The sequence below is a fragment of the Eucalyptus grandis genome, chromosome 11 (genome assembly GCF_016545825.1).
Source record: "Eucalyptus grandis isolate ANBG69807.140 chromosome 11, ASM1654582v1, whole genome shotgun sequence".
Classification (NCBI taxonomy): Eukaryota; Viridiplantae; Streptophyta; class Magnoliopsida; order Myrtales; family Myrtaceae; genus Eucalyptus; species Eucalyptus grandis.
Window position 1 is genome coordinate 43,573 of NC_052622.1, and position 121,960 is coordinate 165,532.

Consider the following 121,960-nt stretch of genomic DNA (forward strand, 5'->3'; position numbering starts at 1 on the left):
TGAAAGAACTAAAGGTGTAAATGCAAGAATTGTTGGATAGGGATTCATACATCCCAATACATCACCTTAGGGAGCACCAGTTCTATTCATGAAGAAGAAAGATGGTTCGTTGCGTCTGTGCATCGACTATCGTTAACTCAATCATGTGACGATCAAGAACAAGTATCCGCTCCTGAGAATCAATGACTTGTTTGATCAGTTACAAGGAGCGTCGATATTTTCTAAAATCGACTTAAGGACGGGATATCATCAGCTGAGGATCAAAAAGGAGGACATTCCAAAGTCAGCGTTTCGTACTCGATACAGTCATTATTAGTTTACTGTAATGCCGTTCGGACTGACGAATGCTCCAGCTGCTTTCATGGATCTGATGAACCGAGTTTTCAAGGAATATTTGGATCAGTTCGTGATCGTGTTCATCGATGATATCCTGGTGTACTCAAGAAGTCCAGAGGAGCATGAAGGACATTTGAGATTAGTATTGCAGACTCTAAGGATTCATGAGTTGTATGCTAAATTTAGCAAGTGTGAGTTTTCGTTGACTCGTGTTACTTTCCTAGGTCACGTGATTTCAAGAGAAGGAATCTCCGTGGACCCAAGTAATATGAAAGTAGTGATCAATTGGCCAAGACCGACAACCGTGACAGAGATCAGAAGCTTTCTAGGGTTAGCAAGATATTACAAATGGTATGTAGAAGGGTTTTTAGCTTTAGCGTCGCCATTGACCCGACTCCTGAAGAAAGAAGAGAAGTTCGTGTGGATAGACAAGTGCGAGCATAGTTTTCAAGAGCTTAAGGAAAAGCTGACTACTGCACCTGTACTAACCATACCATCTGGTCCTGAAGGATACGAGATCTATAGTGATACGTCATTTAGAGGACTGGGTTGCGTGTTGATGCAGCATGGCAGAGTTGTTGCATATGCGTCTCGTCAGTTGAGACCTCATGAGCATAATTACCCAACACATGACTTAGAACTCGCGGCAATTATTTTTGGTTTGAAGATTTGGAAACATTACTTGTACGGAGAAAGATTCAAAATCTTCACAAACCATCAAAGTCGTAAGTATCTATTCTCTCAAAAGGAGTTGAATATGAGACAGCGTCGCTGGATAGAACTCTTGAAGGACTATGACTGTGATATCTTGTATCACCCTGAAAAGGCGAACAAGGTCGCAGATGCACTGAGTCAAAAGTCTTCAGTAGCACAGATGGTAATTAAGGAGTGGAACTTAATCGAGAGAAGTCAAGATTCGGTTTTCAAATTTGAGGTAGGCCACATTTCAAATCTTATGGCCACCCTCAAAATTGAGCCGGAAGTGCAGATAAGGATTAAGACACTTCAGCCAATAGATCCATATATTTAGAAGATCCTGCAAGAGGATACCGATAAGAGAAAAGCTGACTTTCATATTTTTTAGGACAGAACATTGAGGTTCCAATGGCATTTGGTTGTACCTAACAATGTAAAGCTCATAGAGGATATCTTGTTAGAAGCACATCGTAGCAGTTACAGCTTTCATCCTGGCAGTACAAAAATGTATCAGAATCTGCATCAACACTATTGGTGATCGGGTATGAAGGCGAACATCACCAAGCATGTCACCAGGTGTTTGACGTGTCAGCAAGTGAAAGCACGGCACTGTAAGCCGAGAGAATTTCTGCAACCTCTCGAGATCCCCGAGTGGAAATGGGAACATGTCACAATGGATTTTGTGACAGGCTTATCAAGGAGTCAGAGACGTAATGACTCTAATTGGGTAGTGATCAACAAACTGACAAAGTCAGCTCACTTCATCACAGTATGAAAGGACCTCAGTTTGGATAAACACGCAGATTTATATGTGCGTCAAGTTGTTCGTCTACATGTAGTGCTGATAACAATTACATTAGACCGAGACCCGAGGTTTACAGCTGCCTTTTGGAAAAGTCTACAGAGTGAGTTAGGAACGAAGCTGCAATACAGTACGACCTATCATCCTCAGATGGATGGCCAGTCTAAGAGGACGATTCAAACCCTCGAAGACATGTTGCAAACTTGCATGTTGGATTTCAAGGGAAGTTGAGAGGAACAGCTTCACCTACAACAACAACTACCAACAGAGCATTCAGATAACTCCTTTTAAAGTGTTGTATGGCAAAGCATGCAGAATGCCAGTATGTTGGGATGAGGTCGGAGAACGAAAAATCACAAGCCCAGAGTTGGTTCAGCAGTCAGTGGATGCAATTGCCATTATCAGGGATAGACTAAAAATTGCTCAGAGTCATCAAAAAAGCTACGCATACAAGCGTCAAAAGCTTTTGAAATTCCAAGTTGGTGATCACGTTTTTCTAAAGGCGTCACCAATGAAGGGAACTTCACGCTTTGGCAAGAAAGGAAAACTGAATCCGAGGTACGTAGGTTCGTTTGAGATTCTTGAAAGAATCGGGATCCTAGCGTATTGTCTTGCATTACCGCCGAGATTGGCGCAAGTGCATGACATATTTACGTGTCGATGTTGAGAAAGTATGAGCCTGACCCGACCCACGTGCTCAATTTTGAAGAATTTGACGTAGACGACAGAGTGTCGTACGTTGAAAGCCTAGTTCAAATTGTGCATCGCAAAGAGCAGGTCCTACGCACGAAGACCATCCCATTGGTCAAAGTGGTCTGGCAACACCACGGCACAGAAAGAGCAACTTGGAAAACTGAGGAGTCGATGAGACAACTGTACCCCCACTTTTTTTGTTAAAGATTGTAATAGGTTTAAATTTCGAAGACGAAATTTTTATAAGAGGGGAAGAGTTGTAACAGCCTGAATTTTTAGAATTTGTTTTCAATTAAATAAATCGGGCATTTCATCAATGCACCAATAATGCTATTCTCTAAGCTGATCACTCACGAAATAACTGGACTACTAAGGAAGCAATTAATGAATCTAAATATAATTGGACTTGAAAATTCGACCAAGAATTTACTGCTCGACCATGTTGATCTACTATGGTCATTACGGCATTATCAGAAATCGATCAGAGACCGAAGATAGGTCAATTTGATTGAGATATGTGATTAGAGTATGGGTGATTCTAACTGATTGCAAAATACTCGTCGATTGACACTAAACCGATTTTTTTATTGTTTTGGTACCCGGTGCCCGTAATTGAAATCTCAAGATTTTCACAACAACCGAGGATCGCCAATTAGTTGAAGATGTACGTTGTGACTCAAGATAAATCGATCGCCGGTCAATTGCACCAAAAATTCCTAAAATTTACCTGGTAGACTAGGTCACGCTAAAAGCATGCTGAAGTGAAAATAACCGTGAATTTGAACCCGATTTCAAAAATTGAAAGTTCTGTGGTGTCATAATCTATTTTAGGAATGCCGACTCATCCTCCAAAGATTTTTCAAAAATTCCGAGATTTTTATAGAAAATCGATTCGGACGTTGCGGCAAAATTAGCGAAAATTCGGACCAACCAAATTAAGGGAAACTTGGACTTCCAAGCTGAGCCTTTGAGTGTTGTGGACTTACAGAAAATTGTATAGGATTTTTATTTGGCAAAATTGGACCTCGATTTGGAGTTTGAGTGAGGAATTGAAGTTAATTTGGTTAAATTCGGAGCTTGGGATGGGGTTGGATTTTTGGATATCAAAATTAATTAGTTGTGGATTAAATAGCAAATAATAAACACGGGGGACAAAGGGATAATCTTGAAGACTTTAGAGGCTAAATCATGATGATTTAGATATTTTCCGTTGGACTTTTTGTGCCCCTTCCTCTTTCCTCTCTTCGACGCATGCTTCTTCTTCCCCCGCTTCGCCGTTCTCTCCATTTGCTTTCCATCGAGCCATCCCATTTTCTTCTTCGGGTGCAGACCAATTCCCCACGAGCTCTCACCCTCACGCCCACCAATTACTTCACTCACACACGCCCACATCCTCACTAAACCTTGTCTTCATCCAGTCAACAAACAAGGCTCGGTTGACCCCCAAAACTTCATCGAATCAACACCACTGAAGCTGCCCCTCTCCACTACCTTGTGTCCCCTCGGTCAATCACGAAAATTTATTTGCTTCTGTCTCTGACCATGCCGTGTGTGACCAATTGAAGAAGCCCCTTCACGTTGACCGAACGCCCATCATCTTCAACGATTTCTCTTCTTCGGCCAGCTCGAAGACGCTAGTGACACAGCCCACGGACAAGCATGATCCAAGATCGTCCGTGAGGGACCGTGTCACATACAAGGGGCTGCCCGGAAGCAGCCCTCGAACGACCCATGAGCAGAACGAGTGGAAGGCCCATGCGCAGCCCGTGAGCGACCCCTGAGCGATGTTCGAACAGCCCGCGACGGTTCAGCTGGTCGCGTGTCAGACGGACCTGCAACCCCGATCTTGCTTCTGACACACGCCCATGGTCTGCCCAAGGCTTGACGCGTGCGACCCATGAACTTCCCAAGGGCCTACCGGATGCAGACCATCGAGTAGCCTTCGAGTAGCCTGTTGTATAGCTTGTAATGATTATACGGATTCAAAATGAACCGTTGGATCGGAGGGACGATCCACGGCCAAGATGCGACCCACTCTTGTATAAATAGGGATCCCTCTCCCACTTTGTAATCAGTTCGTTCACAAGCAATATACACTCTCTTTGCCCATTCGGTTCTTGTGTTCGAGCGTGTGTGTGTGCAAGGCTGACTTGGGATCACCGATCCTAAGGCCGCGCGGTGTTTGATCGACCGAAATTGATCGACCCGTGACAAGTGGTATCAGAGCCATCATTCCCAAACGAAATGGCCGATTCTCGCGCTGATGCTCCGGTCGTTCAAGGCGATGAGCGTGAAGATCGTGGGCGTTCAGCCAGGAGGGCTACCCGGTCGAAAAAGGCCCGTGCTGCCTCGTGTGCGAGGGATCCAAAGAGGGATCTGGAAAATCGTCTGACGGCCATAAAGGAGACCGTCACGGACATCCAGGCATTTGTGGACGACCTGCACCAGACCGTCGAAGGAGCGGAAGCCGGTAGGGAGGAGATCTTGGCCGAAGTGCAAGAGCTCCAAGCCGGTATGGGAGAGCTCCGTGTTGAGGTGCAAGGATCCTTCATGCACGAGCTGCAGCAACGGGATGAGACTTGGGAAGCCGCGATGGCGGCCATGCGGGCGGAAATGGCGGAGATGAAGGGCAAGCTCGTGGAGCTTGAAGCAGCACGCGTGAACGGGGTGATCACCGTGCAGTCCCATGTCGATGCACCCAAACCAAAGGAGTTCAAGGGCTCCCGGGTGGCAAAGGACGTGGACAACTTCCTATGGTACATGGAACGATACTTCCAGACCATGGGAACGACCGACGACGTGATCCGGGTGAACACCGCAGCCATGTATTTAGCTGATGATGCGCTGCTGTGGTGGAGACGTCGTTCGGACGATAGGAATGGCGATCCTATCGCGACATGGGCTCGGTTCGTCAAGGAATTTCGGCGAACCTACTATCCCGCTTATGCGGAGGAGGAAGCCCGAGGGGAACTCAAGCGCCTAGAGCAGAAGGGCGGAGTTCGTGAATATGTGAAGCGGTTCTCGGAGCTGCTGCTCCAAATCCCGTCCATGACCGAGACGGAGGCGTTCCACCAGTTCATGGGCGGACTCAAACCTTGGGTCAAACAGGAGCTCAAAAGGTGCAATGCAATGGACCTCACCACAGCCACTTCTGCGGCCGAGTCCCTTGTTGAATATAGGCTGGCAACCGCTACCAAGCCCGACTTTCGACTGAGAGAAAAGGCCACAGGTGGGGGAGATCGAGGCCGGTTCCCTCGACCAAATGCTGGTAGGCCGCCTTCGACTCCTCATAGGAATCAACCCGAGTCAAGCAACGGGAGATATCAGCACAAGGTACGCACATACAAGTGCTTCTTCTATGATGGTCCCCATATGGCTCGGGATTGCCCGAAGAGAGGAAAGTTGGCGGCCCTGTGCAAGGAGGACAAGCCGCAAGAGGAGGCGCGGTTGGGATCGTTACAGATCCTTGGAACGATCAAGGCTTCCAAGAAGGCCAAAGAACCGAAAGGAATGATGTTCGTAGACGTGAAGATCGGAGGTACCACGATGAGCGCACTCGTGGATACCGGGGCGTCCGATCTGTTCATATCCAAAGAGGCCGCGAAGAAGCTGCATCTTCCGGTCGAGGCAAATGAGTCTGGTTGGCTCAAGACGGTGAATTCCAGGGAAGTCCCAACCAGCGGTATGGCTAGGGGCGTGGAGTTCCACCTGGGTCCTTGGACCAGCAAGGAAGATATCGAGGTAATTCCCCTTGATGACTATGACTTCGTACTCGGTTTGGGATTTCTCGACCGGATCAATGCGGGTGTCATGCCCTTCGCGGACTGCATATGTATCCTGGACAAGTGGTGCCAATGCATGGTCCCGATCTACCATGAATCGGGACGCAATAGGAAGATGCTGTCGGCCATGCAGCTATCAAAAGGGCTGAAGAAAGGCTAGGTGACCTTCTTGGCGGCATTGAAGGAGGAGGGCGCGGAGGAAAGCTCGGTACCGGAAGAAGCATCCCGAGTCCTCGATGCCTTCCAAGACGTGATGCCGCCCGAGCTGCCCAAGAAGCTGCCTCCTCGGAGAGAGGTCGACCATCGGATCGAGCTGGTACCCGATGCTCGACCACCGGCCATGGCTCCCTATCGCATGGCCCCGCCCGAGTTGGAAGAGCTGAGGAAACAGCTCAAAGAGCTGTTGGATGCTGGATATGTTCAGCCATCCAAGGCCCCGTTCGGTGCCCCGGTCTTGTTCCAAAAGAAGCATGACGGATCCCTCCGTATGTGTATTGATTATCGAGCATTGAACAAGCTGACCGTCAAGAATAAGTACCCGATTCCCCTTATTGCTGACTTGTTCGATCAACTCGGAGAGGCCCGGTGGTTCTCCAAGCTCGACCTTCGATCAGGATACTATCAAGTGCGGATTGCTGAGGGGGATGAGCCGAAGACAGCATGTGTGACCCGCTATGGATCATACGAGTTCCTTGTCATGCCATTCGGCTTGACCAATGCGCCGGCTACGTTACGCACACTCATGAACAAGGTACCGCATCCGTTCCTTGATCGGTTCATTGTAGTTTATCTTGATGATATAGTGATATATAGCCGGACGCTTGAGGAGCATGTTGAACATTTGAGCCGAGTTTTTTGGACCCTCCGAGAAAACGACTTGTATGTGAAACGTGAAAAGTGTGCCTTCGCACAAAAAGAAATTCCGTTCCTAGGGCACATCGTTGGGGGCGGACGTGTGCGGATGGATGCGGCCAAGATCCGTGCCATTGTTGATTGGGAGCCACCAACGAAGGTGGCGAGGCGAGATCCTTTCTTGGTCTCACGAACTACTACCGGCGCTTCATCCGGGAGTATTCGCGCCTCATCGTGCCACTCACGGATATGCTGAAGAAAGAAAGGCCGTGGGAGTGGACGGATCGGTGTCAAGAGGCGTTCGAGCGGTTGAAGCAGGCCATGACCAAAGAGCCGGTGCTTATGCTGCCCGACTACACCAAACCATACGAGGTGGAGACCGATGCTTCTGATTTTGCCATCGGTGGTGTCTTGATGCAAGAAGGTCATCCGGTGGCCTTCGAATCCCGAAAGTTGAATGATGCCGAGCGACGACACACGGTCCAAGAGAAGGAGATGACCGCGGTGGTGCACTGCCTTCGCACATGGAGGCACTATATCTTGGGATCCCGGTTCGTTGTGAGGACCGACAATGTGGCTACGAGCTACTTCCAAACTCAGAAGAAGCTCAGCCCGAAACAAGCTCGGTGGCAAGACTTCCTGGCCGAGTTTGATTATGTGCTGGAGTATAAGCCCGGAAAGTCCAATTCTGTGGCCGACGCCTTAAGCAGGAAGTTCGAATTGGCTAACGTGGTGAGCAGGCCCGATTGTCCTTGGGTTGATCGTATCAAGGAGGGGCTGAAGCATGATCAAACGGCCCAAGCTCTCCTTGGATACGCCCAAAAGGGCTTGACGAGGAGATTTTGGCTCGAGGATGACCTCCTCTACACCAAAGGACGGCGACTCTATGTACCGCTCCATGGGAAACTTCGAAAGGAAGTCCTAAAAGAGTGCCATGACTCCAAATGGGCGGGACATCCGGGAATCACCGCACCATGGCGCTTGTTGAAGATCAATACTACTGGCCGCACATGAGGGATGATGTGGAGACGTATGTGCGAACATGTCTTGTTTGCCAGCAAGACAAGATAGAGCAACGGTCTCCCGCGGGACTCCTTGAACCATTGCCTATCCCGGAACGTCCATGGGAGAGTGTCTCCATGGACTTCAACGTGAATTTACCCAAATCCGAAGGGTGTCGGGCTCTCATGGTTGTGGTAGATCGCCTCTCCAAGTATGCGACGTTCGTGCCAACCACAATGGAATGCCCAGCCGAGGAAGCCGCCAAGCTGTTCCTCAAGCACATCGTCAAATATTAGGGCGTTCCACGCACGATCGTGAGTGATCGCGACCCTCGGTTTACCGAACGGCTTTGGACCGAACTCTTCAAGTTGCTGGGGACGAGTCTCAATCTTTCCACCAGCATGCATCCGCAGACCGACGGACAAACCGAGCGAGTGAACGGATTGCTGGAGATCTATCTTCGGCACTATGTGAGCAACACGCAAGTGGTGGGCACGGCTGATCGACGTGGCCCAATTTTCTTACAACTTGCAACGGAGCGAGTCCACGAACCAAAGCCCGTTCGAAATCGTGACCGGGCAGCAGCCACTCACGCCAAGCGCAATCGCTTCGGGATATCAAGGAAGCAACCCGGCCGCATATAAGCTCACTAAGGAATGGGGCGAACACGTGGACTTGGCCCGGGCGTGCCTGGATAGGGCCGCGAAACGCACGAAGAAATGGGCTGACAAAAAGCGACGGCATGTGGAGTTTCAGGTCGGGGACTTGGTGCTAGTCAAGTTGCACCTCGTCCTTCGGTACAGAAACGTGAATAAAGGGCTGATCCGTCGCTATGAAGGCCCTTTTCAAGTGATACAATGGATCGGAAAGGTGGCGTACAAGCTGGACTTACCGCCCAAGCTCAGACTCCACCCCGTGTTCCATGTGAGTATGTTAAAATCGTTTCATGTGGACGAGGATGATCCGGATCAAGGCACATCGCAGCGAGCACCCCTTGGGGTGAAGACCTCCTATGATCGGGATGTTGAGTGTATCCTGGCGGATCGGATCATACGGAAGAAATATCGGGCACCAAGGAAGGAATACCTCGTCCAGTGGAGAGGCCTTCCTGAGAGTGAAGCAAGCTGGGAACCCTCCGAGGCTCTGTGGGAATTCAAGGGGCACATCGAAGCCTTCCATGCCACGGATGTGAAGAGGGCATCGCCGGATTAGGTGGGGAGAATGACACGGCCCACGGACAAGCATGATCCAAGATCGTCCGTGAGGACCGTGTCACGTACAAAGGCTGCCGGAAGCAGCCCACGAACGACCCATGAGCAGAACGAGCGGAAGGCCCATACGCAGCCCGTGAGCGACCCCTGAGCGATGTTTGAACAGCCCGCGACGATTCAGCTGGTCGCGTGTCAGACGGACCTGCAACCCCGATCTTGCTTCTGACACACGCCCATGGTCTGCCCAAGGCCTGACGCGCGCGACCCATGGACTTCCCAAGGGCCTACCGGATGCAGACCATCGAGTAGCCTTCGAGTAGCTTGTTGTATAGCTTGTAATGATTATACGGATTCAAAATGAACCGTTGGATCGGAGGGACGATCCACGGCCGAGATGCGACCCACTCTTGTATAAATAGGGATCCCTCTCCCACTTTGTAATCAGTTCGTTCACAAGCAATATACACTCTCTTTGCCCATTCGGTTCTTATGTTCGGCGTGTGTGTGTGCAAGGCTGACTTGGGATCACCGATCCTAAGGCCGCGCGGTGTTTGATCGACCGAAATTGATCGACCCGTGACACTAGCGTCCAGCTTCTTCAGCTCATGGACGTTGCTGCTTCCTCTCCACGCTCGATCAGCCCAGCAATTCCAGTCCACGGATCCAGCAGTTTCTTTTTGCTAGGCCCAGTAGTCGGGTCACTTGAAGCCCACGAAATTTGCAGCTCCAATCCAGTCCGCGAGCAGCCCAGCAATTCTAGCCCAGAGGTCAGCATTTCAGCCCATCTCAGTGCATTAAAGCCAGTGAGTTTATGCACTAAACTCCTCTTAGTAGGCTAATAACGTTTAAGGGGTATTTAAATTTAATTATTTAAGATTATGTGGTTAGTTAGATTAATTTAGTAATTTAATTATGCAATTATGCATGTTAGGTGATTAGATTAGATTAAGTGAGGCCTAAATAAATTGTGCTATTTATCTAGAAGGGTTCGGGAATTTTTCTAGGTCCGTATTAGGATTTAATTTAGTGATTTTGGCCTATGTGAGTATTTTAAGAATTTAAATTGATTTATTTAAGTAATTTCAGTAATTATTTAATTATTAAATATTTTCCGGAAATTAGGCCGAGATAGCCGGTGACCAGAATTTCGTGTTGATTGCAATAGTGTGGTCAATTTCTGCAATTGGATGTTAAATTGCGCAAATTGAGTGCTGATTGGAAATTTGAGTGTTTAATTCCAAAATTTATGAATTTCCAATATTTATTCAAAAAATCCCAAGTATCGAGTTTTAAACACTGAAAATGATTTTATATACTATATAAACCAGTGGGATTTTAAATGAAAGAATATCACTTTTTCTGGGTCAAGTCAACCGTGTACCCACACAAAACTATTTTACCATGTATTTATAATACGAAGAAAAATGCCAAGTTCATCATTTTAATTGAGACATTTAAGTGCAAGGCACGGTGTCCTAAACTGAGATTAGGTGGTCGTGTGTTGGTTAAGAGAAACAGTCACAGGCTATTAAGTTTGACGTTACCCCTATATGGGATGCCCCTAGAGAATAGGAAGCTAGTTGCAATAGATTCTGGACCCTATGCCCCTTCGGGAAAGCCATCGACGTAGTGACGTGTCGTGCTCAATGGGGTGAGACGATGCCTGGCAATACCAGAAGACCGCCAAATAGAGAGTAGGCCGTGCTATATGCCGAGATTGAAACCAGGAACGCGTGATTAATTGAATGAATGTGTTGGATTATGGGACAAAATTGTGTAGCACAGAATGAGACGTGTCATAACGATTTGGCCTAATAATCAGGACCTCTGTACTGGGTTGAGAATTGAGTGTGGCGTTCCAACTATTGTAGCTTATTTGCTACCCATGTTTTTATGATCGTCTGTGATATAAATTATACTGACCTGCAGGGTGGATCTGAGATGAGGTAAGTCCCCGAGATTGTATGATTGCATGGTTAAGATGATTCTTAACGTATTACATTCCTAATCGGGATTTAGAGCCTGAGACATTGTCTCACTGGTTATTATATAACCATTTTTAGGTCTTTAAAATGTGGTTGTGGAGGACCAAAAGCCCTGAGTCTGTGGAGGTGGAGTCAGAAGGATTGACATTTGTGTCCGACTAGTATGTTGTAGGACAATACCTTTGTTTTTTAGAGCCAACCTTGCAGACTTTTGACCAGACTCTTTTTGTATCTAAACCCGTTGTTTATAAAAGCATGTTTCGTTTTGTGAATCTATTGTCCTGCTTTTCTACCCCGAGATGATTATTGTTAGGGGATTTATTTTGCTTCCGCATGCGCAATAAAACGAAAAGGGTCGGCGACTCGTCCTGACAAATCGCAAAATATTATCGAGCAGAGAGGTATGGGCACGCGCTCGGGGTGACACAGACCAAGTCGATTCTACAGAGTTCTTATTTTTGCAGGTTCATTGGCTGTGAGCCCACGATCATCCTTTACCGAGGAGCACCACCGTGCCGAGCTTCACCCACGGGCCATTACCAGTCATCCGTTGAGCCAATTCCATTGAGTTCAAATTTGGCAATATTACTTGCGAAATTAGATAATTATCTCATCTAAATTTGATTTAGATATTTTACTCCCTAATATATGTCTATTAATATCTAACATGCATATTTATGAGTGATAGACATATCTCTCAATTATGATTTATTTCCTAATTTGCAACTGTATATAATCCTTGATCCCAGAATTATTGATTCCGCGGGAATCTTTAAAATTGATGTTTTGATCTTTAAGGCTTAAGATCGACTCATCGATTTTCTTCACAAAATTTCAAGTTGGTTGGATATTATTTCCTTATTCGCATTGAATGGATGATATATGATCTTGAGTGATTTGGTGCTTATCTTACTTTAATTGCTTTATTTACCCAAAAATACAAAAAAAAATTATTTGTTGTGATATTTTTCTAAGTCCTGCTAATTTCCAAAATATTTTATTTGAGTCTAAATTTATATCAAAAGTATAGTGTTAGTCAGACTTTGATTGAAGAAAATTACTTTTACTACTTTTATTGGATAAATTCGTCTTTACACCTATTTACCCCCCTTTGGGTGGTAATACTAGCACTTTCAAGGACAACCAAGTGAGGACGACCAAACACTCGATTGATTCATGGACTTTGGAGATAGACACCAGAGCTCATTATGCTGATGGAGTGGGCTCTTTTTCTTACCACTCAAGTCTCCATTAAGGAGTCACCAAGCTGCCGGCCAAGTATGGGCGCCTGAACGAGGCTGGTCAAGCTCTCGAACAATGCCCATTAGCTATTGTGTTTTCCGGCATGATAGCTGGGCACCCGGCCCTATTTAGAATAAGGTGATTGACCACCTATCTTAAAGATTATCTATGTGGAAGAAATCAATCTCGTGTGACATCTTGGTTGGCTGACAATCATTTTAAAGCCAAGATTCTTTCCATACTCAAACTATATTTTTATTGAAAATCAAAACTTTGATTGTATGGTCAATCAAATCTACTCAATATTTAATTGATCTGCTCATTAAATCATCCAATGGATTGAAGGTTGGTCTTCTTGAAGATTGTTTAACAGGAAGATTAGATCTTGCAGAGTATAGAAGGAGATCAAGATGTCGAAGATCAAGATGGATCAAGTAGTGTAAATTCCAAATTCAAAGAAAGCTTTACATTCTCACATTTTCTTATGAGAGCACAAAAATTGTAATCATTTGAGAAGTGTTGACAGTAGTATAGTTTGGGCTTAGGTGTGAGATAGTGAGATATATCAGCTTAAGTATAAGCAACACCATCTTTAAAAAGACAACACGCTCTAATGTAACTACTAAAAAATTGCTAGTGAAATAATGCAGTAGGCTGTTAGTCAAGGAAATTGGACATAGGCTTACATTATAGGTGCATTTCATAACCAATCTATTCCCATGAACAATTTTTAATAAAAAAAATGATTATTTTTTATTCTGTTCCTGGAAATAATTTCTCAGCATTTGAGAGCATTTAGTAATTGTTCAAAAATTTTATTTCGGGAAGAGAAATGCGATTGGTAGGACTCCTAATTTTTTTTTTTGCTTTTATTATATCTTTTGTTATTTTTCTCCCTTTTTTTCTTTTTCTTTTTCTTTTTCTTTTTCTTTTTCTTTTTCTTTTTCTTTTTCCTCCTTTCTAGCTAGTTGTTGGTGACGGCAGTGGCCGGCGACCAACTGGGCAAGATCTAGCAAGCTTGCTAGAGGCGAGGCTAGCCACCGTTAGCCTTTGTGACATCCAGATTTACGGGTCCTAATTTCGACTGGATAAATAGGGCCGTTTTTGTTCAATTGAAGCCAGGGATTGTGAAATTGGGATGCAAGTGGACTATATTGGTAAGGAAAAATATCAATTGGAATGATGAGGTGTTGAATGAAATTATGGGAGTCAATTTAAATTGAATCAAGAGGGATTAAGGTCCAATTGGGAGGAAAACTTAGCAAAATCCGTATGCCACCTCTACCCCACACCTTAACCCACCGAAATGCTTCTAGAATGGGGCATATTTGTCCAAAAAAAAGTGAGTGGAAGGCAACTGGTGGTGGGCCATGAGAGAGAAGAGAGAGAAACCGGTTCTCTCCTTCCCTTCTTCCTCTCTCCCGTCGTCTACCGCTTCTCCATCCCCCATCATGCGAAGACCTCCGGAAGAACCAGAGAAGAGTTGCACGTCGCCAGCAACCCGCTCGGAGCAGCCGTCGCCACCTCTCCCCGCCGTTGCGCCGCCGGGTTGCTCACCGTCCGCTTACGCCACCACCGTGCCTTTGCCTCCCTCTCCTTCCCCCTGTTTCGTTGAGCCCTCTATCCTCCATCTCCGTTTTTGTTCGTCGCCCAACAATCGAAGTCCAGCGAACTAGCAACTGTTGCAACCATCACCGGGAGCCGCCACACGCCGCCGTTCGCCTCACGCTCGCCCGCCGTGCGTCGTCTACCCTTGCCGATCGAGTTGTTGTCCAGTCTCTATTCTGCCTCGGTTCAGTCCCGTTCACCAACCTCAGGCCGCCACCCGACCACCTCCGGCCACCGTCAGCCTCACCAGAGCTCTGCCTTGCCCTCAGCCGCCCTTGACCGCCTCAATCGACGCCAGAACCGCCCCTTCCAGCAGCGATTAGAGAAGATAGAAAATGGGTATTGCAGCGAGGTTTTGGCCCGTTTTGGCCGCATTCCCGAGCCCGAATGCTCAGCCCGCTTTGAGGAAAGTCGATCCTTGTGTCGAGCCCGTCGTTTTGAGTGAGTTTTACTCACTAAAACCTTCTTAGTTTGCTAATTACACTTAAAGGTTGATTAGTGTTAGTTAAGTGTAATTAGGTTGTTAGATTAGAATGTATTAGCGATTATTAGTTAATTTCATTGCATATTAGTGAAATAATTAATGTACTTGGATAGAGAATTGCCTATAGTATTTATTGGATGCTTCGTGGGATTTTTCCCGACCCTTATCGGGTGTTAATTAGGCGATTCGGGCCTAATTGGTATTTTTAGGAATTAAATATTAATTTTCGAAATTAATTATTTAATTATTTATTTTCCGAAAATTCAACTAGGATGGCTAGTGACAGAGATTTTATGCTGATGATCGTGGCGCAGACCGTTTCTTTAATTGAGCTTCATATTGTGCTAAATTGGAATTATTGTGTTTATTTATTTATTTTTCGGAATTAAATTAATTATTTATTTATTTTCCGAAAATTCAACTGGGATGGCTAGTGATCAGAATATTATGCTGATGACCGTGGTGAAGTCCGTTTATTTAATCGGGCCTTATTTTGAGCTAAATGGAATTTTTAATATATATTAATTATTTATTTTTCGGAAATTAATCTTTGTCTTTGAGGTGATCGACGACCGGAATTTCGTGCTGATTGTCGTGGCGCAGTCTGTTTATTTATTTGAGCTCTACATTGTATGAAATTAAATAAATTGTGATGTTTTAGGGATTTACCCTAAATTGATTGAAATTGAGTGAAATTGAATTATTAATTGGTAAATGGCCGAGTATGGCTAGTTAGCATTTGTACTGCCTTGTTGAGCTGTAAGTGGAGAAAGTGGTGAGAGCTAACTAAGAATTCTATTGGCTGAGACCGATCAAGTACGAAGTATAGACAGGCGTGGTTCGGTGATAAAGTACATCACTGTGCGAAAACGACGTTTTAAAGAACGCACGTAGACTGTCTATGACTTATGGCAGGCGTGGTTTGGTGATTAGGGAGATCACTGTGCGAAAGCGGCGCCTTAAAGAACGCACGTAAACTGCCTATGAATTGTGACAGGCGTGGTTCGATGATTAAGAATATCACTGTGCGAAAACAGCGCCTTAAAGAACGCACGTAGACTGTCAGTGATTTGTGACCTATGACGGGCGTGGTTCGGTGATGAGGAATATCACTGTGCGAAAATGGCGCCTTAAAGAACTCACGTAGACCCGTCTGATACTTATGTCACCTTGGCGAAATCGACGCCCGAAAGCATTGATGGAGCTCTGTGACTAAGTGTACTATTTGAGGTTATGTGAGATGGAGTGAATGACCTAGAAATGATTCGACTGACTTGTAATCGACTACGTCGATTGATCGATGATTCGATCTGAGTGCGACTTGATGTGATTCATTGCCTTGGTTTGATGTTGTGAATTGATCGATTGAATGGAAGTGACCGTGAGTGGTCTTGTTGGCGTGTAATCGACTAAGTCGATTAGATCGATGCTTCATTCTGTGATGTGATTGCTTGGGTGCATATTTGATCTGTACTAATATGCAGATGGAATCTGAGGCCAAGGTAAGTCCTCTAACTCATGTTGTGCATAGGCAACCCTAATGTGTATTAGTTTACTAATCGGGTCGTAGAGGGTAGAACTTGCTGAGACGTAGTCTCATCCTAGTGTGGGGAAAACATTTCAGGACCCTGATGAAGAACTCGATGCTAAAGAACTCGAAGAGGAGTATCTGAAGGAGAACCCCGAGGATGATCCAAAGTAGGATCCTAATGACGTTTGCTATAGAATCAATTTGAGTAGAAACCAATCGTTTTAGTAGGGCTTGTATATGCACATAAGGGTGTTGGTTTTCAGGTTCAATTTCCTAGTCCTACTTGTATATCCCATTGCTTTTATTGTCTGGGGATTTTATAACTGCTTCCGCATGTGCTATCTAAATGAAAAGGAAAGGGTCGGCGATATGTAATCCTGGTGATATCGCATTTTAGAATCGACCAAGCTTGAAAGATGGTCACGTGACCGAGAGTCGGGGCGTGACATCCTATCTTTGTGGTATCAGAGCAATGGTTAGGTATTGGAGTGATAAGGTGCGATGACCTATGGGATAGTAGTAGGAGAGGCCTTGAAATTCATGACTGATGCATGTCTGTGATAGCTGATTTTTAGCTTGCTTGTGGATCACTCGAATTCTAATGTGGTATTAGAATTAGAAAACAGGTTCTATAAAGATCCTGTAGTTTGAGTGATTAGGAGCTGAGAACTCCTAGTAAGAGGACAGTAGCCTCTGTGACTCAGGAATGAACACCGACAAGGATTGGTGCCTGAGGTGGTTGTGGCAGAGCGCCAGCTTAGTCCAGCGCGCATGTAAGAGTACCGCCGTAGGTTGGTACTGAGAGTGTAGCAGCATCGAGCAATTCTAGGTCCAGCAAGATCGTTCAGGCGCAAGTATTCCTTGGGAACTAGTTGAGCCAGCAAGCTCAAGATCAAGTTGTTGTTATTGCCACCTTTGTTGAGATCCAATATGAAGATGTGATCTGGAAGCAAGCCATTGCATCCAAGTCGAGATTCAGATTCAGTAGGGATGGAAATTAGGTTGGAAAGGAGCCTATGACCATAAAAGTGTATTCTATTCCGCACCTCAGAAAAGACGAGATAGGCAAGGCAGCATCGGATCAAAACGTGGTGTGTCATGGAAGCCGACATGGATCAGCCTCGTATCCTATTAAGACGGGTGTTTGTTCTGACTGTGATCGACAAGGTCACTTGGCAAGAGACTGTCTTAGAAGGCCGATGGGATAGGTTGGAAGGAGTGAGCCACAGAGCGTACAGTGGAGCTTTTGAAACAGGCCCCAGTTCAACCAAGAGGGTATGCTATCACCTGACATAAGAGACAGGACTCACTAGGTGAGTGCCAAAAGTATGAAAGGAATGCATGAATTAATCCTGTGTTTGAGAATGACTAGAACGTGCTTTGATGGTAGTGAGCACGGCCATCAGGTGAGGGACTATCAATTAGAGTTCAAGAAGAACACCAACACTACTACTACCAATATGACGCCACTAGGATGGCAAAGAATCAGGAACATAACTGACCATGCTTTGATTAATGGAAGAATGTTTTGAGGTGATTCTTATCAAAATAGTGCCTCAAAGTGTTAGGAATGCAATTGTGGAATTTTAGTTGTGTGTTAAGGCTGTAGGAAAAGAACTACTGACTAGAGTTGTAATTGATTGGCTGTTGGCGTACAACTTATTCGTCAAGTGTGGAAAGAATTGGTTCTTGAGCATTTTGTGGTGATGAATTGTTATAGTGGAGTAACCCAGTTTATTTCAGGAGAATGTAGAAGTGCCAAGTTTTATTGAAAGTCGAGAAAGGTCCTCGACTTCTTTAATCTCATCACTTGAGGCAATCCATTTGTTAGACGGAGGTTGCCTAGGTTACTTGACGATTGTCAAAAATAAGACAGATTGAAGAATTGAAAATTTAGGACTCCTCAGTAGTCCAAGAAATCTTGGAAGTGTTGCCAGAAAAGCGGTCAGACCGTTGCCAGAGAAAGAGAGAGAATTACGTACGAGCTAGCATCCGGAATAGAACCATTCTTTAAAGTTTCTTACCGATCGTTGTTGCCTGAATTGATAGAACCAATGGTGCAGATGTGAGGATTGATGAATGAGGAATTCATACATATCGATGCATTACCTAGGGGAAACATCAGCCTCATAGTGAGAAAGAAAGAAAGATGGTTCGTTGCAATTATGCATCAACTATAGTCGACTCAATCAAGTGACAATCGAGGATAAGCGTTCATTGTCAAAGATCGACGAATTGGGTGACTTGTTATAAAGAGTGTTGATGTCTTCAAGGATCGACTTGAGGACAGGTTATTGTCAGTTGAGAACTAGGAAGGAGGTTATAATGAAGACAGCATTTCGCACTTGATTTTGCCCTTGTGAGAATAATGTGAAGCCATTTGATTTGACGAATGCTCCAGCCATTGTCATAGATTTGACAAACAAAGTATTCGAAGAATATCTAGATCAATGGTGATTGTGTGGTGTAGTGACATTCTAGGGTATTCATTAAGTGATGGGGATCACGAGAGCCCTTAAGAATGGTCATGTGATTACAGGTTAAGGAATCTTCATGGACCCAGCTAAGATCAAATCAGTTGTTAATGAACCGAGACCGACAACAATGTCAGAGATCAAAAGCCGTGGGGATTGGGCAGATTACTATAGAATGTTCGTGAAAGAATTTTCAGCATCAATATAATCGCAAGCTTGACCTCTTAAGAAAGAAGAGAAATTCATCGGCATAGACAAGTGCGAGGATAGTTTCCAGAGCTTAAGTAGGAACTGACTACCGCACTTGTGCTAAACTTTTCATTTGGCTTTGGAAAGCATGAAATCTTTAGTGATGTGTCTTGCCGAAGACTGGGTATGTATTGATACAACATGAGAAAATTGTTGTATAACCGTCCTGCCAGTTGAGACCCAACAAGTTGAACATGAAACAGTGTCGTGAATCAAAATTTTGGCAGAACTATAATGGTGTTATCTGGTATTACCTTGGGAGAATGAAAGAAGTAATTAATGTGTTGAGCCGAGAGTCTTCGATTGTACATAGGCTGGCTAAAGTATAAACTTTACTTAAAAAGGGTTCGAAATTTGGTTTTCAAATTTGAGGTAGGCTACCTTTTAAATTTTATAGCCACCCTCAAAATTGAACCATATATTCAATTTAGAACTGGCGTCTAATTGACAAACAGAGATGTTCAGAAGATCTTATAAGAGGATACTGGCAAGAAAGAATCTGACTTTAAGACTTCTGAGGATGGAACGTTCGGGTTCCATGAGTGATTGAGTGCACTTGACAGTGCAGCACTCAAGGAAAGGATCTTGTCAGAAGTTCACTATAGTATTGTAGTTTTGATCAGATGGTGCAAGTAAGTCAGAATCGACGTCAGCTAGATTGGTAGACCGATATAAAGATAGATATCATTAAGCAGGTTGCAAGTGTCAGAGGTGTCAGTAAGTGGAAGTTCAGTAATGCAAACCCAGAAGATTTTACAATCACTCAAGAATCCCAAGTGGGAATGGAAATATATCACAATGGAACATTGTAACAGGCTTACTAAGGATTCAGGGGAGTACTGATACCATTTGAGGATAGTGGTCAATCGATAGATGGAGTCGGTCTACTTTGGTACAGTATGAATAGATCTTATTTTGGGTGTGTGACATCCAGATTTCGGGCTCTGATTTTGATTAGATAAATTGGGCATTTCATCGACGTAATTACAGTGTTTTCTCTGAGTTGGCCACTCGTGAGATAATTAGACTAGCTAGGTGAGTTATTAAGAACCTTAAGGTAAATAGACTTGAGAATTCGACTAGGGATTGACTTCTCGATCGTGCTCATCTTTAGAGATCATTGCGGCACAGTATAAAATCGATTTCAAATCATAGATAGATCGGTTCGACTGAGATGAATGACTGATCATGGGTGACTCCACTAAATTGGAAAATTCTTATCGACCGGCACTAATTTGATTTTTCTGTCGTTTTGGTACCTTATGTCCGTATTTGAATCCTTGAGATTTTCACGACAATCGAGAGTCACCAATGGGTCGAGTGAGTTCATTGTGGCTCGAAGAAAATCGACCACGAGTCATTTGCCCTAAAAAGCTCTGAAAACTACCCAGTAGCCTAGGTCACACTAAAAGCATGTCGGAGTGACATTAACCGCCAATCTAAGTTCGATTTCAGAAATTGAAGATTCTATCTTGTCACGGAGTGGGTATACCGAAGTGTGTGTGCATCAGATAATTCGCCGGCATAGAGTGCCGGGGATGAATTATATTTCGAATCTAGATTAAAGATTATAAGTTTGGCAGAGTTTTCAGACGGTTCTTTCTTAAGCAATGCATAGCAGAGGGTACAGAATTTCAGTGGTGAAAAGAGAGTGAAGGAAGACTTCAGGACAGAGTCAGTTCAGTAATCAGTGCTTGCAGTTATCAGATCAGTGTCAGAGTAAAGACTGCTCAGAACTGTCGGAAATTTTGAATCATTGAGCTTCGAAGGTTCATTAGGGAGTTGAGAAAAAGAGATCAGATGTGAATGACAAAGGGTCATATGTGAGAAACTCGATTCAGTTGTTGGTTCAGAAAGAGCAGAGTTTGTATACCAAGATGATCTCCTTAGTCAAAATGGTCGGACAACACCACGAGACCGAAGGATTAGCATGGAATAGTGAGACTCAATGAAACGACAATACCCCCACCTTTTGTATAAGGATTGGTAAAAGTTTAAATTTCGAGGACGAAATTTTTATAAGAGGGGAAGAGTTGTGACATCCAGATTTACGGGTCCTAATTTCGACTGGATAAATAGGGCCAATTTTGTTCAGTTGAAGCCAGGGATTGTGAAATTGGGATGCAAGTAGACTATATTGGTAAGGAAAAATACCAATTGGAATGTTAAGGTGTTGAATGAAATTATGGGAGTCAATTTAAATTTAATCAATAGGGATTAAGGTCCAATTGGGAGGAAAACTTAGCAAAATCCGTATGCCACCTCTACCCCACACCTTAACCCACCTAAATGCTTCTAGAAGGGGGCATATTTGTCCCAAAAAAAAGTGAGTGGAAGGCAGCTGGTGGTGGGCCATGAGAGAGAAGAGAGAGAAATTGGTTCTCTCCTTCCCTTCTTCCTCTCTCCCGTCGCCTACCGCTTCTCCATCCCCCATCGTGCGAAGACCTCCGGAAGAACCAGAGAAGAGCTGCACGTTGCCAGCAAGCCGCTCGGAGCAGCCGTCGCCACCTCTCCCCGCCGTTGCGCTGCCGGGCTGCTCACTGTCCGCTTGCACCACCACCATGCCTTTGCCTCCCTCTCCTTCCCCCTGTTTCGTTGAGCCCTCTATCCTCCATCTCCCTTTTTGTTCGTTGCCCAGCAACCGAAGTCCAGCGAAGCCAGCAACTCTCGCAACCATCACTGGGAGCCGCCGCACGCCGCCATTCGCCTCACGCTCGCCCGCCATGCGCCGTCTACCCTTGCCGATCGAGCTGCTGTCCAGTCTCTATTCTGCCTCGGTTCAATCCCCTTCGCCCACTTCAAGCCGCCTACCAACCACCTCCAGCCACCGTCAGCCTTGCCGGAGCTCCGCCTTGCCCTCAACCACCCTTGGCCGCCTCAATCGACGCCAGAACCGCCCCTTCCAGCAGCGATCATAGAAGATAGAAAATGGGTATTGCATCAAGGTTTTGGCCCGTTTTGGCCGCATTCCCGAGCCCGAATGCTCAGCCCGCTTTGAGGAAAGTCGATCCTCGTGTCGAGCCCATCGTTTTGAGTGAGTTTTACTCACTAAAACCTTCTTAGTTTGCTAATTACACTTAAAGGTTGATTAGTGTTAGTTAAGTGTAATTAGGTTGTTAGATTAGAATGTATTAGCGATTATTAGTTAATTTCATTGCATATTAGTGAAATAATTAATGTACTTGGATAGAGAATTGCCTATAGTATTTATTGGATGCTTCGTGGGATTTTTCCCGACCCTTATCGGGTGTTAATTAGGCGATTCGGGCCTAATTGGTATTTTTAGGAATTAAATATTAATTTTCGAAATTAATTATTTAATTATTTATTTTCCGAAAATTCAACTAGGATGGCTAGTGACAGAGATTTTATGCTGATGATCGTGGCGCAGACCGTTTCTTTAATTGAGCTTCATATGGTGCTAAATTGGAATTATTGTGTTTATTTATTTATTTTTCGGAATTAAATTAATTATTTATTTATTTTCCGAAAATTCAACTGGGATGGCCAGTGATCAGAATATTATGCTGATGACCGTGGTGAAGTCCGTTTATTTAATCGGGCCTTATTTTGAGCTAAATGGAATTTTTAATATATATTAATTATTTATTTTCGGAAATTAATGTTGTCTTTGAGGTGATCGACTTGACCAGAATTTCGTGCTGATTGTCGTGGCGCAGTCTGTTTATTTATTTGAGCTCTACGTTGTATGAAATTAAATAAATTGTGATGTTTTAGGGATTTACCCTAAATTGATTGAAATTGAGTGAAATTGAATTATTAATTGATAAATGGCCGAGTATGGCTAGTTAGCATTTGTACAGCCTTGTTGAGTTGTAAGTGGAGAAAGTGGTGAGAGCTAACTGAGAATTCTATTGACTGAGACCGATCAAGTACGAAGTATAGACAGGCGTGGTTCGGTGATAAAGTACATCATTGTGCAAAAACGACACCTTAAAGAACGCACGTAGACTGTCTATGACTTATGGCAGGCGTGGTTTGGTGATTAGGGAGATCACTGTGCGAAAGCGGCGCCTTAAAAAACGCACGTAGACTGCCTATGAATCGTGATAGGCGTGGTTCGGTGATTAAGAATATCACTGTGCGAAAACAGCGCCTTAAAGAACGCACGTAGACTGTGAGTGATTTGTGACCTATGACAGGCATGGTTTGGTGATGAGGAATATCACTGTGTGAAAACGGCGCCTTAAAGAACGCACGTAAACCGTCTGATACTTATGTCACCTTGGCGAAATCGATGCCCGAAAGCATTGATGGAGCTCTATGACTAAGTGTACTATTTGAGGTTATGTGGGATGGAGTGAATGACCTAGAAATGATTCGACTGACTTGTAATCGACTACGTCGATTGATCGATGATTCGATATGAGTGTGACTTGATGTGATTCATTGCCTTGGTTTGATGTTGTGAATTGATCGATTGAATGGAAGTGACCGTGAGTGATCTTGTTGGCGTTTAATCGACTAAGTCGATTAGATCGATGCTTCAATCTGTGATGTGATTGCTTGGGTGCATATTTGATCTGTACTAATATGCAGGTGGAATCTGAGGCCAAGGTAAGTCCTCTAACTCATGTTGTGCATAGGCAACCCTAATGTGTATTAGTTTACTAATCGGGTCGTAGAGGGTAGAACTTGCTGAGACATAGTCTCATCCCAGTTTAGGGAAAACATTTCAGGACCCTGATGAAGAACCCGAGGATAAAGAACTCGAAGAGGAGTATTTGAAAGAGAACCCCGAGGATGATCCAGAGTAGGATCCTGATGACGTTTGCTATAGAATCAATTTGAGTAGAAACCAATCGTTTTAGTAGGGCTTGTATATGCACATAAGGGTGTTGGTTTTCAAGTTCAATTTCCTAGTCCTACTTGTATATCCCATTGCTTTATTTTCTGGGGATTTTATAACTGCTTCCACATGTGCTATCAAAATGAAAAGGAAAGGGTCGGCGATATGTAGTCCTGGAGATATCGCATTTTAGAATCAACCAAGCTTGAAAGATGGTCACGTGACCGAGAGTAGGGGCGTGACAACCTTGGCCTTGCCAGATTTGGGCGAGCTAAGCTTTCACCCTTGCTAGCCCGACGAGCCTCACCGATGGCTAGGCGAGGCACTCCTCGCCCAAATCAGCAAGACCGAGGCCCGTGGTGGCCAAGCGAGCCTTCGGTGAGCTTGTCGGACCTCGCCCAACAAGTCGGCGGCAATGACAATGGTGGCCAGTAGTGGCCGGTGATCCATTAGGGGGAAGAAGAAGAGAGAAGAAGAGAGAATGAGAAAAAAAAAAATATAGGTTTGGGTTTGATTTTGAACTTGTCTCCAAGAACAAAAAAAAGTAATCTTCATTCTACCGATCATAGTGAAGCAACCTTGTAGATCTGTTCACATGGAGTAGGTGCATTGTCAAATCACGTAAATTTACAATGTTTATGTTTTATTTCTGCAATTTATTTCTTGCTTGAATTGCTTCGTTTATTCACCTTCCACATTAATTGTGACATGTACAATGGAAAAAGGACAAACTTTGCCATAAACTGACACAAAAGTTACTAAAGGGAAGGGGAAAGTTGCTTTCGGATACAACAAGAAAGCGTATAGTGAGCTTAAGGATGAGAAAAAACCATCTCTAGGAGCGATTAATCTCAAGATAACTTGGCGACGGAGAGTTCGATGCCGTGTTCAGGTTCAACAACCAACCTAAGAGCAGGGGAGTGGATGTAGTTGGGAGAAAGGGTGAAGGAGAAGTTGGAGAGAAGCTGGGCAATGAGAATCTTGAGCTCCACCTAAATCCTAAACCCTTAATCCTAAACCCTAAACCTCCTAAACCCTAAATCCTAAACCCCAAGCCCTAAAACACTAAACTTTATCAAATAGTTTTGGCCTTCTCGATCTCACATTGGCTTGGCTTTAAGGAATATCTAAAGTGTAACTTTATAGAATATATATATATGTATATAATTCCGTCATGAAAGCTAGTTTCCTCCTCGTCTGTCTCATTGAAATGGATAATTTTACCTCCTCTAGTTTGACCTACTAAATAGTAATTGGAGGTTTACTTTTAGCAATTAGAGGTTTAATCTATATATAACACTTAGTTGAAAAGATATCCGCATTTATAGAAAGGGAAATTTACCAGTCGGGAACCTCTGACTACTCCTTGCCGTAAGGCGACTGAAATCCAGGCCACGTACGCCCACTTTTTCAATTACTAGTTTTACCAGTCAGATTATGACGGTCCCTGCAATATTTATTAATTTATTTGTTTCATTATTTACATTCGTTCGTTCTTCGTTTTTATTCCGGCAGAGTGCCATGCGGGAAGCGTGGAGTAATCCGGTTCACGATCACCGGTTTCCGGTACTTCAACTCGGTGCTGGTCACCCACGCAGCCAGCGTGAGCGATGTGGTGTGGGTGAGTGCGAAGGGATCGATGATGGGGTGGCTGAGCACGAGCTGTAATTAGGGCTAGAACCGACAGTCCAACACTGTCCTCACAGGCCAAGCCCTCTCATTTCACGAGTTTTTAAGCATTTGAAAGCATTTGAAAATCATCCAGAATTTTTATTCCTAAAGTAAAAATACATTTGATATGAATCTCAAAAAATTTTGTGACTTAAAATTCCTTCTATATTTTTAATAATTTTATTACAGTATTCTTTTTTTCTTTTTTTTTTTTCTTTTTCTTTCTCTTCTTATTCCTCTAGCTGGTTGCCGGCTTGGGAGCCTCACTAGCCGGCGAGGTTTGACCACGCGCAACTACCACGAGGCTCGACCTCACCAGACCAAGGCGAGGCCAACCTCATGGCTGATAGGCGAGGTTCGTTGAGGGCCGACGAGGCTTGAGCCTCGCCTACCAGCAAGGTCGTAGCCTACCACCAACTAGAGGAAGAAGAAGAGAAAGAGAAAAAGAAAGAAAATGAAGAAAAGAAAATAGAAAAAGAAAAGGAAAATAATTTGGACTTGATTCTAAAATTGTTCCCTAGACAAAGAAGCAACTTTTTATTTTTACTTTTTGATTATGTTCCGAAATTATTCTCGGGAATAAATTTATCTCCATAAACAAAAATGTAACTAAATGGATTTTTATTCTTTTTTTTTTTATTTAGGAAGCAAAAGAATAGAATTAAACATTATTTGGTACTTTTTTTTTTGGTCGGTTATTTGGTACGTTACCAATCATGCTTTGGGGAGTTTTCATTGATAGGGGTAATTGGGTCCAAGGTGGTACAGGGTCTAGACCTAGACCCTGTACCTGATCCTATTATAACTGGTTCCTATTTTCTAGATCCTATACCCGACCCTATTTGTATTGGACCCTATACCCAACCAATCCTATTTTTCCGATCCGGTTCCAGAGTCAACCCTATTTTCACTTGAACCTGTTTTGCAATCTCCCGATATCCTATACGACTTCGAATTTTATATTAATACGCAAGAAAATAACGTAATCCTCCTAATTTGTATTGAAACATTAAGTACTTGTAATATATAAATACCTGAACTTTTTTACTAAACGAAAAATTAAGGATCCACAAGGCTAGTTATAATAAATAAAATCATAAGGCAAAGAATTATCAACAAACATAGGTCTAATATTAGTCTTATTCCCACAACTATTACATGAAGTTACTCATTTATGCAAGTATAACTCCTCCTACAAAAGAGAAATTAGACGAATCAATCCATGCAATACTACAATGAACACTGTCCGTCTATCGGACGGTGCGAGAGGGAGCTGGTGAGGGAGGGAAGCAAGTGAGGAAGAGGAATGACAAAGGAGGAGTGTCATGCGTGTTTAAGAGAGCCAAGAGAAAAAACGCCGTATGATTGCAAGAGTAAGAATAGAAATCGGGGGGGAAAAAAAGGTCTTGGACCTCTACTTACAAAACCGATTCAAGAACCAGTTCCAAAACTAGTCCAAGAACCGGTTTTCGGGTGGGTAATCACTTGGAACCTGTTCCCGGACCGGTTTCAACAGGAACCAGTTTCCGACCCTATTTTTCGGGTGGGCCGATTCGAGAACTGGGTATACCTGATCCGGTTGCACACCCCTACTTGTTGAAGTCATGTTCAAGAAAAGAAAAGTCAAACGTGGACTTTGTTGACCGTATTCTAGTGGGAGTCCTTGGCAAAGTGGATTATATGTTTATATGAGTATATTTTTCAAGGATTGTTAGATGTGCCTTGCATAGATGATCCAAGAGACGCCGAGAGTGCTCCAAAGGAAGCGCTATTATTGTGCACATCTTGAAGCATCGCTCACAAGTGCTTGGCATTGGGTTTCTCCGTTAGTTTCGCTCATGCATTTATGCTGAAAGGTTTTATATGTTGAAGTCAACTAAATCTTGTGATAAGATTTATTAATGAGCATGAGTGGGGTAGATAGTATCATGCTACAAAGGGCTCTTGGATGGGGCTACCTACAACAATATCAAAGATAAGGTGAAAATATCGTCATTCAGATATATCTTCGAAATCATTTGTATATGCATGGATTCTTGGAAAAACAAATCTTTCCACACCTTGATATCATAATGTACTCTAAAACTGTTGCGGGCAGTCAGTAGTCAAAATAACGAAGATAAGACTTTTGAAAATTCTAATGAGCAAGATTTTCAAATTTCAAATCTTATCTTTCATTGCACTATGGTTCCGTTTGGTTCAGCATTCCTAATGAGCTTTCATCCTCTAAAGCCCCTTGGAAAAATGCTACACTGTTTAATAACCATTTTAAGATAACTTTCAAGTGAAAGTCAACATTGGGAAGACTGAAAACCCAATACTAGTAGAAACTAGCTTTGAGATTTAGCATTTGGTCAAATGCTAAAAATTTTTTGTCTTCCAAAATTATCCTCACTCATTTTTCAAATTTCTGATTTTGCCCTTGTTATTATATTTTTAAATGCCAAAATAATGCTAAAAAAATCAAATATATATAAATGCTAAAAAAATAAAATGTATTTTGGTCTTTTTAAAAAATTATTTATATATTGATTTTTTTAGTATATATATTTGATTTTTTAACATTATTATCAAAATTTATATTTAAAAAGTTGCATACACTATTTATTTTTTCAACTTTAAACGATTAAAAATTAAAAATTTCCAACAAAGGGTTTGGTATTTTATAAAAAAAAAAAAAAATTATATATATATATATATGTATGTATTTGATTTCTTAGCATTATTTTCAAATTTATATTTCAAAAGTCGCATACATTATTTTTCCAAATTTAAAAAAAATAAAAATTTTCAAAGAAAGATTTGGTCTTTTTTTAAATATATATGTGTTTGATTTTTTTAGTATTATTGTCAAAATTTATATTTAAAAAATGCATACATTATTTTTTTCAATTTGAAACAATTAAAAATTTAAAAATTCTGATGAAGGGTTTGGTCTTTTTTTTTTTTTAAAAAAAAATTATATATACTTGATTTTTAGCATTATTTTCAAATTTATATTTTAAAAGTTGCATACATTATTTTTTTTCAATTTTAAACAAATAAAATTAAAAATTTCGACAAAGGATTTAGTCTTTTTTAAAAAAATTATATAGATGTATTTGATTTTTTTTTAGCATTATTGTGAAATTTTATATTTAAAAAGTTGCATAAATCATTTTTTTTTTTTTCAATTTTAAGCAAATAAAAATTAAAAATTCCGATGAAGGGTTTTGTCTTTTTCTATGAAAGAAAAAGTATATATGTATTCAATTTTTTTAGTATTGTTATCAAAATTTATATTTAAAAAGTTGCATTCATTATTATTTTCAATTTTAAACAAATAAAACTAAAAATTAATATTAATCATCTAAAGAGCTTTCAAATGTGTTTTCTATCAAATGACATTTCTCTCAAAATTACTTCTCAAAGCATAGTTTACCAAACGACTTTTGCATTTGTTTAAAGTCTTTTAGGCTAAATTGCTTTATATTTTTTCAATGAACTTTCAAAATGTTGAACCAAACGCACCCTATATATATAATAGGATATTTCTACCATTCAAAGGATATTTAGAAGTGTAGTACTTTAGTTGGTACGTCCATGATGGGGTGCGATTGAACCGCACCATTTGGACTTGATACGGTACGATGGAAGGACACCATTTGTAGAGGTGTCATGGAGACGTATAAAAGCCTCCTGAACACAACGGTTGGACAGGTTGGCAAACATACACACCAAATTTCTCTCCATTTCCATCAAGGAAGAATAAGGCGTTCCATTTCATCTTTGCAAGAACAATAGGCATTTATGCTGTGGAAATCGGGTGTTTTCCTTGTGATTACATCTAGACTAACGTGAGGAAGTGTTGTTCGTGTTTCATCGGCAATTCAACATTCGTTCCGGGACCACTTGCTGTTTGCGCATCGGAATCAGGTAAGTCGTCTTCTGCCAACATGAATTCCAACATTGGTATCAGAGTCCGGTTGTGATTTCTGCCTTGTTTTTCATCGAGTTTTCTCAATTATCATTTGATATTAAGATCAAGAAATTGTATTCTACACTGTTTGGATCTCTGATAGTCAAAATTGCCATATGAAAAACTCGAAATTGAACCGGAGCAAAGAACGGGTTCAAGGTCGCATGCATCCGTGAGGTTTTAGCCATTTTTCGAAATAATTTTTTTGTCAAAATTAATTTTTGAATATACATGGTGAAAGAGCTCGTCAAGACGAGCCTAGTGATGGGTCGAGCGCCGCGGGTGATGCGGACGCGCCCACACGCGCGGCCAGAAGCCGCTACGCGTGGGCACCACGCACCTGAAGCGCTGGCAGGGCCAGCGTGTGCGCCACACGCGCCGGTCGACGAACCGGCACATGCACGACATGCGCCAGCCGATGAACCAGCGCGTGGTGACGTCATTATGACATCATCCAACAGTCAGTCGCCGGATGACATCATCAATGACATCACCGCCAGCGATAGTTAGCCGGCCGGTCACTGGCCAACAACCCAACCCGACCGACGACCCGACCCATGACCCGACCCGAGATCCGACCTGGTTGACCTGACCCGACCCAACTATTAACTAGTCAACGGTCGAACCAGCCAGGAGCCATTTGGCTCGCTGGCACGTGCGCCACTCGCACCGCGCACTCAGGCGGCGCGTGGGGGCGCGTGCGGCCTCCGATTGGAGCGTGGTCAGCGGCATTTGGTTCGTATGAATGTTATCTACACTATGGTATAATTATTTTATACTTTTGAATTTTATAAATGTATGAAAATGCTTTGGAAACCCGATGTACGCGTATTTTTTAGGGTTTAATGCAGCTTATTCATTTATAGCTTGTATTTTCTTGTGATTAAGCAAATACAGTAGCTAGCTTATGTGCAAATGATGTTATATATGCTGTGTAGAGCTTGGTTCAATGATATGATGTATATATTTTAATATACTTGCAATTTTCTAATTGCTAGAAAATTAGAACAATGGTAGGAAATCCATTACATGTTGAATTGCAATTTTAATTATAGTTGAAGTATGATTGTTGTTTATACGTTGGTTATTATCATGCTATATTTTTGTGTTAAGGAAAAATGGAGAAATTACATAAGGTCATGTAATTATTTTTCCTAGTGGGAGTTCGTAGGTTGGTAGAATTGAAAGGAGTTCTCACCTAGAACTTAAAATTTGCACAAATTAAACTAATTAATGATAATAGAACAATTGTACATAAAAGTTGATTAGGAACATTATGAACTTTTGTTTTTGTGTCTTTTGTTGAATTATCATTAATTTAGTTTGTCTTTGCTGCAAATTAAATATGTGTCTTTGCTGCAAATTAAATATGTGTGTTACTATGTATAGTGTACTAGTATTGATTATGCGTTTATTATGTCAATGTGTTATAGCAATTGATTATGGCTTCGGCATCCAAGACCATTGTGGTTAACCTCAATAAGGGTAAGAAGCTGAACGATGACAATTATGATATTTGGCACCGAAAGGTTCAATACATCCTTGAGGAGCAAGAGGTTTTGGAAACCCTCAACCATACCATGGATGAACCTAAGCATGGAACTTCAACTTAACACAAAAGAGATCCGGGAAGCTTATCAAGCTTGGAAAAGAAAAATAGCATTGCTCGCATCACGTTCTTTGAGCTGTATGCAAGATGATCTCATGTGTGAGTTTGAGAGTTATGACAAAGCTCAAGCTATGTAGGTTGCCCTGAAAGATAAGTTTGGGGGTACATCTGCCACTAAGCTGAGGAGACTCACCATCAAGTTTGACACATTCCGAAAACGCCCAAATGTAACGATGAGGCAGCATTTTCGGGAGATGTCAAACATGATCCGTGAGCTGAAGTCGGCAGGTCACTCCCTTACTAATGAACAGCAAGTTCAAGCTGTTATAAGGTCTCTTCTTGATAATTAGGAGCATATGAAGATCAATATGACGCATAATGAGAACATCGTCACTTTTGATGATATTGTGCGTCATTTAGAATTAGAGAATGAGCGCCTAGAGGCTGCGAGATCCTCTACCCATGCTTATGTTGCTGAATCTTCAATTCAACAATAAAGGGAAGATGACTGATCAGGGACCCAAGAGGGCTAAGACCTTCTGACGCAAGAAGCGTGGTGGGAAGAAGGACAAGGCCAAGATGGAGTGCCACAATTGTGGCAAGATGGGTCACTTTGCTCGTGAATGCACTAAGCCGAAAAATGTACCATATTACTCCATTACTTTGAGTAATGATTTTGTTTCTAATACTGTAATGCTTGCTAAATCACATCCAATGTGGACTATAGACTCAGGAGCAACAGACTATGTAGCTAGAGACCAAGAAGCATTTGTGGAGTATCGTCGGATACCGCCTGGAAGAAGATGGATATATGTTAAGAATAACTCAAGAGTTGAAGTGAAGAGTATCGGTACATATAAATTAATCTTACGTGGTGGTCGAAACTTATTCCTACATGATGTCCTTTATGCTCCAGATATTCAACGAAACTTGGTCTCTGTAGTTGTTCTTCTTAGTTTAGGTTATGTATTGAATTTCCATGGTGATTGTGTTGACATTTTGTATGGAACAGTTTATTATGGTTCAGGTCATGTATCGAATGGTTTTATGGTGTTAGACATTGACTATGATCAATACAATGTTAATGTTTATGGTTGTTTTTCTTTAATTGCGTCTTCTAATAACGTTGAGATTGATGCAAGTACTTGACATGCTAGATTAGGTCACATTGGATTGCAAAGAATGCAAAGATTAGCTAGATAAAGCATTTTAGGGTCACTCACTAATGTTAGTTTATCCGTATGCGAACATTGTCTGGCTGGAAAAACGACTAGAAAACCATTTGGTAAATGGACTAGAGCTGAATTTCCATTGCATCTCATACATTCTGACATTTGTGATCCTTTGAATGTGAGGGCGAGGCATGGAGCCTCATATTTCTTCACTTTCATAGATGACTTCACACGTTTCGGTTATGTCTTTCTGATCTCCCATAAGTCAGAAGCATTAGACTACTTTAGACGATATATAGCGATGGTAGAGAATCAGTTGAACAAAACAATAAATGCATTGAGAACCGATCGTGGACGTGAGTATCTATCGGAGCAATTCAAGGCTCTTTGTGATGAAAAGGGAATTGTACGACAATTGACTATTCCTAGTACTCCACAACAAAATGGGGTAACTGAGAGAATGAATAGAACCCTATTGAAAATGGTTAGGTCTATGATGGCGCAAGTAAATTTACCTATCTTCTATTGGGAAGATGCGGTATTGATTGTTGCCTATATACTTAACCGTGTGCCCTCAAAATCGGTCACTTCCACCCCTTATGAATTATGGACTGGTAGGAAACCAGACTTGAGTAGTCTACATCCATGGGGATGTGCAGCTTATGTTCATGATTCTTCCCATAAACATGGCAAATTAGGTCCTAGAGGGAAGAAATGTATCTTTATAAGATATTCCGAACACTTCAAATGGTACATGTTTATAGGTGAACAAGCTAATGGAAGTGTGACCGAAATGGAGTCACAAGATGTCACGATCTTGGAGAACGATTTTCCTAGTAGAGGTGAGATTGATAAGGACTTCCAATTATATGAGATGGAAGATCCTGATAACACACCCACTGATGTTGTAGAGGGAAATGAAGATTTACCTCAACACACAAGACCTAGTGGGAGTGTTGCATCGCCTAATGAATTGAATTCAAGAGAAATTCAATTTCGTAAAAGTAATTGTAAAAGTATTCCCCGTCGTCGTTTTGAGATTGAAGGGGAAGCATTTATAATTGCTCAAAAAGACAATGCCGAGCCTAAGACTGTTCAAGAGGCTCTCTCGTCCTCTGATAAGAAAGAATGGAGAAAAGCTTTGGAAGATGAGATGGAGTCAATGAGGGCAAACCATGTCTAAGACTTGATTGATCTACCACCCAATCGTAAGGCCATTGGAAACAAATGGGTCTTTAAGATTAAGCGTAGGGCGGATGGATCCATTGAAAGTATAAGGCTCGTCTTGTGGCAAAAAGTTATACTCAACAAGAGGGTATAGACTATGAGGAAACTTTTTCACCAGTTATAAGGTTTGCCTCAATATGCCTTATTCTAGCCATCGTTGCACATTTGGACCTTGAATTACATCAAATGGATGTAAAGACGGCATTTCTCAATGGAGAATTAGAAGAGGAAATCTATATGAAACAACCAATAGGTTTCATAACTAAAGGTTAAGAGCATAAAGTTTGCAAGCTTCATCGCTCAATATATGGCCTTAAGCAATCATCTAGACAGTGGTATCTTCGTTTTCATCGAGCAATAATAGCTTTTGGTTTCACGATGATCGAAGAAGATCATTGTGTATATGTCAAGCGGTCCAAAGATAAATTTGTGATTTTATCACTTTATGTGGACGATATTCTATTGACTGGAAATGACAAGGTTTTAGTTATCACCATAAAAGAATGATTGTCCTCCAATTTTGAGATGAAGGACATGGGAGAAGCTGCTTATATTTAGAAGTTAAGATCGAAAGAGATCGATCGAGAAAACTCTTTACTTTATCACAAGAGTCTTATATTATGAAGATTATTAAGCGTTTCAATATGTAGCATTGTAATCCCATTAATACCCCTATCATGCAAGGTGAAGGCCTAAGTACTGAAATGTGTCCTAAGACTCCAGAAGAAATCAAAGTGATGGAAACTGTTCCTTACGCCAGTGCAGTCGGAAGTTTGATGTATGTTATGATGTGTACTCGACCCGACATATGTTATGCCGTAGGATTGGTGAGGCGATATTAATCAAATCCCAGTCAAGCACACTGGAAAGCAGTGAAGAGGATTCTGAGATATTTGAAGGGTGCCATAAACTATCGACTTTGTTACCAAAGAAATAATTTACACTTATTGGGTTATTCAGATGCCGATTGGGGTGGAGACCTGGATGAGCGTAAATCGACTTCTGGATATGCGTTCTTGCTCAATAGAAGTGCGATTTCTTGGAATAGCAAGAAACAGACATGCACGGCCTTGTCTACGATGGAGGCAGAATTTATTGCATGTTCTGCCGCAATGCAAGAAGCAGTATGGTTAAAACGTTTCTTGGAAAATTTAGCCACTGTTACTGAAGTTCCAAGACCGGTGACAGTTTATTGCGATAGTCAAGTAGCTATTGCCCATGTGAAAGATCCCAAGTATCATGGAAGGACAAAGCACATTGACATAAAGAATAACTTCATCAGAGATATTATAGCGCAGAAAGAAGTGATCCTGCAATACATTTCAACTAATAGAATGGTTGTTGATCCATTTACAAAGGCCATTCCTAGAAACATATTCTTGACCCATAGGATGTCGCTAGGATTGCGTATAATGTGATATATGTTATTGTAGAGGATCATTGGTTTATGTATTTGTGGACAGATGTATTGTACTTGTTTGTTTATTAGTGATTTGATGTTTTAATCAATAAGTACAAATCCACTATGAGACTAGCACAAACACACATATATTATTGAAAAGTATGTCAGCAGGCAATGATTGGCTCACTCACACGAGCAATCGCCTCAAGTGCTTTAGATAGCACGTTGAGATGAGACATTATGTACAAATAAACGCTAAAGAGCAAATTTGATACATAAAATATGTCGCCTTGATTGGAGTCAAGATGAGGTCTGTGATTTGTTTATAATAAGACCGAACATGATAGTCCCACAATCATGTATGCCTGAAAGATGCCGGATGCGAGTACTTTATTGGGCGCTATAGAAAGCGAGCTGATATAGCACTCGGGCTAAACATGAGTACGTGAAACATGAGTACATGAGAAGCACGTGACTATGTTTAGGCTAAGATCTGTATGGTAGGTATATTTGATAAATGACATATGCTCTTATAGAAAGAGTAATCCACTATAGCATGTAATTCATACTACATGTGCATTGTAAGACCGATAAGGAAAGATGAGTAAAATTATCCCTATTTACTCACCGTGTGAGCCCTTGAGGTAATTTATAACTTACCTCAATTTTGTGCCCTATGTTACTTTTGACTATGTTCTCAAAGTGAGAGATCAATGTTGCTACTTTAGCATGTTATGGGCAGTCGTGAATAGATATGACCTATGGGATATGTCTAGGAAAGCAGTTGTTCTGAAATTGAGAGAGACATGAGTGCGAAGGAAGACTATTGTTGTTTTACATCTACCACATGTATTTACTGGTCGACCAATTATATCGCTCTATGTGGTTGCGGATGTAATTGTAAATTCATAGTGTTTTTTTTAGAATAGTCAAGTATAGCCTTTAAGGGATAGGTATACTTGGATTGATGTAACAAAATATGTTTGGGGCACTGTGAGACATCGATTGTTTATTTCTTTTCAGGGTAGTAGCCATTATGTCATCCCTAATAGGTGCATAATTTAAGCTCCCAAGTGCAGGTGTACTCACTAGTCGCACGGCTTATTTGCTAGTATGAATTGTTTTGTAAAGTTGATAAATGTTGAATACCTTATATTCTTGATAAAGTGCTATCAAGCCCATCATGTCCGAGTGGAAGATGTAGTACTTTAGTTGGTACGTCCATGATGGGGTGCGATTGGACCGCACCATTTGGACTTGATACAGTACGATGGAAGGACATCATTTGTAGGGGTGTCATGGAGACGTATAAAAGCCTCCTGAACACAACCGTTGGACAGGTTGGCAAACATACGCACCAAATTTCTCTACATTTCCATCAAGGAAGAAGAAGGTGTTCCATTTCATCTTTGTAAGAACAATAGGCATTTATGCTGTGGAAATCGGATGTTTTCCTTGTGATTACATCCAGACTAACGTGAGGAAGTGTTGTTCGTGTTTCATTGGCAATTCAACGTTCGTTTCGGGACCATTTGCTGTTTGCGCATCGGAATCAGGTAAGTCGTCTTCCACCAACATGAATTCCAACAAGAAGAATTTCAAATCTCCTTTTATCTTATCCCAAACTAGAAAATTATCAGTAAGAGATTTCGAACTAGTGACTTTTTTTGGGCTAGAGAAAGGTGGAACAATGTGCCAGGCTGATCTCAATCCCACAAATATCCTAGGAGGATGCATAGAAGATATATATGGCCATCCACGCCGTCAATTCCCTTCTGTCCACGGCCGTCAGCTCGCTGCTCTCTCCTCGGCCGAGCCACGCATGCTTACATCATCAGGACCTTTTGCCGCCCTCATCTTGCTATGGTCGACCACCACCTCACCAACATGTACTCCAAACTAAACATCTCGAACTCGGCCCAACTCATCCTCCAGCTCAATTCTACTCGCTCAGTTGTCTCCTGGACCTCGCTGATCTCAGGGCCTGTCCAAAACGGCCTCTTTAACTTCTTTCTACTTACGTTCATCGACATGCTAAAACGGTCTAATGATTTCACTTTCCCCTGCCTCTGGTGTCTTTTATGCCCGTTACCGGGAATCAGATTCATGGGATTGCCATTAAGGTCGCTGAAATCGTTCATGTGTTTGTTGGTTGTGGTTCCTTTGATATGTTCTGTTAAACGGGGTCAAAAGATGATGCAAATTGTTTAACTGTCCTGTGCTACCCGGGAACATATAGGCGATTTTTAGCAGGGTAAAAGTGAAACTCTGCGAGACAAGGACCGATTACTTCTTTGCACTCAATGTAGCTCTAGCAAATTGTTTGCAATCTAGAGGGAGAGTCTGCATTATTTGTTTTTGCCTTTGGGCTAACTTCCTTGCAAATAGTGAGCAAGTCAAACTTGTGAACATACAAATTGTTCAACACTCTCTCGTGTAGGCCAGCATTCTCCATAAATATGGATTGTGGGGATCAATTTTAATGTGGTGCCAAATGAGGCGTTGGAGATTCTGATATGGGATTCTACACTAATCCAAATTAGGTGTAAGATTGATATGGTAATTATTTCCTAATCACAATTTTGGACCAACAGTAGTATTCCACGTCACAGCTTTGCTGGGGGGAAGGGGTCCAATTTCGTCTTTGTGAATCGATACCATATTTGACCGGCTTGGGAATTATTTCTTTGTTGTTTTTGCTTGGGAGTTATCATTGGGGTTTATTATATGTTTCGGATAAGAGTGTTGTCTAATAGAGTTTTCAAGGATCATTTGGTCTTAAGGAGTTATTAAGAGCTTGGGGTAAGATTGGGGGTTATTCAAGGTTCAGCTATAATTTTTTAGGGGCTACCACCGATTAGGATATAAAGAATGTTCGGGTTATCTAATGGTATGCTTGGGTTATCTAATGGCCCTTTCGATGGTTTTTTTTTTTTTTCCTATGGAAGTTCTACTTAGGACTGGGGATTGAAAAAAATTAAGGCTTCCCACAAAAGAGGTCAGCGGTTACTCATGCTTATTTTCTAGCAACAAATTTTTGTGACGATCTTATCTACATCCAAAATCACCTCATCAAGTGTGAAGGGTCCAACCCCCACGATTACATGACAATGTTCATTGATTGACTGACGAGATTATTGTCCAATTACACTTCCACAACATTTATAGGCTACAAAGAACTGCAAAATTTAAATGGATACCCCTTCTGTCACTCAAATTTCACCAGTCACATGACGAGGCAAGGTAATGCATCAAGCATGAACCCAGATTCCTCACGACTGAATGACTAATGGACGGAAGTTTCATTCCAAACTCATGAGGTGATCTTATGGATACCAATATTCAAGTCAGAAGAGATGGATATGAGAAGAGGAAGATATTGGTGCCAGACGGCTGTAAAGACACGTTTTTGGTGAGCTTTAATAGACTGCGAAGGCCTGCATCCATTGTACCTGATATCAAAGACATGTATGATGGGATCAGCCGAGCCAGATGTTATGAGAAAGCCATCGGGAGACCAAGCTTGATTTATTAAAGCAGATTGTGTTTCGCTACTCTCTTGCTTCCATCCAAATGCATGCAGCTCAGTCTGCCTCAATCTCACGTCAAACAGCCGCAGCTGCGTCCCGGGAGTCCTGTGGACAAATAATGAGATGTGAAATTTTTCAGCTAGTACCAGACAATACACGTGGACTAAGAGAGGCATAATATTTCCTACCCAGTTTGAACCATGAACAAATTAAAGTCGCATGGGTTTGGCAGTACGCTCATGCACTTGCTTTCTATTTGATGCCTAAATTGCGGCCTCCCAGTTTGCACATCAAACCCGATAATTTTCTTGTCAGCCCCAGCTGACAGTACAACCTGCTTTTGCTGCATTCCAGCAACCCCCATTACAGCAGAGGAATGCAGATTCCTGTGCAAAGCCTTTGGTTTCCACTTGCTATCGTCGCCCTCCTCCTCCTCATTCCACAGTACGACAGCATGATCACAGCCACCAGTGACAAAGCAATTATCTGCCCAAGGCATAAAGCGAATGCCATTGATAATTCCCTTCTGGTGTGGCTTAGCTTCCACGAAAGATACGCGAACTCTCTGGATTCATGCATAGTCATATTAGTGACATCAACTAGTGATCCAACTTTGGAATAGATCCATGCAGTAAGGATGCTATAGGTAGGATCAAATCACTCTCATTTTTTGGTTCAAAGAATTTTATGAAGCCGACATTAGCCAGCATTAATTTCATGGCAATCCATACCCCTTAATCCCCAGACTCTTCTCTTAAGAACAGATAAGCAATGCCCTCCACCTATGAGCAGATCATCTTTAATAATTCACACAATAGTTCCTATGTTACAATAGTAGCAGTACCTTCTATGGTCCAGTGTCAGTATAACTCCTAGTTAGATTTATCCGTCCCGTACCAGATGGCACTAGAAAGGGACGAGGCTCTCTTTCTCACGTGCACACACATGCACATCCGCACATCTATCTGTCCCATTTCCATACGCATATTACATTCCACATATACATATATGCGTGCATATAGATAGCCACCACACATATGCACGTACATATACATGCGTAAGCAAACCTCAACTTCAAGCTTGGGCACAGATTTAATTTCTCTTCAAAAGAAAAAACTACTGCTCCGGACCACAAACTTACATGATTTCAGCCCCTTCCAGGTGTACATGTCAGTAGCAGGTAGGGAAAAGAATAAAGGATCAGAGGAATGTGAAATTCTTTTATCTGACAAGATAGCTCTGTGTGAAAATTAGACCCAATCCCTTACCTCTTTTGTTCTATTGAGATTTAGGATTGAGACTTGAGAGTCCCCACCATCAGCAGTGTATGCACAAAACAGTCTGTTTCCCTGAGGATGCCAAGCTACATCTTCAGGCCATCTTCTCTCCCGTAGTGAAGCACAATCAGAAGTACTGAGCAGAGAGGCAGAATGTCTGCAGTTCAAAAAATGTGAAGAGACAGCTGATTAGAAGAGCAGATTATATGCAAATACAAGCACAGGCTTGTCGTCAGCCTACATTCCATCAAATACATTATCTTTATTTAGATTTTCATCACGGTTTACCCAACACTTCCTCTTGTGTAAAGAATCAGCTTCCTCTTATGTGAAGAATCAGATGTTAACAGTAGTTACAGTAGTTCTTCTATTTTCCTACTTTCTCCAAATGCTAGAGCCCAAAGGGAAAATGGATTATGGGAGTGTAACTATGAAAGAAACTCGGAATATTTTGGGATGGCAACCGTAGGGAGCTCAAATAGATAGAAGAAGGCTGGAATCTCACTATACTATAAGTATGCAAAATGTAGCATGAGGGCAAAAGGAAATACAGGAGTGCATAACAAGTAAATCAGTGTGAAGAGGTTCTGATCAGAATAAACCAATTCAAGCTATCTCCATACAGATGGGTAGATATGCCATCCCAAATTAACAAGTGACTTGTCCATTGCAATCCAGATCACTCCACATGGTCTCTTAGCAACTTTTCTGGTTTTTCTCATCAATGAAGGGATGAGACACCATTAGGATTTGAAAGGTCACTTTATGTCACCAAGGAGAGGAACCCAACTCTATATCCAAAAGATTCAGCAAGAGCCTTCGCATCTCCTACTCGACATGTCCGACATCAACCTCCTTGGTTAACATAATTGAGTGCATAACCTATTCACATAATTGACCATATGCGATCAGCATATGGTATAAGCAAATGTTTCCCTCGTTTTGCTGAGTTTTACAACCCAACAAGCAGTCTGCAACAGTGTCCTTTTCTACCATATTGGCTAAGGGCCCCCACTTAAAGAATCATGAAAATCTGGAAAAATGGTGCTAGACACAAATCCCTTGCTCAAGAAAAATAAATTCAGTTGTAACCAGTCAAAGCTTTACAGTACAAGCACAAAACTAATCATTTTCACCAGCTCTACTAAAAATTAACATGGCATATAGAGGTATATACCACTTGACATTGTGGGAGCTCTGCATTCGATACTCCACTTTGGTACTTGAGCCTCATAGTGCAACTTCTATAAAAGCAAACTTTACAAAGGAATCTCAAGACAAATCTACCATCATTCGGAACATAAAGCCAAGGTTACCAGATCATACAATCAAAAGCCAAGGAGACACTACTAACGAGGGTTTATTGACACTAATTTCCTATTACAAACCTTGTAGATCAAGTGGCAAGACATGGGGTCCAGGTGAGTGGTATCGAACCCAAGCTTTCCCATTTTCTTACTTTTGTACCCATCTCCAAGAGGGATTTCAATAATCTTCCAAAAAGTGGTCAACAGACACTATACAGGCAAATTGAATGGCAAAAGATCGGCAGCCATTGAAGTAGGGTTATCCAGATGTTGAACTCATGCAATGACAAAGCTGCCTTGGGTCATGGAAATCATTGCACATGATAGTTGACGGCATTTGGGGTTCCATAGAGAGAGAAACCTTAAAGCTTTTGAAGGCGTTAATAAATCAGAGAAACATCATCTTGTTTGATCTAAGGATACGCTAATTTCATCTTGATTTGGGAAGGGATTCGTTGCTCTACTTGCAGCTTGTCAAATGGCTTTCGTTGTCAAATTGTCAAGAAATCTACAAACAATTGATACCTATGTGATTACAAAAAGATTTCTTTACGACACACTTACCGGATCATACAATCAAAAAGGTCATCGTATTAAATGACAATCTCATCCTAGGAAGGAGGAGTCAAGGATTCTACAATTTACCCGTTAGCCTGAATTTGCCACAAGTTGACAACTCCATCCAAAGCACTGTAAACAACAAACGAAAACCTGATTAAAAACTTTCCAAACAAACAAATGTGGCATGCGGACACATTCATAGATTACAATATGAGAAAAGAAAAATGTTGAAAAGCTAAGGGATGGACAATAAGCTGAAGCTGTCTCCGCCCCTGCATCGAATATAACCCATCCCCGTTGGAGACACAATCCTCATTTTCATTAGCATAATACAATGAGCAAAGGCAAATAATGGAACAAGCTCCTAACAAGCTAGCTTCCTTTGACGGTGAGAAAGGGGTGGAAGAAATTATTAGTTTATAACTGTCGCCTTCAAGCATTAAATTTCAGAAATTAACACATGCAATGAGTTTGAAATTGCTGTTTCAAAACTCAAACAACCCATCTCTATCCGTATTAAACTCTATCCCACTATCTTTTAGCACTGACAGTATTAAACTCTAAAAGACACAAATTACAGAGGTCTCGTGAAATGCATAATTGTCCCAAAAATGAGTTTCGGTTTCTATCATTAAAAGCCACTAATCCTAATTCTTCCTGAATACTTGCTAAAGCCTCCTTCTGCATTAAGATGGAATGGTATTAATTGATCCAAAGTCCCAATTGCAAGATATTACATCAACAGGGTTTTCTAAGCCTAACTTAGAAATATGTGTGATTCATACTAGCGTAACAAGAGGTGCCTTGTAACGAAAGTTGTACACGTTCTCCCTCCATCCTCATCCGTTATTTCTTTTTGTTGGATGATTTTAACTGTCGTGGATCTACTAGCTCGTGAGGTCTACTTTATCAAATCAGCTTCCAAACTTGGAATTCATTGCATATGCAATGAGAAACTTAGTAACACAAGTGGCCATGCCCCTCCCTGGAAAGAAAGTTTTGAGCAGAAAAGGGAAGGTGAGCGAGGACAGCTGAACAGATAAGCCCCGACTCTTATCCATGGAGAGGACAGCGTGAATACCTGGTTGCAAAAAGCAGCTCCTGTGCAGGACACAAGGCGAGACTCCTTAGCTTTCTCTTGTGTTGACTGGGAACCTGACTGCTCGTTTGGCACCGAATGGTGAATGGAGAGGACGCGCTGCGTATCAACGGGATGAGTTCTCTGTGTTCTTTATGTTCTGGAAAAGAGAAAAGGCAGGCGCAGTCAGGTAAAGATACGACGAGAGTCGAAAAGGGAAGGGCCTGGTATGGTAAAAGAAGGAGCATCTTGTGGGAGCGAGCGTTACCAAGCTTCCTTCTGGTGCCGCCCCTATCTTGAATGGCCTCGGAATCACGGGGAGAAGGACGTGCGCGAGGTTTCTCCTCCTTAACGGGCCTGGCGCTCGGGGATTGATGGAGGATGGACGGAGTCGGAGTCGGAGTCGGAGGAGGAGGGGCATTGGAGCGAGACGATGGCTTTGATCCAGAGCCTGAAAAGAAGGAGGAGGAGGAGGAGGAAGCGCGCTGAGAGTCCTGGTGGGGAATGGGGGCAGGAATGTAGAGCTTTGGTTTTGGGGGGAGGGAATGCAAGAGAAGGTCCTCACTTGTGCCGATAGGACTGGTGGATCGGCGCTCCGTCTTAACGTTTGCAGCCGTCCCATTATTAGTGAAAACGGCCACAGAAGAAGAAGAAGAAGAAGGCGCCGCCGCCGCCGCCGCCGCCGCCGAGTGTTTGCTTCGGAGCAGAGCTAATTTACCTTTGGAATCATGGAGCCTCTTCTGTGCCTCGTGGAGCTGCAAATAAAGCAAAAGAAGTAAAACAACGAGTCGGGGACTCCCATCATTATAGATAAGAGGGGAGAGCGGAAGGGTTTTCATTTTGGACGCCGCCACAAAGCGATCCATCCATCCATCCTCTCTCGCGAGCAAAATGCAAAAGGAGAGGATAAAAAGAGACCTGGGAGGTGTAATAAGAGACGCGATGACGGAGGTGATCGACTTCCTTGGTGCGATGCTCGATCAAAGCCACTAATATGGTCTCTTCCTCGTCCTCCTCCTCCCCCTCCTCCTCCCTCTTCCCAGAAGTAGGTTTGGGCTCCTTCCTCGAAGACGAAGGTGGCGGCGAACGCATTTCACTTCTTCCCGGTGCCGAAAAAATATCAACGAGCGAGAGAATCGGGAATATATAAGAAGGCGAGATCCCGCCAGCGAAAAAGGAAGATGGGGACGGGGCCGGCGGTGGAGGTGGGCCTGGGCGGCTCTTACCTTTGAGCCGACCGACGACGTGCTTTGGTGTCTACATTTTCACATTTTCACGCATAGAAGGGAAAAGGGGATTTCTGCAATTAGGAAGCGTCGTCTTTCTTTTAACTTTTTTTTTTTTTAATATCGAATCTCTTATTATTATTTCTATATGTTTAAGTCGAACTACTCAATCGTCCCCCTTTCCACTTCCCACAATTATACTTCCTTTCTTCGTTCCCACCTAATTTTCCTTTTCTATTCTCACTTTGAATTCCCAAAACTGCCATTATGTCTTCTTCTTCTTTTTGTCTTATACCCACCCATTATTATACCATCCCTATTCATTGTCTTTCCTCACATATAATTACCTAATACATGCGCATGGCCATCACATATTTTAGCCATAGTATATATAATAAGGATGGTTTGTGTACAATACAATTGGGTTTGGCGCTTAGTGAGGTACAATTAATAAATTATTAGTAATTATCATCATCATCATCATCATCATAAATCACTCCTAATTAATGAGGCATTTAGCGAATAAATTAGCAATGGCCATTGGGCCGTGCTTCGGCCTAGGTACCCGTTCGGCCACATCAAAAATAACATTAACTTCCATAATCCAACTCCACCGCCTCCGCCTCCTGTTTCCACCATTTTTCCCGTATGCCTATGGTTTTAGCTTGTTTGATTTCCACTCATGTCGTTGCAGTTACACCGTTTCCACTCTCAATGAACAAGTTCATTCACGGCGACATAGGGAAGACTGCTCCTTCTACCTTTGTTCCCTTTTCCCTTCTATCTCTTCAATTCTTACCCAACCTTTCAATTTATCTCTTTCTGCTTTCATTTCTCCTTTTTTTTCTTTTATTTGCGCAACTGGGAGAGAAATGAAGGGGACCCCTCTACAAATTCAAATTGCCCAAAAAGAACGAATAATAAAATCCATGGATCCTGTTTAGTCTAGGTTCCTGAATGGCGTTTTTGATTTTTTAGATTTCACAGAAAACAATATCCAAGAAGTTCATTACAGAAAGACCCATCAAAATAGGATCACCAATAATGCTTGGGCATAATAGTGACCTTCCCTTCGGGCTTCACCTTCGATCTCTCTCGTCCCTCACGTCGCTATCAGTTTTTCACCTTCATATGGATTAGCAAAATACACTCAGTGATCATAGAGGAGGGCACGGACACGAGTTCCAACCTGTCATGTGCTAAACAAAGGTGTGCGACTCCCACAGAAAGTGAAGGAAGCAAGTGATGAGCATCCGCCTGTGACGCTAGATAAAAGAATGAGCCTGCTGATAACAGCAACGGAATTCTAGAGAATGTCAAGTCGTGGCAGCAGCTACCCCTTACTCTTCCAAAAGGAAACCTCACATAGCCCAAAACCAATCACTCAAAACCAACTTCTTTTATGTACAATCCTCGAAAGCTTAATAGCTTGGTCTTATGTCTCTACTCCGCATGTACGATAAAAATTGTGTGGGTAGTTCTGCTAGGAGTTCTTGAACCACAGATATCTCTCCATCTGCATGGGTCGAGAGTAAATGAATAACTAACCAAATAGCTTGTATTAAGGTTGATAGTTGAACCAATCACTCACTTTGCACATCTCGAAAGGGAACAAATTGGACAATGTCACGGGTAGCAACGCGTCCATTGGAACTCTCTAGCCTTTCTCCTTTGTCCGCATCTAACACCTGCTATCAGAAAAGGTCTTAGATGAACTTTAGTAAAGGAACAATACAAGCAGAAAAGGTCCACCTAATATAATTACCTCCATTTCCTTAAAATCAGCTCCACCAACCCCAACAATGAGGATCGACAATGGCAAGTCAGATGCTTTCACCAAGGCATCTTTGGTTTCTTGAAGATCCGTCACAACACCATCCTAATAAGTAGGCCAAAGTAAATGCAACATCAAGGTGTTTCCATGAACTGCAAATAACAATCACCCATAAAAGAAAATTTTGGCTCTACTCTGCAAGAATGGAACCCGGGAAACTACAGAAGAAGAAAAATCAAATTCTCGGAGAGAGAGGTTCTTACCATGAATCAACCCCTCTATAGAAATATTGCTCTATTGAAAAATAATGCCCCTCATTTTTCAGATTTTTCTAAGCTTTGTATGTTTTGCAAGGATAATCATTATGTTGACTATATTGATGGAAATAAAAACCACATTCACCTTTTTATTTAAGTGATGAACATGACATGGTGCAGGTAGTCAACCACAATCACCATTTTATTTAAGCGATGAACATGACATGGTGCAGGTAGTCAATCATATAGTGACACAAGTAACTGACCAAGAAGTCAAAGAGCATTAGCTGAGATCCAATGCAGTGGTGATGTTTAACGTTACAAAATGGTCACAATGTACCGAGTTAATTGATCAGCAGTGAAAATTACCCCAAGTTTTGGAAATGCTTGGCTAACAGCAAAGTAGCCCCTAATATTACTCCCCTGGTGCTATCCACCATTTCCCCATACTGACACCCTTACTGAAATAACCAATATTTTCCTGCTATTCCATGGCCGGAGAACGAATCTCTTCCTGTGAAGAAGACAAGCCCCCAGAGGCAGTCATATCAAGCACCATTCATTTATGGCCCGACGTCATGTCTCTTTAAATTTCATTCTCTTTTTGTTTCTAATAATTTACAATATCTTAATAACATCATTTATTCGAATTGGCTAATTAAACAGGCAAAACTGGAAATCACCTCACAAGTGGTTCAGTTCATGGCCAATTTTAAAACATTCCTGGCAGTTGTTGCCGCATTACCAATTGACATGCTGCAACATTGATAGTCACTAGTACTTAAATAATTAAGAGGAAGTGGCAGCGATTATATAACTTATGACTGTAGAACACTTGATAATGGTCATAAGAAAGAAATGTTCGTAAGCCATACCAGCTCAGAACACACTGCAGTTGATACAACCATAACTTTTTTTATGGCATCTCATATTGTGAGATTTTGTAAGACCACTATCAATTGTTTTAAAAATTTAAGCTGTTAAATGAAAGCGTGATTTAATATTTAATTATTCTAACACTCCCCCTCACGCTTGGTTTGGTCTTTTTGCCTAGTACTAAGCGTTGATATATTAAATTAGGGAGACAAATGGGGCCTAAAAAGATTTGACCTCGGATTTTGTGGAACCACTACCCATTATTCTAAAAGTTTAAGCTGTTAGATAAAGGTGTGATTTTATATTTAATTATTTTAACACATACAATCATACTTTTTTAGCACCACCAAAATGAAGGGTCACGGACTAAAGCATGCACAATGGTCCTTTTAACCCTTTAAAGTACCAAAAGGCGAGGAAAAATGGGAAGAGGAGAAAGATCAACATCAAAAAGCATTAATTCTACAGTATCTATGACTTGTAGGCACAATTTATATATCAACTATGAAGATCAATCACAAAACACACAGTTTAGCACATACCGTGATTATTAACAGCACGAAGTATCTATGATGACCATTTGCAAGAGATTGGCCAGCAATTTGTGCCGCATTGCTAATGACAGGTCCAAAAAGAGTTGGACCCGCAAGAGAAACGTTTAGAAGTGCACTCGTATAGGCCATCATGATCCCTTGAATTCCTTCGACCTGTAATACACCATAACTACAACCTTAACTTGAAATATGAGATACAGAAATAAAGATGAATAAATAGTATCTGGAAAACATTTTACCTCGCAGTATGTACTGCTTCCATTCAAGTTAAAACAATGACAGACTGGACCATCAATTGGCCGGGCTCCAAAACCCCAAGCGGGAAATCGCCTGTCTGAATCGTAAAACTGCAATACTTCTCCAACCTCTAAGATTGCCTGTCAGTGTCATCCAAACGTGTGTCAATTTACAGTCCTTGTAGTGCGCATGTCATTGATCTCCCTCATTGTGTGAGTTCGTACCACAAGTTCCAAGAAACATAACATTTATGTGATGACCCTTTTTTTCTCCACAAGTTCCAAGAAACAGAATATTTATGTGATGTCCCATGTTTTCTCTCATGAAGGTCCAAACAGAACTTCTGGTGTTGTGGGGAATATTTTTTACCGTAATTATGGATAATATATTTAGAAAACGAAATTGAAGAGAAGCATCTCTTACTCTCTGATATGCATTTGGCCGTCCAGAGGGATCAATATAATGCAGGGAATCAGGGAGGCGAGGATTTCCATTTGAAGCTGATGGAAAAGGAACCAGAGTAACAATTGAAGTAAGTACTAGTCCCTGTCTAATTTCAAGTTCAGTCTCGGTACATAAATGGCATAGAGCAATTGCAAAAGGATTTTCACTTTGAACTAATAAAAACTATCAAATCCACAAGCCAAAATAAGTTCGGAGATAACACTAATGTATGTCCAAGTATAGTAGGTTGCTCGTAGATGCATGACAATCATGTCAGCAAGTTAACTAATTCCACATGCCAACATCTTGAGGAAACTCGTCCCCAGATTTACCTTAAAAATCCCTTCTTGGCTAAAAGCAAAAATGAGTCAACGGATTCATGAAAATATTGAAGAACATTGGAACTAAGTGTGCTTTTAATTAAGAACCATAAACTGCAGGTTGCTTCAGCCAACCTATAATTTTAACCTTCAGAGTGAAGGCAAGCATAAAATTCAAGGGGCATGTTGGCAGCAGGCGAAAGACCAAAACTACATGATTGCTAGATACAAGTAGAACAGCTAATATGCACAGGATGCCTGATCAAATCACACAATTGCATATTCTATTTCTAGCAGAAAAACTGAAGTTACAAGTGAAGACGAATATAACTCCGCTCTATACCTACCACTAAATTTACTAATCTAAAGCGAGAATTCCTCAATACAGGAACATATGGTGGAAGTGCAGACCATTACCTGTGAAATCAACAGCCACCATGAAGTTCACTTCGAATCCCGCAGCCAAGTAATCTAGAAAAGTATGTTGGGTACTCTCAGAAAATGTATCCACAAATAGCTGGCTCTTCAGGATTTTATCTCCAGCAGCAGTTGGTAAAGCTAAATTTTCTCCCGTCCCACTAGAATGAAGCTTTTCCAAGTCCAATAGTGACTTCTTCAGTTTCCTAATGCAGTGACATAAAATAAGCATTGTCAACATAATCATATATACAAGAATCAGGAGATACGAGAATCAAATGTTGACAAGTATTCCATTTACCCAATCAAATCATGTTTTCCACTGCTATTAAAGTTGAAGCATTCTATTACCAAGGGACTGTCCTGCACAACAATTTAGATATCAACATATGGATGTGGACACCTGGTATTCTTCAAAGAAAACACACAAGGCTGAAACATGGATTAAGCTTCTCATCAACTGCTAGAGCACAAAAGGAAATGGAAATTGCACCAGAAGCAAGCTTTCTTCTGCTGCAGAGTGAGCAAAAGTTGACAAGGGAGTCAAAATTCTACTCTCTCAGTAGGGAAATGTTACTACCTTGCTTCCAACTTGTTGGATATTTAAAAATACTGGCTTCCATGTAGGTTTGAGATCACTTCTGATGACCTCCGTTTTGCAGACTGGAATTGAAAGTCCACCATCCACATATCTTGAAATGACCAGGAAAGGATCCTACATTGTTGAAATCCAGAAGATGCAAAGAAAATTAGGTTGATGTTTCTCAGAGTACTGACAAGGAGGGATAAAACTGAAGCTTAGTTTCTACATACAGTCCTTGAGAAGAGATTCTTGTGCTCTAATTCTGAACACCTCAAAATCATCTCAGCTGCAGTCTTAGAGCTAATACATTCTTCAGCATGAAGAGCAAGCCTTCCGCAATTTTGGGGACAACTTAATCCTGTATATTCTTCTCCATGTGTCAGATCTAAGGTCAATGACCTGTTTGATTTGGTAATGATCTGAAAAACAAAATGATGGAGTCGAGTAAAGAGTTTCTATATACAGCATTTGCAGAATCCAATCTCCTCTGAAAACAAATATTTTGCGCATTAATTGATGTTAGCATTTTTTTTCCCCTAACTAGCAGATAAGAAAGCAGACGCCGATGACTCACAGTCACGTCATGTTTCAGGAAAGTGCTCAAAGAAAATCCAGTATAAAGAAGATGAAAATTTCTCGTTGCATGCCATACCTCAGAAAGAGCACAGGAGGCCTCACCAAGAAACTGCTGCTCCTCAAGCTTAAGCATCTGTGCCAGTCAAAAATGCTCTTGATAAATACTGTTTGCATTCACTGGAAATGATTTCTCACTAAAGTATTCTTCCAAATCACTTCAGGTAGTAACAAGAATATCTTATACATGAAGCTTAATGACTTGGTGAGAAATCCATGATACGTCAGACACTCTAAAAGCATACACAAGAACAATCAGCTGCCTCATATATCAGTCAGTCTTTAATATGTGAACATGTAGCTGCCTTCCAGAAATCTTCAGTTCACACCCCTTCATTTTTTGTCAACAACATAACACATAACCATCACTTGTCAAAGCATTTTACTCTCATTAAAAAGGATCCGTCCATAGATTAAATATAGATAAGATCAAGTAACATATAGGGTCTAATAATACAATAAGTAATGTACATCGTTTATCGTTAGCCAAACTCGATTTTGCTACTGGGCTCTTCTGAATACCGGATGTAGTAACTAACAAAAAATCCAGATCAATCATCCTAGTTATATATATATTTGTCTGTTGACCACGTCTAAAGACTCTTCTCCATCAACAAGGACCAGATAAAATAGGTACATTTCTCCCCCAATCACATGATCTAAGGCAATATGTTAAGTGTGTAGAAAACTCAAGACGACAATAGGGCTAAACACAAGGCGGGAGGATAAAAAACCAAGAGCAAATCGACCAAATACAGAATGATTTATAATATAAGAAGTCCAGCAGATCAACAATGCACTATATGTATGCTAAATAACAGAATATAAACATGAAGACTGAAGTCAAATATCCTGTAGGTTCATCAGATATATAAAACATGTCGATTAGATATGGATCTTCATCTTGTTTTCTATTTCTTGCACAGAGGGCAGCAGACCAACATGCAAACCCTTGGTGCCTCATTTCTCTGTTGTCGATTCCTAAAAGATATGCACCATTTATCAATCCCAAAAAGAAAGTTCCTTTGGCAGTCCTAACATCCTAAAATTTTTACCTTTACATCTATCTGGTGAAACTGAGTGTCCACATCATACAGACGAAACCTACAAAGTCATTGGTGAAAAATCTTAAAGTTAGAATATTGAATGATATTTAATTGAGTAAACAGATGAGGATTCCATGAAGATGGAAAAGTATACACTCACAACATTGTCTGCACAATTTCAAACTGGAAAGTGACGTTAATGGTATTGATCCACTTGGGATTCAATGAATTGAGCACGACCTCTGTCCGTCCCACCTCCTTAAGTACTCCATCTCTTCCTCTAGTGTAGACAACCAACATAGGATCACTCTAAAGCGAGAAAATAGGCAAAAAGAAAAACTGATTAGACTATGTGACACTTTTTTTCTTCTAAAAGTATCATACATAACAGAAACATGAAATCCGACATAAGAAACTCAATCTAACAGAAGAATTCTCAGAGTCGAGTGCCAAACAATCTCCTCTAAAAGCTAATTCTCGATCTTTCCTAGAAGCTTAAATTACAGTACACAGAAAGTCCAAGAAAGCTTAAATTGAAGCAGCCATTAGACGGTGGGATGGACAAGTGTAGTGTTAGTGCACTGAGGTAGACAACACTCGTTCCCAAATCGTACACCGCAAACGCCCATTCGCTCACAGTTCCGGGGGAGCAATTCCTCCCGCCTGTGGGTTGTATGCTGGAAAGAAAACAGATATCGCGGCACCAAAAGACAAGGGAGGCGTGCAGTTAAGGAAATGGACAACGTAAATGATGCAGCACGATCAACGGATCACAGCCGACATTCTGCAGAAGCTTGAGGGTCTAGAAACAAACCTTAGAGAGGACGTCCCTATCTCGCAGGACCGTGGCAGAGAAAGACAGCTGCAGAAACAGAGGTGTCTTAAGTAAAGATGAGATGGTAGAGGTAGAAAAAGGGGACTGCTTTCCAGGTGCGGGGTAGAACATGATAGTGGGTTCTAAGAAGTGGAGCCCAAAAACAAGGTCGAAGGTGCACAGGTAGAATGCTCGATTTGGCGAAGAGGGGACGACGTGGGAGAGTGTTTTGGACTCGGAGGTTGGGATCTAGAAGAGGTCGGATGGAGGCTGGCCGCAGCATATGGAAAAAGAAGAAGGGGAAATGGGGAAGAAAGAAAAGCAGCGAAGGAGACCTGGATCTGAGAGAAGAGGCCGTGGTAGCCGCGAGAACGGAGGTAGAGATGGACAGCGTCGTTGGGGGCGTCGTTGCCGTTGCCGAGGCCGATATCAGTAGGAGTGCCGCCGATGGTCGGCCTGCCGCCGCGGTCGTCGGAGCAGCAATTCCCCATTTCTCTCTCTCTCTCTCCCTTTCGCGGTCCAAGAAAGACGCGGCAGAGTCAGCGCAATGGGGGGGGTGGAGGTGGTCTTTCACTTCAAAAAGAGAAGCACTCCACCAACAGAAACAGACCCCCCGCCGCCGCCCCCCAGAGAGAGAAAAAGGGAACCAATTCACCAACCAATCAACCAAAGCACGGAGCAGAGGGATCGATGGCGAGTTGGTTCCTTTTTCTAAAGCAAGAGGTCGAAGGGGAAGAAGGGAGAAAGAAATGGGAGAAGGCGAGGGAGGAAAGAGAGAGAGAGAGAGAGAGAGAGAGAGCTGGGCTGACTTGGATGGAGTTCAGGGAAGAGAACACTGGCCCCCACTTGGCAGTGCCCTGTCGTGCGCCTCTCAAAGCCGCGTTCTCCTCTCTCCCTATTTTCCTTCTTCTTTTTCTCTCTTCTTTCTTGTTTTTTTCCTTCCGATCAGGGATCACGGATCCCCCGATCCCCCCCAATCAAATGGCTGAGCTGAGCTGAGCTGTCCGTAACTTGGTTAGGATTTTGTCATCCAATCCAACGGAAAGGGAGAGACAGGGCTGGTGATTGGAATCATTTTCATTTTGTGCCTCCTGCTCTGCTTTTGCCAGTCAACCGGCGACGTGCATGACAAGAAGGCGGCGTTGACTCTTTCTAGTTCTCGCTTCTTCTTCTCCCTCCCTCCTCTGTCTCCGTTGTCGGGTTCTCCTCCTCTTCTTTCTGCGAAAATGAATGGCATGCGCCATGATGATGATCCGACGCTCTCATTTGAAAATATATAACAACGACACTGTACGGAATACTGCTTTGGTCCGTGTCGCCGAGGGTGCCGACCCCCCCGGTCATAGATGATTTAGATCTCTTTTCTTTTCGTGTCGATGTGCGCTTCCCCCGCGATGAATCGAACGTGATGAAAACGACCTTTGCCGAGACCCGGCCATGCATGAAGAAGTCAGGATTCAACGGCGGTTGACAGCCGCATCGATGCTTTTTTCCAGGTTTTTCACTCGGGGTCCGATTAGCATCTTGCTTAGACATGTTTAATGAATTTCAAATTCTTGAATATGTATAAATCATGAAAATTGTAAGTGCAACAAAAATTATTATCTCCCCCTATTTTATCTTATCGTCGACCGAAAATGACGCTTGCTAATTTAGATATAGGCCGAGAGTTAACCCTGCAATTTTCGATTTTGCCGATCGAGTTTTTGACAATTTTATCAATTGCCGAGTCCATTCCTTATTAAGTACGCCCCCAAGCAACCTCTTTAGCAAAATCTTTTTCTAAGAGGGGTCATGTTTTTCTCCGTCCTCAATTGGAAGAAACTTTTTTTCACTCAGCATCTCGTTGAGGGTTCATACGTATGGACATGTGCAGGGTATTCGTAATCTGTAGCCCATCAACTGCTCTTCAATACATGGAACAAAAGTACTTATAGAAAATTTTGGAATCTTTATATGAAAATAATAAATTTAAGTATATTGAGTGAGAATTTTTACAATCATGGATTTTTATAAAAAGTAATGAGCACATATTTACTTACGCTTTAAGTATAAGCAAAAGGCATTTCTTTCTAAGTTTTAGATATTATTCGAATTCCAAAAAATTATGAAAAAAATTACAGGTAGATCTCCATGTCGACATTTAATGCTGTGAAAACTTTTTTTTTTTTTTTTTTTTTTTTTTGGGGGGGTCAAAAGCGTTGTGAAGAACTTCCAGAGTTTCGAATTCAAGGGAAGTCAAAATATTAGAGGGAGCACAATTCACATAGATCCTCAGTAAATGCAGTAGACGAATCCATGAATTTTAAAAGATGCTGCAGAAGAAGGGTCGAGAGGCCATCATCAAATCTGGTGGGTAAGTCCTGGGGAAATTCCGAGGACAAATGACATTTTATCAAATAATAGGCAAAAAGGAGAAGACTCCCATTTTTAACAATCGTCGGAAGACAGAAACCGGGGGGGTGCAAAAAGGAGGCTTTTGCTGCATCGGCCAAGAAGATCCCACCAGCGGCGGCGGAAGTTTGGAATGCAGAAGAAGAAGAGATCTTGATCTGATCAGATCAAAGCGGAGGAGGAGGAGGAGTTGGCGCGAATTGAATTGAATTGAAGAGGAGATGGGGTGGGGATGGGCGATATGGGAGGGGATCGTGGCGGTGGGATCGGTGGTGCTGCTGGGGTGGGCGGGGCTCTGGTTCTTGAACCGGCGGCTGTACAAGGAGTACGAGGAGAAGCGGGTCCTCGTCCAGATCATCTTCAGCGTCGTCTTCGCCTTCTCTTGCAACCTCCTCCAGCTCGTCCTCTTCGAGATCATCCCTCTCCTCTCCCGCGAGTGAGTCCCAATTCGAATCGGAGTGAGAATCCTCCCCTTCCCCCCCCCCCTTTTTTTTTCACCAATCTTTCCTCTTTCTTTCCCCCCGTCTAGGGCTCGATGGCTCAACTGGAAGGTGGACCTCTTCTGTCTGATACTGCTCTTGGTCTTCCTGCTGCCTTACTATCACTGCTACCTCATGCTCTGCAACAGCGGTACCTCCTCCTCCTCCTCCTCCTCCTCCCCTTCCTGGTCGCTTCCGTGACCATCCCCACTCACCCCCAATGTCTGTCAATCAGGTGTGAGGAAAGAACGTGCTGCCACCGGAGCCATTCTGTTCTTGCTGGCATACCTCTATGCCTTTTGGCGCATGGGCATCCACTTCCCCATGCCTTCACCAGATAAAGGTCTGATTCTCGCTATTTATCCCTAATGGGCCTTCATCACACAGACCTGATGGTTGAACTCGAATGTACATACGTCAGGCTCTCTGCCTCACAGTCTTTGCTCGTAATTCTCGGACTCTGGGTAGTCTTTCCGCGGGGTTTCTCATCTTTGTTGTTACCAGGTTTCTTTACCATGCCTCAGTTGGTCAGTAGGATTGGAGTCATTGGCGTGACTGTTATGGCTATCTTGTCTGGTTTTGGAGCTGTAAATTTGCCCTACAGTTATTTGTCCCTCTTCATCAGGTAATTTACATTACAATGCCTTTCTCCACATTATAATAGTCTGTCTTCCTACTTCTGCTTTGTTATACACCAACACTCGTGTCGACTGTGGACTGGTCAGTTATTCTGGTGCGACCAATCCTTTGCCACCTTATAAAAAAAACAGTAGGAAAAAACAAATCAAGCAATCAATTCTGTGAGTTCTGGACATCAAAATAAACCGCTCCCCTTCTATTATCGGTTTAAGATTGAAAATTGAGTTTGTAAAAGATGAACACTTATTTGCAGCACATCCCCCAACAGTTGATATGCCTGGGCTTATTTGGAATAAATATACGGGTCTTCTTTTCACTGATACCTGAGTTCTTCCTGAGTGATCTCTTTGTCTCGTATTCTTTAAATGTTGTAGAGAGATCGAGGAAGCAGAGATTAAAGCGTTAGAGAGACAACTCATGCAATCAATAGAGACTTGTATCCTCAAGAAAAAGAAAATTATTCTTTCCCAGATGGAAATGGCTCGAATGCAAGGATCAGAAGAGGTTCTCTCTCTCTCTCTTTTCTCTCTCTCTCTCTCTCTCCCCCCTCCCTCCTCTATGGTTTCATACCCTTAAATCTTGTGTTTTGAATTTATCTTTTGCTAAAAGAAGATCAAGATAGTAGTATCATTTGTTAAGTTTTTTTGGATTAGAGTACTTACTATTTATGGAACTGTCTTGTGCGCCGTTTTTCATTGTATCTCCCACTGCAAAGGCTAGTATAGATCATGTACTGTTCAACATAGCTCAGGCTTACCCATTGAGGATATGCAAAAACTCTCTATTTAGCTGGCAACTCTCATTTCTATTATGTGAGTTCATTCCAAGTCAGTGAAAATATGGATGTTTGAACTTTTTTGAGTTAGAAAATTCTGAAGTTTGCAGCTCCTTTAATTGATTTTAACACAAAATACAAAAGATATGTGGCTGTTCTGTTTTAAAATCTGCATTAAAATTTTAGTACCTTGTAAGTATCATCTTTCAAGTAAAGACATTTTGAATCACACAATTAATGCAGATTTTGATGTGAGTGTAAATGAACTTTCAGACAATACAATAGGAAATTTAAATGCTTAAAAATTTTAACTGGTCTAATGCTGAGCAGAGGGTTCTGTATTTTCTTTTTATCAATATTGAAAGAGATGAAGCTTTTCCAGTGCCTTGTTGCAGTTTCTACTAAATGTAATATCTTCACTAATAAAGAAATTCTCATGTTGCAGAAGTTGAAGGCTAGATCTTTATTCAAACGGATTGTTGGCACAGTGGTAAGAACGGTGCAAGAGGACCAAACAGAGCAAGGTCAGCATCGATCTGCTTTCAAACTTCTTTCTGTTCCATTGAAGAGGGAGGAAATGCAAATTATGCAGTCAAGGAAGTATGTAGTAAGCTTGCATTTTATGCACGGAGATATGACTAAACATGTAGCCCATAGGATTGGTTTAGCGGCTAAGGAAAAAAATGTGTGGGTTTAGTGCATGCCACCAGTTTAATTCCTCGCACTGCAAACAGTACTTTATCTGAACTTCTCATCAGGCTTTGGTCGTGTTTCATTAGCATGGAATTTACCTATCTGTTGTGGGATTCTTATTGGAAAATGATCTGCATTATGCACTTCTATTCCTTGTTAGGTCTCCATGCCTGCATACCCTTTTATGCTCTGACATGTGAGTGACCTACTGTTTGTATTACCATGCCATTGCAGTTTTCTATTTGAATTGAGCTGAAAATCTTTGTCATAACATATATGGGCTGGACAGTAGCTTTATGCTAATATCTGGGTCTTTAGTGTTAAATCTATTTACCAATTTGCTGCAGAAAAATTTTCCTGGAAATGGAGTTCCAATTGCCACAGATGAAAGATAAACCCCACTGATCCACAGATTAAATATGAATTGGTGATACATATGAAAATGTGAATGGATAATAGAACTCAAAAATGAGTGCATGATGCAGTTGAAAATTAAATGCCCTGGTATTGTTGTGGTTTAAGGTGATCAAATGTCAGTTGCCAAATAAGCCACCTTAAGTCTTCATATATCTCTTCAGTTCTTTCATTGTTGGAATTCCACTGCTCATATGCTTTTAGGTTTTCTTTGCACAACAGTCATTTTATAGTGTGACAATGCCTCATACTGTTTTTGCTTCCTTTTAAGATATTAAGAACATGGAAGCAGAGGTACAAGCTTTGGAAGAGCTCTCGAAGCAATTATTTTTGGAAATTTATGAGCTTCGCCAAGCCAAGGTTTTTTAACTTGCATTTTTTGCTCTATCTTTACAGTAGGCTTTCTTCTGTTGTGAATCTATTTATGATGCAGTAAGTGTTCTTCAAGCTGTTTTCTACATACATGTGGTATAGCTATACGTAAGGTTACTACCTGGGCTGTTAGCTGATTGGAATCAGCCTAGGAATGGTGGATGCGCTGTATGACCAAATCTTTGGGTTTTTGGGAGTGACACTGTATAGGAAGATATTAAACCTACTTCTCTCTTTTTAGGTCAATATCAGATGCACATTGAGAGAATCTTTCAGTTTAGGCAGCTCCTACTTGAATCAAATTTTTGGCTTCCAGACTACTTTGATGGCATTATGACTGTTATAATACTAAAATGGCTGGAAAAAACATATCTTAGATCCTAGGTGGCATATTGCAGCCTGCAACCACCATTTTTGGCTTGTTGAACATATATTGCCATAAGCATATGCTTTTCCACCTTAGTATTTGTCTTCATAGGTTCTAATGTGGCCATTTCCTCTAATGCAGGAGGCAGCTGCTTATTCTCGAACTTGGAGAGGTCATATGCAAAATCTACTTGGTTATGCTTGTTCAGTCTACTGTGTATACAAAATGATTAAGGTATGGTTATACTTTGAAAAAATATGCTGCAGTATGTGAAAGAATATTATCAGAAGAGGACGCTAATAGGACTTAAAACAGAGAAAAATAAACTAGAATGTAGACACAGTTTCTACTACCATCGTAGAAAATTTTCTTCCATGGTGACGGAGGCAATTCTTTCCCTTCCTCTAGCTTTCTATTTGTCTCCATCTAAAAGGTCCACGTAATGCAATAGTTGCGACAATCATGAAAGATTTAATATCTGCAGAAATGTTCAACCAATCTGTGTGATCTTTAGGAACTCTCATTTTACCGAAGTTGACTTATTGTAATTGGTATGTAAAAAAAAAAAATTGCCTTGTAGTAGAATTTGGTAACCGAGTGGTTATGACAGTTTGAGATACTTCAAATTCCTTAAGAATATGTTTCTCTCTAATGTTGCTGTTCGAATCTACTCTATTCAGATGTTTCCAATGTTGTGCTATTTTTCCAAATGTATTCAGCAGTAAATTCTGATTAGAGGATGCTTTAAGTGCTATAAAGAGCTTGACACAATCATCTTCCTTATTTTACACCCGCTGCTTGTCTTCTGAGTTAATTCTTTTTAACCTTTTTATTTCCCTGTAAGTATTGCAAAAATTGCCATGACAATTTCAACAATTGGTGTTATGCCAAAGCATTGCCATAAACTTTCAAAATGCTCTGCGAAGGACTTCCTGGATTAATTTGGCGCTTAACCTTATCATATTAGCACCCATCCGTGGGTAACTGCGTTGGTTAAGAGTCCCTCCCTCATTGCAGAGGTCGAGAGTTCGAAACCTACAATTGCTAGCAATTTAAGTGGGGGGCCCTAGCAGTGGGTTGCTGGGCTAGTCTCCTCCGAGGTATAGGGGCCCGGCCCTAGGAGCCGTTCGGGCACGGGGTCCGTGGTGGAGTCCTCGGTTACCAAAAAAAAAAAAAAAAAAACCTTATCATATTAGCTAACTGCTATTTCACATCCAATCATTGATTGAAAGGTCAGCATGCTTATGATTGCAAGTTTCCTTGGAATGTTACTTATCAGTAAGATCCACGCCTACCTTGTGTAATTACTCAGAGCACTTCTTTTGGGGGGCTTGGCTCTGATCTCATCGCATCAGGTGTGGGCATAGTCCGTCCACGAACCATATACTGCAGGAGGGAGTCCTCCTTTGATATCATGTGTGATGTTCAAGCCTGATTCATGTGGGCCAAGCCCTCAATAGGAATACTCTGAGTACTTTCACAAGGTGACGACCACTTGGGGGTGGATGCTTACGTATGAGTAGCTCAGGGGTTTTTCTCATCCAATGTGAGACTTGGGGTATTATAAGAATATTTAGAGATATACTTCATTTCGATTTTTTTCCTGACTTGGTTAATAAACTTTTCCTGACACCCTGATGTCTGTGAGAACTCTTCTACCTACTTATTTCACAAATACAGTGGCTTCAAAATGCTATAGCGGTGTCCTGAATGATAACTAGTCTCAATTTCATTTAGTTGTGAAACACATTTATTAGATTTTGCAGTAAAATTGTGAATCTCTCTCTCTCTCTCTCTCTCTCTCACTGGACACTTTATGTGCAGATTCATTCATTCTACCTTGAAATTTTTTCGAATATTATTCCATAGCATTTTTTTCCTTTTCTTTGGCAAGTGATCCTTCTTCTTCCTAACTTTTCAACTTTCGCTTTTTTATCAATCAGAAACATTCTAGCTTCTCAGCTTGTTTGTATGAAAGATATTAAATTTAAGGATGTGTCTTATCCCACTAACTAGAGTCAGCAGAAAGAAATATGTTTGCAATATATCAAATGTCCCTTGTGACAAAGATGCTGAATATTTGCTTAGATATCGCCCCTTCTGGCAATGAGTTACTGACTCATTTGCTTATGTGAGTTTGAGTATTTCTCCTGCCCAGGAACTTGTGCATTGTTCAGATACCGATTGAATTGATCCCTGAATGCAAGATGCCTAATTGATTCAATTTAATTTCTCTCTGCAGTCTTTACAAAGCGTGGTGTTTAAGGAGGTATGTATTTCAATCTGACATCTCCTGTTGGTTTCTGAATACATGATCACCCATCTTTTCCTTCAAGAATAGTACAAATAGGTAATTCTATTGTTTTTGAAGTATTTACCGATTTTGGCTTCCGCAGGCTGGTTCAGTAGATCCTGTGACAAGGACGATTAGCATATTTTTGCAATTTTTTGATATTGGTATCAATGTCTCTTTGCTGTCTCAGGTTGGTTTTATAGCTTGGTTTCTGCAATATTTCTGCATTTGTTTGAACACATTTCTTCTAGTAATTTGGTTTGTTGTCATCACTCCTTTGTTTGCACACGGTGTAACAAATTCATCCTGGCAATACTGTGATATAAGTATCTGAAATTTCACAAAGACTCTATTCTTAATCTGCTATCTGGTTGCCTATGGGAAAATATTTAGCTTCTCTCTTGTAATGGTATATGTTATAGGTTTATGTGAATATTCTGCTTATAAAAGTTTACCTTGTGAGATTTTTGCGTCGATAGATAGGAAAACTCATCATTTTTGGATTCAGTAAGGTGGAAAGCCATTAGCTTCGAAATTTTTCTTAAACTTAAAACCATTGTTCGATGAAATAGCAACATATGTCATTTTGCTCAAGGAGGAAAGTTAGGAACATGAAGATCAGATCTGGCGATACCAGTGTCTATTATTGATTTATTCAGTGACATAAGCTCTTGACATAGAAATTCAGGGTCATAGCCCGGGACATCAAAAAGGTAAGTCTTTGAGGTTGCCTCTCCATGTTTGGAACATGGTGGGGTTTTGGCCATGATATATTAAAGGATCTGCTGTCATGAATGTTAGAGTGCTTGTATACTTATGCATGTTTTCCCCCCATCGCCTAGTCATGATTATCCTGTCTCTTTGTAAGGCATAAATATTGTTTAAAAAAGAGTAGTTATTATGGAAAATGGATCAGTGAATATAAAATTCTAGCAAGTAATTGAGCACTGATGATCTTAAAAATTAACTTTGATTTCCCATCTCATATTTATATTTTACTGGTTAACGATTATCTGGAGGGCTTGTCTTGTGTGATTCATTGCTCATAGGCTGTCAGATGCTAATGATTTATGAGTAGGATCCATTTATGCAGAAGTGCTGGAAGTCAGTACCCTATCTGTGCTCGCCTATATGATAGTTTAGACAGAGACGGTGCTGGGTTTCATCTTCTATACAGATGATTAGACAGTCATTTGATTAAATAATTACCTCATTCAAATAATGAGAACCCAACAGAGAGCATGCTTGATCTTATTGCATGGCAAAATCCTGAACTTTGCTATTATCCCTCCCACAATTTTTTGGCTTGGGAGAGATTTAAGGGCTTTTGGGAGTCTGGCGTCTAATTTTCTTGATGTAAAGGATTGATCTTTACAGGCTATTAGTATTTTTGGATTACTGAAAATTCACTTTTGACAGTTTATAACTTGTTAGAGTTAGTTGACTCTTTCTATATAAGCTTGGATAGGGGTGGTACCCCCTTGGTACCTTTTGCATAAAAATTTCCTAGTTTAGCTTTATGGATTCTAAACTTCATTGTTTTAAATGATGCTAATGTCTATTTTCTCTTTGTCAATTGTGCAGTACATTTCTTTGATGTTCATTGGAATGTTGATTGTTATATCAGTTCGTGGATTCTTAACAAATTTAATGAAGGTAACTCCTGATTTTTGTAAAGTTGAATTCAATATAAGGTGGAATTTAGAGAGTTTTCTTTTATTATTCATTTAGTGAGTACAATTCAATTAGAATGTATCATTTGAAAGGAATTCTTTTCACATCTTCTGGAAGTTCTATGTTCTATGAGATGGATGGAATTGCCTCAGAATTTACTGGAGGCTCCATCTTTAACAAACTTGAGCATCGACTGATAATTTTGTTCTTCTATACAGTTCTTCTTTGCAGTTTCCAGAGTCGGAAGTGGGTCTTCTAGCAATGTTGTACTCTTCCTGTCCGAAATAATGGGGATGTATTTTGTCTCTTCTATTCTCCTGATACGGAAAAGTTTGGCCAATGATTACAGGTAATTATCATGCTCCAATAGTAGTATAGTTTTTCCTTTTTGTGGATGTGCCCTACATTTTAGTGTCCCTTAAGGTATCCCACAAAACAGCAGATGAGAGAATTGCATTACATTAATTGGTTTGCATCAGTCCGAAATTTGTGTATGAAGTTGCTTAGTGGACAGCAGAAACCTTAAAAACCTTACAACTTTGTGAAACTATCATAGAAAGCGGGATGTAGCTGACACCTTGACCTGAAGCACTTTATGGCTAACTGCACGAAAGGTGTGATTGGCTCATGGGGGAAGACACTACCTTGAATTAGCTCTTTTCCTTGAAGGTTGGCCTCGCATGAGCTAGGAAACAAAGAACTGTTGCAGTGTAGTGTGGTTTATAAGTAATATTTATTTCAGCCACACAATGCACTCGTAAGTAGCCTGCATAAAGATCCTTGTTTTTGATGAGAAATTGCATTTATCTATAAAAAAGCTCTTTCAGTACATCAGCGAAATACAAGAATTGAGAGAAAGGAAGGATGATTTAAACCAAACATCACTAATACTTAGACTAGGGCTTGCATCCCCCAAAAGCTTAGAAATAGCAAAGACTGAAGAAGATAAAGACTCTGCATATCTCGGAGGGCTTGCAAAATGTCTGAGATGCAAGTAAGATGATTAAACAGCCATTATATTGTTCTTCTGAATGGTTGTTATTGCCATCTTCTATGCCAATGCATTTGACACTCGCATATAAGAAGTTAGCTTCTGGAAACTGATATATTGCTCAAACATGTTAGGGATTTCCTTTTTGTTGTCAGACCTGGCGGTCATCATCCCATGGCATGCAAAATTTTAATAGGCTTCCTGAAGAGCATTTCTGTTTGTCTTGGCAGGTTGATCATTACTGATGTGTTAGGTGGAGATATCCAATTTGATTTCTATCATCGGTGGTTCGATGCGATTTTTGTAGCAAGTGCTTTCCTTTCTCTGCTTTTACTTTCTGCACATTATACCTCGCGCCAGGCTGACAAACACCCGATTGATTAATTTCTTATATTGGTAAGTACTTTTAATTGTGGCAAGAATTTGTTCTTGTGGGAACATGAATAATCTAGTTTAATACCCTTTGCTATTGATGCTGCAAATTGTTAGATGTATCCTTTTGGGCAATTCTTATTTTGGTCTGCTAATTTTGGTTTCTTGGTTTTATTCTCCACCTTTTCTTCATGCAATCGATTACTCATTTGATTTGTGCAATCAAGTCTTTTTTGATCAATTTTTACAACACCAACAATGCCAGAGTAACAAATGTTTTTCCCAATGATTCGGGTATTTCTAGGGATGAGGAGCATGGCTTATTTGTATGAGCGGAAGTTGTTCTACAGTCTTCACTCTTCTCCTCCCATGAATGCTGGAGTGAGAATTGGCGGCATTCTTGAAGTTGGATAATAGTGGGAAACACGGTGTTGGAAACTTGCCCTCATATGTCTAATGGGAGCGAAAAATTTCATCATCTTGTAGATATCGGAACCAGCGGGCAGGGAACTTTCTTTATGTCAAAGAAGCAAGAAGATACGGGAAGCTGTAAGCTGGGGAAGAATGATCACGCTCTCTTGTATATCAGATTTGGGCGTTTGTGTTCTGCGCCAACTGAATATAGAACTTGACTATATTGGATCGGAATGTAAAAGTTGGTAACCCTGGGGGAAAATATATTTTGCCTTTTTCAAATTCATTAGAACCGAATTATTGAAAAGATACTCTTCTTGTCAGTAAGGATTTAAACATATGGCTTTGAACAAATACGGGATGCACACGGGTCCGGACACACTGATGGAAGAAAGACAGAGAGAAAGATTCATGTTGATGCGGAAACCTGGCTCTTTACATATTGATGAATAAAAGATTGTTATAATAAGTATAGTGATAGAGTTATGGATCTTTCCATATAGGAGGAATATTGATTCCCTTGGAGAGGTGGGATATGGGCATTCCACCACCTCTTTTCTGTGCACCATACATGCGACAAGAAGTTAAAAGGCCCAATACCATCTTGTAATTCTTGGCAATCCAGAAGGGACGCAACTTCAATTCCCAAAAATTTTCTACGAAGTGAATGTACGTTATCTACTCTACTTTTCGATGATAGTAAGCCGAGCCTCGTCTTAAATTGTCAATTGACAAACTTGCCCTCCGTGAATAAGGCAACTTGTTTCTCCACAAATTCTTCTTCAGTTCAGTCTCCTTGTCGTCATTTGGCTTCCCCGTGAATCGGAAGCATTCTTTACAAACTCAAACGAAAGATACCATGATCGAGAACGAGCCTGAAGAATTTGTTGGCATCTGTTCAATAAAGTTCTTTGTTTCCTTATTGTATTGTCTTGCGCAGCCTTGTAACAACTCATCAAAATCCATCGGGTACATTAGCAAAAACAAACAAGCTTTTCTAGCTCATTTTAGCCATACATTTACATATGCCTACAAACCTAGGCTCCATTTGTTTCCCGAAATAATGAATAATTTGGAAAATGTTTTTTTTTTAAAACAATCACTTATATTACTTAAAAAAAAAATGAATAGGCGAAATATATTTTCATCATTCACAAAAATATTTAAATATAAATTATTGTTAAATAATATAAATATTTTCCATTAACTAATTATTTAAAGCGATATGAGCAATCATTTCTAGGAAAACGTTCTCCAAATCATTCATTTTTTCACGAAATAAACGAAGCCTTAATAATCTGGCCAAAAGTAGTAGGATCATAATAATGAGAAAATTCCAAATAAGAGTCTCAAAAGCAATCATTTTCTCAAATAATAGCTTGAAATTAATATTATTTTAAATAAGAGATCAAAGTGCCATCATTTTCTCAAATAAAGACTTAAAGTGGATCTTGTTTAAATATGAACCTAAAGTAGTTATAGTAGTCTAAAAGAATCGCCGATTCACTAGTTAGTGAAGAGCAAATTCGTATTTTTAAATTTTAATTTTTTTCATAAAATTAAAAAAATTTAAAAATTTAAAAATTTAAATAAAAAAAAAAAAGAGGAAAAACACAAGCTCCCTCTTGCCTGAGGCTGCCCCCTCACCGCCTGAGGCAAAGACTTGCTGGCCCTCGCCAAAGACAAGAGAGGGCTTGTCCTCACCTAGCGCCCTTGGACCTCGCTGCCCAAATTTAAAGCAGTTAGCTACTTAAAGAAGATATATCTATGTATTTGAACCCCAATTGGTGAGGCTTAGTAAGTGCATCAAGGGCACTCTTAACATTTTCTAGGGAAAAAAAGAGTATCAAATAAATATCCGATATTGAGTTGCATGCAGAGTACTTGAATTAGGATATGTTCAGATTATATAATTATCTAAAAAGTCACGTACTTCGCGGAAATGTTTGGCAGCAAGATGAGGAAGCTTCACCGCCTCTAATCAACAATTAAATTGCACACGGGGATAGAGAGATCATAAGTGATTATCTTCATTAAAATACGAAATTGACAAATAGTATTAGCACTACGGAGTTTTCTTCGAACATAATCGAAGCTCTTGTTGGTTGAAGAATATTCTCGCAAAGATTTCTTTATTTTATTCCGGCGACCTAAAGAATTGTTGCTTTTCCAGAAAAGAACCACTAATTTTCACTAACTGGAAAAGGGCTGCATACAAACTGAAAAGATAGACAGAAATCAATACTATCCGCCCCTACCGATTCAATCTTTAAAGGAGATATTTCGTTACCTCCATTAACCGAGACTTACATAAAGAACTCCGCTACCCATTACTATTGAACAAAACTAGAATTCTACAGTTCGTAAAGCTCTTTCAAATTGATAAAACAACAGGAAGGATCAGGGGTTCGTTGTGGGAGAGACATGGCGGCGGCATACAAAATAAATCGATTTTATTTTAGTTTTACCTAAACCCATATGACAAGTCCACATTCATATGTAGATACCACGATTCTCATTATATACAATGGAAACATCCTTGCAAACGATGCTAAAAACAAAATCTCCTTTCGAGGACGACAAGTACACTGACAACGTCTTACAAAAACACTCGTGGATTTGAAAAGCGACAAAAACATAGTTAGGGTCCCCATAAGAGATGAAAACAAAAGAAAAGGAAGTAACGACCCGATCCAATGAAGGCGAGAGTAATAGCCGGGTCTAGAGAGAGCCCGAACAAAGTACGGCTCCAATTGTAGGATGGCGTGAAGACAGAAATGAACTGAATCCCACATCTTCTGAGTGTGATGAGGTGAAATACCATATATGTGATAATACTTGTTTTAACTTGTATGGACCTTGGCCCAAAATGGACAATATCATTACGAGGAGAACTTGGGCTTAACATTTTGGTATCAAAGCTAATAGCCCAATCTAAAGTGTGAGGTTTGGAGACGAATTACACAAAAACTGGTGGGCCTCTAATGACCTAGTTCAACGAGGCTAGGAAGGGCCCACACAAAGTGCAGCTCCGACTCTAGCATCCCACATCTCTTGTCACATCGCTTGGTTGTGGTGAGGTGAAGTACCATATATGTGACGATACTTGTTTTAACTTGTAACGAGGCCTTTCTTGGGGCAAAAGATCACTTGAGTGTAGTGAGGTGAAATGTCATACATGTAATGACACTTGTCCTAATTTGTGACAAAGCCTTTCTTGGGCGAAAACCCAAGGAACAAAAACCATGCGGGTTCTAACCCAATGCAGACAATATCATGCGCCTAGGAGCAAAACTGTGTGAGTTTTGGCCCAAAACAAACAATATCATTACAAGCAAAATCTGGGCTTAATAATTACCACCTCTTGTGCATTGTAGGGTTAAAAAAGGGAAGTTTCTTTTGAAGTTTTACAATTTAATATGGATGTAGATTAGGAGAAAGCGGTTGTAGGTTCTGTACAGGTTTCACTTGAAATTTGCCTGTTAAAATATATTTCTTATTTTTTTTAATCTAAAACTTATCTTGCATATCCTAGAACCTGGAACCTACCCTGTCACAGACTCTAGGGTCTACCCAAGTTCCACTTATATTATTGATTGAATGATTGTAGTAAATTAAAACCTTTAATAACCACCACTTTCTGTTACAATTCATTGGCCATAACTTATATGTAAACACATAAAAAATATAAACATTAATAAAGTAAATGGTTTTTTTTTTTTTTGGTAATCCAGGGAACCCCGTCAGCCGTTCGTCACCTTACGGCGGTACATAGCCGCCAAGTAAACCCTGGAGTGATGCTAGCGGAGGACCCACCACCCCGACATCACGCTTAAGACGCCGATGCTTCCACTGGGTTTCGACCCTTGCACCTTTCCCCCAAGGTTCAAGGTCTTATCCAACTTCGGTATAATAAAGTAAATGGTTAATACCTTGAAAAACCCAAAACTGGTACACTTGTGATATATTTACCTAAAACTAATTTTTTTTACTACCAAAAATCCAAAATGATACACCTTTGACAAATTTACCTTAAACTAGTACACTTGTGAAAATTTATCCTATGTTAGTTTCTGTTAAATTTTATTATCAAATTACCAAGTTGAATAACACGTGACAATTGACTAATGTGCCAATTTGCGATTTTATTCTCCATTTGTCATAGTTATACAACATTTACAATTTTTTGTAGTATTAATTCAATTTAACAGAGGGTATCTTTATTACAAATGTATTAGTTTAGGGTTTTTAGCGGTTGAATAAATTAGTTTGGGGTAAAATTGTCACAAGTATATTAGTTTGGGATTTTTTATGATCAATTGGGATAAATTTGTCACAGATGTACTAGTTTGGAGTTTTTAATGATCAAAAAATTAGTTTGGGATTAATTTGTCACATGTGTACCAATTTAGGGTTTTTCAAAATATTAACCCTAAAGTAAAAGTCTCAATCATAAAATGAAAACTCAAATTAATGCTTCCGAATTATACGCTTCTCATCGAATGTCATGGAATATCGTAAAATCGCGCAAACATATGAACAAAGAAGAATAAGAACATTAAACTTGTTCTAGATTCTAGTTTACACGTTACAAGTTCCAAGATCTAATTTCTAAGTTCTTCCAAATAAAAACCCAGCACCTGCTTGTCAAAATAGGTTTCTCATTTTTTAGAACTTATAATTTACTTTGCATACCTTGAAACCCGGAACCTACAATTTTCTATCGATTTGATTCTCAAGTTCCAAGATCTATCAAGAAACCATGCTCACCCCTAATGTAGATGACCATTCGACCTTCCCATTTATTTGATTTGAAACAACAAGGCTTGGAAAACCCAAAAGAACTACGACTTGCCTTTTTTTTTTTTTTTTTGGGGGGGAGTATTTATTCGTAATTGTGTGCATTGAATGAAATATCTAAGATTTATTGGATCTAGAGATGTATTCCATTGAACTAAACGTTAGTCCTGTCCGAATAATAGTCTAAAAAAATCATAAATTTATTATCCGGTAGCATTAATCAAATCTTAAATTTATCAATTTGGCTAATTTTATAAATCTTTTAAACAATTTGCCAATATGGTCATTTGGGTCAATTTTGCGAGGCTCTAACCACCAATGAAGGGAACTAGGAAAAATAAATGAAAAAGAAAAAGGAAAGGAAAATAGTCAAAACTTTTTTTTTAAAACTATATATAAATTGTTAACATTATTATTGATCGTGTTATATAAGATGATTGACGTCTACGTTAAAAAAAGTTATGGTGAAGTGTCATATATATATATATATATATATATATGCAAGAAAGAGATCCAATGATAATGGATAAAATAAGGGGGAAAAAGGATGTAAGTAAAAAAAAAACAAAGGGACGAGAATGCTTTTTTTGTGGTCGTACATATCGAATTAGAATGGAAATGAAATAGGTACGGCGGTGTATTTCCTAACGAAAGTTACTTCCGCATGTGTGGGGGAATCACGGTGGATGCACACCTATCGTGGAATATTGTTTTCCGTTACGTTTCCCCACCATTGCAAAATATATAAAATGCTATGTAGTACGACAAGGTGTTTTCCAATTGGGTCGAGGCAGTCGAGAGTATACGACGTCGAACTTGGTCACTTTTTAGTCATTAAAAAAAAAACAAAAAAAAAAAAGGGATTGGAGTTTTGTTCGCAGGAGAAACTCATTTTCGATTCGAGTAAATAAGTCAAAAGGACGAAACGTGGAAAACAGAAAGCTGCCGCCACTCGTTGCTTGCCGCCTGCCTTGCTGCTGCCATCATCATCATCAGCATCGTTCGAGTGGTGGAGAGAGCGGAGGTCAGGTCCCTGATTGGGGCGTGGGCGCCGCAGCCTGAATTATTATTATTATGGCAGGCAGGCAGGCAGGCAGGCAGGCGTTCGTCCGTTTACGGCGTTCCCCCGATTCGCTTCTCGATAGTTTATGGATGCTGCAGCAGAAGAGGTTAAAAGAGACAGCCGCGGGATCCGACCTCCCCTTCCATCCCCACATCCCCTTTTTATAAAAGCATTAAGTGGTAATTATCATCATGGCCTCACTCCGCAGCCCTGTCCCTTCCGCATCCCTTCTCTCTCCCCCACCTCCACGCTCCCCCCACCTGGTCCACCACTGCCGCCCCTCCTCCTCCTCCTCCTCCTCCCGCGCTCGCACTCCCCTAATGGCAATGGCGTCTTCTTCTCCCCCGCAGCTGCAGGAGCTGAAGCAGGGGATTGCCGACTTCTACGACCAGTCCTCCGGCTTGTGGGAGCAGATATGGGGCGACCACATGCACCACGGCTTCTACGACTCCGACGCCGACGACGTCTCCCTCTCCCTCACCAACCACCGCTCCGCCCAGATCCGCATGATTGAAGAGTCCCTCCGCTTCGCCTCCCTCCTCCATCCTGGTGAGTCTCCTAAGACCGCTTCTCTCTCTCTTATCTTTCGCGGACGAGATGTCTCCCCCCGTTTTCAATTGGCCTGTGGCTCATTTCCCCCAATCGCAGCATCACGCTAACGCTAGTAAGAACTCTGATTGATTCCCTGTGGTGAAAAGCGGGCTTCACTGTTTTCCAATGACGTAATTTAACACGGCCGCCGACCGTACGCCTCTGGCTTAATGTCCACTAGAAAGTTTGTTACGTAACGTTACCGCGCGTACCCCTTTCCGACTTTGAATCTGTGTGTGCGCCTTCGTCATGATGAGGAGGAGGACGAGGAGATTATGTGAACCCCAGACCCCCACCCGTGGTTTTGATCCCTCCTCCTTGGTGCTAGATTCCAAGATACCGAAGCGAATCGTGGACGTGGGATGTGGGATAGGAGGGAGCTCCAGATACCTGGCTCAGAAATTCGGAGCCCAATGTCGCGGTATCACCTTGAGTCCGATCCAAGCCCAAAGGGCCAACGCTCTCGCCGACTCCCAGGGACTCTCCGACCAGGTGTTCTACCTTCCTTCCTTCCCTTCCTCTTCTTTCCTTTCCTTTCCTTTCACCAATCAGTATTCTCCCTAGCACCTGAGTGGCAACCCTACGATCCTACACCCGATCCAGGTTTCCTTCCAAGTTGCAGATGCTTTGCAGCAGCCCTTTCCCGATGACGAGTTTGACCTCGTTTGGTCCATGGAAAGCGGGGAACACATGCCTGACAAACCTAAGGTCCTCACTTCTTCTCTTCCATCTTTCACTCCTCTGTACTATCCTATCCAATCTTTAATCTTTCCCTTCACTTTACTTGTTCTTTAAAATTTGCAGTTTGTGCAAGAGCTGGCTCGAGTTGCAGCCCCAGGAGCCACGATTATTATCGTCACCTGGTGTCACAGGGATCTCAACCCCTCTGAAGACTCACTGAAACCATGGGAGAAGGAACTGCTCCAAAAGATCTGCAAAGCTTATTTTCTTCCCGCTTGGTGTTCGGCTGCTGACTATGTCGGCCTATTGCACTCCCTCTCCCTCCAGGTAACTTAAGTTGCTCAACTATCTCCACAATCATTCTGAGGGGCACCTATAACGGCTTATAACAGCCGGAACTAGACAAGGGTAATACTTGTCGAAGGATTTAAGGTCCTTCACGTAAAGTTCCTTTGCCGTCCAGGATATTAAGGTAGCAGACTGGTCCCCAAATGTTGCACCTTTCTGGCCAGCAGTGCTGCGCACTGCATTGACGTGGAAAGGCCTGACATCGCTGCTCTTCAGTGGTGAGTCTCTTGCTTCCCCGCAACTCACCAGTTATTGTCCTGTTCACATATCAATTAACTTTGAACACCATGGTCTTGGTATGCATGGAATGGAGGCATCTAGTCCCATTCGTGTGTTGGCCACTGGGTCTATAATTCTCGAAACCACGCAGAGAACGTTCAAAGTAACAAATCTATTTTAGAGGCTTCTACGTGCTATCACATCATCTTACCATGTTTAAAAAAAAAGGATTTTCACTTTCTCTGGGTAGCTGAACAGAACATTTTGGACGCCCTTTTCTTATTCTGATAGAGAGGGGGGGAAAATGGTACTGAGGGCATTGTGCATTGATTTGAATAGGAATCAAGACCATTAAGGGAGCACTGGCAATGCCACTGATGATTGAGGGATACAAGAAGGGAGTCATCAAGTTCGCCATCATTACATGTCGAAAGCCCGAACAAGCTCCGGATGTATAGATGGAATAGATGTGGGGAATAAATCTTCCGAAACTCACATCATTATCATCATGACGCTGCTGTCGGCTTACTGAAACTCTGTTGTTGAAGATTACATTGTGCTGAATAAGATCAGGTGCCTCCTCTTTTTTGTCCCTGGTTGCCTGTACATCGGTGCCTCTCTAGCGGTATGTAGAAGGCAACCATCTGCGTGGATACAGGTGCTAGATCGAACTTGGTTCCTCATTCTATAACTTAGATGTTGTTAGAAGGATGGGGGGGCGATGGACATAGTTGGAGTCCAGGAATGGCCCTCTCCACGATGTACTCGTTCAAAGCATCTAGATGGACAGAGGAAAGGACTAGCGTGTAAAGCTTTTCGGCTTTTGCCGGCCGTGGCCTCTGCTTAAAATTTGCAATTGCTTCTTATTCTCTCCTTCCCTCACCCTATTTTACCTCATTTCTTTGAAAAAAAAAATGAACGTGAACGCAATTCATTCGGATTTGTTGCGATTTTAGACATTCACGTCTCTCTCAAGATATTCGATATTTTTATTTTGCTCGTATAAGCAACGTGTCTTTTGCTCGTATTTTTTTTTTCTTTTTTTGCACAATTTGTCTTTTGCTTGTTACCAAGAAGAGAAAGTGGTAAAGTCAAAGCGGAAAAGTTGTCATATATTGGCGAATAAATTGCTGATATGCATGCATATTAACGATGGAAAACCTACCGGGAAAGAAAATCAAAGGAAGAGAAGGAAAAGAAAAAGGTGATGACTGCTTGATAGGGGCTAGTTATTGTCCATAAGAACAAACGAAAAACATTTTTATTGTCCAAAAATATGTATAGACATAATTTATTGTTAATTATGAAAACATTTTTTATTGGCTAGTAATTTTAAATAATATGATCAATCATTTTTAAGAATGTGTTTTTTAAATTATTCATTCTTCATGAAATAAATGAAACATTTATGGTGAATATCACATGAAATAAATGAAACGAGTGCACTTTGTTTGAATTTGATTATATATATGATGGGAAAAGTACAAAAATAGTCTTAAACTTTTTGTATTGGTAGCAATTCAGTCCTAAACTTTTTAATTGAACCATTTTAGTTTACATTGGTACCAATTCAATACATCTAGCTAATTAAGCAGGAAATTGCTAATGTGGCCGTTGACGGTCTTATGTGGCGTCACGTGGACAAATTTTATAAATTTTTATTTTTTTTCAAAATTTTTAAATTATTATTTTTCTTTTTTTCTCTTTTTTTTTCTTTTCTCCTTACCCCTTGGCCATCGCGATCGCCGATCACGGGTTGGTTAGGGCGAGGGCCGCTGCGCCCTCGCCGGCCACAGGCGAGGGCGTCGGCCCCCCACCCCGATCCATGCGAGGGCCAAGAGGGCTGTCATGCCCTTGCTTGGATTTTGGTGAGGGTCGCCGCGCCCTTGTTCGCCACGAGCGAGGGCTGCCGTGCCCTCGCCCGACTAGCCTGTGGCTGGCGATGGTCGGTCGGCCGGTGACCTCGCTGGCCAAGGGGTAAGGAGAAAAGAAAAAAGAAAGATTTTTTTTTTTAATTTGAAAAAAATATAAAAAAATTAGAAAATTTGTCCACATGGCACCACATAAGACCGCTGGCGGCTACGTCAGCAATTTCCAGCTTAAATTAGTGGGATGTACTTAATAGTACCAATGTAAAAAAGGTTTAGGACTAAAATGATTTAATTAAAAAGTTTAGAACTGAATTGGTATAAATACAAAAAGTTTAGGACTATTTTTATACTTTTCCCTACATATGACATATAAGGTACACACATGACAGAATGAGAATAATCTCTCTACTCATCATCGAGCTAGCGCAAACACAACAACCCTTCATTGCCAAATCATCAAAGAGAAACGACCTTTTTGTGAGGCCTAATTCCTTAAAATATTTGCAACTTTAGGTCATTCTTGAACTTTTCCCACGCTTTAGGTCTAGCACCAAATTTACTCGGATTTTTTATCTAAGAAAATTCACTAACTTTAACTTCAATCCCGAATTTTTCCGGAACTTTTTTTTTACCCAAAAAAAATCACCAACTTTGATTCAATCCTTAGATCTGTCCTTGACAACCTTTAGTCCAAAAGTTGTCATTAATTATTTGATGTTGCAATGCCACGTCAATAACAACAAGACATCAGCATGGTGACGCTGAAAATTATCTCCAAAACGAAACTATTCTTCAACATGAAAAATTGGGGAAACTAGGGACAGCTAAAAGCAATTTTTGTATGGAGTGACTACTGAGTCAGATTTGAATTGAGTTTTCTTTTTCTTTCAAACAAAAAAAAGATAGGGGCAGACTAGTATTGGACTTAAAGTGGGGTTTTTTTTTATAAAGAAAAAAGGGGGTAGAATTAAGACTTAGTCTAAATTTGAGATTTTTTAGAGAATTAAGTCATTATTGGGATCTACGTTCTAGTCTAAAATCACATTTTCAATTCATCAGAAATTTCTCTCAAATTCTTTTATTGCTCGAGAAATTGCAGCGTATTTACCGATCACCAAGGAATTGAAAAACAATGACGACATAATGTCATGTCAACATTAACAAGAGGCCAAAATCGTTGCGTGTACAATAATTTCATGGTAGTGCACGACCTAATTAAAGTGCGTATCTGGACCATCCTTTTTAACGTTGGAAAAAAATGAATAAAAAAAAGAATGAAAGAAATTCACAAAATCTCAACTTTCACTCCACCCCCAACGAAAGCCAAGCACGGTGCAAAGGAAACGAAGGGGAGAGAGATTTGATTTGAGCCCCCAAAAAAGAAAAGAGAAAAAAAGGAAAATTAAAGATGGGAAATAATGGCATTAACAATATATTAATTGAGGGGGAATTTGGGGGAAAGAAAGAAAGAAAGAAGAAAGAAAGAAGGGCGCTCTCTCTCTCTCTGACTCGATTTCGTCCCACTTTTCACCACCGCCTCCTGCTCGCCTCCTCCTGCTTCCTGCTTCCTGCTTCCACCTTCATCTATCATCCTCTCTCTCTCTCTCTCTCTCTCTCTAATCTTTATTTTTAATTTAATTGGTTTTTCGTGTCTCTCTCCTCCTTCCATTTGGTTGCTTCAAGAATTCGCATCGCCCTCCCCTCCCCTCCCTCCCTCCCCTCCCCTCCTTATTCTCTAAACCAAATCCCCAATCCCTCTCCCTCCCCCTCTCCCTCTCCCTCTCCTGATCGATCGCTCCGATGCCGCCGTCTCGGCGTTGATCATCATCGTGGGTCGATCGCCCAATCAGAAAATGCTGGTGATGGGATTAGATTCCGTTGGTGGTGGAGAGTTTCTGCACTCGGCACTCCCGTCGTCACTCTCCCTCCCCCTCCCCTCCCCCTCCGCCGCAGGACCTCTCTCCTCCTCCTCCTTCGATTGATCGCCCTCTCCCCTCTCTCTCTCTCTCTCTCGACCTTTGCCGTCTTTCCCAGCTCGCTCGCCCTCCTGGCCCTCGTCGTGTCTGCGGATGATACGTGATGACGGATTTCGTGGATGAGGTCAATTCGTGCTTCGGGGAGTAAAGGAAGGCCCTCGTAATGGATGAGGTCAGCCCTAACGATGAAGCTGACCCTCGGGCCCACCACCTGGGCCGCGCCACCGATTCGCCCGAGCCCTCTTCCTCCTCCTCCCCCTCCTCCCCTCCCCCTCCTCCTCCTCCTCGTCGGCGTGGCATCCCAGGCCGCTCGCTTTCAGAGGTTATGTCGCTCCCACGTCCACGAGTTTGCGAGTCGTTGTTAGGAGACCTGTGAGTGTTCTCTCTCTGTCTTTCCTTCCGATTCAGCTAAGTCTAATGCCCCTTAGTCTTTCCCCCTCCCCACGTTGCTCTTCCGATCGAGAGTTTTCCTTGGTAATACACGTGCTGTTCTGTTGTCCGAATGATGCATGCTGCTGGAAATACAAGCATAACCATAAAATCTGAATTTGTATTGACCCTCTAGACTGAGCATCACGGGTTTGCTCCTTCCTGACTTGATCATCCTGGTAATTCCAGTTCCTCCCACGCCCCCGTCTTTGGTAATGGTTAAGAGGATCGCTCTTTCCCTTATGCCCAGTAAATGGAAATTCCATCTATCTAATTTACCATAGAACTGAAAAATTTCAATGTTCATTAGAAAAATCGAGGCTAGAAAATAGATGCATTAGCACTTGAAAGAGTTGATTTTGAGGTAAATGTTTTGAGTAATTGAACATTCAATGTGTGATCGACTACATTGGAGTACTTGATTTGGATTTCGAGTGTGGTTAATCAACTTGGTATCGAGTGAAAAAACTTAATTTTTATGCCAATTTCTCCTTCAGTTTTGTTTTTACTGTGCAAGTTGCGCAAAAGGAAGTAGAATTCCCATTTGTTTCTATCAATCACCTGGCTTTCCCCTCATTTTATCATAGGAATGGCCTCCAATATTAGCAAGTCTCATAACTCCTTCGTCCTCCATTGTTTCTTGATGTTATCAAGTCTCTTGTTCTGTCAGTAATGGCAACTTCGGATCTGCTGACTGTTTTGTGGGTCTGCTAGGCTGGTAACTTCATTTGTGCCTGCAAAATTTAGTAAAGCATGTTGGCCCCTGGACAGTAGGTTAGGCTTCAGTTATGTCCGAGGCACTTCGGGCTGTCTAACTGGTTAGGGTTGTGATTGGACATTGTCCGTTAAAACATCACCTTTCCTTTTCTTCTATAACCTTTACTGACATGACAGCCTTTTCTACCTTTTTATGTCACTTAGTTGCATCTGCCTTTACTATTGATTTTAACCTCAGGTCAATGATTGCATGACAACTACAATGCAGCGTACTCTTGTCTTGACAAATGTTTTTATGTTTCTTATGGAACTGAATATTTAGCATTTTAATAGACCTTGATACCACTAATTTCACTGTTGCAGTTGGTGGTGAGACTAACCAAGGAGATAGTGGAGACATATCGAATATGCAACCCTCATTTCAACTATTCTGAAGAACTGAACCCAAAGCGGTATTTGACCACTCCATCAGTTGGAGTTCTTAATGATGGCTATGACAATGCAAACTCGGACCTTATTTTGACAGTAAACTTTGTCCTGGTCAATCCAGATACGAAACGGAGGTGTGTGATCGTTGAGTCAGTGAAGTTATAGTTGTTGCTAGTGCTGCCGATTCTCTCTCTCTCTCTCTCTCTCTCTCTCTCTCTCCATTTGTGATTAATGAGTTTGGGCCATCTCATTACTTCAGTCTTCTGTGTGTCAAACTTCCTATCACTGTCTATGCTCATTAGCAGAACTAACCGGGATGCTTTGGGACCATTCTTTCCCCCTTTTTGAATTCCTTTGACAAGTTTGTGATATAATCGTTCTTTATTTGTTTCTCATAATTTGAGAGGAATTAGATTTTCCTGGGGAGGGAATTATAAGTGGCATTCTAGATGTAGAGATGCTCTTAGAAGTCTGAATTTCTAGTTGGCTCCATTGATGAACGAGGTTCGGTTTTTTTTTTTTTCCCAGTTTTTCATCATCTTGCTTCACCAGAATGCCTAAAAAGCTAAATCTGCAGGAGTAATTGATTTTTCTCTGTGACTTTCATGAAGTCGTTTACTGCACTGGAATTATGATTGAAGTTCCTTATGTAATTTGTTTAGCTATTGAATTGGTATGCACAATAAATAGGATCCAACTTACTCTAACTTTATCATGGGCGTTCTAGTTTCTCAAAGTTGTGCATCCATCATTGAAGTTATGTGAGTAAACAAGCCTTTACTGGGTTATAATTCATGCGATTGATTGGAATCGAGTGTACTTGAAATTCTACTTTTCTTGCAGATATATTGTCAAAGAAGTCCTAGGCCATGGTACCTTTGGTCAGGTTGCCAAATGCTGGGTTCCTGAAACTTGCAGTTTTCTTGCTGTCAAAATTATAAAGAATCAACCTGCATACTCCCAACAAGCACTGGTTGAAGTTTCTATTTTGACAACGGTAGTTCAATGTGACATTATCCAGCATGCAGTGTTTGTACTACCTGTTTTGATTCTGCTCAGCTTACCTTTGTTTTTCCGTTTGCAGTTAAATAAGAAGTATGATCCTGAGGATAAGCATCACATTGTCCGTATCTATGATTACTTCATATGTCATCAGCACTTATGCATCTGTTTTGAGCTGCTTGATACAAATCTGTAAGTTATTTTGAACGACTCATTAAAACTTAGGTTCTTTTCCTCTTGTGAGAAAGTCCAACAAAAAATTTTAAGTGATTCAATGGAGGGAGACCATATGTACAGAAAGAGCGTTTAGACCCGTACACAAGTGAGTAAATACTTGAATACCCCTCTCATGGGCAGATTGAACTGAGAACGGAATGTGGAATTGATGAATGGGGAGCCTCACATGTGAAATAAATATGAGGTGGAACCTGTTTATGATACCATGTTTGGAAGTCCTACTATAACATTTAAGCCATTAGGGGGAGACCAAATGTAGATAAAGAGCATCGGAATCTCATAGATTAACAACCCTCATATATCACCGTATAGAGACTTGGAATAATGTTACATTTTCTCTCTTCTTCTTTTTGCCCTCTTCCATATATGTACATAATAGTATTATAATTCTTTTCTAATCATGCAGGTACGAGCTTATTAAGCTTAACCACTTCAGGGGATTGTCGTTGAGCATAGTGCAGCTGTTCTCCAGACAAGTATAGCAGACTTTTCTAAACAATACTAACTATTATTTCTGATTTTATTATCGTGAAAATTTATGCTTCTCCACTTAATTATATAGATTTTACGTGGACTGGCTCTTTTAAAAGATGCTGGTATCATTCATTGTGATCTGAAGCCAGAGAACATACTCCTATGCACAAGGTGAGCTATTTTTCTTCATGTCTTTTATACCTTTCAATAAATTATGAAGTGATCGCAGCTGCTGTAAGTGATTGTTACGCCTTGTAATTGCCAGCACGAAGCAAGCAGAAATAAAGATTATCGACTTTGGATCTGCATGCATGGAAGAACGAACTGTCTACTCATACATTCAGGTTTTCTTCCATGCTTGACGTTGACACTAATTTTCTCTGATCATTCTAATGAAGCCTAACATATGAATTACTTCTTCCTTCTGCAGAGCCGCTACTATAGATCGCCTGAAGTTCTTCTTGGGTATCGGTATCCTTGTAAATGAATAGCTAGCTTTGAATTAGTCTATTTATCATGCGACATCTTGGTTGATATTTTTTCATCCTTTATATTTTGTATTCGGTTTTAGTTTCTTCGTTCCAGATTTCTTTGTCATTTCCTCTTGTCAGTCTGCAGCTTACTCAAACTTTGCAAAGTAAAGTTCCATCAAACATGGAAGCCAGCTTAATTCAAATGTCCTTTGGACCATTAAATTGTCTATTAAGAATGATTTGCTTTGACAATGGTTGTGATTGCCTACAATTGAAGTCACCGATAAAGCTTCGCAACCGGTTCCAGCTGTTCACATTGAGTTATTTTAGTTTTGGCACAAGAATTGTTTTATTGAAATCCAGTCAATGACCAGTCCCTGACCCTGATATAATTAATTCTGATGTAACCCATCAACATTTTGGTTGACTTGGGTTGAAAAATCATTGAGGTGGCAGGTTCACTATTTCGCAAAGCAAAGACACAGATCAGGTAGTAGGACTTCTTCAAGGACTTCAATTGAGAGATTAGCTCAGCCAGCAGCCAGCTATCTCAATTATTGAGTATGCTGATGCTGAATTTATGTCAATCGTGCTATCGGCATGAGGCAAAATGCCAAAGAAAGGCATCTTCATACCAGAACTGAAATTTGTTACCTTTACTTTCATTTGCTTGACTTAATCGAAGCTTTTGCTTGGAACATACACAGCTATGAACCTATTGACATGATTCAACACTGCATATCATGTACTAAGGATTTTTTAACAGATAGAGCCTTCCCTTTGATGAAGATTGTTGCTACTTCAGTGCAAATCCTCTCTCTCTCTCTCTCTTTCTCTCTCATGTGGGTGCGAGAATTAGGTTGCACCTTGACCCTTCTTAGATACACAACGGCTATTGACATGTGGTCTTTTGGCTGCATAGTGGCGGAACTGTTCCTGGGATTGCCGTTGTTTCCTGGAGCATCAGAATTTGATCTTCTGCAGAGAATGATCAAAATACTTGGGTACTTTTCCTTCTTCTGTCTTCTGATTTCATTATTTTGTTGTTTCCAACATTCTTTATTAAATTGGCTTGCTTCCATCCTGAGCACATTTTTGAAGACAGTTATGATTATTGGCTGCTTAATTCTGGATCTCATGCAGTTTCCTTTAATTATTCATCTATTGTTTCTTTTCCTTCCCCTATGAAAAATAGTATGAAGAAGCAGAGATTTTATTTTTCTTTTATGTGAGAAGTTTGTCGTGCAGCAAAATGAATATCATCATTATTTGTAAACATTTTGCATGCTGTCTTTTCCTCCACAAATGTAGAAATAAATGAATTAGTAGCAATTAGTCTCTTTCGGTGAGAAATTTTTCCTTCATTTTTAATGGCTTCTGCTTCACGTCAAATCACAGGGGACTTGTCATACGTGTTCGTCTATTAAACTCCCATCACCTAAAACTTTTTCAAAACCTATTTTGTTGCAAATTTTTTGAAACTTTAAATATTTTAGTTTCCATTTTTAAATTTGATTAAATACTTTCTAAGCCCAAACAATTGGACCCTAGAAATTGTGGTCCATGTAAAACGGTGTAAAGTGGACATGCATAGGAATTCTAAAGAGGGCCGAGTGACTTGATGCAAAGGAAAAGCTACAAGATAGAACATACTGATATTATTGTAGAAGTACCCACATGTATGTCCATCATCAATTTGTTTTTAAGAGCATTCATTTGTACCCTTAATTAAGGGCTTATATTGAATACTTTTACTTGATACATTAGTCATTCAGAATCAATGTGAATACTTATACATGATAAAGCACATTGCATAGTGATTCATAAATGTGACTGTTTCCCTTAGAGATTATATGGTAGTTGTCATGTAAGAAGGTAAAGAGGAAAGTGTAAGAGGACGCAATTAAAAAGGCCTAAGTAAGCGGAGATATAGGAAATGCTACAAGATAGAATGTACTGATGTATAAGTACCTGCACATATATCTATCGAATTGTTATCAAAAGCATTCTGTTGCACCCTTAACTAAGGGTTAGATCGAAAGATACTTAATCATATCTTAGTCATTTGGGCTAAACTGAACTCTTATACACAACATAGTAAGTTTAGTTAATCATAGTGATGAATGTACATTTGTATGGACACTTGCTAGCATCTTATGCAAGGGACTCCATCTATCCATAATGGTTCTAGTAAAATCAATGGGGAGTGATGAAGCCATTAGCTTGTTTCTAGATTGAGTAAATCGTCCAAAAAATATTCCAAATATTTTTTTAGCAGTTTCTAATGGCTGACGTGAGTGCACTAAGTCGGTTTCCTGCACGTGTGGAAATATTGCAGAGGACAGCCCCCTGATTATGTACTTAAGGAGGCAAAAAATACAACCAAGTTTTTTAAGTGCATTGGAAATGTCCATGATATGGAGAATTTTCAGGCTTCAATTTGTCAGAGGAGTGTTTATCAAGTTTTATCAGAAGAAGAATATGAAGCTGTAAGTTATCCAGCTTGGACAATGTTATTTTCTCTCTCTCTCTCTCTCTCTCTCTCTCTCTCTCTTTCCTTTTTTTTTGTCTTTCATTCCCATTTTGGCTTTTTTAAATTGATTCTTTTCTGGTTCTTTTGTTTTAAATCTTTTCTGGTTCTTTTGTTTTAAATAGAGAGAGCTGAAAAAGCCTTCGATTGGAAAAGAGTATTTCAATTATATGAATCTTGAAGCAATTGTAACAAGCTACCCATACCGAAAGAACTTGACTAAAGAAGATATGATCAAAGGTTAGCCTTTCTGATACCAACTGTACAAGATGTTGATGGCACAACCGTTTTGGGAAGATTGCTACACTGTGTAGTTCCTAAGATGTCTTGTTTCTCTTTCCCTTCGACAGAGTCTCAAGTACGGTTAGCTCTAATTGACTTCTTAAGAGGACTTGTTGAGTTTGATCCTGCAAAACGGTGGTCGCCATTTCAGGTCATTATTTGATCATCTTAAAGTTATTGCAGTAACCTCATCTGGCAAGTTTGCTTCCATTGCATTATTTTTTATTTCACTTTGGACATTTTTTGGTAATTCTGGCTAGGTCCTTTGTTTTTCAGGCTTCAGGACACCCATTTGTCACTGGTGAACCTTTTACATGCCCTTATCAACCGCCTCTGGAGACCCCTCGCATGGTAAGATACTAAGAACATGCGAGCTGGACTTCTTATTCACTAAGAAGGCGACCAACCCATTATCAAATTGGAGAAATGAAACTGTCAAAACATTGGAGGTCCACTATGAAAGAACATGGGGCTGTGCTATTATATGAAGTTATATAATGCTTATTTCATTAAATTTGAGCAAAAATGATTGTTTGAGGTTTCTTAGCTTTTCTTTTAACTTATAATTGTGAATTATGGACATTTTGGGTGTCCTATTGGTTTACAAGTGTTTCAATATAGCAAACTGAACAAGGATGACTGCTAGTACTGTTAGTGAGATGACTTGCCAATGAGCTGGTGGTGCTGTGTATCGTCTGAGCACCTTACAGTTTTTGCCATGCCATTGCTTTGTTTTATTTTCATATTTTAAGGTCTAATTAAGCTACAGGTGTAATTGAGTTATAAATCAATATATATATAATTAAGTATCTTTTCTCAAGTATCGTGTCTTTTTTTATGTTACCCATTCTGTTATGCTATATGGCCTGTGTTAGCGAAATATAGACATGACACCTCAGAGTTACAACTGTTTCTCCTGTTTCTTCCTCTTTCTGTTGTATAAAGTCTGATTGTTTAACCACCGCCCTCAGCGGCGCAGCTGGCTCGGGCTCTCTCCCCCTCACGAAAGGGAGAAGTTCGAATTCCAGAGGCGTCGTTAGGGATTCTTACCTGGAATACTATGGTGGTGGGTTCTGCGGTCGCTCCCCCAGGGTTTGCTTGCCGGCTGTTGGCTTACGGGGTTCCCTGGGTTACCAAAAAAAAAAAAAAAAGTCTGATTGTTTATACTCATCTTTTTCTTTTCTTTCTTTTTGTTGTAGCTGGTTGCTCAAAATATCAAGGTAGATCATCACCCAGGTGGAGGACATTGGTTTGCTGCTGGTTTGTCTCCTAATGTGAGATTTTTGCCCCCTCAAAGTACCATTGTTTTTCTTGTTTGAGGTCGTAAAGTTTTTCTTTTCAATTTCTATGAATTTAACATGATTGAATACATTCTCCCCTCACAAAGATCACTTGTGTAGGTAGTTGGCAGGAACAGGGTCCCCCTGCATAGTAGTCCTAATTTCCAAGCGGTGCCATATGCTCATGCAAGTAGCTATGGCAGTTTAGGAAGTCATGGGAGCTATAATGATGGTGCTGGGCTTGGCAGCAGCTATGGAAGTTATGGTGATAATGCAAATCTTTTCGCATATTATTCACCTGTTGGTCCATCTGCTATGAACATTAGTTCACAAGGCAATGGGAAAATGCTTGGAAGCAGTCCTGATGCAAGATGGAGGAATTTTCAATATTCCCATGTAAATGGACTTGGTATGAGCCCATCTGCAGGGAACATTGCCTCCTTGCCCCTAGGCACTAGTCCTTCGCAATTTACTCCACCAAACTCCTATGGCCAATTTTCAGTTGGTTCTCCTGGGCAGTTTGGCCCACCGTCTCCAGCAAGAGGTAGTCTGCAGGGATCACCACTGGGAAAGACGGCTGCAGCAGGACAGTTTAACAGAAGAAAGGGTTGGACTTATTCTGGAAGCTCACAGTATCAGGAAAGTTCATCTTCACTGCATTGGCAAGGGCATCATAATGAAGGAGGCAACTCTGGCCAAGCTGAGGGTAGTTCACACCTGCCTAATGAATCAACTCTGCATTTGCCATCAAATCTTATTGCTGTAAGCAGGAAACAACAGCAAGTGGTCGGTGGAATTTCTTCCGGATTTCCTGCCATGCAGAATGTTTCTGGATCCTTTGCACAGGTTTCCAATAGGCAGTGGCACCAAACTCTAGGAGCCCCTGATGACATGCATGATGCTGGTTCATCATTGCCCAATCCTGGAGATTGGGATCCCAACTACAGGTTAGTTTATAAAGATTTTGACAGATCAGTTGAATCTGCATAAGCCAGTCTGTTGGATGAAATACAGTGCTACTCCTTGCATGCCATAGCATAGTCATCCTCTTGTAATATAGTTGGAACTAAAAATAAACAAATACAGGGGCAATTGATTCTAGTAATTTCAACTTTTGGGGATATATTTTTCCCTTGGTTTATTTTGGAGAGAATAAGGGTTCATGCATGTCTACTGGTAGAGTAGGTGTGTATATGAAATGGCTCTTTTGGTTTGCTTATTTGTAGTTTCCATACTTAATTGAATTTTTTTATGTTGATGATTGGACTGATTATCCATCTATTTGGCAATCAGCTTAGACTTTAGAGAGAGAATATTCTAGTCTAGTGTTTGCTGGAAATTGAGCCGTTGAAACCCTAGTAGACTACCAATTCTCAGTTGTGTTATTTTTAGGTATAAGCTGTCAGGAAATAAGCCTTTTAGCATATCTTTTTAACACTTGCCCTCTAGTAAGCCAGGCCTTGCATTTGAAACAAAATAAACAGACAATCGGAAGTGTCAATTATAGAAATAAATAGGCAGGCGTTTGGTTCACCAGAATAACTATGTATTCTTAATTTATTTTTATAGAATAGAACTATTATTCAATTGAAAAAAATCCAACAGATACAGCTCTTCTAGGAATAGCTATTTCCACGAAATCAAGCACAATCGTTGCTTGCTGCCTTTAGAAATAGTAATTCCAAGAAATTGTCACAGCAATTATCATAGAAACTATTATTTATTCTGAAAGTCTATAAAATCATGGAATATTAGATTATTGATTACATTTTAAATTATTTATTAAAAAGTAAATAATCACGCTTTATTCTAAATTAGTTGCATTTAGTATCATAGGATCATTATGTGTATTTAATTTATAGTATAGCTAGAATTACCTCAAATTTAGTTGTGAACAACATATTATATTTTTAATGTCTTTTATAACTTGTTATAATCTATATTTATGTATAAAATTTATCATAACTTTAATTTAATGTGTGATATTATATAGTGAGAAGCTTTTGATGGCTATACTTGATTATTATTGTAATATCCGTATATGATGTTAATGTTTATGAATAAATATTTGCATTGATAACTAACTTATAGGATCTTGATTATTATGAAATAATGATATTTGTATCGTAAAAAACCAATTATTATAATTTATGATACAAAACATTTGCAGCATAGACATATGTAAATACATAAATATATTTATACATAGATAGATATATATGTATACAAATTGTAGTTAATTTTTTTTTTTTAGGTAAAGAATTGTAGTTAAATTTTAAATCGTAGATTTATACATAATTAAAAAGATTTATTTCAAATTCAGTTAGTTTCATAATAAAATTTTTTTGACAATGAAGTCGTTTTGTTTTTTATTCATTATTATTATGGTGTGTGCATTGGAAGCTCTAAAACTTGTCATAAAAGTGAAGTTAAGTCCTAAAACTTGTTATAAAAATGCAGTTTAGTCCTAAAACTTTCAAAAAATTGCAATTTAAATCTTAAAACTTGTCACAAAAGTGCAATCGAACCCTAAAACTCTCATAAAGTGCAATGAAGTCGTAAAACTTGTTATAAAAGTGCAATCAAGAATTGTCAAATTGGTCCAATCAAGTCCTTCCATTAATTGCAATTTTTGAAAACTTTAGGACTTGATTACACTTTAATAACAAGTTTTAGGACTTGATAACACTTTTTGAAAGTTTTAGGAGTTGGTGGCGTTTTTTTGAAAGTTTTATGATTCAATTGTACTTTTATGATAAGTTTTAGGACTTTCAATGCACTTATCCCTTATTATTATAATAAGATAAATAGGCATCGTGCCGCTAGCAGAGATAATTGAGGTTTTATTGTCGTATGGATTAAACTTATTGAATGGATATGGGGGTACTTTGATGTCCTATCTCTGTCTCTGTCTCTGTCTCTCTGTCTCTGTCTCTCTCTCTCTCTCTCACACACACATTTTTGGGGATAAATAGGGGATGATATGATTTTCACATGGTATTCTCAATTTATGGGAAGGCAAAGAAGACAGTCCTTAGGACAGTGATTCCATTCTGCAACCCAAAAACTAAGAAATGTCTATTATATTGCTGTTGTTACGCTATTTAGTTTCATGCTATTCTATTCCTGTTGTATATAATCCTGCAAAGAAAACGAACTATTATGATGACTTCCTAACAATTAAAGGAGTTTCTGGATCCCCATTCTTTGGTATCATGTTAGATATAGAAAATGATCTAAATTAGCATCTTTCTTAATGAACTTAAAAGATAAATCTTGCTTCTCTGCTTTACAAGCTTGAAATGGGAGAAAAAGAAAATAATATATGATGTAGGTATTAGATATGAGTAATTATTCATATGGCTAGGAGGAGGATGTAATGTCAAAAGTTGGACTCTAGGAAAGCAAGGGTGAGAAGGGAGAATGAATTGGAGGATTTTTCAGTTATTTGGATCTCATTAAAAGACCTTAGACTTAATGAATTCTGGTTGTAAATCCATGAGTGAAACGATATAATGGCAATTAATATTTTTGGTCTTGACACGTGATAGACATAAAATCATAGCTATCTAAAATGTATGCGTAAGTCTCCAGGTAGCTTGGCCTCTGCGTTCATGCCCATGTTATAAAAAAGTAATTTCGTCATGATTTCTGGGTCACGACCTAAACAAATGACCAGTTTCATAGAATAAAAACAGCAAGCCTTTTCTTGACAAAAATCCAAATTAACTGGAATTTTGGTTTATTTGAATTTTTCTTTATCTGTGCACTAGTTATTCCAGTTTATTAGTGACAGAGCTATTGATGATTTAAGTAGATTATCCTCTTTGGTCTATTCTGTACAAAGTCGTAGATTAGAGCTCTTAGTGTCTGCTCAAGGCTTTTGAGTTGCTTAACATTCCTTCAGTGGGAAATCTTTTCCCATTGCACATATGGATACACGACTGCATTTCTTAAGTTTCATTTGATTTGCTATCTCTGACCACAGTGATGAACTACTACTGGAAGAAGTGGAAGAAGAATCCTCAGATAAAAGTTGCCTAGCCACTGAGTTTGGGAAAGTGATGCATCTCAGTTCTGCAGAGTCATTAGTAGGTGTCAGGAGGCCCACCAAGGTCCCCACATCAAGTACAAATTCATTCATAAGGTAGCCAAATCTCTTTCCTTGCTAATTCACTGGGGAATGGAATGTTATCTGCATTTAATCTGTTACATGGGAAGTTTTTGTTTCCGCTTTTACTGTTGGTTAACCTATAGAAAAGAATTCTTTACATTCTTTTATTCATGAACACATGCACATGCATGCAATAAGGTTACATCTGCTTACTTATGCTTCTCTGTACTCCAGACACAACGGTCCTGCTCAATCATTTATACACGTAGAGCCAGGCAATCCTCCACCTCATGATCAGTATTTTGGACAAATACGTGGCTTGTCAAACCCTTCCCATTTTATGCCGCCGCCCTCTCATAATTCTTTCAGCCGTTTGGCGCAGCATCGTGCTCAGCGACTATATTATGGAAGAGCATCCTCTGGGCGTGGAAATGAGTGGGATTATAACAAGATGCAGGCTCCTTCTTCAAGCTTCAACAATGGGGTTGCACATCCTCATGGAAACAGCTCTTTCATCAATGGCATGTCATGGGGTACTCTCTGAATTCTACACTCTAGGGTTATTGCCATTGCTTAAGTGGCAGAATCAAATGGTTTTATATCTTTGTTGATGCAGGGCGAAGGGCCAGTGATGCTTTCACAAACATACCTCCAACAACTCGTGGAAGAAAAGACTATGGAAGAATTGCCTAATAGCAAAAGATTGATTAAATTTTTACAATGAGGAATCACTGCTTTGGATGGCCAAGAAAGTCAGATTGATAGTTCACCTGTCTTGTGGGCTTGTGCAACGAGATTCTCAATCATGTGATGCTCATTGCTGTGGTCATGGTGAATATAATTTATTGTTCAGGTTTGAGGAGCTCTTGTGACTTATCTTTTGAATGATGCTTTCCAATTTGTGGCCATTTAATCAATTTATCTGCCTTTGAGGTGCCAAATCCTATTTGATTCTTGTGTAACACTGATACTGCTCTGGTATAGCATCTTATTTTATTTGTCCTGGTAATCAAAGAAAGAAATGTAGATTGCTTTTGTTCGAAGGGAAGTGCCAAGAATTTTGGTGAATGGGAATGTGGAGGGGATTGTAATTGAGGTCACAGAGGAGTTCCATCAGCTTCTTTGAAACTCACTTGTCACATTTTTAAATGTGCAGTCTCTTATGTGCGGAATGTCTGATTGTATCAGTTTGATGAACTCAACTTGCCGCATGGAGCAACAAATCTTCTGGTTACCTTGATCCGGGATAAATGTTGGTAGTTTGGGGATTACCATTTAGCAGACCAAGATTACTTCTCCTGGATGTTGAACTTAAAGATAAGTTGGATTCATAGTGATAGGTTTGGTTGTCTACTGGTTTCTGTGGTTGTGGGGTGTGATCCGAAGTGATCCAGGTTCTATCGTTTTAACATAAACTTGAAGTCGTACTTTACTCTCAGGCTTCAGCGTTGATGCCTGGTGACTTCTAAAAGATTTCCTTGATTGCAAGTTTCAAGGAAGATGCACCTTTCAAAGAACGGGTAAAAATTAGGTAAACTTCTGGAGGTTGACTAAGAGAAGCTAATGCAAGATGTGCTGCAAACTGGAAGATGATTGAGAATGGATTGTAAGTTGGTTATACATCCTATATCGTGACCCAGCATCTTCGACGGTTGGGTAGGGAAATGAGTTGGGTGAAGTTTCTGCTTTTTAGGATTAGGGTCCTGTGAACTTGCTCGACATGCTACTGCACATATTTCTCTGTACTATCATTCAACAACTCTCGAAGAAATTAAGGGACATTAACCGCATCATAACAAGAATTCTCATAGAAATCAAAATTGAGGGAATCAAACCTAATTAATCGGAGATGAATGCCATGCATCTCTCTCCCTCTCTCTCACAAGCACGCGCGCATGCAATGGGCCGTTTTAAAGATCTCGAGGTGTTGGCTGTTTCTAACTGCATCATGTTGAATACTAGTTTGAGTTAAAATTGGATGTTGAGGCCATAACTCCATAAAATATAAGTCAAGCGAATAAGGAATATTTGACGAGTTTTAGAGTGAATGTGCTTCTGGTAGTCCTTTGTAACAATCTGTTGGGTCCATTGCTCCGTTATATATTATTGGAATTTCACGAGTAAAAGTACACAAAACATGGTCAACATCGTTCTGGACAAGCTCGAGAAAGAAAGGGGAGGAGGCAATAGGCAAATGGAGCGTTAAATCTTGATCAAAATCTTGACGCAATTTGACTGCTTAAGTATCTCAGGAGCTTTTGGTACGTCTTCCAATTTCATCTCGTGGGTTAGAAGTTCATCAAGTCGTATCTCCTGTGGAACAAAAGCAAGCAAATTCAGTGATTGTGTGCATTGACTCTGAAGTGGTGTGGCGTGAAAAAGCTCATTAAAACCTTAGTTTTCGATTTGTGGAGGAGGAGGGGGAGGTGGGTCTTGCTTTTGAGGCCTCCAAAAATGGTTCCCTTCAATGTTCTCCCCATAATCAGATTCAGAAAACTAATCCGCACAAAAGGGTTCAGCCCCTCACCCACTACCACTGCTTTGCCTTTTCCCTGACCACAAAATATATACGTATGAGACTTGAAAGGAGTTCTGTTGTGTGAGAGGACATACATAATATGATGATATGGATTCATCACCATTTTAGTGGCTTCTAGGGCCTGGTCGATCAAGTCAGTTACTCCAGTGCACTCAAAGCAGTAGTCCACGCCGACTCCGCCCGTCAGGTCTTTGACCATTTGGGAGATGGATTTCGAATCTGCATTATCGGAGGACTCGTGATCATCTGGATTAATGAAATGAGTCATTCCAAAGGCTTCTCCCTTGTCCTTCTTCATCCTGTTTTTGTCCACGCCGATTATGGTACTCGCCCCTTGCACTCTTGCTCCTTCTATGGCCTGGTCAAGATCAATATCAATTGAACTATTACGGTGTTTCTCTCTCTCTCTCTCTCTCTCTCCGTGTAACTGATGCTCTCAAAACAGCATTTATATAGGAACACGTGTAAGCTAGTACAAAACCAACCAACCACATACCCCAAGTCCAACAGCACCGAGGCCAATCACAGCCACGGAGGAGCCACTCTCGACCTTAGAGTCCATCCAAGCGGCCCCAAACCCAGTGGAGAATCCGCATGACAAGAAGCTAGCATGCGGGAGAGCTACACCTGGGTCAACCTTCACAACATAATTGGCGTCGCACACCGTGTACTCGGACCAGGTGGAGCAAGAGAGGAGGTGGTACAGGGTCTGGCCTCGGATGGACATTCGCGACGTGCCATCCGGCAGCACGCCACTAAAAGAGAGCGGATGCCGGAGGCATAAGTTTGTCTTCTCCGAGTTGCAGTTCTCACACTCTCCGCATTCTCCAAGAAACAGGGGAATAACCACATCTCCTTTCTTCCACTCTTTCACTTCCTCTCCAACGCTCTCCACAATCCTGCCATTTTCCGGTCAATCACATGCACACGTGTATATATCTGTGTGCGTGTAGACAGCAATGGATGTGCCTATGTTGAGAGCAATTGAATCTTATGCTGCTTAAATGCTTTGATGAATAACTATATTCTAACGTAACAATCAAGGGGTGTATCTGGGAGGCTTAATAATATAATCGGATCGGCCATGGATGTTATCCTCCCACCGAGGTGTTCGATAGTCATTCACGAAATCATCTTTCCATCAATCTATTTTAAATGCCAGAAAAACCTTAGCCAGACAAACACGCTCAGTTTTCAAACCCAATGTTCAACCGTCGCTGACCAGGCCACCAAAAAAAGTTGCAGTCTCGCTGGCCAAGCCACTATCGAAACCGTTAAGAGGCTTGATAGGATCGTCCATGGCCATGGACTACCTTATAACTTCTAGAGGAACCTGAGGCGGAGATGGATGTTGAGAGCTAGAGAATTGCAGCTATAGCTAAGAAGAGAGCTCATGCCTGGCGATTAGCTTTGTGAAGATTCAGATTCATAGATGAAACTAATGGGGTTGTGGAGTCTCATTGAGAAAAATAATATTCAAGCGCAAAAAGTAGTTTGTTATAAGCAATCACTTTCCAATAGGTCACCCATCCCACTAATGGCATACATGTAATATTCATATTAAAATAGATAATAGAGTTTTTACTGCTACTAATGTCATATATGTAATTTCCATCATAATTATTTATACTCTAGACTCTTGTTATATATTGGGGCAATATCTTTTATAGTTGTAATATTGAAGCTTATAATGCTGGTACTGATATTGAGAGGTGGAAAAATTGCCTAATCTAGCACAATAATTTTCCGTTTCTGATTTTAGAAAGAGTTTTTTCTTCTCTATTTTCTTTTAAAAAATTCACGTTCCTAACATAAACAAATTGCAATCTGAAATTGGCTAATATTCTTTTTCCTCTCATCAACGATGGGCCTTAGATTCCGGCAGTGGAGGCAGCTAACAGTGGTGTTGGTGGCTAGCCGAGGATCACGCAAGACACTTAAAAATTGACCGGAGGAAAACGTAATCCTAACGAATGAACTGCAATTATCAATATTCGCCGACTATTGGAACATTTCCGATGTGGGAGAATACTTCTTCTTTCTTTTTTTTTCTTTTTTTTTTTTTTGGTCGGGAGGGGGAGAACACTTGTTGCGAAGTTGGTAAGTGGGGATTTTTAAAGAATGAGAGATATTAAAGTGCCTGGCCTAGCTATAGCTAGAGGTATCCGGCCATATTTGGAGTATGAATGAGATGGATGCTGCTCTTGGGGAGAAGCAGAACTTGGGAGGGGATCACGATGGTTGTCTTCATATTTCATCAAGAGCAAGTCACAAGTTATGATCATACACACAAGGCCCAGCCAATATGTAATGAAGGGAACGCAACTCCTCACTGGCATATCTTACAGGGAGTAATTAGAGGTAATCAAACTAAGAAGCGAACCAGACTTGGCATGCTGGAAGAGTGAGAAGATTTTACCCGACACCTTCGTGGCCGAGAACTCGAGGGTAAACTGGCTGCAACGCCAACAAATTGGAGAAGAGTGAATTGTATGACAGAAAAGAAAAGAAAAGAAAAGAAATGCAGAGGAGAGAGTAGAGTGGACTAGAGTAGAGAGAGAAGTGAACTGACAAAAGGGAAACCCCGGGAACATATGACATCCGTGTGGCAAACACTGGCAAACAACATCTTCATCCTCACTTCGCTCCCCTTGGGAGGATCCACTTGTATCTCCTCCACTTTCCATTCCTCCTCTGCTCCCCAGCACACCACTCCTTTGCACGTTATCACTTGCGAGCTGCTCATCTCTTTCTCTCTCTATTATGGTATCGCTTTTCTATTTCTCTCAGCAGAAGTATCAATTTGCTTACCTCCAGTCACCTTTACCAGTCCATATGGGTTTCACTGTTTTGCACTGGGAAACGAGTCTCATCTTCTTTTGGTTTTATTTTATTTATATTTTAAATCATCATCCAACGGGCTATATTATAGCCTTCCATCTTATCTAATGCTACCAGCGACCCTTCAACCACTGATGAGAATACTATCATTCAATCAAACATGAAAACAGACAGGCGCAAAGTAAATGTTAGTGGACCAAATGCGTCATTATCCATCAGTTGATCTGATTTGACCTTGCTTCTTCTTCTAACCATCCATCGCTTATCCTTTGCCTGAAGCTGCAGTCACTTTCGATTTTCTTCTCTTCTTGGCACTCCATCCACGTCCAATGGAGAAGTCACTCAAACGAGGACAAAGCCGTCCATTAATTCACGAACCATTTGCAAACTTTTGCTGTCGTGTAGGAAAGGACGTCTTGATAAATTGCTCAACCATTAAATAATGGTAAAAGTTGCAATGAGAGGTCTCCGGGGAATTAACGTATTCTATTTATTGAGTGTTCGATTACGTGACATTTGTTTAAACATGACTCTTTAGAATCGAGATTATAATTTTGTACCTATCTCGTCCACATGCTCTGTTAAATTAGGAACAATAATTTTAATATCCGGGGTGCAATTAAATCCAATAATGACACGACACAATAATGGTATAAAATTGGATTTGTGTGAGAAAAGTTATTTATAGCTTTTAAGGGAGCTATTACTTCATAACACCGTTTTCTTACAAATAAAGTATCGGACAAGGAAATGAGTTGGGTAGAGCTTCTGCTCTTTTAAAATTAGGGTCCCGTGAACTTGCTCAACATGCCACTGAATTTTTCTGTACTATCATTTAACTAGTCTAGAAGAAAAGTAAGAGTCATTGACCACATCATAAGGAGGATCTTCATGGAATTCAAAATTTTCAGGGAATCAAGCCCTAATTAAACGGAGATCAATGCCATGCATAAAATAGTTGTAGAGTGAATGTGCTTCTGGTAGTCCTTGTCACAATCTGTTGGATCCATCGATTGATTATATATTATTGGAATTTCACAAGAAAAAAAAAAGTAACTCAAAGCAAGGTCAATATCGTACTGGACAAACTCAAGAAAGAAAGGGAAGGAGGCAATAGGCATATGGGGCGTCAAATTTTGATCAAAATCTTGACGCAATTTGACTGCTTCAGTATGTCAAGAGCTTTCGGTACGTCCTCCAATTTCATCTCGTGGGTTAGAAGTTCATCAAGTAGGATCTCCTGCGGAACAAAAGCAAGCAAAGTCAGTGGCTGTGTGCATTGCGTCTGAATTGGCGTGGCATGAAAAAGCTTATTAAAACCTTATTTTTGCATTTGTGGAGGAGGAGGGGAAGGTGGGTCTTGCTTTTGAGACCTCCAAAAATGGTTCCCTTCAATGTTCTCCCCATCAACAGATTCAGGAAACTAATCTGCACAAACTGGTCCAGCCCTGCACCCACTACCACTGCTTTGCCTTTTCCCTGAACACATAAAATATATACGTGTGAGACCTTTTTTTTTTCTCCTGGTCGGAATAACGAATGAGACTTGAAAGATGGAGCTTTGTTGGGTGTGTGAGCGTGCGAGCACGCAGTATATTTTCATGGACAATGTGACAATGTAGATTCATCACCACTTTAGTGGCTTCTAGTGCTTGGTTGATCAAGTCAGGTACTCCCGAGCATTCAAAGCAGTAGTCCACGCCGACTCCACCCGTCAAGTCTTTGACCATTTCGGAGATGGATTTCGAATCCGCATTACCGGAGGACTGTTGAGCTTCTGGATTTATGAAATTAGTCATCCCAAACGCTTCTCCCTTGTCTTTCTTCATCCCGTTTTTGTCCACGCCGATTATGGTAGTGGCCCCTTGCACCCTTGCTCCTTTTACGACCTGCTCATCATCAAATCAACTGAACTATTACCGTGCTTTCACTCTCTTTCTAATTAATTCTCTCAAGAAAGCATTTATATAGTGCGCATGTAAGCTAGTAACACAACCGACCAACCACATACCCCGAGTCCAACAGCACCGAGGCCGATCACAGCCACGGAGGAGCCACTCTCGACCTTGGAGTCCATCCAAGCGGCCCCAAACCCAGTGGAGAATCCGCACGACAAGAAGCTAGCATGCGGGAGAGCTACATCTGGGTCAACCTTCATAACATAGTTGACATCAGACACTGTGTACTCAGACCAGGTGGAGCAAGAGAGGAGGTGGTACAGGGTCTGGCCTCGGATGGACATTCTCGATGTGCCATCTGGTAATAAGCCACTAAAAGAGAGCGGATGCCGGAGGCATAAGTTTGTCTTCTCCGAGTTACAGTTCTCACACTCCCCGCATTCTCCCACAAAGACAGGAATAACCACGTCTCCTTTCTTCAACTCTTTTACTTCCTCTCCAACACTTTCCACAATCCTGCCATTTTCCCCCGTCAATCACATATATATAGACAGCACTGGATGTGCATATGTTGAGAGCAACGGTACCTTATGTTGATGAAATGCTTTGATGAGTTACTATATTCCTATTTAACTATCAAGGGATGTACCTGTGAGGCTTAATTTCCGTGTTTTCCATCATCATTTGACTTAAATCTATTTTGACCGCCAGGAAAAGCCTAGCCAGACAATCAAGCTCCCTTTGTTCAACCGTTGTTGACCAGGCCACCACAAATGTTGCCTTCTCGCTGGCCAAGCCACCACCAATCCCATTAGAGGCTTGATAAGCTCGTCCATGGCCATGGAGTATCTAATAATTTCTTAAGGAACCTGAGGCAGAGATGGGTGATGGAAGTCTTGAGCTAGCGAATTGCAGCTATAGCTAAGAACACGGCTCATGCTTGGGGATTGGCTTTGTGAAGAGTCAGATTCATTGATGAAACAAATTAAAATGTGAAGTTGGCTATTCTTTTTACTCTCACCGGCAGTGGAGGCAGCTAAGAGTGGTGTTGGCTGGCCGTGGATCACAAGACACTAGTAGGATTTGTAGTTTGAGGGTAAAGTTACTTATTATGTGAGCATAACTTTATCGAGACTGACCGGGGGAGAACGGAGTCCTAATTATATCAAATTGAATAAAGTGCAGTCATCCATATGGGGCGATTGGTAGAACAGCTGCGATACGGGAGCACACCCATTGCAAAGCAGGTAAATGGGAATGTTAGAAAAATGAGAGATATTAAGTGCCTGCCTGAGCTAGCTGTAGCTAGAGGCATCCAGACATATTTGGAGAATGACCATGAATGAGATGGATGCTGTTCTTGAGGAGAAGCAGGACTCGGGAATCGATCCCGATGGTTGTGTTGATGTTCATTAACAGTAAGTCACAAGTTATGATCATACATACAACACCCAGCCAAAAAGTAATGGAGCGAATGCCAACTCCTCACTGACATATCTAACGGGGATTATTAGGGGGAATCAAATTAAGGAGCCGATCAGATTTTGCATGGAGTCACCAAGTTGTGGGGGGGAGAGAGAGAGAGAGAAGACTTTACCCAACACCTTCATGGCCAAGAACTCGAGGGTATATCGGCTGCAACGCCAACAAATTGGGGAAGAGTAAATTATAAGACAGATAAGAGAAGGGAAGAAGAGTAGAGTAGAGTAGAGAGAGAAGTGAACTAACGAAAGGGAAACCCCGGGAGCACAAGACATCCGTGTGGCAAACACTGGCGAACAACATCTTCATCCTCACTTCACTCCCCTTGGGGGGATCCACTTGTATCTCCTCCACCTTCCACTCTTCCCCTGCTCCCCAGCATACCACCCCTTTGCATGTTATCACCTGCGAGCTGCTCATCTCTCTCTCTCTCTCTCTCTCTCTTTTATGGGATTGCTTTTCCGGTTTCTCTCACCACCAAGTATCAGTATGATTAGCCTCGATGGATTTGCTCATATTATATAGATGATCACCTTCACCTCCACACCTCCATGCGCGTTCCCTGTTTTTGGTCATATGCGCCTTGGATATCACGTGTCCTGGTGCTTTTCCTAATAAAAAATTCTCCAACTGCTTGCTACCACCATGCATATGCATATACCAAACCAAACCTCTATTCCCGGTGCAATAGTTGACTTTCCTGACGGATAGACTTGTTAATACATAAATACATACATATAGGTTGTAAGCTCTCACAGGCTTATGTCGTCAACGTGCAAATTATATTTATGCTTGAATCAACTATCCAAGTCAGCTAAACTTCAGCTTTGTATCTTACATAATCTATGATGGAATCCACAAAAAACTTTTGAATAGCCCGATTATTATATATGTATATCGGGATTTCTCGTCATGAAAAAAATAACTTCATAAATAAATTGATGAATAAGAGAACCATCGCAAGCAAGCAAGCTAGCTGTTGACGTGCTATGCTACCGACATTCAAAACAGATTGGCGAAAAATGGAGTTTGGGGACAAAATGAGTCATCATCCGACTAATATCTTACAGCAATTTGATCCCCACCATTTATTAGTGGAAATCGATAACATTTGAGCTCGTGATCTTTATTTTATCGTTGCGTGAAGCTGAGATCATTGGACTTTTTTGGCTTTGTTCGCGGATAATGTCCAAGTTCTGCAGCCGTGGGCGAGAAGGACATCTTCATAAATTGCTCAACCACTCAATTAACAATTGCTATTATTGAGTGTTCGATTATGACCCACTTTGTTTAAATATACGATAGATTTGTGCTTATCTCGGCCATGTTTTATTTTTCAAGATCGGACGACTTAGTTTGTCCCCTAGTGACGTGACTCCTGGTGATTTATGAAATGCCATTTTGCTAAATAAGAATAAGTGCTCTAAAAATTCTAGGATTTATCATGAAAATACAATTAAGTCCTTGAATTTATAATATATAAAAAAATGCAATCAAATCATAAAATTTGTCAAATTTGTGTAATCAAATACTTCCATTAGACAATATTCTCTTTACTATGTAACATTTATTATTATTTATTTTGCAAATTTTAAAACTAAAAGAAGAAGAAGAAAAAGAAGAAGAATGGTAGGGCCTCATCGTCGATGGCACACCATTGCCACTGCCCATTTCCAGAGGGTTTGGAGATCGCCAACCTTGGGCAAGGCGAGGGCTGATGACCCTTGCCAGGTTCAAATGAGGGCTGACATTTGCCCAAATCTAGGCAACCCTTGCTCAAGCTTAGCAGGGGTCTCGAGCCCTCATGTGATGTGTAATGACGGTGGCACCTTACCGGCAAGACCCTATCTTTCTTTCTTTCTTTCTTTTTTGCAGTTTTATTGATAAAAACTTTGGCCTTTTTTAGTTATTTTAATCTAATTTAAATAAGATTTGAAAAAGAAAATAAAAAAATGCCATTTAGAAAAGAGAAATTAATTAAAAAATGTTATGTTGATAAAATTTAATAAGTTATAGAACTTCATTGTATTTTTTTTTATTTTTTAAATTATACTTTCACCATAAATTTAAGATCCACATGTGGAAGGACATGGATCCTACACTGACCTTCTGGTCAAATCATGGTAGTTGGGGTTCCTTTGATGATGGTGGATTGTCAGAAAAGTTCTCTCCTCTACCATTCAAGAAAATATCAAGTGTGTTAAATGTGCCATACATTAAATCATACAGTGATCGAAACGTAACAAAAATCCGGGCCCACCTGTCAGTTAAACCGGCAAAATTTCTGCCCCCGCTCTCTCCGTTAACGCTCCGTCTCTCTCCTCCCCTCCGTTTTTGCCCTTCACTCTCTCTACTTTTCTTTTCTTTCCCCTTGCGTATGCCATGGCTTGAGCTCGAGTCGGCTCATGGCCGCTTCAGGTCGAGGAGGGCTGGCACGCCACTGAACGCAAAACTCGAGCGCTACCCAAAGCTCCAGGTTTGAGGTCAAGCTTCATGGCCAAAGCAGCCATGGATGAGTGTCGTCCATGGCTGGCCGCGAGCGTCGTCCATGGTGGATGGGAAAAAAGGGTACCCAGAGATCAATAGCATACCCAACGATCGAATGAACGAATGAACCAGCGAGCGCAACAGAGCAAGACGGACGAGAATGACCCAAGTGATGAAATCACATTAAATAAGGAAATTGACGTCCACTCGATACGCCTATGCGTCCGTTTACAAAACCCACCTGCCATTTCCTCCTCCCAGCTCCGCATCCGACCTCGCCTGCTGACATTCTTCTAAAAAGTTCGGGTTTTTGTTTTTATTTGGGAAAGAGTCACGAAAATTCCAAACTTTGCTCAAAGTGATAGATTTATCCTATACTTCTTTCTTTTTTTTTCTGTGACGTGATATATTTCTTTTTTTTTCTTCCATTTTCCCTGCCCCCAGCGTCAAGCTAGGGTTAACCCCAGACTTTACTCAAAGTGACACAATTATCCCAAATTTTTTTTTTTACCTGTAAAACCCAAAATTTTTCAAATTATGACATATTTATCCCATCGAAGACATTTTTGTCTTTTTCTTTTTCTCTTCTTCCCTTTACTGGCCATGCCTGAGCGTCAGAGTGCTTGTGAGCAGGTCGGCCATGAGCTGACTCAAGCTGAAGCCATGGGAGACGCAAGAGGAAAGAAAAGAGAGAGTAAAGGGGAGAGAGACGGAGCCTTAACGGAAAGGGTGGAGGCAGAAATTTTGCCGGTTCAACTGGTGGGCTCATATTTGCCACATGTTGATCATTGTATGGTTTAATATATCATCCTACCATTCCGCTCGCTCTTTTTGAAAACGCAGCCTTCTGACTCAAACTTGGCAGTACTCGATCCACAAACTTAAGCCACAGGCCCTACCCGCAACAGCCATAAACTCGGAGAAAGATATGACTTTTTACAAACAAATGAATCAAATTCAACATTGTACAACAAGGCAATGTACAAAGCAAGAAGAATGAAGGAGTACATGTTGAGATCCCTTAAACATGGGTGTATTGGTCGCCTGAGATGCACCGGGTTTCAATTGGACATTCCTCAGAACATCGTTAGCTTATTTCTCTTCCTCCACAAGGTAACATCTTTGCAGCAATGAATTCAAGCCTGCCTTCTAAACTGAAGCCTCTCGTGGCATGGAAGCACATGCACTTTAACTGGAGAAAAATCCTCACTCGTCTGCAACGTTACCACCATTGGTCAAGTGCTCTGCCCTGCATTATTCCAATGGTAAAAAATTTAACAATGAAAAGTGATGAGTGGGCTTAACAGCAGCCGGTCAACATAAGTGGAACTCGGAAGCTTCCACAAACAACACGCGATGGAAATATACACTTCTGTGGAAACAACTAGAAGAAATTACCCTTCTGATGGATGACCAATACCGAGCCCATTACAGGTCAATATCATTCCTTTGAATCTGGCAAGATACTCCTGCTTGCGGTGACAGAACATGAAATCAAGGATGTTGAATGAAAAAGTTCCAGTTTAACCCGAAATTCGAAAATAATCTATAGCCTCACCCTCAAGGTATACTTCTCGATCTCATAAATCCCAGTTAAGTCATAATCAAAGCGTTTGACAGGATCGCTCAGCACTGCGAAAAGGATCATTTTAAAGGGAAATATAGCACAGCATAAATGCTATCAACCTAGCAGAAACTGATGTCTGAATCTAAATTACTTTTCCTTATAGTCACCTAAATCTCACATGAGGTATACCTTCATTAGCATAAAAAAGAATGATCACTGTGTAAAAAAAGAATGACTACAAAAAATATCCCATTGCCCAAGGCTCTTTGTTGCCGGTATCTGCTCAAGTCATTGAATGTAAGCAACACTTCCCCTGCATTGCACAGAGACAATTCCCTGTGCCAGGAACTCAATTCCTATGTCCATATTAAGGTCGAGCCATCACTATTATTTTTCATACTCACCCTGATATACCAACTATCGTAGCAAAGAAGATCATCGGGAGTAGCTCAGCATATATCTTTCTATCAATTCCAAATTATCGGCATACATTAATTGCACCGACCAAAAGCTTTTATATTCTTGTGATGATCTGCCCGAGGACTCAGATTTGCTTCCGTGACATTGACAAATTTCGTCTACTGTTAAATAACCGTGTCATTATCCTCAGGGATCCACTGATGAAGGCAATGAGAATAACATTTTTCATGTACTTTTGTTGTAGGACCAACTATCCTATTCTAGGGTTGAGTCAGTTGAAAGCAATAGGTACACCAGGCTACATGTAAGCATTACCACTATAAGCTTCATTAATCTCTTGGAATTTTGAGGTCACAGCACCATCGCCCTTGTGTTTGTCAGGATGCCACTTCTACAAAACAAAGTATTGTATGAAGTCAGCAAATTGTGCATTATAGAGAACCAAAGATAGTAATCCACTGACCAGATACTGTTTCAATAGTAAAGAGTAAAAGGAAAGCATTTAGAGCCAGCCGCAAGAGAAGTAGACACAGACCAACGCAAGCTTCCGATAGTTTAATCTGATTTTGTCGTCAGTTGCATCATAATCCACCTCCAAAATTTTGTAGTAATCCTTTGTCAAAGCAAAGACCATTTATCAGATCAAACAATGAAGTAGACCAACATATTGCAAAAGTAATGCTTAGAATTGAAGCTGTTATCATCTATTAGTATAAAAGACAGTTAATAGACAGAGAATCATTTCCGTCAAAGCTATTGTTTTTGTTTTTTTTTTTTTCTTCTTTTGAGCACATGGCAATCGAACTGAGAACTTGACGACAACTCATTTGGCTGACATGAGACATACGTCACAAACAAAATGCCAAGTTAGAAGACGAAATAATTGACAGGCAATAGGGTTAGTGACCGCATCCCATAATCCGTAACCTTAATCAGCAGCATTTTGCCAACCCAGATTGCCATTCCCATGTATCAGTGTACCACTACACTAGAACAAACTTAAAGCAGCAGAACCGATGCTAAGTTTTGAAGTGGCAAATGCTAAATTTTGGAACTTGACATAAGAGAGAGAGAGAGAGAGAGAGAGAGAGAGAGAGAGGTTCCTGTAATCTAATTCTGGCCCACTCTCCCGTTCCCTGCCCACCCATCTCTCTTCCTTTTTTTTCTCCATGGAACAACCGATAACTTGCGTCAGAGAGCGGGAACCCAATTATGGGGGAAAGGAGAGGTCAGCAAGAACCCCAATTTTGTTCGGTGCCCAAAACAAAAGGGAACCCAGCCAATCCAATCCACCACATTTGTCGAGTAGAAGCTCGGATTGAGCTGTCGAGAGAGAGCAAAATTGGCTGGGATCAGAGGAAGAAGGGAGAAAAGGGGGGTGGTCCAGTCAGAGGTACCTTGGGAGGAAGGGGATCATGAGGTTCCATGGGTCACGGCACAGGGACATTTAGCTACGACGAGAGTAACGGAGGCATGCCACTTCATCTGATCTCGAAATGGCTGGAATCCAGCGCCGCTGCTTGCTGCTCCCCGGGGGTGACTCTCTTTGGCCGATCGCGAAAATCACCTGCGGTGGATGAGGAGGAAGAGGAGGATGAAGTACTGAAGATGAAGCAGAAGAAGAAGTATGGCGATGGCGATGGACCGCCTGGATTAGATAATCGGCGGTCCACGTGTTTGGGCCCCCAGCCCAACTAGAGAATGCAATCCGGATTCATCAGCACTCACGGCCCAATCCGTAGAAAACTTCGTCTACTCAATCTCTCCAAGGTTTCGATGACTCGGTCATGGGTTGGGTTGGGGGCCCAAACACGTGACCCCCATTATCTAATCCAATTAACATTTTAGCATGCTATGCATAATGATAAGATTAAAGAACATAGTGGAGAGTGCACAAGGGGCAAGCTATGGCTTGTAAGCTCATACCATTAACAAATCTCTTTCATCTTTAGTACATATCATATCCGCTTTGAAAAATAAATCTAGTCACATTCCTTATAAGTCTCGTCTCATTGTAAATCGGTTTTGTACTTCTTTATTTAATGTTTGGCGGTTTTGAAAGTACTGGGATTGGTTTTAGGAACTGCACGATTCAACATTTGCTAGGCAACTCTGACGGCCCACTCTTTCATCTTCCCAACGTGTCTCCCAGCCAAATTTGTGTGGAAAAAAAAAACAGCTGAATATAATTTTTCAAAAGAAAATTATCAATTTGAAGCTAGACTTTTAAACAACATAATATACCAGGCAGAATCAACATAACACTATCAATCGAAGCTCAAAAGAGACTTGCAACTTGATAGTTTCAGCTTTCAGCTCCTCCCTTTTGGCTAAACTGGACAAATATTTTTAACAATCTTCTAATGAAATTGTTTACATAGATTTTCTTTTTGTTCCTTTTCTTATGGCTGCTTTTTGCAGTACACTCGAAGAGAATCCTCTCAGTCCTGACACTATCATTAATGATAAATGATTTTATAATGATTAAAATCATCGCCACCTGATGCAGATGACCAAGCAAAAGAAAATAGCGTCAAAAACTAACTTGAAGCTAGACTTTTAAACAAAACAAGTTTTTCTTAGATCGACACAAGCAAATTCAGCAAGAAGCTTCAGAAAATCTGCAAAGGAAAGGAACTAAAACATTTTTTTAGTTTGGTTTAAAAAGAGACTCACAGATAGAGGACGCAATAGACCACCAGCGACATGGGATGGGACAGTCATGACCACACTCTTTTAGTCTGCAGAGAAACCACTCCTTCCGGCGTTTCATAAGTCAAGTTGTATCCCCGATCATCCAATCTAGTGATACTCAAAAACTTCCCGGATAATTTTACTTTGCTGCCTAACCTGCCAAGTCATTCGCAGCCAGTCAATAATATTGCATATAATGAATAAAAATCCTGGAATAAGTAGTCAAAATTCTATAGGCCATAAAATGATGATACTCATTTCTCCAAAATAAGAGTTTTAAAGAACAAAGAGACCTTTCATATGTAGCATTTGTCAACATCATGAGTCCTTCCTAAAGGATCCAACTGTCTGGCCCTTTAGTTTTGGTAGATGCCTACAAAAACCAAAAAATTAAACAAAGTGAAAAGGTGATCCTGTGGAAGGACTATACTCAGCAAGAATCACTATTTACAAGTCATTACGGGTCTCTAGGTGCCTTAGGAGCTTTATTTTTTTCTTGGATGGTTTTGAAAGTGTGGTGGCCACGAATTCGCTCTAGCTTCCATATTTTTCCAAAGGCAGCTTTCATACTCAGTTTTGAAGGATTACCTGCATAAACGCCTGCACAGAAGAAATTGCCACTATTATCTTAAGGTCAATGAAAAATTGTAAGATACACTGCCTGCATATGTATCTTATGAGGTAGGTCCTACATGAGTCCTATGTTCTTAGACTTAGGAGCACTAGGAGCACATGTATCCCAGCACCCAATAACAGCTCAAAATCACAACTGATAAAGGTGCAACTTACTGCTGACTCACCGCAATTTGCAGAGAAACCAATAGAATATGTCTCCTGACAACCTCTGATTAATTGTACCATATAACATACCCAACTTTGTGTGGAAAAAAAAAAACAATATTTGAGATTTTCATTGCACAATATTTGCACGATATTTATGTGACTTTTTCCTCACCACCGATTAAGGTTGCGTGACGTCCTTATTGTTTTAGCATGCTATGCATAATGGTAAGATTAAAGAATTTGATTAGTGGAGAGTGCACGGAGGGCAAGCTATGGCTTGTAAGCTCAAAACACTAACAAATCTCTTTCATCTTTAGGATATGATATATCTACTTTGACAATTCCTTACAAGTCCCATCCCGTTTAACTTGAGAGATCTCTTCTTTGGATAGGAGGCTAATAACATCGCGTACAACACCAAGAAAGTTCCAGTCATTTCAGCAAGCAAAGCCGCACCCCTCTTGTAGCCTAGAGCCACCAAGTTGGCACCCCTTCGAAAGAGTTATAGTCACTAGGAGTGAGTAGTTCCAGGTTCCGTATGGGTTTCACTTGGAACTTGAAACCTATCTATTCGAACAAAATCCTCATTTTTTGAAACTTAAAACCTACAATGTTCAAATCATGAAAAGAATGTAATGGAAAGTAATCCTACTAAACAACCTACGAGTACACTGAATCAAATGAAGAGAGATTAAAATTTGAAATCCTTTTGACATAATGAGAATAATAATTAATAGAGTAAAACATGGATGGAAAGCAATCCTAAAAGCACAATGAGTTAAACTAAGAGATTAAATTTCCGATTAGCAATTGAAACAGAGACTCCCAATTTGATGAATTGAAAGAATTCGGCCACAAGCTTTAAAAATCGAGTAAATAAGATATTGGATGGAAAAGCTATGGGTGGTAAAAATTTTGTAAAATTAATGGCAAAATTTTCCTTAATTTGATGAAATGAAAATATCAAGTCACGATTTCTGTAAGTCCAAACTTCGAGTTAATGGAACATCGTATAGTATGGAAAACTCATGCTCGATTAAGACTTTTCAAAAATCTGATAAATCAAAAACATCGAGTCACGGGTTTCCATAAGGCAAAACATTGAGTTAGTGCAACATCATATGAAAAATAATGCCCAATTAAGACGTTTCTAAAATTCGATGAATTAAAAACATTAAATCACGGGCTTTTCGTAAATGCCAAAGTCGAGTCAATAGAACATTAAATGAAAAACTTATGCTAAATGAAAGTTTGGTCAAATTTGTCTAAAAACACATGAATATAATTTTCAAAAAAAAAAAAAAAAAAAGCCCGATTGGATGAATTGAAAACCTGGAGTAATGGCATTTCGTAGGTGTAAAACTCAAGTTAATATAACGTCAAACAAAAAAAAAAATCTAAAAAATGATAACTTTTATGTCCTGGATAGTATCATCTTCGAAGATGTGACTAATTTGCGTAGGTATCTCAATCTTGTTGTCACACCCTAAGCCTAGCTGCCTTAAGACCTTCCCTCTAGATATGGTAGCCCGTGAGTTCAAAGAGAAAGAGGGATTAGTGCATCACGAAGTAATGTCCAAGAAAGAATATCTGGGCATCACGAGTTTTCCTGATCATGACGAGGAAGCGACTTAATGGACGTCGTACAAAAAAATTTAAAAATTGATAATTTTTACGTCCTTCTCCGCCGAACCTTAACCATTATAGGTTTTTTTGTTGATTAGCAAAACACTTTTCGTTAACTCATTTTTCTAAGCAAATCAAACACCAAAAAAATGAGAAAAATGTTTTCCTGAAAAATGGTTTCCGCGAGATAAACAGAGCCTAAATTTAAAATCAAGTTGAAAATTCAAAATGAGATGTCAATGTGAAATGCTTGAAACTTTCTCTTTTCCTTTTTTTAAAAAAAAAAATTATGACAACAAATTATTTTAGTCATTGATATCTTGTCTTGAATTTCTAATTTGATTTTAAATTCATGTTTCGTTTATTTAGCGGAAAATAAACAAAGATGTAATCGTATATCTAACGAGGCAAATAAGGCGATGGATATAAATTGGATAATCCCATCACAAGTTTGGTCCGTTGCAATCCCCAACGAGGGAACACAATCCGGATTCATCAGCACACACGGCCCAATCCACAAGAAAATCTTTTGCACGAAGGTCAATGTCGACGTCTCCTCCGTGTTCGGACGATGATAAAGGACATGCCATATCTATTTTGACAAATAAATCCATTCACATTCCATACAAGTTCTGTCTCGTTTTAAATTGGTTTTATACATCTTTGTTTAATGTTTTGTGGTTTTAAAAGTACGGGGATCGGTTACAAGATTTGCTAGTTAACTCTGATGACCACTCTCTCATCTTCTCAATGTGTCTCCCAACCAAATTTGTGTGAAAGCAAAAAAAAACACATGAATATAATTTTTCAAAAGAATTATCACTTTGATGAATTGAAAATATTGAGTCACAAGATCTCCGTACATATAAAAATTGAGACAATAAAATACCGGACGAAAAAGTTATGAGTGATCAAAGTTCGGTCAAATTAATGACAAAATTTGGCCCTTGGGACACTTGTTAACAATCTTTTATAAAATATCAAAATAGAACATGACCACAATCAAGCAACTTGCAGTCCATGGTTTAACAAAATCGTAGTCTCTTGGGCTGCACTATCTTACTTTGGCCTTGGCGGGGATTAGCTCAATTTTGTATGTAATAGAGTTAGGATTCTGCTTACTTGTAGGCATAAATTGACCATGAGGTTTTCTTTAGTACCTGAAAAGAAAATCTGTTATTTTCTTGGTTCTTTATGTTTTTTGGTTGGTTCAAGATGGTCCCTTACTTTTTCTGAAAATGTCACGCTTAATCAAACTATGCAGTGAGGAGAACCGCTAATATGATAGTTAGGGATGGCTACTCTTTAACTCTTCTAAGAAGCTCGGTGAGCTTTTCTCAAGCGTATGCCTGGGGAAACTTAATCCACTTTTAAAAAATTTGATAAATAAAAAACATCGAGTTACTGATTTCTATAAGGCCAAACACTGAGTTAGTATATGATGACAAGATTGAGATATCCGAGCAAGAGAGTCACATCTTCCGAGATGATACTAAACCTAGGACATAGAAGTTATGATTTTTTATAACTTTGTTTTTTCCGGCGGCATATTGACTCAACCTTTGCACCTACAAAACATCATTACTCCGGATTTTGAATTCATCGAATTGGGAATGTTTCTGAGAAATGTTTTTTTTAGACAAATTTGACCAAACTTTTCAATTAGTATAAGTTTTCCATCTAATGTTCCAACCACAGAACGCAATCCACTCGTGTATGAAGGTCGTCGTCCATGTGTCTCCTCCGTGTTCGGACGGTGACAAAGTTTCGAGGACTCGGCCGTGGCTTGATTTTTTTGGCGTAGTGCCTAAGCTTTTCCAAATGGACCCGCACCAGTAAAAGAAGGGGGGGATCGCTTTCACTTGCGAACGAGCAAAATCCCCCAGAGTTTGTTCGTGTCTTCTTCTCGGCATCTCAAAAACCCTCCTCGACGGCATTTCCAATCGTCATCTCGTCTCCCTCGATCTCTTTCTCTCTCTCTCTCGCAGTAGCAGCAGCAGCATGTGGGTGGAAATCGTATGTGGGTTGGTGATCTACAAACTGTTTCGCCGCCTCTTCTCCGGCGGCGACGACCTTCTGGACTTCGACTCCTCCGCCTCCAATGCCCTCTTCTCCGTCGCTTCCCGGTACTTCCCTCCTCCTTCTTTGCTCTCATGTCATGTGATCGGAGGTCCGGCCTCCTTTCATCGCTAAGTTAAGCTATAAAAGCTTAAAAGCTGAATCTTGAAAGTGATAGTCCATAGTTTGGTTGATTCGCGATTCTGGGTGACAGGCTTGAGAAGCTGTACGGTGGGAAGGCTTACGTTGGTCTCCGGATTCCTGACGCCGACACCGGTTCCAGGCAGAACATCGACTTGGCCCTCGTCACTAAAGGGTCTCTCTCTCTCTCCCCATCACGTTGGACTTTCTTCAAGTTTTAATTTTTCCAGTTTCCTCTTTATTCCTCGACAATTTGCACCTCATTTTCTTTTGTCCCCCCCAATTGCAGGGAAGTTGTGGTGGTTTCTGTTAAGAACTTTGCGGGCGTCGTTTCTGTTCGCGCAGATGGAAGCTGGGTCTGTATAGATGAATCTCATTACAAAGAGCAACCGCATCCTGACCCTGTACGTCCCCATTTATTTCACTCTCCCCGTCTACTTCGGGATTTGATTTAATTTGATGGTTCGTCTGTTCCTTTAAATTTCAGGCTGCAGAGGCTAAGAAGGCAGCTTCGGTTCTTGAATCGTATCTTGAACAGAGAGGAGTTGCTTTGCCTGATGGATACCTTTCTTATAAAGTTGTTCTTCCTAACCCAAAGTTCTGGTATGTTATTAGGATTTCCACTGATAATGTCATTGTCTACAAAGTGGTTTCGCCCACGTTTTCTGGACTTTTACATTCTCAAATATCAGAGGCGTGTCGCATTTTGAAATAACTGCTGATTTGCATATGTTTTTGTTGCATGGGGTAATTATTTTTGATTGACCAAGTTTAAGTCTCAGGAATTGCAACTTTTCAAGTACCTTCTTTATGAGCATTGCATTGCTCTGGAATAGATTAAGAGAATTCTCATGACTGTGGCATGGCAGCTATTCAAAAGCAAATAGTTGATTGGAACAGGCCCTTTATAATAACCTAATGCACCACTATTTGTCTTGATCTCAATCGACTGTCTTTCATTCTTTGACTGTTGGTGAGTGCAATTGCTGGTGAACGAGAAGGAAACTTTAACAAGGTGCATCTCACGCAAATGCAAGTCCAACAGTCAATTGATGTACTAAGAGAAGAGACTCTCATCCACCATAGAGTCTGCTTGGGGGTTGACGACGAAAGTGATTGGAGGGATTGTGACTTAGTCTGACAATTGGATCTATACATTGATTTTAAGCCACCATCATATGTAGGATTATGGGACAACATGCCAGAGATTGCTTATGTCTCTGTTTCTTTTCTCAGTTCCCATAATTTGGTGCCCTTGAACTATTTTCCACCGGAGGTCATTACATATGAACAATGGGCACAGTTGAAACCTGAATCAAAAAGTACGCTTTCTGGTTGGATCAAGGGAGCTTTCCGTGGTGCCAAGAAAGATATGCAGGAAACCATGCATCAGCAACTTAATTTTGTTCTCAGCACTGCTCCGATGTGGGATAGGTTCGTTTCTTATGCTAAATGAATATGATTGTTTGACCAGTGTGTGGGTGCTGCATGTTTTGTACACTATGGTGATATTGCCGTCGATCTTTTCTTGACATCCTTGTTAAGTTGCTTGACTCGCAGAACCTGACCTGTTAGCCTTGTGCATTATGCTTGTAATCAGCAAATCAAAATCTAGACTAGTCTGGTTGGTATATCTAGTTGAACCAGGAACTAGACTTTAGTCTGCTGCTCCTTTTCTTTGGCTTTTCTAGATGAAAGATGGGATGAATTGGGTTTGATCTGACTGAGCCAATAGTGCAATCGCCTCCGGCCGGCATAGGGAAGCTGTGGTGGCTTATTAATTTTGGAGTATTACATTTCAATTGCAGCGTCTTTCTTGAAGTACTAATTTTTCCAGTTTTCTCTTTATTCCTCTACGATTTGCACCTGATTGAGCCAATTGTGTGATCGTGTCCGGCTGCTATAGGTTTCTGTAAAATGATGGACCATACAAAAAGAATGTCAACTTATATCCCCTTTACTAATGTATTTGTGCATGGCAACCTGTGTTCTTTGTTCTAAAGGTACTAATGACAGATACTAGTTTTTAAAGCTAACAAGTATGGACAACCAATAGGAATAGAAAAGAATCCCTCCTAGATTCGAGCTAGAGTAATGTGCAAACTCTGCCAGGCCTTTCTTTGTTTGTTAATATGTGGATGTCAATAATTTTGTATTTAACACAAAATACCAGTATTTAATATGGATTAAGATATTCTGACCACCAAAAATAAAAAAAGCATTAGGATATATTGAACTGATGGCTTCCTTCACTGGTTTATAGGGGTTTAGTGTTATAAGCTCTGCTTTTAACTTGATAGCTAATACAGCACACATTATCACCTATTACAACTTATATCATATTTTTAGGACATGGTCAATGTGGTATAAAGATATCAGCTACCTGTGCTTTTTTGTATGGTAGATGTTAGCTTCATTTGCTGGAAGTTAAACCTTCGAGGACCCTCCTCTCAATTTAATGTGAGACTAGGCAATTGCCAAATGATGATGTGGAGAAAGAAATGTGCGCGAGAATTGACAAGGGAGAAGGAGAATCAAATATTAAGAATGGTACTTAAATATGTTTGAGAAGGCTGGAAAAAATGGGCAGGCCATGCAGGCACATTCTGCAGTCAGTCCTAATATTGTTGTCTGAGCTCACCCACTAATAAAAGAAGAAAATTACACGCTATTCTGCAAGGCTGGTGAGGCCTGGCTAGGGCCAGTGAGGTTGGGCTCGGATTTTCCTTAGGTCTGCTGATTGGACCTTTGACTCTGGCAAGCCACTAGACCTGTGATTGATATTAAGACTGCTCAACATCAGTTAATAAAAAGAACTTTCTTTTTTTCAAAAAGGTTGGTTTTATTTTTGTTATACATGATCTATAGCAGAAGCGGTCTTCACAACTGTCATCCACAAGTTTGTTATAACTTGTTTTGAATGTATGTCTGATGATTTAGGCGGATGTTTTTAGAATGACTTTTACATTTTATTCTTTTTTTCCTTAAAATCTTGCAAGGCAAGCACTTTGGACTTTTTTAAACGCGAAACCCTTGAAACCTCTCAAAACATATATATTTTTTACATGTAGATTCAGATATTATTTTTTTTTTTTTCACTTTCTTTATGAATTTTGTGCTTCTATTTCCCTCTCTAGAAAATGTGATGTGATGCGTCAACACTTGCTTGTAAGGAACATAGCAATGGGACATGAGAAGACCAATGGAAAGGGATTAGCCCATAGATTTTGCGTGGCACTAAATCATGTTTGGCTATTGTCATGAACCATGACATTCCTTTGAGTTCTGTGCTTTTATGAAGCTCTCTATTGCATTCTTACCCTTATGTAGGTTGGAGCTTAAAGGGAATAAGTATGTCTTGGGTGAGTTCCTAGAATTTAAAGGGAAACAAGAAGACGTCCAGATCCTGAAAAACATCCGAAGATCAAAAGTTGGTCGTTTGATAATTCAGAAGACAAGCATGTTTGGATTTGGTAATCTCATAAGCATTTCTTTAGTGTATTTACCTTTCTAGACTATTTCTTTAGGGCTGCAATTTCCACCACTTTTAGTTGGAGGAAATTTGCTTTGCCTAGGCTCTTCCGATTGATGGGTTACAAAATTGGCAAGACCCACATTTCTTTATTTCTTTAGTTGAGTTTTCATGTGTGTAGTGTCTATATTTGTGACCCACCAAGTATAAGACCAACCAAGAATGGAGGAAAAAATAGCCCTTTCTTTCAGTCCTGATTACTATAGAGCATAATCTTGGGAGGCTAGCCTCGTAGAACAAAATGTCTGGGGACGTGAAGTAATAGAGTAATTATAGGGTAATCATTTTTCATATGAGGATGCTATTTGAATATATGTATTGATGATTTTTTCATATGCAAATGGCAGCTCCATCGAGGCTCCAGGTTTTGTACTCTCCTCGAGATTATCGAAGCGAAGGAGCATCATCTTCAGAGTGGGTGGAAGTGACTGTGAGATCAAGCAGCGAAATTATCTTCCAACCTGCCAACTCCAGTAAAGTCAGGAAGTTCAAGCTTTCTTCAATTGTGTCCATGACGCTGAGTGGATAAGATTTTTATGACGAATGGAGATTTAAGCAATGACATTTACTATGTCATTCTTGAACATGTCATGAATTTTATCGGCTCGTTTGCGCTGTACAGATGTTCCATGTAAATGAACTCTAAAGATCCATTACTAACTCGGATACAATATCTGCGAGGAAGAGGAGTTTCACTGTAATTGCCTTGAAAGGAAGCTTTAAGTTGCGATATTTCAGCCTATTTTTGGTTTAGGCAATTATTGATAGTAATATGACTGGATGATTTTCCCTTTCTATTCGCTACGCTGACAGTTTTCCCGTGATGGTTGTCAGAACAAAATATTAAGAGCCTGGTGTCGGACTCTATGGCTAGAAAGCTCAAATAGTTAAAAAAGAATTCTCCATTGCATAATGGCATTTGTTTCTTATAGCAAAAGAAAAAATTATACTTATAGCAGACTTGACCGTACAACAGCCCTGGGAAGAATTAATGTTTGGATAGCCAGTGCTCCGAGGAGGGGAAAATTGAAGCACCAAGGAGAAGGCATACTGCACTGGGTTAACCTTTGTATAGGGTTCATGCCTCTGGCATTGAGAATGCAGGATGGGAATGACATCAACATGGTCCTCGCTGCAATGCTCGTCATAATAAACACTTTTTAACTCTGGACCCGGTATTCAAGCTCTGAAAGAGATTGCTGCTGCATCTGCGTACACGACATTCTTTGATTTCTTCTTAGAACGATCTTTAGATCTCGGTAATTTTCTTTTCTTGTATGCACTACTTTCCAGCTCCTCCTTGTTTTGGATTTTCTCCTCACCAACATTTTCTCCCAAAAGACCATCCTCTAGTTTCTCGAGGCCTGATTTATCTGGAGACCCATCATTGACTGCTGATCTGTCTGCTTCAGGTTCAATAACAGACATTCCTGTCAATGTGTAATCCAGTAAATACGTGCTTCTAACAAGCCTGTCTATCCTGCTGAAATGCCTCTGAGAATATGGAATGAGACCTTCAAGGAGCTCCCCGATGCCTTTAATCTATAGACCAAAGAACCAAATTAGCGAACTGATCATCTATAAAGACTGCCACCAAGGCTGGTTGCTCTTTTCTGTCTAGATTCAACAAAGCACACAGACGATAAGATCACAATTCATTAAATGCATGTTCCAACCAACCAAAATCTCCATCCAAGATATCTTTCTAGATTACATAGGTCAATAAAACTCGTCCACAATAATTCAGAAAGTGATTTTGCATATGTGATGTCAAAAGAATGGCTAATCAATGTCAATATACGCAGCTACTATGTACAGCATTAAGGGAAATGGGAGGGTCAAAGGAAGAGATAAATTAAAACAACCACCTCAACTATCTCCGTTGGAGAAAGAATTCTGAAGACTTGTGATAGCACAGATTGGGCAACGTGGCACAATTTTGGCTTCGCATTCCACTCCCGGATATATTCAAGAAGCAGACAAACCTCTTCGCCGCTGAGAGCAGAAAGTATTCTCTCTACACGATCTCCTACTTCTCGCATCCTGCAAATAACTTTATTAAGTACATGGAAAGAATGCATTCTGATTAAAAATAGTATACAACTAACCTGCAAAGTTCGGAGAATAATTCAAATAACTTATGAGGCCTCCGAAGTTCAAGAGCAAGTTCGATTGCCTTGGTGTAGTCAGCATCAGATACTGCATTTTCTAACTCTTGACCTTTCAAAACACCTTCTTCCTGCATCAACATTATCGTGTATATTTTGTGTCAAACCAAGTTGAAAGTTCAACCATATTTAAAGACCAAGTTAAATCCAAAGAGCAAGCTAGTCACCAATTATAGCTTAGTACTAAATGCTAACTAATAACATCTTCACCATACAAACTTGTCTTTATTTTTACCAAAAATTCATCCTTGTTCTATACACACCAATGCTTAGAAAACCAGCTAGTTCGTCCACCTTAATGAAGAGGTTGAAAACGTCTCCAGCCAGTTTGACCCCCTAGCCAACTTGGGAACAGTGTCAGTCAGGGATCGTACATAAGGCTCAATTGTCAGTCTAATGACCAAGTCATTAAGTTAATAATTTCACCAGGAAAATTCTATTTTGGGTTGCCGCCTTCAAGAATTTGCAGACTTCTTTATCTTGTTGAAAGAAAAAAGAAACTTTGTTGATAAGAAACCCAGAGTTATTACCCTCAATGCAAACTCTTTGTAAGTCATACATTAATATACAGAATGATGAAGTCAGATACAATTTGATGGACTGCAAAGATGATTCACCTCTTTACGAAAAGCATCCTCTTTGTCAGAAGCAGTTGAATCGTACCAGAGATTTACAACAGCATCACTGCCACCTGTAGCAAGCATTTCAGTCTTCTTTCCAACAGCCAAAGCCCATACCTGATCATTGCAAATCTTATCAGCAAAAGAAAGGAAAAAAGTAGCAGAGGGAAGATGGTAATCTAAAACTGGAAACTAATTGTGCAAGCTCTGTTACATCATGAGCAAGGGACACTAGACAAGAATCACCATTTCTGAGTGGGGAGATGAGATGCATCCGAAAATGACAAATAAACAATATGGTAAATCAAGCTGACCAAGCACTTCATGTGTCAGTGTAGCATCGATATTTGAACAGGAGAATTTCCCTTTCTTTTTTTTTTTCTTTTTTCTCTAGCACCAACAAGGAAACCAGTTATGAGCTCAAATCTGGTTCAGCACCTTATCGCTATGTTGATCATATGTAGCAATGCATTCATTTGTCCTAACAGTCCACAGTTTTACCAAGCCATCAGCACCTGAAAAATTGCAGGCATTTATCATGGGCTTAATGACAACAATTCAAGAGCATCGCCGGATTAAATATCTTACCACAAGAAACAAACTGCGTCCCACGGGTGAGAAATGATGCTCTTAGTACACTAGAGACATGCCCTTCAAAGGTCTTTAAGCAAGAACCATCAGATATGGCCCATATCTTCACCGTTTTATCGCCAGATGCAGTGAGCACACATTGATCAACTGGTGAAAACTCTACAGACCAAATCCCCCTCTTGTGCCCTTTAAGTACAACTACAGATACCAGGTCTGGAAGCCTCCAAACACAAGCTGTGCGATCCTGATCACAGTTGAGGTACAATGAAACCAAAGATATCCATAGGAAAAACATCATTCAAGAAAACCATCTCCAAATATGAAAGTCCTCTCACTTTGACAAAATATCTATGCATGATCAAGATATGATCTCAGTAACTCCTTGTGAGAGACTAACCTGAGAACCAGAACAAACTAAACTGTCATTTGGTGCAACAGCAACAGAATTAATATCTTTATCATGAGCTGCCACAACAGCTTTTGCTTTCAAATTTGTTGAGTCTACACCATCCTCTGAGATGCCATCCAAGCTCCAAACCTTAAGTGTACGATCGCTAAACAAACACTCAAAAAGAGAAAACTAAATGTTACTCTCATCATTAAGAATCACTTAATTGTAGGATGTTGGAAGGAACATCATGCTACATATCGGTAATATTAGCACACATCTATGTCACAATGATCATTTATGAAGAAACTGACAGAGAACCCAAAAATAAATAAATAAATAAAGACAGAAACTCAAACATTTATATGCAGAACTTCAGGGCAGAATTCACAGCACAACAAATTTACAATAGAGCATCTCCTAGTTTTCTTGTCAAAATTACTAAAGGGCACCCACTTAGTTGAAGAACGAATAAAGGGGGTGGTATCTCAACAGAAAATCTACCAACCATACAGCACAAAAGAGGAAGACAGAACATCCACTGCCCCTAAGGCATCACCAAAAGGCCTCTCATATATAAAAATAAAGTCGCTTTGGCAATTCCTTCTCGTTCCCCTTCACCATCCAGTGCCCAGTGAAGATTAGACAATGTCTCCTTCTATATGCCACAACACCAGTGCCCAGTGAAGATTAGACAATGTCTCCTTCTATATGCCACAACACATGGGCAATATCTCTCTCTCTCTCTCTCACACACACACACACACACACACACACACACACACACAGAGGTGTTATATATTCCTTTGCTATATCAGTTACAATTTTGTTTACTTGCAACTCTCTCTCTCTCTCTCTCTCTCACACACACACACACACACACACACAAACACAGGTGTTATATATTCCTTTGCTATATCAGTTACAATTTTGTTTACTTGCAACTTGAGAGTAACTTTAGGTTTTTGTTCCACAATTCAGTCTTTTTTGACTCCCAGCTTCCTGGGCATTCTACGAAGGCTTACAGACTTCCACTTAAGTCCTTTGCAAAGTTATCATAAATAAAAAATGGGGAATTTTCCATTCTATTGTCTTATTGCACTCGATAACAAAATGACTACTCAGAAAGACAACTCATCTGCTAAGACAGAAATAAATTTAAAGCCAAGGCCAGATCAAGACAGCTAATCATAAATAACGGCAAAGCTTATCAGGATAAATGATCAGTCACTACCAGCCACAAGCATAGGAAGAATTTATGGCAACATAACACCCATAAACAATCACCTGCTGCCACTAACAAAAAAATCTTGTCTCTTCCTTGAGAAAGCAACTGCACCTACAGCGCCCATGTGACCTACTCCAACTCCAATGCAATGTCTGCTTTCTGAATCCCACAACCTAACCTGCAACATTGAACAACATGAGGAAATCTCCAATAAGCACCCCCAGAGAGAGAGAGAGAGAGAGAGAGAGAGAGAGACTTACAGAGTTGTCCTTACTTCCCGTGACAATAAGCGTCCTTCCAGAACTTGAAATACAAGTGTCAAGGCACAGGACAGTTTCAGTATGACCAGCCAAGACGTACGAACATGACATGGAAGCAAGTTCATAAACCCGTACCTGTTGTTGGAATGAGATACAAAAAACTTTAGGCTTAGTAATGGAGTACAGAATGGTCCCAATGCACAAGCAGAAGCACTTCATAGATCCTGAGCTAAGCAAGAAAAGCACTGACAACTTGAACATAACCCAAGGATGGATTCAAGCAGGAGAGGTAAGCTAGTCATTCAGCTGCACCTAGCTGCTATCCTGAGAATGGATTGTGAAGGTGCAACAATTGGTTGGGAAGGGAATCAATGTGGCAATTGGCTAGCCAACAGAAAAGGAAGTTGAGATTTATTTCAATGCCTCCCATAGGTTTGAGGACTCGGAAATTAGGAGTTTCATTGCCAACAAAAGTTTCAACGTGTATCGAACTCTATCTTAATGTTTATGTATTCTTTCATACCCATAAAAAAAAGGTGAACAGGAAGAGCCTTACAAGCATTATAAATGCATCTGAGCAATGCTTAATGTATGGACAGGATAGACTGCAGTTGAAGATCTTTACCCCAAACATTTCTAACCTCTGCATATTACAACGAGTATAGTACAGCTTATATCTTTATCTAAGTGTCAACATGGGGGTGACTCAGGCAAGCCTAATCCATGCAGAGTTAAGATGAATCACACATATTCATATCAAGGACCACCGCTATAACCTTTGTACTCTCACAGGAAATTCAAGCTTTGGAAGGAAAGGTAACTTGCAACATGTAAGGGCCGAGATAATGCAAGTCATTCTTGAGATGTTTATGGCATCGTAAAAAATAATTCTTTTCCTTTCAGTGTGAAATATCAGACATATTTGAGACTCTAGAGGTTGAATATCAAGCATAATTTCGACATGAAATACAACTTTCACTCGTTCAAGAACCACAGTGCACTACCTGTTCAAGATTAGTAGCAACAGCAAGGAAATTTTCCTCCTCTCCTAGGAACTTCATATCAACTATTTCCTCATTGTAGCCTACAAGTCTTCTACATAGGGTCAGCGAAAATATCCCTTCAGGATGTTTCTCTGGATAATAGAATAAAAACTGTTGATCAGCTGTCACGCATAGCAATCCTTGATCCAAGGGTAGCATGACAGCAGCAGTGAAGCCACTCCTTGAGTCGTCCTCATCTGAGATGACAGTTACATCAGAATGTTCTTGCTTAAACAGGCAAACTGAACTGTGAAGATGAGAGCAATATACTCATTAGAGTTTATCCAGACATAAAGCATATTTAGTGCCGTTAAGCACAAAGTAATTCCAAAATTAAAATTGACAACCCGTACCCTTCAGATTTCCATATCCGTAAAATGCCGCGTTCACCAACAGTAATAAAGTGAATATTCTGTGCACTTTCTTTTGTCACTTTCAGCTGATCGTCTAACCCCAGTTGTGAAGCCAAAACAGTTCCACTATGTATCACGCATACAGATTCAAGCACCTCATACATAGGTATGGTCTTCTTGCAGGCATAATTATGAAGGTCCCACAAAGATACAACCTGAATAAATTCATGGATCCATGTCAACCTGACAGTTTTAGTATGAGATCAGAGTCCGCAAAATTATGAACCACAACAGGAGAGATTGTTGGCTCATTTGCGTAAGTTAGAAGCATCTCGTTATATATATGTAACTGCAGAAAGGAAGCCCAAGAAAATTTGCCATTTGGACACCACAATCAACAGCTTATGCTCGTTAATCTTCTAGCAACAATCCCAAACGAAAATAGACCTTTTTTACACGAGAATTTAGTTCTATGCAGCCTTGACTAGAAATGAAAGACAACGTCCAAGAATGATATCTTCTGCCACTTATAAATCTTGTCCATAAGTGACATTGTCAAATAAATTTAAAAGGAGAAGTCACAAATAAATAAATAAATTCACAAAAAGAATCAAGATAAGCACTGGAAATGAATTAAAAATAAAGCATAAGGCATTTGACCAGTCTGGCCTAAAAAAACTCATGGTGGCAGAATCCTCTAAAAGAAACTTCTACAGCTAAAACTGTGATACTATTGACACCCCTTACAGATGTTTCCTCATTTCCGTAATAGTAGGACAGCCACATGATGAAACCAATGATTAATAAAACAAACTCACATGGAGCATTCACTATATCCTTAGCACTGTTGATATGCACAAACTTCAAACAGCAACTTCAACACTACTATACACATCAAGGATATAAATCTGATATTTGCAACCCAATAATATGAAGAAACGAGGAATTAATTGACTGCTAAGCATGCCTTATCTCTTCCAGCGGCAAGCAATGTCAAGCCATCCTCGGAAAAAGCCAGAGAAGTGACTGTTGAATCATGTCCTCTCAGTGTCGAAGCACACTTCTTTGCCAGGAGATCCCAAACCCGTATAGTTCCATCATCACTTCCAGAGAACAGCTGTTGATTGCCCCCCAAAAAAAAAAAAAAAAAAAAAAAAAACCCCAACAAAATAAAAAATAAAAAAATCAGAGGATGAAACAAATGAACCAATATATGATACTTACTGCTCATCAGTTCTATGTAGATATATCTTATTCGCAAAAAAAGATGCTCTAAACATAGTGACATCTGATAGTCAGTGTCATCAAAGTTGCCAAAGGCCCTTGCCCAGGCTTGCGCAGGCTCTAGACACATTACCACAGAGCCAACCACAACATCCCCAACTAACAAAAACTCAAAACCAATTCAGTCAGGTTTCAACAGGGATCAATGGTTTCATGAGTTCATCAACTGAACTGAAGGTCAAATCGATGCAATTTACATTGCAGTGGTTCAATGGAACCATTGCCAGTGTCTGTTTCAGTTAGACTCCAAGAATAAGACTAAGACTAAAATTAAAGAAAACCTTCAGGGGTTAAGGCCACATTTTTTAGTCAGTTTTATTACGGCATAACTACCCCAGGTTTGGACTTCTTGAGTCTTCACAAACACATAACACAGGAAAACCTAGACGAGACACTTGCTACAGGATGATGAAACCTCAGAAGCATTCTCCTAAAGGATAAGTTCTCCTTGCTCCACCAATCCCAGACCTATGCCAGTAAAAACGATATGATACACACGGGCCAAGACGAAAAGAGAGGAGACGATGAAACTATACAGCATTGGAGGCCTACTCACAAGAGAGCGATTCGAGTCGGGATGGAAGAGGACAATGCTAACGACGCCGTCGTGACCTTTGAAGAAATGGGTGCAGAAACCACCGTCGACGTCCCACACCATGACTTTCCTATCAGCTCCTCCCGTCGCCAGCAAACCCCCAGAGACGTGGCAGGCCATGCTCATCACCGGACCATCATGCCCCTACACCCCCCAAAAATTCACACCATCAACAAAGCAGGAATCCAAAAACCCCCGCCGACTCAATCGCCGGGGAGGCGGAAAGGAAGAGAATACCTTCCAGGAGCGCAGGCAGGTGGAGGTGGACAAGTCCCAAACCCTAATCTGGCGGCTGTGGCCGGCGGAGAAGAGCAACTTGCCGTCGGGGCTGAGGGAGAGGGCGGTGATGGTGTCGGAGCCGCAGTCGATGGAGGACCTTAGGGAGGCGTTGGAGGAATCGACGATCTTGATGGAGTCACCACAGTTGCAAGCGATGAAGGAGCCGTCGGACGAGACGGCGAAAGGGCCGCCGGCGTAGAACTGCTGCAGCGCCTGGGAGCTCCTGTAGTTCTTCTTGAACGGCAGGGACGCCGCCGCCGCCGCCATGCCCAATTGCCTAGAGAGAGAGAGAGAGAGAGCACCACGAGAAGCAACCAGGGTTTAAGAGGGGGAGGAAAGAAAATGGAAGGGTTTAACGGTCGGTGGGAGACGCGATGCACAGACCGGTTTAGACCCCACGCGCATGTCACGACTGCAACAACATCATATTATTCAATTTAAATGAGTGACCATTATTTCCTATTGCGTGATTCAACGATATATACTACTTAGGACGCGGACCTCGGAGGTCGCCATAACTTTCGCCAAGGACACTTAAGTCTTGTCATAACTTATTTAAAGGTACACTTGCCGCCACATTTTAAGAAAAGTGGGACACCTAAAAGTGCCATCTCGGCAAGTTGGGAAATCATACGCATTAAAATATTAATATTTCTCATTGATGTGTCTCACGGAGAGTCGGCTCGAATCTACCAAAACGACGTCGTTTTGACATCATTCGAATTTTATAATAATATAAAATTATTTAAATTAAATTTAAAATAAATTTATTTAAAACATTTTTAAAAAATTTAGAAACTTTAAACATTAAAAAAAAAGAATTACAAAATTACAAAAAATTTACAAATTTACAAAAAAATTAAAAATTACTAAAAAATTTAAAAAATTTACAAAAAAATTTAGAAAGTTACAAAAAAATTACAAAAAATTACAAAAAATTTACAAAATTTACATAAAATTTAAAAATTTAGAAAAAAAATTTAAAAAATTTTAAAAATAATTAAAATTTTAAAAATTTTAAAAATTTGCAAAATTTTTAGAAAGTTACAAAAATTTACAAAATTTATAAAAAAAATTTACAAAATTTACATAAAATTTACATAAAATTTACAAAATTTACATAAAATTTAAAAAAATTACAAAAATTCAAAAAATTTACAAAAAATTCAAAAAATTTACAAACAATTTTAGAAAGTTACAAAAAATTTAAAAACTTACGAAATTTACAAAAATTTTAAAAATTTACAAAAATTTCAGCCCTCAACCGGCACCCTCTTCTTTTTTTTTTAAAATTATTTTTTTTTTAACTTTTTTAATTTTGCAAATGTTTTTAATTTTAAAATTTTAATTTTTAAATTTTTAAATAAATTTATTTTAAATTAAAATTAATTAATTTTCTAAAATTTTTAAATTTTTTTAATTTTCTAAAAAATTTTGAATTTTTTTTATTTTTTTAAATTTTAATTTCTTTTTAATTTTTAAATATTTTATCAATTTTTATAGAATTTTATAAATTTTTATAGAATTTTATAAATTTTTATAAAATTTTACAAAATTTTCTAAAATTTTTTAAATTTTTAAATTTTTTAATATTTTTAGTTTTTTGAAAATTTTTAAATTTTTAAAAATTTAAAATTTTAATTTTTTTTAATATTTTATAAATATTTAAATAAATTTAGTTTTAAATTAATTTTTATTAAATTTTTGGCCATATCAAAGATTAAAACGACGCCGTTTCGCACTTCATTTGGGAAAATTGACACGTCGCATTTTGGCCGGATTTTGGCCGGATTGGCACTCAAGTGATCCATTTTACTCCGATTTTGGCACTTAAGTGTACCTTTCGTAAGTTTATGGCACTTAAGTGTCCCTTTCAGAAAAAAACGCACTGAAGTGTTCTTTTGCCTACTACTTAGATCGTCTTCTATTGACACCTACAAATATAAGGTAGATTTTCTTG

At 40.4% G+C, this 121,960-nt stretch overlaps 10 protein-coding genes across 15 annotated transcripts; 4 read left to right on the top strand and 6 right to left on the bottom strand.

The window, feature by feature from the left end:
- Positions 1–37,849: 37,849 nt before the first annotated feature.
- Positions 37,850–43,808, bottom strand: LOC104424259. Of its 2 annotated transcripts, XM_010036623.3 has the most exons (8): positions 43,468–43,806; positions 43,115–43,304; positions 42,818–43,000; positions 42,553–42,709; positions 41,556–41,600; positions 39,595–39,760; positions 38,515–38,891; positions 37,850–38,431 (listed from the first exon to the last, which is right to left on the bottom strand). In XM_010036623.3, the coding sequence occupies exons 1-8, from the start codon at positions 43,639–43,641 to the stop codon at positions 38,110–38,112; spliced, it is 1,614 nt and encodes a 537-aa protein (XP_010034925.2). In that variant the 5' UTR covers positions 43,642–43,806; the 3' UTR covers positions 37,850–38,109. The 2 variants fall into 2 exon arrangements, with proteins under 2 accessions (XP_010034925.2, XP_018720945.2); XM_018865400.2 differs by having other exon boundaries at positions 42,818–43,304; positions 43,468–43,808.
- An 885-nt stretch (positions 43,809–44,693) lies between these two features.
- Positions 44,694–52,895, bottom strand: LOC104424260 (protein BONZAI 1). 2 transcript variants are annotated; one of them, XM_010036626.3, is made up of 15 exons: positions 52,066–52,880; positions 51,731–51,778; positions 51,077–51,225; positions 50,926–50,974; positions 49,890–49,946; positions 49,468–49,656; positions 49,235–49,369; positions 48,956–49,017; positions 48,655–48,860; positions 47,897–47,973; positions 47,476–47,613; positions 47,225–47,389; positions 45,541–45,654; positions 45,367–45,463; positions 44,694–45,291 (listed from the first exon to the last, which is right to left on the bottom strand). In XM_010036626.3, exons 1-15 carry the CDS (start codon positions 52,219–52,221, stop codon positions 45,197–45,199), a joined length of 1,737 nt encoding a protein of 578 aa, XP_010034928.2. In that variant the 5' UTR covers positions 52,222–52,880; the 3' UTR covers positions 44,694–45,196. The 2 variants fall into 2 exon arrangements, with proteins under 2 accessions (XP_010034928.2, XP_039161367.1); XM_039305433.1 differs by lacking the exons at positions 44,694–45,291; positions 45,367–45,463 and having other exon boundaries at positions 45,564–45,701; positions 52,066–52,895.
- Positions 52,896–53,918: 1,023 nt separating this feature from the next.
- On the top strand, positions 53,919–63,947 carry LOC104424261 (GPCR-type G protein 1). The gene is made up of 14 exons (XM_010036627.3): positions 53,919–54,560; positions 54,654–54,754; positions 54,839–54,946; positions 55,108–55,228; positions 55,617–55,746; positions 56,463–56,541; positions 57,396–57,484; positions 58,005–58,097; positions 60,106–60,132; positions 60,260–60,346; positions 61,741–61,812; positions 62,049–62,179; positions 63,052–63,217; positions 63,498–63,947. Exons 1-13 carry the CDS (start codon positions 54,346–54,348, stop codon positions 63,203–63,205), a joined length of 1,407 nt encoding a protein of 468 aa, XP_010034929.2. The 5' UTR covers positions 53,919–54,345; the 3' UTR covers positions 63,206–63,217; positions 63,498–63,947.
- Positions 63,948–69,503: 5,556 nt separating this feature from the next.
- LOC104424262 (tocopherol O-methyltransferase, chloroplastic) lies at positions 69,504–72,178 on the top strand. Its single transcript, XM_010036628.3, has 6 exons — positions 69,504–70,019; positions 70,390–70,553; positions 70,665–70,769; positions 70,866–71,069; positions 71,206–71,308; positions 71,649–72,178. The coding sequence occupies exons 1-6, from the start codon at positions 69,662–69,664 to the stop codon at positions 71,765–71,767; spliced, it is 1,053 nt and encodes a 350-aa protein (XP_010034930.2). The 5' UTR covers positions 69,504–69,661; the 3' UTR covers positions 71,768–72,178.
- A 3,173-nt stretch (positions 72,179–75,351) lies between these two features.
- On the top strand, positions 75,352–88,251 carry LOC104424263 (dual specificity protein kinase YAK1 homolog; the record flags this gene model as incomplete). The annotated part of the gene is made up of 18 exons (XM_010036629.3): positions 75,352–75,528; positions 76,666–76,865; positions 77,575–77,728; positions 77,816–77,925; positions 78,377–78,446; positions 78,533–78,615; positions 78,710–78,788; positions 78,875–78,915; positions 79,799–79,921; positions 81,256–81,406; positions 81,573–81,687; positions 81,798–81,880; positions 82,006–82,080; positions 82,929–83,003; positions 83,130–83,956; positions 86,998–87,156; positions 87,358–87,656; positions 87,740–88,251. Coding segments are annotated over 18 exons (2,898 nt in total), but the record flags the coding sequence as incomplete, so codon positions are not given.
- A 937-nt stretch (positions 88,252–89,188) lies between these two features.
- On the bottom strand, positions 89,189–92,554 carry LOC104424264 (CYP enzymes assisting alcohol dehydrogenase). The gene is made up of 6 exons (XM_010036630.3): positions 92,235–92,554; positions 92,082–92,119; positions 90,159–90,561; positions 89,763–90,020; positions 89,517–89,675; positions 89,189–89,436 (listed from the first exon to the last, which is right to left on the bottom strand). Exons 1-6 carry the CDS (start codon positions 92,406–92,408, stop codon positions 89,326–89,328), a joined length of 1,143 nt encoding a protein of 380 aa, XP_010034932.2. The 5' UTR covers positions 92,409–92,554; the 3' UTR covers positions 89,189–89,325.
- Positions 92,555–93,429: 875 nt separating this feature from the next.
- On the bottom strand, positions 93,430–96,493 carry LOC104424265 (CYP enzymes assisting alcohol dehydrogenase). Of its 2 annotated transcripts, XM_010036631.3 has the most exons (6): positions 96,130–96,493; positions 95,999–96,036; positions 94,515–94,917; positions 94,135–94,392; positions 93,824–93,982; positions 93,430–93,743 (listed from the first exon to the last, which is right to left on the bottom strand). In XM_010036631.3, the coding sequence occupies exons 1-6, from the start codon at positions 96,301–96,303 to the stop codon at positions 93,633–93,635; spliced, it is 1,143 nt and encodes a 380-aa protein (XP_010034933.1). In that variant the 5' UTR covers positions 96,304–96,493; the 3' UTR covers positions 93,430–93,632. The 2 variants fall into 2 exon arrangements, with proteins under 2 accessions (XP_010034933.1, XP_039160472.1); XM_039304538.1 differs by lacking the exons at positions 95,999–96,036; positions 96,130–96,493 and adding an exon at positions 95,051–95,981.
- A 2,773-nt stretch (positions 96,494–99,266) lies between these two features.
- On the bottom strand, positions 99,267–102,001 carry LOC104424268 (dnAJ-like protein slr0093). 2 transcript variants are annotated; one of them, XM_010036633.3, is made up of 6 exons: positions 101,755–102,001; positions 100,893–100,970; positions 100,673–100,748; positions 99,929–100,002; positions 99,769–99,839; positions 99,267–99,619 (listed from the first exon to the last, which is right to left on the bottom strand). In XM_010036633.3, the coding sequence occupies exons 1-6, from the start codon at positions 101,782–101,784 to the stop codon at positions 99,577–99,579; spliced, it is 372 nt and encodes a 123-aa protein (XP_010034935.1). In that variant the 5' UTR covers positions 101,785–102,001; the 3' UTR covers positions 99,267–99,576. The 2 variants fall into 2 exon arrangements, with proteins under 2 accessions (XP_010034935.1, XP_010034936.1); XM_010036634.3 differs by having other exon boundaries at positions 100,893–101,680; positions 101,755–101,988.
- Positions 102,002–107,254: 5,253 nt separating this feature from the next.
- On the top strand, positions 107,255–111,986 carry LOC104424267. Its single transcript, XM_010036632.3, has 7 exons — positions 107,255–107,586; positions 107,733–107,834; positions 107,949–108,063; positions 108,147–108,262; positions 108,896–109,093; positions 110,990–111,132; positions 111,539–111,986. The coding sequence occupies exons 1-7, from the start codon at positions 107,462–107,464 to the stop codon at positions 111,718–111,720; spliced, it is 981 nt and encodes a 326-aa protein (XP_010034934.2). The 5' UTR covers positions 107,255–107,461; the 3' UTR covers positions 111,721–111,986.
- Positions 111,987–112,075: 89 nt separating this feature from the next.
- LOC104426931 (transducin beta-like protein 3) lies at positions 112,076–120,358 on the bottom strand. 2 transcript variants are annotated; one of them, XR_005547275.1, is made up of 15 exons: positions 119,959–120,358; positions 119,683–119,865; positions 118,810–118,959; positions 117,843–118,057; positions 117,451–117,736; positions 116,447–116,581; positions 116,246–116,364; positions 114,968–115,124; positions 114,568–114,814; positions 114,418–114,494; positions 113,977–114,096; positions 113,300–113,430; positions 113,060–113,234; positions 112,295–112,733; positions 112,076–112,239 (listed from the first exon to the last, which is right to left on the bottom strand). XR_005547275.1 is itself a non-coding variant. In XM_039304117.1 (14 exons), the coding sequence occupies exons 1-14, from the start codon at positions 120,265–120,267 to the stop codon at positions 112,371–112,373; spliced, it is 2,667 nt and encodes an 888-aa protein (XP_039160051.1). In that variant the 5' UTR covers positions 120,268–120,358; the 3' UTR covers positions 112,076–112,370. The 2 variants fall into 2 exon arrangements, 1 of the variants encoding a protein (XP_039160051.1); XM_039304117.1 differs by having other exon boundaries at positions 112,076–112,733.
- Between the last annotated feature and the right edge of the window lie 1,602 nt (positions 120,359–121,960).

Excerpts from the sequence above, each read along its gene's own strand:
- LOC104424259 (XM_018865400.2), bottom strand. The coding sequence starts at position 43,641 with ATGCGTTCGCCGCCACCTTCGTCTTCGAGGAAGGAGCCCAAACCTACT. Across the intron at positions 41,601-42,552 it reads GAGCTGCTTTTTGCAACCAG|TGCTTTGGATGGAGTTGTCA; the intron begins GTATTCACGCTG and ends TGTTGTTTACAG. Across the intron at positions 38,432-38,514 it reads TTGTTCATGGTTCAAACTGG|GACTCCCGGGACGCAGCTGC; the intron begins GTAGGAAATATT and ends ATTTGTCCACAG.
- LOC104424260 (XM_010036626.3), bottom strand. The coding sequence starts at position 52,221 with ATGGGGAATTGCTGCTCCGACGACCGCGGCGGCAGGCCGACCATCGGC. Across the intron at positions 47,974-48,654 it reads GGTGGCTGTTGATTTCACAG|CTTCAAATGGAAATCCTCGC; the intron begins GTAATGGTCTGC and ends CTTTTCCATCAG. Across the intron at positions 47,614-47,896 it reads GGCCAAATGCATATCAGAGA|GCAATCTTAGAGGTTGGAGA; the intron begins GTAAGAGATGCT and ends TGACACTGACAG.
- LOC104424261 (XM_010036627.3), top strand. The coding sequence starts at position 54,346 with ATGGGGTGGGGATGGGCGATATGGGAGGGGATCGTGGCGGTGGGATCG. Across the intron at positions 54,755-54,838 it reads CCTCATGCTCTGCAACAGCG|GTGTGAGGAAAGAACGTGCT; the intron begins GTACCTCCTCCT and ends TCTGTCAATCAG. Across the intron at positions 55,747-56,462 it reads GAATGCAAGGATCAGAAGAG|AAGTTGAAGGCTAGATCTTT; the intron begins GTTCTCTCTCTC and ends CTCATGTTGCAG.
- LOC104424262 (XM_010036628.3), top strand. The coding sequence starts at position 69,662 with ATGGCCTCACTCCGCAGCCCTGTCCCTTCCGCATCCCTTCTCTCTCCC. Across the intron at positions 71,070-71,205 it reads TGCACTCCCTCTCCCTCCAG|GATATTAAGGTAGCAGACTG; the intron begins GTAACTTAAGTT and ends TTTGCCGTCCAG. Across the intron at positions 71,309-71,648 it reads GACATCGCTGCTCTTCAGTG|GAATCAAGACCATTAAGGGA; the intron begins GTGAGTCTCTTG and ends TGATTTGAATAG.
- LOC104424264 (XM_010036630.3), bottom strand. The coding sequence starts at position 92,408 with ATGAGCAGCTCGCAAGTGATAACGTGCAAAGGAGTGGTGTGCTGGGGA. Across the intron at positions 92,120-92,234 it reads GTTCCCGGGGTTTCCCTTTT|CCAGTTTACCCTCGAGTTCT; the intron begins GTCAGTTCACTT and ends TTGGCGTTGCAG. Across the intron at positions 90,562-92,081 it reads CTCGGCCACGAAGGTGTCGG|GATTGTGGAGAGCGTTGGAG; the intron begins GTAAAATCTTCT and ends GGAAAATGGCAG.
- LOC104424265 (XM_010036631.3), bottom strand. The coding sequence starts at position 96,303 with ATGAGCAGCTCGCAGGTGATAACATGCAAAGGGGTGGTATGCTGGGGA. Across the intron at positions 94,918-95,998 it reads CTTGGCCATGAAGGTGTTGG|GATTGTGGAAAGTGTTGGAG; the intron begins GTAAAGTCTTCT and ends GGAAAATGGCAG. Across the intron at positions 93,983-94,134 it reads CACTAGAAGCCACTAAAGTG|GGAAAAGGCAAAGCAGTGGT; the intron begins GTGATGAATCTA and ends TTATGTGTTCAG.
- LOC104424268 (XM_010036633.3), bottom strand. The coding sequence starts at position 101,784 with ATGGAACCTCATGATCCCCTTCCTCCCAAG. Across the intron at positions 100,971-101,754 it reads ATGATCCCCTTCCTCCCAAG|GATTACTACAAAATTTTGGA; the intron begins GTACCTCTGACT and ends GCTTTGACAAAG. Across the intron at positions 99,620-99,768 it reads ATTGGTCATCCATCAGAAGG|GGCAGAGCACTTGACCAATG; the intron begins GTAATTTCTTCT and ends GGAATAATGCAG.
- LOC104424267 (XM_010036632.3), top strand. The coding sequence starts at position 107,462 with ATGTGGGTGGAAATCGTATGTGGGTTGGTGATCTACAAACTGTTTCGC. Across the intron at positions 107,587-107,732 it reads CTCTTCTCCGTCGCTTCCCG|GCTTGAGAAGCTGTACGGTG; the intron begins GTACTTCCCTCC and ends TCTGGGTGACAG. Across the intron at positions 108,064-108,146 it reads AGCAACCGCATCCTGACCCT|GCTGCAGAGGCTAAGAAGGC; the intron begins GTACGTCCCCAT and ends TTTAAATTTCAG.
- LOC104426931 (XM_039304117.1), bottom strand. The coding sequence starts at position 120,267 with ATGGCGGCGGCGGCGGCGTCCCTGCCGTTCAAGAAGAACTACAGGAGC. Across the intron at positions 114,495-114,567 it reads GACGCAGTTTGTTTCTTGTG|GTGCTGATGGCTTGGTAAAA; the intron begins GTAAGATATTTA and ends GCAATTTTTCAG. Across the intron at positions 113,431-113,976 it reads AGGATGCTTTTCGTAAAGAG|GAAGAAGGTGTTTTGAAAGG; the intron begins GTGAATCATCTT and ends ATGTTGATGCAG.